The sequence below is a fragment of the Magnolia sinica genome, chromosome 18, assembly GCF_029962835.1.
Source record: "Magnolia sinica isolate HGM2019 chromosome 18, MsV1, whole genome shotgun sequence".
In the NCBI taxonomy this organism is placed as follows: Eukaryota; Viridiplantae; Streptophyta; class Magnoliopsida; order Magnoliales; family Magnoliaceae; genus Magnolia; species Magnolia sinica.
This window is the reverse complement of record NC_080590.1, coordinates 18,224,921-18,369,099: the sequence shown is the minus strand read 5'-3', so window position 1 is coordinate 18,369,099 and position 144,179 is coordinate 18,224,921. Positions and strand designations below refer to the sequence as shown.

Sequence of the window (144,179 nt, the reverse complement as noted above, 5' to 3'; positions counted from 1 at the left end):
GTTATATAGCTGGTGTATGGTACCCCAGCCAATCCGCTTCCGCTTGCTAGGCCAACAGATTATTACTCGAGGTGCAAGTGTCAAATTGACAGGGATACATCTGAACCAGTCATGCTGCAAGAGCGGATTGGCCGGTGTACCTCACACTAGCTATATAGCCGTTGTATTGACGTCAGCAAGTTTTATGGGTTTGTTCATGAGGTATATGTTATATCCAAACTGTCCATTCATTTGACGAGCTCGTCTTAAGGCTTGAAATGAAAAATAAGATAGATCTAACAATCAAGTGGACCACACTGCAAAAAGCAGTGGGGGATTGAACATCTACCATTGAAACCCCTTTTGGGGTCACAGAAGTTTTAGATCAATATGAAATTTGTTTTTCCTCTTAATTTAAGTCTTTGTGAACTTATGAACAAATTGGATGGAAAATAAATGTTATGGTGGGCGCTAAAAATTTTTTAGTGGTGAAAATCATAAACTCCACTGCTATTTGTGGTGTGGTCTAGATGATCTTTGGATGTGATTCATTTTTTGGATAATGCTCTAAAATGAACTCTAAAAATAGATGAATGGTGTAGATATAATAAATACATCATTGTGGGGCCATGTAACTTTGATCTCCTTTGAACCGTTCGTCTATAACACGGAGCTCGAGGAGCATCAGTGCTCATCTTCGCACGACACGTACCTACAGCAGCTATATAGCTTGTGTGAGGTACACTAGCCAACCGCTTCCTCATGCTGCAAATTTACCTTAATTCCTTAAATGTGTAAAATTGGAGTCCCTTCAATATGTCCAATGGTTTTCATAGGGGGTTGTCGACCGGGGGAGTGGATCGGCCTATGTCATAGGTGGGGACACATTACCCATATGATGAGATGTACAACACATGCTGATTTGACAGATGTTTGGGGAGGGTTCATTCGTTGCACATTTGGATGTGTGGGTTATTTTGGCAAATATATTGCGCAAGTGATGTTTTGGTTATTAAAATAGGTTAAAATTGAGGTGGTAGACGAATCACTGTAAGGGCTTGTTTGGCCGGACCGATCCCACGGTATTAGGAGGGATGGGATCCCGTTATCTCGGGATATGCATGACGAGCCAAACAGACCCGGTGAACTTGTCCTGGGATATAAGCAATCCCATGGATCTTAAAACAATCCACTGACATCACCATTATTACCTTAAAATTGATCCCATCCCTTGGTTAGACGGATTGGAATGTAAAATCCTGGGATATGCTGGGCGTGCCAAATAGGCTCAGTGATCTTGTCCCGGGATATAGCAATCCCATGGATCTTAAACCAATCCACTGACACTACCATCATTACCTTGAAATCCATCCCATCCCTCCTAATCCCATGGGATTCGCCTGGCCAAACAGGCCCCTAAAGGAATACGATCTCCATTGGATTTCTTTCTATGCTCCTTATTTTCTTTGTTATTGTTCTTGGTCCTTCATAGGCCACCTTCTACGGCTTAAATAGAAGTGAATTCTTGTTGAGGAGCGGTATCATTGGCCATAATTGGTATATGACATGGGTAAAGAAGTGCAACATTGTCATGTTTGTCAGACTTTCAAGGGACACCAGTTTTAGAATACGGGCCTCTACACCTCGTTACCTATGTTTGACTACCATTGAGAGGACTTATTTATTAACTTTTTGAGTGGTATCCCATAAATACAACATGACATGAATTTGGTGTTCGTGGTAGTAAATCGTTTTTCAAAGATAGTACACTTTATCAATGTAAAAAGACTCTTGATGCAATACACATGACAAATCTATTCTTTAGAGAGGTTGTGTGACTACCGTGACACGAAGTTCATTAGCCACTTCTGGCGGACTTTGTGGAATCGATTTGGTATACAACTTCAGTTTCTTCAGTTTAGCAGTGCTTACCACCCACAGACCGATGGGAGATTGAAGTTGTGAATTGCACATTGGGAAACATCTTATGGTGTATTTTAGGTGACAAACCAAAGTAGTGAGATTTGGCTTTGACTCAAGCGGAGTTTGCATTCAACAACATGGTGAACTGCTCGACAGAGAAGACCCCATTCTAGATTATTTATGGTCGAGTGCCCCGTCACGCACTTGACTTAGTCCCTTTGCTCAAGCTCTCGGGCATGGGCATTGCAACTGAACATATAGCGTACCAAATCGTGGGCATTTATGCGGATATGCAAGTAAGGTTGCATAACTTGAATGACAAATAAAAGGATCAAGCCGACAAGCATTGGCAATAAAAGGTGTTCAAGATAGGCGATCATGTTATAGTCCATCTATGCAAAGAAAGATTTCCAATCGGGACCTACAACGAGTTGAAGAATAATATGATTAGACTGGTACCTATTCTCCGAAAGATCAATGACAATGCTTATGTTGTTGATCTTCCGGATGACATGGAGATCTCATGTACTTTCAACGTCGCGGATTTGACCGAGTATTGTGAACCGAAGAGGGATGAGAACTCGAGGACGATTTCTTTTGAAGTGGAGGGAACTGACGTAGAGAGGGTCACAGACACTTTTCATGGCTAAGATGGAATAGAAGGCCCGATCGGAGACGGAAGTAATCGGGACTCTCAAGACCTTAAAATAGTTGTATCTCACAAACCGGAATGACTTGTTGACGTACCATATGTGATTTTGGGGTAAGATAAGCTACTTTAGCCAGCCAACCCTTTTATGCCAGGTTGCCCACACCGAATTTGCGAGATTCAATCAGATCGACAGTTGAAAGTCCATTTTATTTCCATTTTTTACTATAAATAATAAGTTTTAATTTGATCATAACTTTTGATCCTTTGAGTTTTAAGAGTCATGCCCAACATGAAAAGGGCTTAGAAAAATTAGGAGAATAACATGGTTATGCCAAATTGGACACTTACTATTTTTGACCAAAAACCATGAAATCTAGTAGGAATCATGACTGTTTATAAATAGTAAGCTTACTATTTATAGTAAGTCACGTTTTTATGGAGTTTAAGTCTAAAACTTTGTCCTAGGTTTAAGTTCGCTATTTAAAGGATTGTAATTTTTTTAATCATCAATCAATTTATTTCAAATTATTAACAATTATTTCTATTTTCTTCCCTTGTGGATTTGAGGAATCTCTGTGAGGAGTCCAGAGAAATTCTATGGATTCAGAGTAGTTATCCCTGAGTAAGACAGTGATCGACCTCATCACGTCCTTCCCTGCGTCACGATCCGAGTCCGGGTATGGCCCGAACTAATCCAGATCGAGTCTAACCCAGTCACAAGTACCGAGTCAAGTCGAGCCAGCACCAGGTCTAGTCAGGTGCAGCGAGTATCCACAGGCCGAAATCACAACTCAAAACTTAGGTGTAACTATCAAAATTGCAATCTCTCTGTCACGACATCTCAGATCTGAAATGTCAAATTTGGAGTTTATATATATATATATATATAGAGAGAGAGAGAGAGAGAGAGAGACACACACACACGCACACGCGCACACACACACACACACATGAGTTGAGTCAGTACCGAGTTGGATTTCGAGTCGAGTCGAGTTACTAGGTGACCCAAACTCGACTCGGTTTGAGTTCGGATTGGATGAAGTCTACTCAGTTTGGATTGACTCACCCACTTGGTTCGAATCGTGTCAAGTCTGAATGAGTCGGACGAGTCGAGTCAACCCATGCCCAACTCTAGTCCTAGCATCAGCGGGAGAAACTGATCAGGGTGAATTTCATACACACATCAAAGTGGGTCTTGAGGACTACTTTTTATTACATACACTTCTCACATCAAAGTGGTCTTGAGACTTTTTGTTACCTGCACTTCTTAAAAGAATGCACATGGTTAATCCACATGAATTGCACGGTGAATTGCTCCAACATTACTCATTATAAGGCTTGGCAAATGTACCATGTACTCTTCTAGAGTATCTACTAGTTCTCCAAATATCACATGCTACCATAAATTGCCTGGGGTTGGCGATAAAAGATGGGTAGGAGTAGAGTTGTACATGAGTTGAGTTAGCTCGGTCAGCTCACTCGACTCAACTCAGAAAAGTTTGACTCACCTTGGCTCAAAATTGAATTCATACTGAGTCGAGCTAATTTTTAAGCTTGGAAAAATTTCGAGCCAAATTCGAGCTTGCTCGAGCTCGACTCAACTCAAATCAAACCTCAACTCGAATCGACTCGGTGACTCAGTTATTTGGATATTGATGCTGCTTGCTGAGTATTTGACGAAATGACTCAATGAAGTGTTGTTTTTGGTATGTACATTCCCTGCGAGATCTGCTGGTGGCGAGGAAGGAATGGATATGAAAAAAATCATTGCAAAAAAAAAAAAAACTTTACATTATAAGATTGCCCTCGCATCTTAATTTTGATGCTACTCGCCAAGAGTTTGATGAAATACCTGTAAAGCGTTGTTACTACTTTGCATTATGTGAAAATTTAATGATGCATTTTATGTGTTTGAGAAAATGTCGTTCATGCTCGAACTCAGCTTGAACTGGCCTAAACTATTGACCGAACCGAGCCGAGTCGAGGTCGAGCAAGGGTTAGCTACTAGTTGAGCCGAGTCGAGCCGAGCAGTGCCAAGCTCGAATCGATTTGACTTGTGTACAACTCTGGGTAGGAGAGTAGGTATTATCCAGGTAAAATTTTAGTGGGCATTTCACTTAGAATCGCACCCACATTGATGTCTATATTGTATATCTGTTCATTAGTTTTTCCAACTCATTTTAAGGCATTAAAAAAAAAAAAAAAATTTGAAGCAATCCAAATCACAAGTGGATCAGGCGATGGGAGAAGTGATCATTATACACCTATCATTGAAAACTTCATAGGATTCACCCTAATGTTTATTTTCCATCCAACTTGTGGAAAAAGTCACACAGATCTTGATGAACATGAAACACAAATATCAGCTTTATCCAAAACTTTTGTGTTACATATAAGATTGTAATTGTGTGCATTAAATCACTACTTTGTAATCCACTTGATATTTAGATCTGCCTAATTTTTGGTGTCATGCTTTGAATTGAGTTGGAAAATTAATGAAAGGCATTATATACAGCAAATACATCAAGGTGGACCCCACACTTGGGCAACACCCAATAACAAAACTGAATTTTCTGCTTGTTGCAATCTAATTGGACCTCATCATCACATGGCATTTAATGCACCAATGTTGACAATGTAAGTGGTGACGTGGATCAATCACGATGCAGAAAATAAGATTATAGAAGATACCGATTGACATAGCATATTCATGGCTTTTGCCATGCAACGCACAACCAGGAGTACTCGGATGTGCGAGTAACAAAGAAATGGAAAAGAGAGTTTCAGCTAGAGTTGGGCAACGAGTCGAGTCGGACTAGATTAGGTCCGACTCGACTTGGTCCGAAATTTCCATGGCCTGACCCGAACTCAATCCGATCCGGGTCCAAGTCTAGGTCACTTGACTTATCCGATCCGATCAACTACTAGCCTAATATGATATGAGTCCGACTCAGTCAGGGAAACCGAGTCAGATCGGATTGGGTATGGTTCGAATCGGTCCTGATTTTTATTTTTATTTTTTGAAAAATTTAATAACAGAGAGGCAGGGCAGCCGACGAGCCATGACCGCACAGCAAGCCAATGTGGTCTACCAGCGAGGCAGGGCGAGCAAAATACTCCAAAATATAGGATAAAATAATAGTAAAATAATAATAAATAAAAATGAAACCTACAGTACCTACCTGATCAATGGAGAAGATGAACGGTGATGATGAGTGGGCCGAGATGCTGAGTGGTCAGATCTGAGATGGGTGCGGCGCTCGTTCGGGTAGAGAAAGAGAAAGAGAAAGAAAAGATTAGGGGTTTAGGGTACGGGTTCGGATGAAGAACGGTGATGATGAGTGACCAGATCTGAGATGGGTGCGGGCCGTGCGGTGCTCGTTCGGATAGAGAAAGAGGAAGAAAAGATGAGAGATTAGGGTTCGGGTGAGGATAGTTGCTGCATAGCGGGATAGGTAAAAAGTAAAAAATAAAAAATAGAAATACTACTTATATAAACTTGATCAGATCGGATCGGATCGAATTCCGGTTTGGATCGTTCCGGATTGACCACTGATCTGAACTCGATCCGATGTACGACCGGATCTGACTGGACCAACTCGATTCGACCCGATCCTAGCCTTCAGTCTAGTTAGGATCAAGTTGGATCCATCGGGTCGATTCGATTTTTGCCCAGCTCTAGTTTCAGCCATGTCAACATGCACACGTGTGCAGGTTTATGTGGGTGGGCATGCTGAATATATAAGCAAGTGCCACAGTCGTCATTTACTGGGAAGCGGATTGGCTGGTGTAACACACCACCGACATAGCTGGTGTGTGGGTACGTGTCGTGCAAAGATGAACATTGATGCTCTTCGAGCTCCGAGTTGTTCAAACTATTCAAAGGATATCAAAGTTACATAGCCCCATAATGATGTATTTATTATATCCACACCTTTCATCCATTTTTTGAGATCATTTTAGAGCATGAGCCCAAAAACAAATTATATTTTTTTGTTGGACAATGATTCTCACCATTAAAACATTAGTAGGACCCACCATAACGTTTATTTTTCATCCAATCTATTCATAAGGTCACACAAACATGGATGAAGAGAAAAAAGAAATATAACATTGATCTAAAACTTCTGTGACCCCAGAATGATTTCAATGGTAGATGTTTAGTCCCCCACTGTTTTTTGAAGTGTGGTCCAATTGATCTTTGGATTTGTCTTAATTTTTAGGTCAGGCCTTACGGCTAACTCATAAAATGGATGGACGGTTTGGATATAATATATGATAACCAAAGAACGTGATAACGTCAACATACCAGCCAGGTTGGTGGTGCGTGGTACACCAGCCAATCCTTCCCATTTACAGATCCTCCATGTTCGTCACATAAGTATAGCTAATCTACACACTAGTTATCATCATCGTACTGAACCTATCAACTATGTTTCTCATATACTTGTATGGCCAACCAGTGAGTGGCCCGGCCTGACTTCAGGGCTAGGGTTTGTTCTCAGTGTGCGTCTAGATGAATGGTCCGGATCTCGCACATGGGCACTTCGCTCTTCACACGAATACTTTTCTAACACTCCAAGTGAATGGGTTTCGGCGTTAATTGATCACTTCATAATGCTTATCTTTCCAAAAAAAAAAAAAAAAAAAAAAACAGAGGAGAAAACTCTACCCTCGACAAGGGAAGGTGAGTAGTCACTTTCTCCCTTTGCAAACAAAATCCAACATGACTCCTTCACACTTTGATTGGTTATTTCAATAGATCTAATGGCCTAACACATGTAGGATCTAGAGCATTATATATATATATATATATATATATATATATATATATATATATATATATATATATATATATATATATATGGGAAAAGGTACTATACGCTCGACCTTACCGTGGCACTCCGTAAGGTCGAGTGCTGTCGTAATGCTGGCCGTCGGATGCGGCAATTTTAAATCAACGGTGGGCGTCAAAACGGGATTCGAAGGAGGGAGACCGGTCGTTCCGGTTACCTTGAGGCCCTAGCCGTGCAACCATCACTTTCTCCCCCTCGTTACCTACCAGCAGTGGAAACCCCGTCCAACCCTCTCTGTCACCCTCAATACCAGCCCTATCTCTCCCTCAATCGCTGCCATGAGCGACGTCCGCGTGCAGCCCTCTCTCTCCGACGATCCCCACCACCAGTAACGTTCGCCTCCACCTCTGATTCGTGGCCACTTGTTAGTTTAAACATCCAATCTCTCTCTCTCTCTCTCTCTCTCTCTCTCTCTCTCTCTCGCGGTACCACTAGCCTCGGCCGCCTCCACCTCTCTCTCCCTCCTCTCCCTCAATCGGTACCGCCAGCCGCGACCGCCTCCACCTCTCTCTCCCTCATACCCTACCACCACGCCGTGCAGCCTCAGATTACAGGTAAGACCCCTACCACCACGTTGTTCAGCCTCGGATTGAGCCTTATAGGTAAGGCCCCTGTATTTTGGTTTTTTTTTTTTTCCAGATTGAGATGCTCTGGATCATGTGTTTGATATATTTCTAGTGTTTGGACAATGACAATACACATGTTTTGGTGATTCCGCAATAATGCCGTCAAGCTTTTGTGACAAACGGAACTCTCCACAGCCATGGACCGGGGTTCCAAGTTCCACCACTTGTAACTTTACTGATGGTTTTTTTTTTTTTTTTTTCTGAATGTGGAGTGGCTGCATGTTTTCTCATAACCATCAATTTGCAATCATGAAGAATGTATATATATAAATTTTTTCCTGAAATTTCACAAAAACATCATAAATCAGTAGATCAGGCCTCATCCATGTTTCAATTCATGTTTGGAGAGTAAGATTGCAAGTAATTTGGTAGAAATTTTGGAAAATTTGAAATTTCTCAAAATTTTCCTAAATCAGGCCACTTGCCCTCAAATCTCGAAATTGAAGGCTCAAAATCTTATTCTAGTTATTTGATGATCACACAATTATTGGATGTTTAAACTAACAAGTGGCCACGAATCAGAGGTTAGGTTATTCAACCAACCTGAATTTGGGATTGACTACGGGATAGTGGGTTCGATAATTTAGTCAGTTTAATTTGAGTTAATGTATGTCACATGTACAATTTGAGCATCTGCATATCAACTGTCATATTCTGCCATTGGATCAAATGACTCCACTACCTTCTCTCTCTCTCTCTGTTTTTTTTTTTTTTTTTAAATGCTTGAATGAGAGGCATGTGGAATCTATTTGGGTGACCATAGTTCCCAAGGGTGATGAGATGTGCTACAAAACAGTTCTCATCTGACTTGTGATTCTGGGTGGAAGAATTAAAAAAATGAAAAGAATGAAGAAGAGCAAATGCCCATTTAATGCAGGTTCTGTTTTCCATGCTGCCCAAACAACAAGTGTATTATACTCCCAATGACAATTTGGCTCATACAGCCAAATTGTTAAGATAGAGGTTTGCTAGCCCCACATGTGGCAACCTGGCATTTGGGTTGGCTGCTTGAGGTATGAATGAAGTTTAGCCCAACATGTGACAACGTAGCATTTGGGTTGCCTGCTTGAGCTTTTTTTTTTTTTTAAAGATTATAAAAAGAGGCCAAGAGCCACATGCCTAAGGAAGTTTTATATGTTCTAAGGAAGTTTTATATGTCAGTGGCATCTCTCTCTCTCTCTCTCTCTCTCTCTCTCTCTCTCTCTCTCTCTCTCTCTCATGTTTCCACTAGTCTTATGTTTTGAAAACAGAATAGTTATTGCTTTCTCCTGATTAGTGATTAATTGGGCTGATTCAAGGGTTACTTCATCATTATGTTTCTACAATTAAATATTTTTTTTTTGCATGCTCATTGATTTCAATTCCTAAAATTATATAGAAGAGAGTAATTTAATACTTTTGTAGAATATGCCAATATGATTCACTAGATTAAGCTAAGGGTTGTTATTGTTTTTTTTTTTAAAATATATTTTTTCTTCTTCATTTATAAATAGTAATTTTTGTGCTCTCATATTTATTTCGTAGCTTTTGATTAACCGAATTTATGTTTACTTTGAACTTGTAGTTGGGGAAATGGAGTCACAACCTAATGCAGGTGTAGAAAATCATAATGGACACCAGACAAATCATAATGAACACCAGACAAATCATAATGAAGAAACAATCTCACATCCATATGATTTCATTCTAGAAGCACCCAAGGAAGTGAAACCAATAGTTGGTATGGTGTTCATTTCTGAAAATGTTGCATATGATTTCTACAATGAATATGCTAGATGGTGTGGATTTAGTATACGAAAAGGTTCAACGCGGAATAGTATGAAAACAGGTGAAACAATTATGCGAAGTTTTATATGTTCTAAGGAAGGGTATCGACATCGCAAGCATATAGAAGCAACAGATCATAAAAAGAGACCAAGAGCCATGACAAGATGTGATTGCAAGGCAAAGATTGTAGTTCACAAGAATGGATCAGATAGATGGGAAGTTAAGACATTTGTGGAAGCACATAGTCACAATTTAATGAGTCCAAGCAAGGTTCATTGTTTACGATCACATCGACATTTTACAGATTCTCACAAGGTTGTCATGGATAACATGAGAAAAGCAGGTATTGGCGCAGCTAAAGTGTTAAATTTTTTTACAAATGAAGCTAGAGGACCTGAGAAAATGGGTTTTATTGATGAAGATGCAAGAAATGCTCTAAAAATTCAAAGGCGTGACAAACATGGCAAAAGTGCTCAAGAGTTGCTTCTTTACTTTCAAAATAAACAGAGGAATGATGATAATTTTACTTATGCAATCCAAATTGATAATGAATGTAGATTGACATCTTGTTTTTGGGCAGATAATATTTCAAAAATAGACTATGAAGCTTTTGGTGACGTTGTATGTTTTGACACAACATACAAGACAAATGAATTTGATATGCCTTTTGGTCCATTTGTCGGAGTCAACCACCATAAGCAATCTATCTTGTTTGGTGCCGGGCTTCTGTTTGGTGAAACCATTGAAGATTTCGAATGGTTATTTCAATCATGGTTACAAGCTATGGGTGGGAAGCTTCCAAAGGCCATAATCACAGATCAGGATCCAGCAATTGCTGCTGCAATTGCAAGTGTATTTCCGAATACCGAGCATAGGTTGTGCATGTGGCACATTGTTCAGAAGCTTCCAGAGAAGTTAGGTAAAGTAATTAATGAGAACCCATCATTCAACACTGATTGGAGAAATTGTGTATATATGTGCGATCAGGAAGCCGAATTTGATGCATTATGGTCGAAAATGATTGTAGATTATAATCTTGAAGAAAATAAATGGTTACAAGATTTGTACACGATACGTAAAATGTGGATTCTAGCTTATGTCAAGAAAACATTTTATGCGGGGATGTCAACGACACAACGGAGTGAAGGTATGAATGCCTTCTTTGATTATTTTGTAAGTCATAAGTCAACGTTATTAGAATTTGCAGAAGGATATGATCGCGCTTTACAAAAACGTCGGCATAATGAGTTGAAATCAGATTGTGACACTTTATATAGTATACCTGTAGCAATAACCTCGATTGATATTGAAATAGAGATGGCAAAAATTTATACAAGAGAAGTATTTTATGACTTTCAAGTAGAGGTGAAGGCAAGTGCTTTACTTGTTAATAAGTTGGTAGTAAGGGAAGGACCATTAAGTAAATATAATATATTCGACTATAGAAGGAATGGTAAAATGTATACAATTATTTGGAACCATGATGAACGGTTCGGTTCTTGTACTTGTCAGAGCTTCGAATTTCGTGGGATTGTTTGCCGGCATTTATTAGTTGTGTTCAAGGAAGAATCCATCATAAAAATGCCTTTTCATTATATACTTAAAAGGTGGACACGAAATGCGAAAGAAAAAAATAAAAGTGACTCAACTCCTCTATCTTCAAACATTGATGAGTCAACCATCTTGGGGCGCAATAAAATGTCTCGTATGTATTTAATAAATGAAGGAACGAGGACTCCAGAAATAATGGAACCTGTGTTATCAGCTTTAGAAGATTTGGTTGCAAATGTTCGTCAAAAATGTGGAGTCGAAGAAGAAACCAGTCTTGACAAGAATGTTGAGGGTGGTGAAAGCAATCTATTATTCAATGCACATTCTAAGAACTCTTACGTAGTACTTGATCCGATGGTTGTTAGTACTAAAGGCCGAATGAGTAAAAGATTTAAATCTGGCAGGGAGGAGAATAGTAAGTTATGTCGTGGGTGTAACAAGTGGGTTATTGGGCATGATAAACGAAATTGTCCTATATATAACCAACTTGATAATGCATCTGAAGAAGCCAGGTATATATTTTTTTCTTGTATTTTTATTTGATTTCTTACATACATTGCATTATTTTAAACTACATTCATTATCTCCACAGTTATGGCAGTAACGTTGAAAGAGGAAAGGGAAAAGCAGTTGGTAGGCCAAGAGGAAAAAATATAGTACAGGGTCGTGGTAGGATGTTAAATCAAGGTAATTAAAAAATAACTATCAAGGCATTTATTAATGAATGCTTAATATATACTTTTGATTTTCACGTACTTATATAATCTCACATGATTAGATTGATCGGTACCAAAGGCATGGTGTCTTAAATGTCTACAAGCTTGGGCCATCGGCTACATGTACGAATTCTAAACCTTTTATTAAAACAATAACTTAAATATATGTTCTTTTCCTTTTGATAACTACATTTTTTTGGTTCTTTTCCTTTTCATGCATATAGTTAAGTTTCAATGGATGTATAATTGAAAATTTTTCTGGTCGTTTTGTATGCAGGAATAACTTGAAATTGTTTACTAAGAAGATACCTATTATAGATCACAGAAGATTGAAGCATCCACTACTCTTAATGTCGACGATGTGGATTGATTTCATTTTCATGGCAATAACGTGCATTTTTTTTTTTTTTTCGATTTTCATATTCTTATTATAAAATATTTGCGTGCATGTTTCAAGGACAGTGAAACATTCAACTATTGTTGATCGGTGTTTTAAGGTCGTTGAAATTTTGAATAACATTTTCTTTTTTCTAATAACATACATGGAAGTAAATAAGTGAGAAATATTAATTGACTTGGTATGATTGCAAGATTCTGTGCTTTCCCTTGTGTTTCATAGACTGGAACAATCCAATTTATGATTTTACAGTCAGTTGTACATATCCCTCCCTTGGGCTTTGTTCCCTCCAACATCATTGCACTTGCATCATAGAAAAAGCTATCATTCATAACCATACTCTAATGGAACTTATCCCCACGGCCCATTGAAGCCATTGAATATCTTCTGGGTTTCATCCAACCCACCATAGAAATAGCTGTCATTCACCCCCGTCTGTTCACCTCCACCATATTGTAGACCATTCTCCTTGCTGTAGCTGATCTGGCTGCAACTCCCATCAGAAGAGCTACAGCTATTCTCCCCTCCAAGCATGTAAGCTCCATCTTTCATTTGATATGAATGGTGTGGATGATGGTGGTGGTGGTAGTGATGTATGGGAAACCTCTCATGGGTTTGTAAGATGCAGTTGGTAGCATTGAAACTAAATTTCTGAGTTTAGTTCACTATCAATTTAGTTTAGAACACTGATTCTACTGAGACTGCATTTAGATACACAACTAATAAACACTCATCCAATCAATAAATGACCTTTTTCTAAGTAATTGGCTTAGTTCAGATTTCTATCAATTCAATTAAGCACACTGATTTCATAAGGATGCATTTGGAAATTCCTTTATGAAACCAAGTGGAATTGCAAACGCTCACCCAATTCAATTAGTTTGGTTGTTTCCACTTCACTGAGTAATTAATGCAATTGAATTAGTTGGCACTGCCAGATGCAGCCTACTTTTGTAGAGCACTACATTTACAAGTTGAGATTTCTTTTTTACAGCAGCAAATTCATCAGTTCACTTTATTAAATCGGAGAAAATGGTCAATTGTACTTTTATTTTTTATTTTTTTACACACGCACTCACACCACACAGTGGAATTTCACCATAATGGGTGCTCAAACCCATGACAACAACCTGCTTAGCAGGTTCTAAGGATGCTGATTATCACCAAGTTTTCTTTAATTTTTGTTTTTTTGTTTTTTTTTTCAGATTTCTTTTTGATGGCCTTGTTTTTCTAGTTACTGAAAAAAAGTATTCATACTTAAAATTATGACAAAAAATTTGCTTGTAGTGTATCCAGTATCAATAGGAAATTTATTCCACTGGTTCCTTATTTTCTTGCATTTTTTTATTCTGTCATTGGGTTCAGTTAGAAAAGTAGAATTAAAAGAGTGGGGAAACAAAGGAAATTTGTTTTGCCATATGAACCTGGTGATGGTCCTGTGGAATGTTCTTGCCAAATTAAGATTCAAGCTCACAGCATGACCCATTGATGAAATTTCGAGATTGTTTCCAATTGATTACCGATCACATGGATCTCATTGGGCTTTGTTCCCTCCAACATCATTGCACTTGCATCGTAGAAAAAGCTATCATTCATAACCATACTCTAATGGAACTTCTCCCCACAGCCCATTGAAGCCGTTGAATATCTTCTGGGTTTCATCCAACCCACCGTAGAAATAGCTGTCATTCACCCCCATCTGTTCACCTCCACCATATTGTAGACCATTCTCCTTGCTGTAGCTGATCTGGCTGAAGCTCCCATCAGAAGAGCTGCAGCTATTCTCCCCTCCAAGCATGTAAGCTCCATCTTTCATTTGATATGAATGGTGTGGATGATGGTGGTGGTGGTAGTGATGTATGGGAAACCTCTCATGGGTTTGTAAGATGCAGCTGGTAGCATTGAAAAGGCTTGTGGGAGATTTTTGAAGGGGTGAGAAAGCTTCATAAGGAGATGGGAAGGGTGGTTTCGACTGTGGTTTTCTTTGAGGGGGAAGAGTCCCAATCAATCTAATTTGAAATGTTTCTGAGTTTCTGTTATAGTGTTAGTTAATACAATTTAACCCGCTTCGGTACAGTATATACTATAGAGTACAGTTCTGTTATAGTATATTGCAGCTGCATTCCAATGCTTTGCTGAAGATTATGGTTTTTTGCAGACTGGGTCTAAAAAGTTTTGTGCTCAATTACTAGTGTGTGAGAAAACAGGAAAAATTGGAAAAGTTAGAAAAGGCATCACGAATGATGCTAGAAACAATTCGTAGATCATGCTTTGCCTTTTCAATGTTGAGGATTATCTTTTACATTTTGTGATCTATTAGGGTGTGTTTGGATTGACAGTAAACTAGGGAAGGCAAGGGAAAGTACAAGTGTGACATAAGCGGATGGTAAAGTGAGATTGATTTATTGATTTATTTATAGTAATGGCTCTGCTGTATGAGGTTGGGACCTGGGGGTCTGATTTATTGATTTATTTATAGTAATGGCTCTGCTGAGGCCTCTGAAAATCAATGGCCAATCTTTCTGTGTAGTTCTGTGCTTGGTTCTTTGTTGTAGGCAAATTTGCAGAGTCCATTGGGAAGCTGCGGCTATCTGTACTTGTAGCTCTGAGTAGTCTCTCATTGCATCCAAATTTATATGGTTAGCCACTTGATAGTTGGACCAATCTGAATTTTGGGGTTTCCCATTTTCATGGTGGATGGATCGTATACTGATAATCACAGTCATGGGCTGATACCAAACATCTCAAGTAATATGCAGTGAATGGACGGTTAATAGGATACCAATTTCCACTGCTACGATTATCCAATCAGATTAATTTTGAGATTTGTGCCATCGTTAGTGAGGCCTATACTGGATGGTCAGATTGATTTACATGCATACCAGGTGTATGATGGATGGGTCACCACAACTTGAGAAATGGAGAAAAATTCATGTACTAGTCCAGCAAAGGTCTCGGCCTATCACGAGCTGGGCATGGCCTTAACTACCAATTTCATTTATTTTTAATTGGCAATTTATTTTTAATTGGCAATGTACTAGTCCAGCAAAGGTCTCTATGATCAACATGTATGTACCTGTGATGGTGGCCATGAATACCATATTGCAATGGACTGCTTGAATCCTTCCCTTGATGGAGATGGCCTACTGTATGTCCTCCTGATCACAATTTTCTTCCCTTTTCTCCTCTAGACAGTTAGACTGGATGGTCCTTTTCTTTTTTCTGCCTGTGCTCAATGTATGGTTGGTTTTCTTGCAGGCCATCCATGGGTTCAGGTTGATGGTATAGTCCTGATAAGCCTCTTGATTCTGCAGTTCTAAGTCGCATGAAGCAATTCTCTGCTATGAACAAGATCAAGAAAATGGCCCTCAGAGTGACTCAAGTTGCTTGCTGCAATTTATACTTTATCTACAACTAGTTGAAGATGAACTTAACCTCAACCCATTTTTAGAAGCATTTTGCCCTTGAAAAGTGAATTCAGCAGCATAAGAAGAAATGAGTCCCATTTTTATTTTCTTTGATCTATCTGAATTTTATTAGAAAAGGAGTCGGTGATCTCCACTGTCATAGCCTTATTTCAGCTTTCATCTTTTTAGATCCTGCTTTTATGGATCTAAAAGGAAATATATTACAATAAATGTTATCTTGTTATTGTATGGATATGTCACTGTTATGTTTCCACAACGAACATGTCTGACCGCATATTTATACAGATCTCTAGGGTCCTCTGTCTCTCTGGTGTTGGCTATGGTCTATCAGGTCATGTACTAGCAATGGTAAAAGCACTACTATTGTGTAAATTATTAACATTGGCAATAGCTACGGAATTTGGCCATAGTTATTGATATTTTAACTCGTAGCGCTACTTCTAGTTTTAGCTGCAAATGTAACTGTATCTGAGAAACCTATGGCTACGGTATTAATTACTACGGATTATAACCGTAGCTATAGGTGAAAGTGAACTCTTTCCCAGCTGGCTACCCAGAAGCATGTGTTTTATCATCCATACCATCCATCTTCTTGTTCTATCACACAACGAAGTGTGATCCACTGCTGAAATAGCGGAAATTCAGGTGGTCCATCATAGCTGCTCAGTTGCCAGGCAGTATTGATAATGATATCAAGAACTACTGGAACACCCAGCTAAAGAAGAGATTGATTGGGACTCTTCCCTCTCAAAGAAAACCACAGCAGCAACCACCCTTCCCATCTCCTTATGAAAGAAAACCACAGCAGCAACCACCCTTCCATCTCCTTATGAAAGAAAACCATAGCAGCAAAAATTTATACATGCACATTAAGCATGCCCTACCTTACGGATTTATATATATTTATTGTACAACTTTATAATAAAAATTATATATATTTACAACAATAAGTTTACAATGGTCTGAATACATGAAAAATAAATAAATAAATCCTCTATGCTCCACTCCTTGTTTAAGCATGCATGATGCATGGTGCAAACCACAGAGCATGTCATGATGCATGACCAAGCAACAGAACTAGCATCTTTGGGTGTTGAGAGAGGCAAAGCATTTTGTAAGTTTGGGGTTTCCTTGTTTGAATTACTTTGAGAGAGTCCACTCCCTATCTGCTCCAGAAAACCTGATGGAAGTGAACAAAATAAAATCTCATTATTTCAGTATCAAATAAATCTAGGCATCAAACTAAAATGCACAAATCACATTTTGCAGTATGAAACTTTAAATTGCAACAGTCAAGCATACCTGCAAAATCCATGAAACAGTTTAAAAGTGCCAAGTCTAACAGATTCTTGGAAAATTCGGTGACTCTCTTGTAGGCAAAGCAAAGTAAAAAACATAAATTAAAAACCCAACCAACCCATTTGGAAAGATCTCAGTTCCCTCTGAAGTGTTGTTTTCATCCCATCAAGAAGAACACAGAACCAGAAAGAAAAAGAAAAAGAAATCCCAAATATGGGTAGGGCTCCTTGCCTTAAGTGGGTTGCTATGCTGTTTCTCATGATTTATCAACTAAACAGTACTGCTTTTAATCACAGCGGGTGGCCTTCGAAATGTTCTAGTAATTGGTGCTGATGCGCTTTCCCGATATGTAGATTGGAAAGATAGAGGTACTTGTATCCTCTTTGGTGATGCTGTTGGGCAGTATTAGTACAGGTACCTGGCTCTTTAACACTAAAGATGCATTTGTATGCACGTGCAGTATTAGCACCGGTACCTGGCTCTTTAACATTTCTTCCATCAGATATTATTTACTTTGATTTTGTTTTTCATATCCTTATCTCGTCCATGAAACTAGCTTCCAAAAATGGTAATAATAATATTAATAAAACTAAATTAAACTAAACAAGGTCTGAAACTTGAGTCAGGCCTGCTACTACCATAAACATCCCTGAAATGACAGCTTTGTAGTTGTTTCAGTTAGGATTAGGATCCCAAATCTGCCAATCTTCACCATCTGAGGGAATTTAAACTGGTGTAGTTTCGATTCATACATTTGATTTCTTCTTGAGCAGGTGTACCCAGAACCTGCAGACACAAGCAAAATGAACTTGTAATATTTCCTGAAGATAACAACATTCTCATCCAATAGTATTAGTTTTTTTCTTCTTTTTTTCTAGTGCATGGACTCATGGCTTTTATTTTAAAATGTGAGCAATTTTTCTATATGTGTGGACCTGATCAATACATAAACCTGCAATGTGTCATGTGGATGGGATGATAAACCTATCAATTCTCAGGAAATGAAAAAAAAATTTAAAAAAATCTCAACCTTATAACTAATTATTGCAATTCAGTTCATCTGTGCATTCAAACTCAACCTTATAAATTTCTCAATTCATTTCATAAGTGAGAAGGAAGTTATTAGAAAAAAGAAAATGTTATTCAAAATTTCAACGACCTTAAAATACCAATCAACAACAGTTGAATGTTTCACTGTCCTTGAAACATGCACGCAAATATTTTTCTTAATTAGATGTGGCAGCACACAGTAGGGCACACCTGATTAACTGCCCAGAATCCAGGTGTCACACAAAACTGCAGCAAGAATAGGATTCAGAATCCTACTCATGGAAGCAGCCATCACCATTCTTTTCTTACAATCATGGTTGAAGATACAGTAGATAAGAAGGTGAATTCTCACAATCGTTGCAAAAGCAATGGCCGCAGTCCATTGTTGTAACCGCATATGGGGAAACATCCTCAATATAGATATTGCAAGTAATTGAAGATGATGACTGCGATGAGGAAAGCCCTTGCTGCTCCACAACCATTATGCCTGCCTCAGAAAATAACCTATCTCTTCCCTTCTCTATGAGTACTGCTAACAATCTCTCAACATCCCAACGGTGATGGATGAGTAGAGTCTGCGCATGTTGTTCACTCAGTGTTAGCAAGTCAATTACCCTATGCAAGTCTTCTCTCTGCAAGAATTTATATCAGTATCAAACATGGGAAACTACACCAAGAGTCTGGAGATGAATTCACAGGGGGAAAACATGGAGTGGATTTATAACCTGCACAGCCAAAAGCGATTCTTTTGTGATAACGTGCAAAATTCCAAGAAGATAACTAGAACATGTTAAAGTTCCTCGGAGACCACAAACTTAATTAGATGCAATTTATCATCTTATCAGTAAATACTATTAGCATTAATCCAAGTCATTATGGCCAAAATGGGTGATTAGTTTGTCAAAATCAGATCAATTATTCCACAGATCTTGTAGATATGAGCTTGCTGGGTGGGACCCAGTTTGGAGTGATCACATGAGTGTGAGAATGGGTTGGTGCTCTTGTATGTTTGACAATTTCATGTTACAAAGTTGCAAGGTGCATATGGGAAGATATTCACAGCTATGCGGAGACTTGTTTGGGAAGGAATCTTTGAAGGGAAGGATAATGATCTTCCCTACTTTACTACTTCCCTGAATAGTATCCATCTCGACTAACTGTCTAGAGGCGAAAAGGCAAGGAAATTGTGAGGAGGACATACAGCAGGCCATCTCCATCAAGGGAAGCATTCAAGCAGTCCATTGCAGTATGGTATTCATGGCCACCATCACAAGTACAAACATGTTGATCATAGAGACACTGCTTCAATGAAAAAGTTGAGATGAGATTAGTTTCCGATTTGCTGCCTGTAAAGGCCAATGCAAAACGTTACAGATCTGGCTATCTGGAGGTGGAACAAAAACATGGCTATGCATGGGTTTTGGGAGTGGTAACTGAAATTTTAATATATAACCATTCATCATGGGCCACGCATCAGTTGAATGGGATGGAACACAGAAAGGTTGCCTACCTGCATGGTTGCGACAGAAATACCTACCATACCATTGACAGTTTTCCTTTTTTCTCCATTGAATGTGGACGGTTGTTTAAACTCTCTATTCACAGGCCCCAATAAAAGCAGTTAAGATCACCCGACAAAGGAAATTGCTGAACCATGTCCTATCCATCACAGGCTTCACCAGATGAACAGTCTGGATCAGCAAAAGGTGGGCCTATCTATAAAGTTACTGTGGGAGAAAATACACAATTCATTCTGTTGAGCATCGTGTAATACTTCATAATACCCCATTCGTCAAACAGGTCGAAGATCATCCATGCAATTCAAAGGGCATATTTTCAATCGAACTATCTTCAATCAATAAAATCAAAATCCCCAAAAATGAATAAGATTCCATCACATAACTAATTTTCCGCCTAAAATATGGAGCATATTTCAATCCTACGCATTCCAATTTGCAAATTTCACACCCAATCCAAGAAACAATCTTCTACACAGAAATAATTTGCACGCATTACAACAGAAATCAATATTCCACTTCCGTCGATTCTCTCAATTTCCATAGGATTGGATCCGCCGCGGCAGCAGCTGATAGTAAAAACAGAAAAGGCCTAAAAATCCATTTTTTGAGCAATCATCATCCACGATCTAAAGAATCAACCGACCAAACTAAAACCAACGATTGTGATTCAAAGCTAGGAAGAATCCAGATTTCAAATGTAAATCAATCTTCTCGAGAAGAATCTGATGCGGTTACAGACCTGACAAGAGGGCACGTTTGGAGAAGGCCAATCGCAATCGTCTTCATCGTCGTTTTCGATTCCTTGGAGGGAGTCTCGATCGGATTAGTAATCCTGCTCGTCGTCGCTGCTCATCGAATCCGCCATCGGAGAAAGAGGGAAGAGAGAGAGAGAGGCTACAAGGGGCGTCGGGTGACGGATTGAGGGAGAGAGGGCCGCTTGCAGACGTTCAGGGAGAGAGAGAGCCGGACAGACAGGGTAAAACAACCTTTTAAGGGGCCGTGTACGTGCTCGACCTTACCATAACCGGTTTCACCGGTTTTCTTCCTTTGAACTGCGCTTAAATCTCAACCGTTGGTTTCAAAAACTCAAATCCAACGTTCATCCGGCTGCCACCAGTCGACCTTACGGAGGGCTACCGTAAGGTCGAGCGTATAGTACCTTTTCCCTATATATATATATATATATATATATATAGCGGAATGCTCACCTGCGAACCAGTTCGCACGGACTATATATATATATATATATCACCTGTGCACCAGTTCCCACAAGTACTCGTGAGAACTTTTTGAAAACTCACCATGTGATATGAGCCCAAACTATGAACGCACAAGTGATGCAGCACCTCATGAAATCTTTAGAGTCCAACTTTTATCCTGATCTGAAATTTTGGTGGGCCATAGTAAAAGAAAACAATTTCCTAGTTTGATATGCCCCTCTTTCCTACGGCCAACCGGGCAAACGGGACTACGCTATTCATCATTGGCATGACTGATAAAAGGGCCTGAATTTGAAGCCCTTGCCACCCCTGGGGCCTAGGTCAGGGCTTAGGGCCCATTGCTATTTCCCACGCTACTTTTATGATAAGTTATGAGTTGTTCACCTAAATATTGATTTTAAAAAAAAAGTTAAATCAGCCTTTGGACAAATCACTGGATCTAAAGTTGAGTCCGTCTAGCCACAAATAGTTGGGCCCAAAAGCCCAATAGGCCAGTCCTCACACAGACAACCCAACAGAACAGGAAACAAAAAAGGTTGCACACGTTCTCATACAAAATACAATAGGATTATTCAAATAAATACATTTGATAGCAATCTAAACCACTGATTTGGGAACGAGCACTAGCTGATGTTTTCTCTCGAGCATTAAGCCGAACTTCTCATCCATGTTCAGATCATCAGGCTGCATTCCATGTGGAAGCGACCATTCAGATGTGTGGATGAAAGAAGTGAGAATAAGCTGAACCATACGAGTAGCCAACGGTAAACCAGGGGAGATTCTCCTTCCAGCACCAAATGGCGTGAACTCAAAATGGTTCCCTTTGTAATCTACACTAGTCTCTAGAAACCGCTCTGGCAAAAATGTTAGCGGATCTTTCCAAATTCCAGGGTCTCTTCCAATGGCCCATACATTCACCATCACTCTACAGTCCTTTGGGATGGTGTAATTCATAAAGTTACATGTGTCGAGGGCTTGGTGCGGGAGTAGAAGTGGGGCTGGTGGGTGCAATCGAAGGGACTCCTTAACGCATGCATGGAGATAGTTGAGGTGATTGAGATGGGACTCTTTCACCACTTTCTCGGCACCGACAACCATTTGCAATTCATCGCGGACTCTTCTCATCACTGTGGGATTTCTAGCCAGCTCTGACATGGTCCACTCAGTCAGTGTGGTGGTTGTATCAGTCCCTGCAACAAACATGTCCTGCAAACCACATAACACTCTCCTTAGTACTTTAAACCAGCTGGGTTGCAATCGGGCCAGGCAGATAAGGTATGGGCTTGTCCAATTACAGTCTAGATTAGATTTAGGCGAGTTCGTAAAACCCGTTTTATGATTCCAATCGTTGTATTTAACATCTAGGTCTGTTTCATCCCGATGGCCATTTGAGTTGGCCCCACCTTGGCCTAGCTCATTTAAGACCGTATGAAACTAGCACTAGAGCCGTCAACCAGTCTGATTCATGTGGGGGTCCTAAGAGTACCTATACCTGGGCTAATCGGGTTCAGGTCTTAATTGCCCCAGGTCCTTTCAGGTCCCCGTGTTGATTTTTTGAGACCCAAACCTGGAAGCTTTCCAGTGGGTGGTACCCACCACATACCTACCTAGCAGATCTTTGGATGTCACATGCACATGTTAGAACCGAATTTATTTGGTGGGTGAACTATAAATTGCAGTCCAACCAGTTGGTCTTGAGACGTACTCTTTATTATTACTACTAATAACATTAACTAGATCTAACCATCAACCTTATTTTAACTAGGTCCAAGATTGATGAACCAGCCATTAACCCAACCTCACCATATTTTTAATGAGGTACAAAATGGGAGTCAAACCTGACTTGGTCAGTGTGGACATTGGAGAGTGGATTTCTCAAGGGGACAGGAGATCGACTCTTGCTTTCCACTATTACCTCGCTTGAGGGTTCGTTTGGAATAAATGGGTGTTATATTTTACCAAAGTCGCCACTAACCAAATATTATGATCCTATAGTGGGTTAAACTTTGTAGAAATGCTTAAGGTTGAGAACTCGAAGATTCTTAACCCTAAGATGACTTGTGAGTTTATGTTTCAGAGATTATGAGTAAGGGACCGCAGTTACAGAGAAAGGAGGTGTTAAACACCCACTATGCCTATATAGATGTACAATTTTTACTTCACAAGATTTAACTAATTTATGAGGAATATGACTAGTTCTCGCATACAGAAAATACAATATGATGCAATGACAACGATGATTGATTGATCCAAATTTCTGATGGGCAAGATCTAATTAAATTGGCAAGTCGTTGGGCAAACATTTAAAACGATCGAGTGCAAGGTACAAAGTATGTATGTATATAATGTTTGATGATGTATTGATGCTTATAATAAAACGATGGCTAACCGGCTAAGGTTTGGTGGAATCCAATTATATCACAGACCTCAGAGTATATGCCCTCCAGTCAGATATAAGAAAATGATGGAATGCAATGTATATATCAAAACGATTGCTAACTAGCTAAGGTTTTTGGTGGACAGGATCTGAATATATCTGTAAGCCTCGGAGCATAAGTCTACCAGTTAGATGTGATAAAACGATGAAATACATTGTAATGTTGATATGTATAAAGAGCAAGGGGGTTGAGAAGGGAATGAATGTTGCACAATCCTAATGCACTTATTTGATGAAATTAATTGAGCTTGAACGTTTGGATGAACGGTGTGTTGCAATACTAGACTGAGTGACTCATATTTAAACTTAGGTAACTTAGGAGGCTTAGATTCTGGCTAGGCTAGGCTAGACCAAAGTTGGGCTTTCTATCTTTCACTCTCACTATTACTCTCCTTGGTGGAGGAATGGACTGGGATTTACTGGTTGTAGTGGGGGACTCCTTCTGAATTTACGATGCTTGAAATGAGAAGGGGAGGGGGCTATATATAGCCTCCAACTCAATTTTCTTTTAATTCTTGTTAATTCTATGGAAAAAAGGTGGTTGAAGGGTTAAGATTGAAGATTACTAAATGACATCATCTGATGGGTTGAATGAGATGGTAAAAGAGTAATTTTGAATAAAGAAATGGGTATCGAAGTAAATACACCTCAACTACACAATTGGGGTTTGAAAAAGGAGAGTTCCACATGCTTGAGGGACGCTACCCAAAGAGGGAGAGTGTCATATGGTCGCCGTTGGTCCCCACTTGGACTCCCTGCTTTGGCAAGCAACATCCTCCAAGCGTGTGGAGGCTTTGCTATGAAAGCTGCTACTTTGAGGTTTCACACATTTCTCCGATTGGGTTTGCTTTCGGGCTTTTGTTCGGGCTTAGTATTGGGCTTAATTAGCTAGGTGAATTGACTGGGTTGTAGGGTTGGGTAGGCTGACCGGATGAGTTGATTGGGTGAGTTGACTCAAGGCTGTAGGGTTTTAGGTTCCTAAGGTTCAGTATTAGGCTGATGGGTTGACTAGGTAGAATGAGCTGAATTTAGGGTTTATGATTAAGGTTCTTATGGTTTAGGCTTCTACAATTTGAGTTTATGATTGGGATTTGGTTGTCCATCCATTAGTTCAAATTCAATTAACTATCAACTTGGGATGGGGTGTATACAACCAGTGGGTTTGGGCACCCAATGACAGATAGGGTTGCAAATTGGGTTTACGTAACTCAACCCAAGCTCAGGTCAGGTTGGGTTGGGTTAGGATGTCAAGGTCTGATTTGGTTCAAGTTTAAAAACACCATCCCATTTGAAATTGGGTTGGGTTTGGGTTGAACAAAACTTGGGTTAGATTAGATACGGTTGGAAATAATCAAGTCTTTGCGTCACATTGGATCATGTTACATCAGGTTGAATTGGAATATAGTGGAATCTGTTTTTTTTTTTTTTTTTTTTTTTTTTTGGATCACGTTACATCAGGTTGGATTTGAACGTAGAGGAATCTTTTTTTTTGGCCGGCCTTTGGGTTGGAATTCGAGTTGGGTTAGGTTGCGGGGTGGTCCTCTAGAGTTCACGTTGATCCTCAACCTGACCTAAACCACCGAGTTGCATCCCTTTGATAGCCCAAACTAGCACATGGTTAGTGGGACAGGCCAGGTCTCTGCCCGTACCTTAGCCAATGGATTTTTGTGGCACGGTTTTCAGACCAGGACTTGGTAGCCCAATCGGTTTCAATACCGAGTCACCCACAACTTAGGCAAAACCCGGCTCGATTCAGTCTGAGTCGTCGAGTCATTTAACCATGTTTTGGGATGGTCAGAGCCAGAGTTCTCCGCCCTTGTGCGAGATCCGGACTAGCATCAGCTAAGTATAAGAAGCATAAGGAATTACAAACCGAAATCAAGGCCTTAATAGGAAGATCTTCGTATCCAGCAGAGAGCAAAACATCCAAGAAGTCACTCTTGGCATCACCATCATCATAGCCTGCCGCTCGCCTTTCTTGAATGAACTCTTCCCATATATCAATTATCCTTTTGTTTAACACCGTTGCCTCCCGATTCAGTCCCTGAATATCCATGGACCTGAGCACCGGATAGAAATCTGCCAGATTCGGTACCATGCCCAGTTGGAGAAGTCTCGAAAAATCATCCTTCAGCCCAGAAGCAGCATTCTTACTATCATCCCCCAGCTGTAGAACATCTCTTGAGAAAATAACATTGCCGATGGTGTTGAAAACTGCAGCGAATGCCATTTCGCCGATCTTCACCTCCTCTCCTTCTTTACTGAATATAAACCCAATCACCTCCGACACTTTCTTCTCTCTCAAATGGGTTTGAACATCCAACATCCTCGTCGTGAAGAGCTCGGTCTTGCAGATGGTCCGCAGCGCCTTCCACCTCTCGTTGCACTCAGATGCGAACCCCAGGGAGAATGAGATGTAATCCTTGATGCGGTACGTGTGAGGGATGTCACGGGCAGAGAGAAGGCGGTCTTGGGTCTTGAGAACGTCGGCAGCAGCCGATGGGGAGGATGCCACGATGAGGAGCTTAGCTCCCAGCCAGACTGAGATTATGACGCAGGGATGAACGTGATGAGGATAACTACTCCGAATCCACGGAGCTTCTCTGGACTCCTTACAGAGACTTCTCGAATCCACGAGGAAAGAAAGCACAAAATAGAAATAAATTCTAATAAATTTGAAATTGATTAATTCATGAATAAAAACGAGTTCACAGCCCTTTAAATAGGGGTACCAAGCAATGGGAAAGAAATCAGAATCAAACTACAACTCAAACTCCTAGAATCCGCGACTTACTATAAATAGTAAACTTACTATTTATACACGGTCATGATGTCTACTAGTGCGCAAGGTTTTCGGCCAAAAATAGTAAGTGTCCTATTTGGCTTCACCAAACCGTTTCTCCTAATTATTCTAAGCTATTTTCACGTTGGGCGCAACTCCTAAAGCCCGACGGATGAAGAGTTATAATCAAACTAAAACTTACTATTTATAGTAAAAACGAAATTAAAATGGGGAAACGACCATCGATCCAGGGGTTTTTCGCAATTCCGGGCTGCGCAACCCTGCGTAGCTGGGTTGGTTGGCTTCAGTAGCTCGTTCTACCTCAAAATCATATATTTTACGTCAGATAACTCATTCCGGATTGCAAGATACGCCCGATTTAAGGTTCGATGGTCTGGATTACTTCTGTCATCAACCGGGCCTTTTCTGATCCATCTTGGCCATGTAACTGTCCGCAACTCGCTCTACATCAGATTAGTGGGCCATAGATTCGGGCCAACTGGGCCAATGTAAGATGTGGATTGTTTCCAAGCTGTAGAAGGTTGCCTAGGATTGGCAATGGCTGAGGCCCAGGTGGGAGATTTTTGTGTCGTTTGGATGTTGGCCCGAGGAATGCAAGAAGGAAGATGATGAAGAGTAAAGGAAGAAACCTAGTGGAGATCATCTTTCTATCCACAGATTTCTCCATTACCTTATCTTTATAAACTATTTTAATAGCGAGTACGGATCTTACTGAAGGAGGGAGCGGATTCGCAGTTACCCCAGTAACATCTACCATTGGTGTTACCCTAACCGTGTGGGGCCCACATTGATGTACTTTTTGTATATACACGCTGTTCATCTGTTTTTTTCCTTGTCATTTTATGATGTGATCCCAAACCTTAAGACAGTGATGAAGCACATAGAATTGCCATGCTGCTATGTGGTGCAGCCCATTACGAGAAGAGAAAAGAAAACCGGATGTGTTGGCACTTGGAACTTACCAGGCCCATCATCATCAGATCCACGGACGCGGATTGCGTCCTTCCCCCGCTCGTCTCTAGCACCAAACGGGTAGTTCTGTGGGCGGCCTCACCGTGATGTATCTGTTTATCCGAGCCGTCCATTCCTTTTCTCAAATCATTTAAAGGCATAATCAAAAAATGAAGCAGATACAACGCTCAAGTGGACCACATCAAATAATAAGCTCGGTTGCATTAAATGCACAAGGCATTAATGTCAGTTGCATTAAATGCAAGAGCAATAAGTGGTGTGGTCCATTTAAGCGTTGGATCTACCTTATTTTTATTCTCAATGCCTTAAAATGATACAAGAAAAGGGATGGATGGCTTGGATAAACAGAGACATCATGGTGGGCCTGCCCACAGAACGACCCGTTCAGGCTAGAGATGGGTGGGGTAGGACGCAATCCGCGTCCCAGATCCACACCCTCTATCCATTTTTCCATATCATTTTAGGTATGACACCAAAAATGAGGCAGCTCTCAGTCTCTAAGTAGACTAAATTACTGGAAATAATGGGAATCGAATGCCTACTCTTAAAAACTTTTTGTGGCCATGTAAGGCTTTAATTAAGCCGATTTTTGTTTTTTTACTTTCATCCAAGTTCACGTGACTTTATGAAAAGGTTAAAGAGAAAATAAACCGACAGTAGACTCTGGGAAGATTTCAACAGTAGTAGTTCATTCCCACACTTTTTTGCCGGTGTGATCCATTTTCCAAATATTGATTGGAAAAAAGGTATAATCAGGCCGAATGGTTAGGGCCGAAAAGCGCAATGGACCAGTCCCCACAATGACAGCGAACAGAACAGGAAACTGAAAAGGTTGCACCTGTTATCATACAAAATGCAATAGGATTATTCAAATAAATGCATTTGATAGCAATCTAAACCACTGATTTGGGGACGAGCACTAGCGGATGTTTTCTCTCAAGCGTTAGGCCGAACTTCTCGTCCATATTCAGATCATCAGGCTGCATTCCATGTGGAAGAGACCAGTGGAATGTGTGGATAAAAGAAGCAAGAATCAGCTGGACGACACGGGTAGCCAACAGTAAACCAGGGCAGATTCTCCTTCCAGCACCAAATGGCGTGAACTCAAAATGATTCCCTTTATAATCCACACTAGTCTCCATAAACCGCTCTGGCGAAAATGTCAGCGGGTCTTTCCAAATTCCAGGGTCTCTTCCAATGGCCCATACGTTCACCATCACTCTACAGTCCTTTGGGATGGTGTAATTCATGACGTCGCATGTGTCGAGGGCTTGGCGTGGGAGTAGAAGCGGGACCAGTGGGTGCAATCGAAGAGACTCCTTGATGCATGCATGGAGATAGATGAGGTGATTGAGATGGGACTCTTTCACCACATTCTCGGCACCAACGACCATTTGCAATTCATCGCGGATTCTTCTCATCACTTTGGGATTTCTAGCCAGCTCCGACATGGTCCACTCGATCAGTGTGGTGGTGGTATCGGTCCCTGCAACAAACATGTCCTGCCAACCACATGATAGTCTCCTTAGATACTTCAAACAAGCTGGGTTCCAACTAGGCGGAGCCTACTAGTAATGGCCTAGTCCAGTTACGATCTGGATTAGATTTGGGCGAGTTCAAAAACCAGTATTATGAGTCTAATTGTTGTATTTAACATCCGGGTCTGCTTCATCCCAATGGCCATTTTAGTTGGACCACCGTGGCTAGCTCATTTAAAACTGTATGAAACTAGCACTAGGGCTGTCAACCGGTCTGATTTATGTGGGGTCCTAAGAGCACTTGTACCTGGGCTAATAAGTTTCAGGTCTTGCAGGATCACGGTCCTTTAAGGTCCCAATCTCATGGAACCAAACCTGGAAGCTTTCGAGTCGGGTACCAACATACCCACATATTATTTATATAATTACTACTAAAAGTAAATGGATCCAATTCCAGACCCGATTTTAACCAAATCGAAAAGGGGTGGACCAGACATTAACCCAACCTGACCTGATTTTTATTCGGGTACAAAATGGGACCTAGACCCGATCCGACCAGCAGATCTTGGCACCCATTGAAAGCGAGGCTGCAACTTGGGTTCAGGTGATCCAAACCAAGCTCAGGTCGGGTCGGGTCGGGATGTCAAGGTCCTCTGTTAGGTTCAGGTTTGAAAACACCAACCCGATATGAAATTGGGGTTGGTTTTGAGTTGAATAAACTTGGGTTGGATTAGATCAGGTTCAAAATAATCATGTCTTTGGGTCCGGTTGGAACTGATTATAAAGGAATCCGTGTTGGGTTCAAGACAGGCACCTCGGGTTGGAATTCGGGTTGGGTTGGGCGACTTGAGTTCAGGTTGACCCTCAACCTGACCCAAGCCACCGAGTTGCATACCTATTGACAGCCCAAACTAGCACATGGTTAGTGGGACATGCAGTCCAGGTCTCTGCCCATACCTTACGCAATTAATAGACATTTTAGGGCATGGTTTTCAGACCCAACTAGGGTGAAACCCGGTTCGATTCAGGACTGAACGAGTCAGTCTAGGTAGCCAAGTCATTTAACCATGTTTTGGGTGGTCAGAGACAAGAGTCCTCTGCCCTTGTGCCAGGCCTGGACTAGCATTAGCTCGGCCAGTTGCAACCTATCAGTATAAGACGCGTAAGGAATTACAAACCGAAATCGTGGCCTTAATCTGGAGATCTTCGTATCCAGCACAGAGCAAAACGTCCAAGAAGTCACCCTTTGCATCACCACCATCATAGCCTGCCGCTCGCCTTTCACGAATGAACTCTTCCCATATATCATAGAGCCTTTTGATGAACACCGTCGCCTCCCGATTCAGTCCCTGAATATCCATGGAACCGAGCACTGGATAGAGGTCTGCCAGATTCGGCGCCAGGCCCAGTTCAAGAAGTCTCGAAATATCATGCTTCAGCCCTGAAGCAGATTTCTTACTATCATCTCCCAGCTGTAGAACATCCCTTGAGAAAACAACATTGCCGATGATGTTGAAAACTGCAGCGAATGCCATTTCACCCATCTCCATCGCCTCTCCTTCTTTACTGAATATAAAGCCAATCACCTCCGACACCTTCTTCTCCCTCAAATGGGTCTGAAAATCCAACATCCTCGTCGTGAAGAGCTCGGTCTTGCAGATGGTCCGCAGTGCCTTCCACCGGTCGTCGCACTCATATGCGAACGGCAAGGAGAATGAGATGTAATCCTTGATACGGTATGTGTGTGGGACGTCACGGGCAGAGAGAAGGCGGTCTTGGGTCTTGAGAACGTCGGCAGCAGCCGACGGGGAGGATGCGACTATGAGGAGCTTGGCCCCAAGCCGGACCGAGATTAGTGGGCCATAGATTCGGGCCATGTGAGCCAGTGTAGCATGTGGCTTGTTGCCCAGCTGTAGAAGGTTGCCTAAGATGGGCCATGGCTGGGGCCCAGGTGGAAGGTTTTTGTGTCGTTTGAATGTTGGCCTGAGGAATGCAATAACGAAGAAGAGAAAAAGCAAAGGAAGAAATCCAATAGAGATCATCTTCCCTTCTTCTGATTCCTCCACCACTTTTATCTTTCAACTTGTTTTGTTAGGCACACTCCACTTGTATAGAAGTGCGTGGGTCTAACAAGCCTCGTACGTGCGCAATATCCTTGGTTTTTTTATTTTTTATTTTTCCTATTTGTACAAGTGGGACGGATAATCTAACCATCCAGACGGTTGTTCTAATTCAGTCCACAGTGGATGGATTATGTACAGTAAATCTCATCGATTGGAAGATCCTGACCACATATTTCGAGCCTTCTCTCAGTTGTACATAAACCACGGCTTCCATGCATCCTGTCTAAATAGGACCATGATTCAGCGGTCCAGACGGTTGTCCTAACGCAACCATGGATGGGTCATGTCCATCTCACGGCTCTATGTGGACCAATGCTGCATTGCTCTTCCACCGTATATAATCAGGTCCCTAAACGAAAGTTCGGGATTATTTTATCAATGAGATCTTTTGGAATGATTTACTGATGGAAGGTCACACAAAATGGATGATCTAGATTACGAAATGAACATAAGAAAATCATGTGCATCATATCTTTGGATTCAGGATCCCACAACATCTAGAAAGTCAACGGTTCAGATTTTAAAAATATATATATTAACTGAGAGCAGAATCGTTCCATAGCATTTGTATAATGCATGTATGCAGCTGTCAACGTGATCTGTGGTACCATTGGCTGAGGGGCGATATGCCTTAATAATTGTGGCAGCCGTCTCTCCATTGCGACGGATGCTCCTTTGTAGGGAGATTTGTTAGACATTTTTATATTTTTAATACTCGTGTGAGGGTATTTTAGTAATTTACAGACAATGAGATTTTTAATTCTTTAAATTATATACAGTATCAGGGGTAGAGGTGTACACCAGTCGGCCAGCTCAGATTGGTTCAGTCAGCAGCTCGGGCCAGTTCGAGTTAAGTTTGAGCTAAGATCGAGCCGAGTTCGCCCGTGCAACATTTTCACAAACACATATAAACTGTACTTTCAAAATCTTGCTATATATGAAACAACAACAGTGGATTTACAGGTATTTCATCAAACACCCTGTAAATAACCTTAAAATCAAGAAAAATAATAATATTTGTTTCATATACGTACCTTCCTTACCACTAGCAACACTTCATTGAGTCATTTCATCAAACACTTGGTGAGCAATAGCAATATCAAAGTAACAGAGTCAGCAAACTGAATCGATCCGAGTTGGGTTCCATCCGAGTTGAGTCGAGCTTGGGCAAGCTTGAACTTGGTTCGAAATTTTTCGAGCTCAAAAATTCAACTCGACTCGGCTCGAACTCAGTTTCGAACCGAGTTGAATCGATCTTTTTTAATCAAGTCGAGTGAATTACTGAGCTAAATCTGCTCATGTACTACCCTAATTAGGAGTAGATATGTAGAATGATCCGAATCATCCATTTATAAATGATCCATATAAAATGGTCTGGAAATAACGCTTATGAGTTATCACCATGTTTTTGTGCAAGAAAAAGGAATCATCATTCATCAGGTCCACTTGGGGGTACACAGATTGTGTCTTCTAACACCACGTCACTCAATCATATCCGGACGCGGATTTCCTTCAAAAGCCTTTCGTATGAAGTTTCTATGCTGAAAACCTAGGTGGGGCCCACCATGATGTTTTTGAGAAATCCACCCAGTCCATTCATTTTTTGAGCTCATTTTAGGATATGAGACAAAAAATGAGCCAAATCCAATACTCAAGTAGGCTGGAAATGTGAGGATTGGACGTCCACTGTTGAAATATTCATGGGGCCATCAAAGTTTTGAATCTGGGTAATATTTGTGTTATCAGCTCATCCCAATAGAAATGACGTTATGAACAGTATGGATGGCATTTAAACATTATTGTCAAACCTAGGGAGGTTTCAACCATAGGAATTTCCCTATCCACCTTTTCCTTTGGTGCGGCCAACTTTAGTCTTGGATACGGCTCACCTTTTGTCTCAAAGTCTTAAAATGAGCTAATAAAATGGATATACAGGGTAGATTTCTCACAAATATCAAGGTGGACCCCACCTAGGTTTCTAGCAAAAGAAATTCCTATGAAAGGCTTTCGCAGGAAATCCACATTTGACAGCCCACTATTTTGGTCCATCTCTCATTTTCCTCAGTTTAAGGAGAGGCTATTCATTCATTAAGCCCACTTGGGGTACATAGAATCTAATAAGCGGTGTTTGCACACTATTTTATATGGATCATTTATAAATGGACGGTTCGGATCATTCTACATATCTACTCTTGAATTAAAAATCTCATCCTCTACAAATTACTAAAATACCCTCACATAAGTATTACTTAAATAGGAAGATGTCTAACAGAGTCACCAGGGAAGGAGGATTTATTGATTCATTGTAAGGGGAAAGACTCAACCAATCATATTTCACCACGTCATTTCAGTACCCTTTTGGCTACTGAATCCTAATAATTGTACGGACGCAGATTAGCTACTGACAGGTTTGGTAGTGAGACTCGCTACTGAAGTGACGTCACCAAGTTCTGTTAGCCCCACCATGCATGTATGTGTTGTATCCACACTGTTCATCCATTTGGAGATATCATTTTAGCGTATGATCCAAAGAATGACGCAGATCCAAAGCTATAGTGTATCCCACCATAGAAAACAGTGGGGAGAATGATGCCTACCGTTGAAACCTTTCTAAGGCCCACCATAATGTTTATCTGAAATCCAACCTGTTCACAGGTTAACAAAGACATGATGGAAGGGAAAACACAAACATCAACCTGATCGAAATTGTGGCCTTTAGAAGTTTTTAATGGTGGACGTCGGGAATGGATTAGATACCGAACTCCAATTGACGGGGTGAAACATGATTGGTTGGAGTCTCTCACCTTACAATGAATCAATAAATGCTCCTTCCGCCGTAGCTTTAATAGACATCTTCCTTTGTTAGACATCTTCCTAGTAAGTAATACTTTACGAGGGTATTTTAGTAATTTGTAGAGGATGGGATTTTTAATTCTGGAGTAGATATGTAGAATGATCCGAACCGTCCATTTATAAATGATCCATATAAAATGGTGTGCAAACTTTGCTTATCAGATTCTATGTACCCCAAGTGGGCTTGATGAATGAATGGCCTCTCCTTAAACTGAGGAAAATGAGAGATGTACCAAAACAGTGGTATGTCGGACGTGTATTTCCTGCGGAAGCCTTTTGCAGGAAGTTCTTGTGCAAGAAACGTGATATTTATGAGAAATCTACCCCGTCCACCTGTTTTGTGAGCTCATTTTAGGACTTTGAGACAAAAGGTGAGCAGTATCCAAGACTCAAGTTGGCCGCACTTAGGGGTGTACATGAACCGAGCTACCTTGGTTAGCTCGCTTGACTCAACTCGAAAAAGCTCGATTCAACTCGGTTTGAACTTGAGTTTGAGCCGAGTCGAGCTCATTTTTTGAGCTTGAAAATGAGTTCAAGCCGAGTTCGAGCAGGCCCCAGCTCGACTCGACTCGGATCGAATCCAGCTCGAATCGAACCAGTTTGGTGACTCAATTACTTTGCCATTGATGTTGCTCACCAAATGTTTGATAAAATGACAACTAAATGTGGCCAGTGGCAAGCAAGGTATATACATTAAACAAATACATTTTTTTCTCTTTATTTATTTATTTATTTATTTATTATTTTTATGTTACTTAGAAGGTGTTTGATAAAATACCTGTAAAATCATTGTCTCTGTTTTACAAATAGTAGGATTATGAAGTTGCAGTTCAGGTGTTTGCGGAAATGCCTCAATGACGAACTCGGCTCGATCTTGGCTCTAACTTGGCCCGAGCTGGCTTGAGTTGTTAACCGAACCGAGCCGAGCTGGCCAGTTAAGCTCCAGGACCGAGCCGAGTTCGAGCAGTTCGACTCGATGTACACCCCGAGCCGCACTAAAGGAAAAGGCGAGTAGGGAAATTTGTACAGCTGAAACCTCCCTGGGTTTAATGGTGATGTTTAAATGCCATCCATACCATTATTAACATCATTTCTACTGGGATGAGCTGATAACACAAATATTACCCATATTCAAAACTTTGGTGGCCCCATAAATATTTCGACTGTGGACATCCAATCCTCACATTTTTGGCCCACTTGAGTATTGGATTGGCTTTCTTTTTTTTGTCCCATGTCTTAAAATGAGCTCAAAAAATGAATGAGGTAGGTGGATTTATCAAAAACATGACAGGGGGCTCCACCTAGATTTCAGGAACTTCCTACGGAAGGCTTTTGCAGGAAATTCGCGTATGATTGAGTGACGTGGAGATAGGAGACAATCCGTGTACCCCCGACTGGGCCTGATGAATGATGATTCCTTTTTCTTGCACAAAAACATGATGATGACTAATGAGCGGTATTTTCACACCATTTTATATGGATCATGTATAAATGGACGGTTCGGATCATTTTACATATCTACTCCTAATATGGTATATAATTTAAAGAATTAAAAATCTCATTATTTACAAATTACTAAAATACCCTCACATGAGTATTAAAAATAGAAAAATGTACAACGAATCTCCATATGAAGGAGCATCCATTGCAAGGCAATGGAGAGATGGTTGGTATCCAACCAATCATCTTTGGCCACGTTACTTAACTAATCCGCTCTCGTGGACGTCACTCTCCTCACTGTTTTCTGTGGTGGGGTCCACCGGATCTTTGTATTTGACTCATTCTTTGGTTTTTGCCCTAAAATGTTCTCTCCAAATGGATGAACGGCGGATACAAAACATACATCATGGTGGAGCCCACAGAACTTGGTGACGTCACTTCAGTAGTGAGTCTGGCTAGCTCAACCTGTGAGTAGCTAATCCGCGTCCATAATTGTACACGCCATCTGGACTCATTCAAAGCTGCAAGAAGTTCAACGCAGGGAGAGTGTGTGGCAAACCCACTGTGTAGTTGTAGCGATGATCACCGTGTGAAATCCATCCCCTCCATCGTTTGCGATGTGAGCCAAGAAAACCAAAACTGAAGTGGGCCACACTGCATGGAACAGCAAGGACAGGGACGGTTCCAAAGTTTTAGAGGAGGCTTATGTTTGGGTCGTCTTAGAACAAACTATGAATGGGTTTCAAAGGATATTAAATATGACTCCGGCTCTGGAAGGTTTCAATAATGGGCGGCGTGGTCCACTTGAGTCTCAAATGGACTTGATTTTTGGGCTCCGGTGCTAACATGAGACAGAGAAACTGATGGACGGGCTTGATTTCATACATGTATCAAGGTAGACCCATACCACACTGTTTCTTACGACACTGCGCCTACGCCAGAAAATGATACAGGTATAGGTAGGGGAATCACTCTCATAGTGGCTCCCATCTTTCCAGTGGGATGTGGTGTGGTAAACAATCACGGCGTTGGGAGCGGATGATGTGTAATCATGGTAACATGTTAGTAGGTGTTACACTTACCGTGGGACCTATCTTGATGTTTTGTCGTTCATCCAAGCTGTCCATTTGCTTTTGTAGCCCATTTTAGAACGCGGTCCCAAAAATTAAGTATATTCAAATCTTAGGTGGACCACACCAAAGGAAACAGTTGTTATTGTATGCCTACCATTAAAAACTTTCTAAGGCCCCGTAATGTTTATTTGCCATCCAACCCATTGAATAGGTCAACCAGACCTCGATGGATAGGAAATACAAAGATCAGTTTGATCCAAAACTTTTGTAGCCCACAAAAAGTTTTGAATGGTCCCATAAAGTTTATTTGCCATCCAACCCATTGAATAGGTTAATCAGATTTGGATGGATGGGAAATACAAAGATCAGCTTGATCCAAAACTTTTGTAGCCCATTGAAATTTTTTAATGGTAGGCATTAAATAAACAGTGGTGTGATCCACCTGAGATATGGATTTGCTTAAGTTTTAAATGATTGAAAAAAATAATTTAAAAACAAAAATGGATGAATGGTGTGGATATATAGGCCTCACACAGTAAGGCAACATGCACTAAGGTGTTACTCTGGTAACACCTGATGCATGGCATTACTCTATCTCATGTGTACAATTTAATACAAGAGTAATGATGTCACGCTCCCAAGAGTACTTAAAATAGGGTTATTCAGACCTAAAATCCTAAGCTTGTGAGTTTTAATAAATTTATATTGATTACAATTCATATAATTCTATCAAATTTAATAAATATTTAAAGACATTTAAAGAGAAAATACTATCAAAATAATACCCATTAATATAATGTTTATTGAATTAAACTCTTTTGATATTATTTTTTTTTTTTACATCGAAATTTAGAATTCAACTACCAAAATTTACAATGTTCAGATTATATCAAAATTTTATGTAAAAAAAAAGAGTAGAATTTAAATATGAAGAATAAAATAATATGAATTTAAGTACTAAAATCGTAAATATGTTATGAATGTGATACTTTTCATGAATTCTCATAAATAATATTCATAATCTCTTACAACATCGTACCTAATTAGATGGCCACGTTGTATTAACACTCACTGTCACGCCCCAAAATTCGGATACAGAGTGTGCACCCTCAGACTCGAGTTTCAATTCATAACTCATATACAAAGTATACTAACTTAATTCCTTAATCAGTTTGATCAGAGGTAATAATTACATTTATTCTAAATTCCACCATAATCCCAATCACAAATATATAACACTTAACACCAATCAATCAAGTATATATAAATCTTGACGACCCTTAAAATAAAATAAACCTTAAAAATCATTCATTTATTATATCATCATACTATAATTAATTATGTTTATCACATACTAACATTGTTTTAATGAATTAAATCTAAATAATTTCTTAAAATTTCAAAATCAATACCGATATACATTATACGTTAATCAAACTATGCTAACAAATAAATTACATAATCAGAAATGTTCTAATACCGCCACTTCATCTTCAGATAAGTATGACCACGTTTCACATGGGTCGTGTTCAGGTACGGTGGATCATTCCGGTTCTTACGCCACATCATCTGCTAATGGCTCCTCTATACGATTTTTTCATTAATAAAAAGGTAAGCTGGCCAGGCTTAGTGAAATAACCCAGCATGGTTCATAATCATAGTAATTAAAATAATACAAAAATGTATGTACAATGATATAAATGCAAATGGTGTATGGATGCATGAGATGGGATGATCGTCCATCTGCTTGGGTTGGAGGTCATCAACCCGCATCCACTCGTTGGGTAGGCTTGGGCATAGCCCGCATCTGATAATACTATACCAATCGACATTTCTTCCAGGGAGGGCCCCTAGGATCGACCATGCAGTATGCAAATATAATGAATAATGGATGATATGTAAATGTATATTTTTCACATTTGGCATAGTTGTCTTAATCGGAATATTCATATATGAATTTAGTATACAATTATTATAACAAAATACTCAAATCATTATATCAATCAATCAAACAATCGTGAACGATTTATTTTAATTTTAATGAATCATGAGACAAGTTGAATTACTCACCCGAGTCTGTTAGTATAGACTCCGCAAGTTGATTAGGTTGGTTTGAATTCTAACGTCCTATTAATTATATTAATGATATTATTATTCATATATTTTTATTACATGGTGGGGCCTACCTTTGATTAACATCCTAAGTGGCCAAATCCTAAATGATCAAATAATTAAAATTTAGATTCTAGAGTTTTATCCTTTATTTCTTTTTTAAGATTATAAAATTAATTGAAAATTACTTGATCAGGGTAACCGATCGGATCATTAGATCATTTAGATTCTTGAGGTCTTGTCATGTTTTGCCTCTATATAGTAGATGAATGGTGTAAATCTAACCACACATATACCAATGATCCATCTCGACCTTCTACACCAAGTGATACCGATACTTGCGCAAAAATCTAAGATTCCCTTATTAAATACTTATATATTTGACTAATGTGGCCCATCCGATGGTCAAATTGATCTGAAAATTAGAGCTCTTATATATTTTGACCTTAAGGATCATATGATCTTTACAGATCTAATCTAATTCAATCAGATGCACACCAATTACAATTATAGAATTTTAGACTCCCCTTATCTTTACATTGTATCTACCCATAATTCAATGCAATGCATGTGTGGCCGATCCACACCGTTCATTGCATACATCGAATCAAATTACATTAAATGTATAAAAATACTAAAAGGAGTACGATATACATATCTAATCTAAGCAATCCAAAATTTTCTTTCTCCTTATCTCTGTTGTCACAGGTAGCCTTTTTGTTAATATCTAATTTAGATTAGAATTCTTTTTACAACGTACATTTGAGCGTTTGAATCTTGAGAGATGCGGGGAGGGTTAGAGGTATATTTAAGGTAGACAGATTAATGATATAAATAAGATAGGAGATAAGATATGATGTATGATAGAGATAAAATAAATATAAAATAGAGATAAGATTAAAAAAAAAAAAAACTTTTGTTATTATTATTATTATTATTAAACTTTCACGGCCGTTACACCCATACACTGATACCTCATTGTGAAGAACTTATTTATAAGCTAGTTAGTTATACTACTGCTTCAGTTGTACATCTGACATATGTCCACGCACACAATTGTACTCATATGTCATAAACAAAAGGACACTCTAAATAATCTTGTGGGTTATAGGGTATTTCACTTAAGGGATACGATCGCCCTAATTGTTGGGTTTTAAGTCTTCCACCCAAAAGACATGATTTTCCTAATTGTTGGATTTGAGGTCTTTTGCCCATAGGACACAATTGCCTTACATGTTTATGCCTTTTAGGGACATATTTAAGGCAACATACTCGCATTCAAGTTTAAACTTGTAAATTCACATTATAATTAAACATGCACATGCTATGAACCATTATCTCATATTTCTAAATTTGAGTGAGTAATATTAAGCATGTCTTTTACCATGAGTTAAAAAGTCAAACATCGAAGCATTATAGTAATATGGTTTTCACATAAAATTATCAGTAATTTAATTTACTAAATTTTAAGTAAAATAAATTTAATTTTACAAAAATCTAAAAATTCAGGCAATATAAACTTGATTCTCAATTATATTAGTTAATGATAATTTTATTTTCTAAATTTAGAAACGAGAGAATATTAATTTCCACAAATTAAAGATTTGAAAAAAATAATCATATGATCTAGATGAAATTTTATATTTATTTATTTATAGATTTTGAAATTATTTAATCATAATCTAAATTTAATGATTAAATTTTAAAATTCAAATCTACACTTAAATCGATACAAAACCTAAATTTCTATCATTTAAAATCGAGTAAGATTTAAACTTAAATTTTGTTATTCAATTTAAATCAATAAATACAAGGTTTTAAGAATTACATCGAATTAACTTTTTAAAATTTATTTAAAACAATAATTATTATTTAGCAAACTGGTTTAGACTAATAAATTTTAAATTTTAAAAAATTTGATAAAATAAATTTAAATTTTCAAAACAAAACCAGATTATAAACTAATTTATCAAAATTGATTAAATATATTTTATATTTTAAAAATTAAATCATATTACATTAATTTACATCAATTAATTCAAAATTTCATTTTACAAATCAAATTACAATTTAATAATTAAATTAAATTCCAAAAAATCATAATTTAGGTTAGACATCAATTTGAATCTAACTTCATTAATTTAAATTTTTTTTAATTCAGAAATTTATTCAATTTAAAATTTAATAAAAGTTGAATTAATTCACTTAATGTAAAATTTACAATCTAACTCAAATCTCAATCTAAACCTAAACTAATAAGTTATAAAACTTCAAAAATTAAATAAATAGGTTGCACTATGGATTTAGTTAATCCAAACCTTAATCACCCTAAACCAAAAATCATGTTGCTTAACCTATTACAAAAATGCTCTAATTAACTAAATTAGTTCTAGGCCACTCGTTAGTGGCCCGGTGAACTTGAAACTATAAAAAGACGTTCGTCTTAGCGGGCTTATCATCCATCGAGAGACATCAAGCCAGGATCGCGTCTTGAATCACTCAAATTGGACTTGCAAAGCCTATGTCATCCAAATCATTCATAAGTTCACTCCTATTAGGATGAATCAAAAATGCAAAAATATTAGCCTAATCCAAAACTCCCATAGCCTCACGAATGTTTCAATGTTGGACATATAATTCTCGTTATTTTGTGTCACACATCACACTAGCACTTTAGATATGCCTTGTTTGTTGGACTCATGTCTTAACATCATCTGGCAAAAAAATAGATGGAGTGGATTTCTCATAAACATCAATGTGGGCCACACCTTACTTCTGACAGCAGAACTTCTATCAATCTAATTGTCTTTGCCCATGTACTTGCATGAGTAGGAGAAATTGTTATCCGAATAAATTTTATATACACGTCAAAATAGGTCTTGACTTTTCGTTGTTGTATATTCTCTATTACTCGACCAAAGGGTAAAAATAGGTATAAAAATGAGAAATGTGGGGTGGCCATAACATAAGGCGATGACACTCTCTTCTCTCTTTATCTATAGATATATTAGGAGAGATGCATAATGGATTGCACCATAAAAGACCCCTACAACTATTATCCCACAAAAAGGATAAAGATCGGTACAAAAATGAAAGGGGGGGCAACCATTAACATAAGATAATGATTATTACTTCTCTTTATCTATAGATATGTAAAGAGAGATACATGACGGATTGCACCATATACGACGTCTACAGTTATTTGTAAGAATTTTGGATATGTAAATTCGTAATTATTAAAATTTAAATTTTAAAAATAATTGTAAAAAGAAATTAAAACAAATTTAGATATTTGAATAAGGAAGAATTTAGAAAACTTATTTCATTCAAGACGCGATAAAAGTCACTTGGCTTAAAATTGATTTTCCCTCATTTGGATGATGTCTGTAGTGCAACAAAAATACTAGACATTCAACCTCTAATATACCCCCAAATATTGTCTTGTCCCATTAGTGCACTCAGACATATGATAACCCAAACCTTCTTTGTATGTCTAACTCGAATATTGAACTCGATGAATCAAAAGAAATCGTTGATGAGATTTGAAGTGAAAAAGAGAGTCGAAAGATTGAAAATTAATATTTTTAAATTCAAAACTAGAAAAATCCCTTATAAAGACTTCAAAGGTTGTCTTAAATGGGTGTACATGCAACCCTTCCAATAGTCATGCTTGTTGGATTTTTTAAATAAACCATTGCAAAATAAAATTTTAAAAGGCAATAAAAAAAAGCTTTTAGACTTGCAAGTATAGTTGCACGCACATACACCACAGTACATCATACCACATCCATAGCCCAACCCACCGCACGTGTGGTTCATGGCATAAATTGGAGTTGTTAGCATAGCCTCTCAAACAACTATATTCACATGCTCGTGAAAGGAGCTTAGGCCCTATGCAAAATCTTATTCTTATAAACCTAAGTTTTTTTTTTTTAAATTTTTTTTAATTTTTACCTATCCAATGTAGAATTAAACCCACACCATTACAAAACAAAATACTTTTATTGTTTTTTGAAAATTTTGAAAGAATTTTAAATTTAAAACACCAACATATCATACTATTACTCGATAAAAGGGAAAACATATGTACGAAAAACGTAACATAAGGTGACGACTCTCACTTCTCTCTATCTATAGATATTTAGAGAAAGATACCTTATGGATAGGAAGACAGAGAGACTGATGCGTGACGGTAGAGCCATTTACGACCCTATATAGGTATTATGCATTGAAAAGAGTAAAGATAGGTATCAAAATGAGAGAGGGAGGGACAATGACACGAGGCCATGACTTTCGCTTCTCTCCATCTATAAATATCTAAGGAGATGCATGGTAGATAGGCACAAACATAAGGCCATGACATTCGCTTCTGTCCATCTATAAATATCTAAGGAGATGCATGATAGATTTCAGACCCCTGCAGTTATTAACCGACAAATAAGGTAAAGATAGGGACAAAAATAAGAGGGGACAGCTAAGGCGATGGCTCTCAATTATTTATCCATATATAGGTATGTGGATAGAGATGCAGTACGGATTGCACCATATCCTATCCCTACAGCTGTGAGGGCGCATTGGCTTTCGGAAGGACACTCAATAGTTAATACACCGAGCGACCTGCCCTATTTATGGTTTGTATCATGTGACGGAAAGACACGTGTACTTAGATGTGTAGGTGAATAACAAGGATATGCTGAAGGGAGTTTCAGCGCACATGTCATCATGCACACGTGTGTAGTTTTTATGCTACTAAATGGGTGGGCCTGCCATAAACATGCTCCAAAAGTCTTGAAGGTAGAACGCAAGTGTCAGATCCTCCATGTATCTTGTACACATATAGATTTTATTTATTTTTTTTTTTTTTCACACACCCACCAACACACATACCTACTCACATGGGCACTTGATACCTCATCTCAATGTTGAAACAAGGTCTATTTACTAAGCTAGGGAGCCGGAGTATAACTAATCTACGTATATATAGGCTATCATCATCGTATGAACCCATGTTTCTAGTACTCGTGTGGCCAACCTAATGAGTGGCCCGACCTGACTTCAGGCATAGAGTCTGTTGGCGGTGTGGCCGTCCAGATGAATGGTCCGGATCTGGCAGATGGACGCTTTACACTTCACACACGAATAAACACTTCAAGCGAATGGATTGGCAGCGCGTTGATTGATCACTTGAACGTCGGCAACTGGGAAGCGGAATGCATACCGAGTACTCAGTACGCTACGTGGGGCTTATCTTGATGTATTTGTCTTATCCACACGGTTCATCCATTTTAACAGCTCACTTTAGAGCATGAAATCAAAATCGAAGCATATTCGAAGCTGAAATGGACCACACCGAAGGAAAGAGGGCAAATTTAACGCCCACCGTTAAAAACTACTAGGAGCCAAAGAAGTTTTGGATTAAGCTAATATTTGTATTTTCAATTTATGTGTGACCTTATGAATAGGTTGAATGATGGAATAAGACATGTACATCATGGTGGGCCCCACAAGGTTTACTTATTCAGCTCCGATTTTAGCCAATTATACCATGGATGAGGCTGGAGCCCATTAGGTCTATTCGTTTTTTGAGATATTTTTAGGGCATGAACCGAAGAATAAAGCATATCAAAATCTCCAGACGTTGACCATGGAAACAGTTGCTATTGAGCGCAACATCACTGAAACCTTCTTACCCTAATGTTTTGGTAATGTTTATTTACCATCCAACCTTTTGATAGAGTGTCAAAAAATTGGATGAAGGAAATAAATAAATAGCTTGATCTAAAACTTTTATGTCACACAATAAGTTTTTAACGGCCAATAAACAGAGTCTCAGTATTGTCCTCCTGAGATTTGGATCTGCTTCATTTTTGTCTCATCCCTGAAATGATCTGGTAAAACAGACGGTGTGGATGTAGCATACATACATCAAGGTGGGCCCCACACAGCAAGTGCCGCACCTAATCCTCTCCCGGTTAAGGCAAGTCACTTTCTCCCTCAACAGGGATTGCACTCGTCTGCCCTACTTTATGAGGTTATGTCGATAGGAGCAAATAGTTGTACACATGGCATGATCAATTAACAATCAGGTCCACACATTTATTGAGCCATAGTAAGAATAACTAACATTTCAAAAATCAAGACCATCAGACAATCCTATCATTTTCTACCATTATTTTAGTAACATCACTTCTTATATAGATAGGAATGCATACCATTTATATGTGTGCCATCCACACCATGGCCCACTAAAAGAACCGCCTTGATTGGTAAACAGATGTGCCACTTAGACCAGAATGATGGCCCTAATATGATCAACTTATCCCGTGGAAAATGTCCGCAGGAGTTTTTTCTTAAATTATGTCATGGAGAAGAAAATGGTTTTATTGCTCAATATTTTAAAAAGAAAATGTTATTAAAAATAAGGTCTTTCATTAGAAACGACACTGTGGAAAGCACCAACTCTTTATTATATTTATAGATACTTTAAGTCTTTGTATGATATGATATAAGCCAATTTCAACTCGAAAGTGGAGCTCAACTGGCAGACTAAGTGGAGATACCTCGTTTCAACACTTGAGGTCTTGGCATCCATCCCTAGTGGGGGTGGCTAACATGGAGTGTGTGTACTGATATGGGAGTGTATTAACAAGCTAACCTAAAAAAAAAAACTCAAAAAGTGGAGCTTATGAGATAAAAGAACAAAAGTATATCATGCCGTGCTTTGGTCAGAAGAATCTTCCTCGAAACATTAGTTTTTCATACTATAACATGAGATTTATTATTATTATTATTTAAGTACAAGAAATACTATTACTGGATCTATGAATGGGTTAGGTTGGCCCATGGAGCTTTTGGGCCGATCTGCTTCCGATCCAAGGACAGGACTGTACTTAAATTTGTGCCCTTTTAAGAATCAGGCTAAGCTTGGGCTTCATTTAGGATTTTAAGGGCATGTTTTTCATATATCATACATGATGGGGCACACTTAATAAATTGTCCAAATCTAGCAAAAGGTGAGTGCTGAACTCCAGCATATTGTTTGTTTTGCCCCATTACAAGCTTAGATAAGGCTCAGATAAGGCTCGTGCAAAAGTGGGATTTTCATAGACCTAAGCTTTGCTCAAACATAGCCAATTGACAACCTTAACAATTATTGCTATGGAAAAAATGGACCGACCAATAAGAAAAGCCCAAGTCGGGACTCTGTGCATTTCGCCAGATTGAACGACAACATATACAACTAAAAATCCAACCACTGACCCTAGACCGAGCAAGAAATGAGGTCAGGATTAGTCTCTCATTAGCAGGTTGGAAGATCCGCTAATCCGACCGACACTGAAAGAAGCTCGACTACTCGCTGAAGGAGACAAGTTAGCATAGCCCAAGACGACATCATTCCAATTGGCACGACCTACCTTATGTTAGTTCTGACCTGATCCTAATTGCACATATCCAAGATCTCAGCCAAAAATCTAGGAAGTCAACCACGATACAAATCCATCTGAGATCTTAGCCGAGAATCTAGGAAGATCCTCATGACTTGTGTAGGACTTGAATCCTACTACAATACATCCTTACTAAATAGGAAGATCTTTTATACGCCACCGCATCTGCTTGCCCATAAATAAGAGCACCTCCAATGGTGAAAGGGACACACAATTTACAGCTTAAAACCTTGTTTTCAACTAGACTAAGATTCTCTACTGGATTTGGGTATCGGAGGGTCCCCAGGGAAGACTAACCAGAAAACTGTATCAACAACTACAATCCATATTTAATTAATCCATATTTAATTGTAGAAAGTGTATAGTGAAAATGGGAGAAAGGATAGGAAAACATTACCATCTTCTTCCTCTATTATAATCCTTGAATTCACAAAGAAAATTTATGTATAAGTATATTACAAAGAATAATAATATTTTTCTTCTTCCTCACAATTTATTTGATATAGTTAATGTTAGTCCTAAACCTATAGCTTCTCTAAAATAGTAATTTTTTTAGAGGTACTAAAGTTTATAAAAGTAGTAGAAGGTGTCAATCAAATCCTATTGGGTAACTAAAAAAAAAGGATTTATTGCTAGACTCTTTAAACTCTAAAATAGCTTAAAAATAATTAAAATTTAAACTAACTAAAGTTTTGACATGAAACTTAAATTTTATTATTAAAATAAACTTGTTTTGTGAAACTGTTTGGGGGTCAATGGCTTTTGGAATTGTCCAGGACATACAATCTATGAATAGTAAAATTGTTTGAGTAATTTTACCCGAGGAACCGAAAGATGAGCCAGATCTAGTGCTCAATTGGGCCACTGGCCAAGAAAGAGTGGGCCGCTAAAGGCCATTGTCCGAAGTTTTTGGGTTCCACCTATGATTGGATCAACCTTGATTTTGATGAAAGTGGGCCCACCTAGCTTCAACGGTTGCATAATAACGAAGTGACTTGCCATCATGTCTCTAGCTCGTGTCAGAATGCAACCGAGATGGCTTCAGTGATGGTGAGGCTACGGTGGTGTTTGAGAGAAATCCACCTCATTCAAGTTAGGCCAGTTAATTTTAATTGGGTTATCAAAAGATGAGCCGAATATAGGGCTCCGGTGGGCCACAACTCAAGAAAGAGTCAACTACTAAAGGCTTTCCCCTCTCTGGGACCCACCTGTGGATTGAATCAGCCTGAATTTTGGGGCGGGCATGCCCTAAAATGAGATGCCTAAAATGGTGGACGGGTCATTTGTCAGAAGCATTATGAAAGTTGGCCCCACATAGTTTCGTGTGCTCTTTAAATGACCCTACGATATGATGGAGCTTACTGTAGTTTAAAAAGGGAGGTAATTTGTAAATACAAAGATTTTTTGGTCAGAACATATGTGAGACTGGCTGGAGATATAATTTAAAAGCAACCGTTTTTTATTCATAGACCAAAGCAGTTTTTTTATTTAAACTGGCTGGGGCATCCAACTTCTATTGTTTCCCGTGGTGTGGTCCATTTGAATTATGGATGGATGGTGTTGACCTAAGAAATAGGTTAAGGTGAGGTTACTTAAATTTCACGGATCAAGAAATTCTGATGCTGCTACGTGGTGCAGGGCATTAAGCGAAGAAAACCGGATGTGTTGGCACGGGGAACTTTCCATGGGTGCCATCATGATGTATGTGTCAGATCCACACCCTCTATCCATTTTTCCATATCATTTTAGGCATGGCACCAAAAATGAGACAGCTCACGGCTCTACGTGGACTACATTATTGGAAATAATTGGAAGTGGATGCCTACCCTTGAAAACTTTTTGTGGCCATAGAAGGCTAATATCAAGCTGAATTTTGTTTTTGTTTTTTTTACTTTCCTCAAGTCTGTGTAGCCTTAGGAAGAGGTTGGATGGAAAATGGACCCTAGTAAGCAATAGTCATTCAATCCCCACTAAATTTTGTGGTGTGATCCATCTTCTAAATAATGATTTTTTTTTTTCTTTTTTGGTATTACGAGGCTTGGGCCTAAACAATATGGGATCTAAAGATGACATATGTCTAGCCCAAAATGGTTAGGCCCAACACGTAATGGACCAGCGCCCACAATGACAGCCAAAAGAATAGGAAACTGAAAAGGTTGCAAATGTTATTGTTGCTGCATGATTTCTAGTTCTAATCATTTGATAAGTATGGACATGCTAGAATTGAATTTGTGGCTTAATTCAAATCGAACAATTATAACTCTAAGTGCCGATATAAGTAGATACGTTATATATGACCAAGATTGAATAAGGTCAGTCACCAATTCATCCACAAGCCCAGTATATAAATCGGATTAGGCGATATTCAAATGATAAGGTTCATGGTATGATAATGAGTTACACATTTGACTTTAATGAGAAATGACTTTTTAATATAGATAAAAGAGAAACATAAAAGAAATCCTTGCCATCGTTCAAAAGAGCAGTTGCACCACACTTTTTTGGATAAAGACTTGAATATAATGTATGAGCATAGACCCAAATAAACTTTTTTGAATAAAGACTTGAATATAATGTATGAGCTTAGACCCAAATAAACTTTTTTGGATAAAGACTTGAATATAATGTATGAGCATAGACCCAAATAAACATCATGGTGGGCCCAAGGAATGTTTCAACGGTGGGCTCCCTAATGCTACTTTATGTGGTGTGGTCCACTTGAGCTTTCGATCTATCTCATTTTTTTGTCCATGACCTAAAATGATCTCATAAAATGTAACGATGTTGTGAATACAACACCTACATAATGGTGGCCCCACAGAACTTGTTGACGTCAACACACCACTGAGGTTGGTGGTGTGTGGTACACCATGCATTCCGCTTCCCCATTTTCTTGGCTTACATACTAAATGATGGATGGCATGGGTTTCACACTGACATGATAGTTTGCACTGGAGCTGGGCATCGGACCGAGTTGAATTGGATTAGGTCCAACTCGATCCGGTCCGAAATGTAGCTAGGTTGATTGAACCCGATCCGATCCGGGACCGAGTCCGGAACATAGGACTCGAACCGATCCGACACATGGTTGGCCTGACCCGAACGAAGTCTGACTCATTCAAGGAAACCGAGTCGGATCGAGTTGGGTACGATTCAAATCGACTTTTTTTAATGGTGAAAATCATTATCCTCACTGCTATTTTTGATGTGGTCCATTTGAGCTTTAGATATGATTCGTTTTTTTTCTTTTTTTTCCAAATATTCTAAAATAATCACGAAAAATAGATAAGCGGTATGGATATAATAAATACTTCATTGTGGGGCCCATGTAGTGTTAATATCATTTGAGCGGAAACAGATTGGCTACTCCCCTTACCACCAGCCCCGTGGCTGGTGGTCGGTGCTCTGTGGGACCTACCGTGATGTGTATTTTTAATCCATTTTGTTCATCCATTTTTAAAGATCATTTCAACATTTGACCCAAAATATGAGAGGGATATAAATCTCATGTGGATCACACCACAGGAAAACAATAGTGATTGGATATTCACAATTAAAATCCTCCTAAGGCCCAATGTACTGTTTATTTGAAATCCAATCTGTTGATTAGGTAATAAAAGTCCAGATGAATGGAAAAAATAAAGATCAATTGATCCAAAACTTTTATGGCCCCCAAAAGTTTTTTAATGGTCAACGCTCATTGAACATTGTTTCCTGTAATGTGTTCCACTTGAGATTTGGATATACCTCATTTTTTGTCTCACACCATAAAAAGACCTAGAAAAATAGATGGATGGCATGGATGAAACACATACATCATGTTAGGCCCACAGACCACTGACCACTCCGTTCCCCATTTGAGTCGTTCGTACAACTGGGAGCTCGAGGCGCTACCATTGACATGTTGTACACGGCGTGCAGCTGTAATGTGCCATGCACGAAAGTGCCTACACTTGCATTGCTGCATTGACTTTAGTAAGTTCTGTGGGTCTGATCATGGGGCATGTGTTATATCCAAACCGTCCATCCATTTGGCGAGCTCATTTTAAAGCTTGAGATGAAAAATAAGGTAGATCTAACTATCAACTGGACCACACTGAAAAAGGTAGTGGGGATTGAACATCTACCATTGAAAGCCTTTTGGGGGTCACAACCTCACAAAAGTTTTGGATCAATTTGAAATTTGCCTTGCCTCTTAATTCAGGTCTTTGTGACCTTATGAATAGATTGGATGGAAAAATAAACATTATGGTAGGCCCTACGAATTGTTTAACAGTGAAAATCATTATCTCCGCTGCTATTTGTAGTGTGGTCCAGATGATCTTTGCATATGATTCATTTTTTAGATTATGTTCTAAGATGATCTCTAAAATTAGATATGAACGGTGTAGATATAATAAATACATCATTGTGGGGCCCATGTAACTTTGATCTCCTTTGAACCGTTCGTATAACTTGGAGCTCGAGGGAGCGTCAGTACTCATCTTCGCACGACACGTACCTACAGCTAGCTACAGCTTACATCACCTATCCTACATTAGTTATATAGCTATGTATGGTACACCAGCATATCCTCTTCTTATTATACTAAGTAAACTCTGTTGGGGCCCACCGTGAATGCATGTGGTTTATCCACGCTGTCCATTCATTTTTCCTGATCATTTCAGTGGTTGAACCCAAAATTGATGCATATCCAAAGCTAAAGTGGACCATACCACTGAAAAAAATAGAATTATTGATAAGAACCACTCCAGATCGAGCCGGATCGGATCGGGTTTTCGGATTGGATCGATCCAAATTGATCACAACCCGATCTCGATCTGAAAAAATGTCGGATCTGAATGGCCCCACCCGATTCGCACCGATTTAGGCCATCAGTTCGGTTCAAAATGAGTCGGATCGGGTCTGATTGGGTCGGATCCACCAGATCAGATCATATATGCCCAACTCTAGTTTGCACTACGGAAACAATTGGTTACTCCCCCTTACACCATCCAATGGCTGGTGGTCGGTGCTTTGTGGGCCCCACCATGATGTATGTATTTCATCCATGCCGTCCATCTATTTTTAATGATTATTTTACGATATAAGACAAAAAATGAGGTGTATCTCAATCTCAAGTGGACCACGTTACAGGAAACAATGTTGAATGCGAGCATCAATGATTAAAAATATTTTGGGGGCATAAAAGTTTTGGATCAAGCTGGATTTTGTTTTTTTCCCTTCATCTAGGCCTGTACGACCTAATCAACATATTGGATGTCAAATAAACAGTACAGTGGGCAATAAGAGGATTTTAACTGTGGATATCCAATCACTATTATTTTCATGTAATGTGGTGCACCTGAGATTTATATCCCTCTCATTTTTGGAATAAAGCCCTAAAATGATCTTTAAAAATGGATGAACAAAATGGATGAAACACATACATCATAGTGGGGCCCACATAACACCGACCACCAGCCCAGGGGGCTGATGGCAGGGGGAATAGCCAATCCGTTTTCCTTGCACCACACGACAGTGGTTTTTGCGCCACACTGCCAACATTGAAATTCCCAGTCTAACGGGCATACAACTATCGCGTACAATAATCAAGGCCACAGGCCCCTCGCCCAATGAGACCATAGATCACGTGGACAACTGTAGAGACGTCATTATCCAAATGAAATTGAACGATTCTGCTCTCAGTAGATATATAAATTTTAAATCTGGACCGTTGACACTGGAGAGATTGTTGTATGATCCTGGATCTAAAAATATGAAGCACATGATTCTCTTATGTCCATTTTGTACAAGTGATCAAGATCATCGGTTTGGTGTGACTGTCCATGGGCAAATCATCCCGAACGATTTCATTGATAGAATAATCCTGTGGCCTGAATATATTTGAAGGAAGAGAAATACAACAATGGTCCACATAGAGGTGAGAGGATACCCAAGATGGGCAACTAGAATCTTCCACTCCATGAGACATTCTGGATATGACCCATCCATAGTTGCCATAGGAGAACCGTCTGACAGCTGAATCATGGTCCCATTTAGGCAGGACGCGTGGAACCCAAATTGTATGTACAACTGAGAGAAGGTTTGAAATAGGTGGTTAGGATCTTCCAATGGGTGATATTTACTAAACATGATCTATCTACTGTGGACTGAATTGGAACAACCGTCTGGATGGTTGGATCAAGGGTCGCACTTGTACAAGAGAGAGAGAGAGAGAGAGTGTGTGTGAGAATATTGTGCTTGTAGCATTGTAAGAAGCTTGCTTGGGAAGCGGATTGGCCGGTGTACCACACACCAGCTGCATAGACTTTGCATTGATGTCAGCAAGTTCCCTGGGTCTAATCATGAGGAATGTGTTACATGCAAACCGTCCATCTATTTTTCGAGCTCCTCTTAAGGCTTGAGACGAAAAGTAAGACAAATATAACTATTAAGTGGACCACACTGCAAAAAGCAGTGGGGGATTGAACATCTATCATTGAAACTCTTTTAGGGTTACGGAAGTTTTGGATCAGTATGAAATTTGTTTTTCCTCTTCATTCAGGTCTTTGTGATCTTATGAACAAATTGGATGGAAAATAAACGTTATGGTGGCCCTGTGAATATTTTAACGGTGAAAATCATTATCCCAGCTGCTATTTGTGGTGTGGTCCTGTTGATCTTTGGATATGATTCATGTTTTAGATAGTGCTCTAAAAGGATCTCGAAAAATGGATGAACAGTGTGGATATATTAAATACATCTCTGTGGGACCATGTAACTTTGATCTCCTTTGAGCCGTTCGTGCAGCTCGAAGGTCGAGGAGCGTCAGCGCTCGTCTTCTCACGACACATGACTACACTAGCTATATAGCTGATGTGTCGTACATCAGCGAATCCGCTTCCGCTTGCTAGGCCAGTAGATTATTAATCAAGGTGCAAGTGTCAAATTGGCTGGGATACATATTAACCAGTCATGCTGCGGAAGCGGATTGGCCGGTGTACATCACACCATCTTTATGGCTTCTGCATCGACGTAAGCAAGTCCCGTGGGTCTGATCAGGAGGTATATGTTATATCCAAACCGCCTATCCATTTAATGAGCTCGTCTTAAGGCTTGAAATGAAAAATAAGATAGATCTAACAATCAAGTGGGCCACGCTGCAAAAAGCAGTGGGGGATTGAACCTCTACCATTGAAACCTTTTTTGAGGTCACAGAAGTTTTGGATCAATATGAAAATTTGTTTTTCCTCTTAATTCAGGTCTTCGTGCACTTATGAACAGATTGGATGGAAAAAAAACGTTGTGGTGGGCCCTACGAATTTTTTAACAATAAAAATCACCATCTCCACTGCTATTTGTGGTGTGGTTTAGATGATTTTTGGATGTGATTCATTTTTTAGATAATGCTCCAAAATGATCTTTAAAAATAAATGAACAGTATAAATATAATAAACACATCACTGTAGGGCCATATAACTTTGATCTCCTTTGAACCATTCGTGTATAATACGGAGCCCGGGGAGCATCAGTGCTCATCTTCGCACGATGCGTACCTACAGCAACTATATAGCTTTGTGTGAGGTACACTAGCCACTCCGCTTCCTCATGCCGCGAATTTACCTTAATTCCTTAAATGTGTACAATTGGAGTCTCTTCGCTATGGCCAACGGTTTTCCTAGGGGTTGCCCACCGGGAGAGTGGACTGGCCTAATTCTGTCGCTGTCATTGGTGGGGACACATTACCCATATGATGAAATGTACAACACATGCGGATTTGACAGATGTTTGGAGAGGGTTCATTCACTGCACGTTTGGATGTGTGGGCTGTTTTGGTAAACGTATCGTGCAAGTGCTGTTTTGGTTATTAAAATAGGTTAAAATTGAGGAATATGATCTCCATTGAATTTTTTTCCTTTGCTCCTTATTTTCTTTGTTATCATTCCTAATCCTTCATGGGCCACCTTCTACGAATTGAATAGAAATGAGTTCATGTTGAAGAGTGGTATCATTGGCCGCAATTGGTATATGATATGAGTAAAGCAGTGTAACGTTGTAATGTTTGTCAGACCTTCAAGGGACACCAATTTTAGAATACGGGCCTCTACACCTCGTTACATATGTCTGACTGTCATTGAGAGGACTTATTTATTGACTTTGTGAGTGGTATCCCATGAACACAACATGGCATGGATTTGGTGTTCGTGGTAGCGAATCGTTTTTCAAAGATGGTACACTTTATTCCACGTAAAAAGACTCTCGATGCAATACACATGACAAATCTATTATTCAGAAAGGTTGTGTGACTACCGTGACACGAAGTTCATTAGCCACTTCTAGCGGACTTTGTAGAATCGGTTTGGTATACAACTTTAGTTTAACAAAGCCTACCACCCACAGACTGATAGGAGATTGAAGTTGTGAATCACATGTTGGGAAACATCTTATGGTATATTTTAGGTGACAAACCAAAGCATTGAGATTTGACCTTGACTCAAGCGAAGTTTACATTCAACAACATAGTGAACTACTCGACAGAGAAGACCTCGTTTTAGATTATTTATGGTTGAGTGCCCCGTCACACACTTGACTTGGTCCCTTTGCTCAAGCTCCACGGCATGGGCATTGCAACTGAACATATAGCGTACTTAATCGTGGGCATTTATGCGGATATGCAAGTCAAGTTGCATACCTCCAATGACAAGTAAAAAGATCAAACCGACAAGCATTGACAATAAACGGTGTTCAAGGTAGGCGACCATGTTATGGTCCATCTATGCAAGGAATGATTTTCAATCGGGACCCACAACGAGTTGAAGAATAAGAAGATTGGACTAATACCGATCCTCCGAAAGATTAATGACAATGCGTATGTTGTTAATCTTCTTGATGACATAGAGATCTCACATACTTTCAATGTCGCGGACTTGACCGAGTATCATGAACCGAAGTGGGATGAGAACTCGAGGACAATTTCTTTTGAAGTGGAGGGAACTAACGTAGAGAGTGTCACAAACACTTTTCATGGCTAAGATGGACCATAGAAGGCCCGATCGGAGGCAGAAGTGATCGGGACTCTCAATACCTTAAAACAGTCATATCTCGCAAACCAAAATGAGTTTTTGACGCACCATATGTGATTTTGGGGTAGGAAAAGCTACTTTAGCCAACCAACCCTTTTATGTCGGGTTGCCCACACCGAAATTGTGAGATTCAATCAGATCGACGATTGAAGTCCATTTTATTTCCGTTTTTACTATAAATAGTAAGTTTTAATTTGATCATAACTTTTGATCCTTTGAGTTGTAGGAGTCATGCCCAACATGAAAAGGGCTTAGAAAAATTAGGAGAATAACGTGGTTAGGCCAAATTGGACACTTACTATTTTTGACCAAAAACCATGAAGTCTAGTAGGACTCATGACCATTTATAAATAGTAAGCTTACTATTTATAGTAATTCACGTTTTTACGGAGTTTGAGTCTAAAACTCTGTCCTAGGTTTGAGTTCACTATTTAAAAGATTGTAATTTTTTAAATCATCAATCAATTTATTTCAAATTATTAACAATTATTTCTATTTTATTCCCTTGTGGATTCGAGGAATCTCTGTGAGGAGTCCAAAGAAATTCCATGGATTCAGAGTAGTTATCCCTGAGGAAGATGGTGATCGACCTCATCACGTCCTTCCCCGTGTCACGATCCGAGTCTAGGTATGGCCCAAACTAATCCAGATCGAGTATAACCCAGTCACAAGTACCGAGTCAGGTCGAGCCAGCACCGGGTCTAGTCAAGTGCAGCGAGTATCCACATGCTAAAATCACAAGTCAAAACTTCGGTGTAACTGTCAGAATTGCAATCTCTCTATCACGACATCTCAGATCTGAAATGTCAAATTTGGAGCACACGCGCGCACGCGCACACACACACACATGAGTTGAGTCAGTACCGAGTTGGATTTCGAGTCGAGTCAAGTTACTAGGTGACCCATACTTGACTCGGTTTGAGTTCGGATTGGACGAAGTCTACTTGGTTTGGATTGACTCACCCACTCGGTTCGAATCGAGTCGAGTCTAAATGAGTCGGACGAGTCAAGTCAACCCATGCCCAACTCTAGTCCTGGCATCAACGGGAGAAATTGATTAGGGAGAATTTCATATACACACATCAAAGTGGGTCCTAAGGACTACTTTTTGTTACATACACTTCTCACATCAAAGTGGTCTCGAGACTTTTTGTTACCTGCACTTCTTAAAAGAATGCACATGGTTAATCCACATGAATTGCACGGTGAATTGCTCTAACATTACTCATTATAAGGCTTGGCGAATGTACCATGTACTCTTCTAGAGTATCTACTAGGTCTCCAAATATTACATGCTACCATAAACTGCTTGGGTTGGCAATAAAAGATAGGTAGGAGTAGAGTTGTACATGAGTTAAGTTAGCTCGGCCAGCTCGCTTAACTCAACTCAGAAAAGTTTGACTCACCTCGGCTCAAAATTGAATTCGGACTGAGTTGAGCTGACTTTTTAAGCTTGAAAAAATTTCGAGCCAAATTCGAGCTTGCCCGAGCTCGACTCGACTCAAATCAAACCTTAACTTGAATCGACTCAGTGACTCGGTTATTTGGATATTGATGCTGCTTGCCTAGTGTTTGATGAAATGACTCAATGAAGTGTTGTTTTTGGTGCGTACATTCCCCGCGAGATCTATTGGTGGTGAGGAAGGAATGGATACAAAAAAATTTAAATTTTTTAAAAAAATTGCATTATAAGTTTACTGAAATACCTGTAAAGCGTTGTTACTACTTTGCATTATGTGAAATTTTAATGATGCGTTTTATGTGTTTGAGAAAATGTCGCACAGGCTCGAACTCGGCTTGAACTGGCCTGAACTGTTGACCGAATCGAGCCGAGTTGGCCAGTCAGGCTTGAGGACCAAGCTGAGTTGAGTTCGAGCAAGGGTTAGCTACTAGCTGAGCTGAGTCGAGCCGAGCAGTGCCAAGCTCGACTCGGTTCGACTTGTGTACAACTTTGGGTAGGAGAGTAGGTATTATCCAAGTAAAATTTTAGTGGGCATTTCACTTACCATCACACCCACCTTGATGTCTATATTGTGTGTGTGTGTGTATATATATATATATATATATATATATATATATATATATATATATATATATATATATATATGTTGAGGGTCAAATATTGCATATCAGACCCAGTTATTGCATGAATCTACAAGCATGATACCGTTTAATAGCCTGATTTAATTATATTTGTGATGCAGAGTGTATTTACAAGCATGAACTAAAAAAAGGTGCTTAAACCATGGATTTAACGCTCTGATGATACCCAAGGTAAGGAACGGACTCCAGGAGATCAAGAGCGACGGAATTATACACCAGGGGTCCGTGGAAATCGAGGAATTGAAGCTCAAGTGGCCTGAAAAGTGTCCAGAATGCAAGATCATAGGGTTCCCACCATCTGATCAGTTCGAAACTTCATACGTGGCTTGAGGACCATAAATGAACCATACACGTCGATTTTCATCCATGGGATCCTTGTGAAAGTGGCTCAACAGTTAGATCATCCCATAAACCATTGACTTTGGTTGCACCTGAGATCTGGATATTCTTCAAACTGGACCTAGATAGCTTAAATGAGATGAGAAAAGGAATGGACAGATCGGATCTTCCACAAGCATCACGCAGAGTCCCGCCTTGAACAACATGTGCAAGTGCACATGTGCACTAGCAGCACACCGAACCAATTCAACAGGTCATGGGACCCTTGACCGACCGATTCCAAGTAAAAGACGGAAATCTCCGTTTCCTATTTTCACGCCATGCGAAACGCTCGAACAGAGCCTCACGGTTAGAGTCTGTGGACCACGATCGTGATGTTCATGATCGATCTGGACCGTCCACTGGAATCGGACGAGCGTACTGCCTTAGACCATGAAGCCTGTGCCAGGGAGGAAACCGGAGATCGCGCTCACCATGACTGAACGTCTGTTGATCGCCGCAGGATCAATCAAGGTGGACCGTAGCAAAGACGATCCAAACCCGACCATATCTGAATGAATTTTCGTGAAGCGTCCAATGGACGGATTGGATTTCTCAGAAAAGCCCGATCGTGAGCTCCACCGTCAACATAGAGGTAAGGAGGAGAGCTCTGTTGCGCGCGTCCAAGACCCGACGATTCGGGGCCGTTCTGCACTCATGGCCGGGATCGGTCTGACGATCCTGATCGACCAAACCTTCCGTATAGGGCCACTGATCACCTTCAAGAAGGCCGACTGGAGGAGATCAAGCAATCAGCTCCATGTTACACCCCTACTCGTTGCACGCAAGAAAATTCCGAATCCGTGCTGCGTAAGAAGTCCCACCAACTCTCGGGCTCTGGGGCTATAAGAAAGAAGGAGGAAAGCATAGAGGGCATCGGTGGCAGGAGTGGACGAGCAGGCTGGTTTTTGGCTTTGACGAAGGAAGAGAAACGGAGGGTGGTTTCTGCTATCCACGGCTGGAGAGAGAGCAGCGGCTGGTTCTTTTGCTAAGGCTGCTGGAGAGAACCAGGGAAGCTGAACGTGGTTGCTGCTGAACGTGGGAAGCAGCAGAGGTTTTTTATCTGCTGGAGGAGGAACGTGAGAGAGGAAGTCAAGCAGGGTGGGGGCTTAGCATTGAAGGAAGAAAGGAACCAGAAGCGTAAAGCGGTTCTTTTTCTCTCTTTCCTTCTTGTTCTTTTCTTTCCCTGTTTTATTTTATTTTGCTGTTTTAATCAGCCCATTCATGTGTAGCTAATCCTCTTAGCTAGGGCTAAGAGGTGAACCCTGTAGCGAGATGGGAGACACTATTTCCTGCTTTTCATTTAAATTTATGAACTGAGCTTGGTTTTGAGTTGATTATTAAAAGAATATTTTCTCAGTCTTTAATGGTCTGTTGTGACTGAAATTACAATGGGTTTGCAATGGCTTTGAATATCTCTTTTTCTCTTTTGATGTTTATGACGTCAGGAGGCCCTGTTGTTCACCATCGTCTCCTGGGCATGGTAGGATGACAGTACCTTCCTGATCTTCATAAATTGTTGATTGTTTGGTAATTAGTTTAATCCTGTTGTTTGCTTTGTCTCCTGGGCATGGTTAGATGATGGAATCCATTCTAATTCATATACCTCTCATCTCTTGAAAACCAGATCAAGTCAGTTTGATTTCCATAAATCTTAATGCAGGCATAAGATCTCCCTGATCCCTACAAGTGGATCCTCTGAATCCCTAGTTTCCTTCCTCTGAATTCCTTAAAGTTTTAGATAATTATTCCGCAATTATTCCCTAAACTCTATTTGGTTTAGATCACATCTTAGTCTAGTTCTAGTTCTACTTGGTTTCAGATAACGTACAGGTATCAGTCCCTGTGGATTCGACCTCGGTCTTACCGAGTTTATTACTACATCACAACCCTATACTTGGGGAGTGAACAAGTTTTTGGCGCCGTTGCCGGGGACTGACGGTTACGTTTTTCTGAAATTAATTAGTTTTAGAATTAAGTTAGGATTAGGATTTTACTTACTTTAGGATAGAAGTTTTTATTTTATTTTATTCTATTTTTAGAACTTAACCTGTTTCCTGTTTTATAGGATCTGGACATAAGTTTCTCAATTGGTAATTCCTTCCTAATCTCTCTACTTTTTTTTCCTATTTTTAGAATTAGGATTTAAATTTTAAAAATTTTCTAACTCTAGTATCCTCCCTTCTGTAGGAAATAGTTTATTTTTAGAGATTAGGTTATTTTTGTTTTATTTTAGTAACTTTCTAATTCTGACACTTTTAGAATCTAATTTTGTTTCTTAATCTATTTTTAGAATTCTTTAGAAACTAACCTTCCTATTTTGTAGGCCTTTAAGATAGAAATCTCTAATTCGGTACACTCTTTCCCTATTTTCTATTTTTCAATTCTCTTGTAGTAATTTACTTTTTAAAGTTTAGGACTTTCTTAATTTATTTTAGAAGTTTCCACTTTCTTTTAGAAATTAGTTTACTGTTATCTTTCTTTTAAAAGATTGTTTTTCTCCTTTTTAGAATCTAACTTATTTTTGTTTTATTTTGCAGGTCTTTAACTCAGGACTCCAATTTGGTAATTTCTTTCCAACTCTCTCTTTCTTTTTAGACTTTCTTTTCCTTTCTTAGGATTAGACTTTGAATTTGATTAAGGGCTGCGAGTGTTTTCATACCCAAGTGGGCCCGTGATGACACTCGACATCTCTTGACTGAAGGAGGATTGGTTGAGGGGTTGACTATCCATCGCAGAACTAGACACCGCTCGAAATCCCCTGAGTTAATTGAAGTTATGGCTAAAGACCAACCTCCTCTACTTCCACCCAGGGTGGAGGATACCCAAGATAAGAACGAGGTGCATCAGGCACCCCCGCCTCGTACTTTACGAGATTATCTACAACTAGCGGGAGTGAGTATGCCCTCATACATGATTTTCCCTGAAAACACAGGACAAAGGGACATCAAGCCAGGAGTTATCCAACTCGTTCCCAAATTCCATGGACTTGAATCAGAGAATCCATATTTACATTTGAAAGAGTTCGATGAGATTATAGCTACATTATGTTTTCCTAATGTATCCGAGGATACAATTAGGCTGAAACTCTTTTCTTTTTCCTTAAAAGAGAAAGCTAAGACGTGGTTACATTCACTGCGTCCTAGATCCATTGGCACATGGAACGATATGTAGAGGGAATTCATAAAAAAATTCTTCCCACATCATAAAACGATTACCCTCAGAAAAGCAATCATGAACTTTGCCCAAAAGGAAGATGAAACATTCTTCCAATGTTGAGAAATGTTCAAAGATTTGGTCAATTCATGCCCACAACACGGATTTGAAACGTGGCGCATTACAAATTTTTTCTACGATGGATTGACATCTTCCATGCGCCAAATGGTCAAGACAATGTGTAATGGAGAGTTCATTAATAAAGATGTTGACGAGGTGTGGGATTACCTCGACAGTCTTGCTGAAAAAACACAATCATGGGACTATTACCTAAAGTCGAACACCACGCCTAAGCCGACTCAATTAAAGGAGAAAGGTGGATTATATCTCTTGAAAGAAGAGGATGATCTCAAGTGTAAAGTGACTACGCTCATAAGGAAAGTTGAGGCCATGGAAGGAAAGAAGGATAAGGTTAATGAAGTTGTTTGCGGCATCTGTGATTGCACATTCACACAACTGAAAACTGTCCTACAATACCGCCTTTCGAGGAGTGTTGAATGAACAAGCCAATGCCGTAAATAATTATCAAAGACCTTTAACTGGACCTAACTCCAACACATACAATCCTGGCTGGAAAAATCATCCAAATTTTAGTTGGAGGAATGGACAAACGGCGACTCCTCCAGGTTTCTTCAATCAAAATCCAAATCAAGTGAAACCTCAAGAGGAACCGGTTCAAAATCCTATACAAGAGCTGGTCAGGCAATGCGGGAATTACAGATTTTATGCAAAGATAGATTCTCGTATGACGGTTATAGAAAAGGGGATGCTTCCTGCATAACCTCTCCCCAATCCTAAACCGTAGTACGAGATCAATGATCCCAGCTCTTCAAATCAGATGGGGCATGCTAAATCCATCACCACTCTTAGGAGTGGAAAAATCATTGATAAAACTCTTCCGGTTAGGCCCGAAAAGTCTCAAGAACCAAAAGAGGACAACAATGATGGATCTAGTGATGCCCCACAAAAATTAAAACCGGAACTTCTAGAGAAGCCAGTTGCTCCATTCCCCCAATGGTTGGTTTCACAAAAATCTCTCTCTAACTCTCAGGATATCCTAGAGGTGTTGAAACAAGTGAAAGTCAACATTCCTCTACTTGATGTCGTGAAACAGATACCTTCATATGCCAAATTCCTGAAAAACTTATGCACGACCAAACGACAGAAAATTATTCAAAAGAAAATCTTCTTGACTGAGAAAGTGAGTGCCATCCTGAAGCAAGACGTGCCGCAGAAATTCAAGGATCCCGGTAGCCCAACCATATCATGTGTAATCGGGAACCATCGAATTAATCACGCACTTCTTGACTTAGGAGCGAGCGTCAATCTGATTCCCTACTCGGTATACAAACAGTTAGGTTTGGGTGAATTAAAACCCACCCTAACCACACTACAACTTGCTGATCTCTCTGTTCGTGTACCAAGAGGGATAATTGAGGATGTGTTAGTCCAGGTCGATAGATTTTACTACCCCGTAGACTTTATCATCCCTGACACCGAACCCATCAATAACATGAGCACTCGATTCCCGTCATTCTTGGTCGCCCATTCCTTGTCACGTCAAATGCAATTATCAATTCGGAATGGTATCATGATTATGTCTTTTGAAAATTTGACATTGGAGTCAAACATCTTTTTCAATAACTAGCAACAACTCAGAGGATGATGGCGTTTTCCACGACATTAACATGATTGACTCTTTCACGGAAGATACGACACCTCCGACCTTATCCTCCGACCATCTAGAGACGTGCCCGGCCCACTCCCATGATTTTGATGATGACATGATTAGGAGACGTGCGCCTTGCTTGATACCGCAATTGAAGTTAACCGATGGAGGCCACAATTTGAAGAATTACCACAAACCGATGTAGTGCCTCTACCGTCTAACCTCAAGCCGCCAAAGCTTGACCTAAAACCTTTGCCCTCTGATTTGAAATATGCATATTTGGGTCAAGATGAGACATACCCGGTGGTGATCTCTGTCCACTTGGAGAAAGAACAAGAGAGTATGCTTATATCTACTCTCATTGAGCATAAAGGAGCCTTGGGATGGACGATAGCGGACCTCAAGGGAATCGATCCCTCGATTTGTACTCACCGCATATATCTTGAGGATAATGCAAAACCGCTCGGCAACCACAACGTAGACTAAATCCAAACATGAAGGAAGTGGTTAAAGCCGAGGTTCTTAAACTATTGGACGTGGGTATTATATACCCTATATCTGATAGTCAATGGGTGAGTCCAACTCAAGTGGTCCCTAAGAAGTCCTAATCACTATCGTAGCCAATGCTAATAATGAACTCGTGCCAACTAGAGTCACTACGGTTGGAGAATGTGCATTGACTACGGGAAGTTGAATACCGTCACGAGGAAAGACCACTTCCCTTTACCATTCATCGATCGGATCCTGGAAAGGTTAGCTGGTCATTCCTATACTGCTTCCTTAATGGGTATTCGGCTATAACCAGATAGAGATAGCCTCAAGACCAGGAAAAGACCACATTTACATGTCCCTACGGCACCTTTGCATCGAAGGATGCCATTCGGACTATGTAATGCCCCCGCCACCTTTCGATGTATGCTTAGTATCTTTCCGATATGGTAGGGCAATATCTAGAGGTCTTCATGGATGATTTCTCTTTTACGGTCCATCTTTCAGAAGTGCTTGGAAAGTCTTAAATGTGTCTGAAAAGATGTGAAGAAAAGAACTGGTACTTAATTGGGAGAAGTGTCATTTCATGGTTCGAAGGGAATTGTCCTTGGGCATATCATCTCGTCCCAAAGGAATCAAGGTAGATAAGGCAAAAATCGATCTTATCTCTAACCTACCTCCACCCAAGAACATTAGAGACGTGCGATCCTTCTTAGGACACGCAGAATTTTACAGGCGATTCATAAAGGACTTTAGTCTTCTCTCTCGCCCTTTATGTAATCTTCTTCAAAAGGATGCTCCGTACGAGTGGACTGAGCAATGCCAGGAAGCTTTCACCAAGCTTAAGGGCACGTTAACCACCGCACCTATCATGCAGCCACCCGACCGAGCCTTCCTTTTGAGCTTATGTGCGACGCTTCGATTATGCTCTTGGAGCGGTCCTAGGCCGAGAAAAGATAAGCGGCCCTACGTCATTCATTACGCAAGTAGAACTTTAAATTCCGCCCAAGTGAACTACTCGACTACGGAAAAGAACTCTTAGCCGTAGTGTTCGCCTGACAAATTTAGATCCTACTTGATCGGATCCAAGATCATTATCTACACGATCATGCGGATCAAGTATCTTCTTTCTAAGAATGATTCTAAGCCCCGCTTGATACGATGGATCCTTCTACTTCAAGAATTTGATTTGGAGATAAAAGATAAAAAGGAGTAGAGAACGTAGTGGCCGATCACCTCTCTCGCCTTAATACCTCGATTCCCTTGAGGCGACCCATATTAATAACATGTTCCCTGATGAACAACTGTTTGTAGTCTCCCATTCACCTTGGTTCGATATTGCTAATTATCTTGCTACAGGTGCCATACCGACACATTGGATTGCGTAAGATAAGAAGAAATTTTTCACCGAGGTGCGCAACTTTTCCTGGATGATCCTTATTTATTTAAGTATTGCCCGGACCAAATTCTAAGGAGATGTGTACGACGATGAGCATCGGAGCGTCATCTCCTTCATCACTCAGAGGCCTGTGGTGGTCACTTTTCTGCTAAAAAGACCACGGCCAAGATTCTCCAGTGTGCTTTTATCGGCCCACTATGTTTAAGGACACTCATGAGTTTTGCAAAGCTTGTGAGCGTTGTCGAAATTGGGACCATTGTCCCGTCGAAATATGATGCCTTTGAATCTCATCCTTATCATCAAGCATTTGATTCTGGGGCATCGATTTCATGGGACCATTCCCCAATCATTTGGAAATCAGATATTTTGCTCGCCGTGGATTATGTCACTAAATGGGTCAAGCAATTCCGTGTCGAAAGAATGACCATCGCACGGTCATTAAATTCCTAAAAGAAAACATCCTTTCTCGATTCTAACGCCTCGAGCCATCATTAGTGATGGGGGCTCACATTTTTGTAATAGACCATTCGAGAGCTTAATGAAGAAATACGATATCTCTCATAAGGTGAGCACCCCATACCATCCACAGACAAGTGGACAAGCTGAAATTTCCAATAGGGAGATTAAACACATTTTGGAGAAAACGGTTAACCCTGATCGTAAGGATTGGTCAATTCGATTGACCGATGCCTTATGGGCATACCGTACTGCATTCAAAACCCCTATTGGAATGTCTCCCTTTAGACTTGTCTATGGGAAGGCTTGTCACTTGCCTGATGGAACTGGAACATAAAGCGTACCGGGCGATCAAAAATCTTAATTTCAATCTGGACAACGCTGGCTCGCTACGCAAACTTCAATTGAATGAACTTGAAGAAATCCGTAATGATGCGTACGATAATTCGAGAATTTACAAGGACAAGATGAAAGCATTTCATGACCAACACATTTTGCGAAAATCATTCGCGCCGGGTCAGAAGGTCCTTTTGTACAATTCTCGATTATATCTCTTTCCGGGTAAGCTTCGATCTCGTTGGACCGGCCCTTACATTGTTGTTACTGTTTTTCCGCATGGGGCCGTTGAGATAAGAGATCCCGACAATGGCAAGGAGTTTAAAGTCAATGGACATCGATTGAAACCATTTGTCGAGAAATTTGATTCAGAGGACATGTCCATGCCTCGACTGCTCCTGTTTACCAGATTGATCTCCTAGTCCGATGGAGGTATAGGTAGGTTTCTGTTTTCTTAGGACTAGGGTAGTTGCTTTATTTGTGTGGGTGAAGACGGTAAACTTAGCGCTCCCGGGAGGCAACCCACTCTTCATTTCATTTCATTTTTATCATTAGTTAGTTCAAACTTAGTGGGAAACATAACAGCAACCCCTCACTAGACTACAACTCGTCCACTAAGGGTAACCTAGGGGTTTAAAGGCTTGTTGCATACGCTAAATGCAATCGAGAGTACCTGTGAAAGTGGTGTAGGTAGGATTTCATTTTTGTTATTTTTATTTTACTTCTGTTGGTTTCTCTCTTGTGCTAACCCGATCTTACGTAGATATCTTTGGAAAGCCTTTTGATTCTTTCGTCGTAATATCTTTCCATCACTCCTCTTATATTTTTGTTGTCCCATGTGCATTGCATGCCTATTTCTTTTACATTGAGGACAATGTAGATTTTTGGTTGGGGGTGGGAGATTATGTCACCTAATCAGCATTTTCTTGGTCTTGTACAAAAGTTGTGAAAATTTTAAAAATTTTCTGACATTTTGTTGAATTTGAAGTGATTTTGATAACCATCTTGGATTTAAAATTACAAGATAAGTGAAGTTGGTAATTTATGACTCTTAGATTCAGTTATCTATTATATTAGATTTCACAGTTAAGTTTGAAGTATTAATCTATAATTGGAAGTTTTAAACATTGATTGAGTTATGAGTTCACATGTCACATCTCGCTTTCACATTAAGATTTCTAATCACTAAGCATGTAAGGAACCAGCTTGGAAAATTTGCCCGTCATGAAAAAAAAAAAAAGAGAGAGAGATACCTTTGGAAAAGGTTAGGCGAATAATTTTCACCATAGGTTTGCTCCCTATAGGTGTGGATTTAATTCTCCTCTCCCTCGAAAAAAAAAAAAAAAAAAAGAACTGAAAGGCAAATTCTGGTTTAAGTTTTGAGTGTCCTAAATACTGTTTTGATTATCAATGTTATCATAAAAATTATCCATTGGATTTCTTAATGATGATAAGCCGAGATTTTATTATACACTCATGATACTCATTGTTTAGAATTGTTCTAATTAATGCATAAATACTTTAAAGTTGATTATGAAATTTATTGTGCACTTGATTCCGGGAGGAAGTAATATCCAACATTCATGCATCTTAGAATTTTCGAATCTAGAGTGTTTTTTTTTTTTTTTAAATATCGCTTAAGTTCATAAAAATTGTCCCGTATTTCTCAACTTATTTTTCGCATACTTTGCTCGAGATAGCAATGCTGGTTGGGGTTGTGTTGAGGGTCAAATATTGCATATCAGACCCAGTTATTGCATGAATCTACAAGCATGATACCGTTTAATAGCCTGATTTAATTGTATTTGTGATGCAGAGTGTATTTACAAGCATGAACTAAAAAAAGGTGCTTAAACCATGGATTTAACGCTCTGATGATACCCAAGGCAAGGAACGGACTCCAGGAGATCAAGAGCGACGGAATTATACACCAGGGGTCCGCGGAAATCAAGGAATTGAAGCTCAAGTGGCCTGAAAAGTGTCCAGAATGCAAGATCATAGGGTTCCCACCATCTGATCAGTTCAAAACTCCATATGTGGCCTGAGGACCATAAATGAACCATACACGTCGATTTTCATCCATGGGATCCTTGTGAAAGTGGCTCAACAGTTCGATTAGCCCATAAACCATTGACTTTGGTTGCACCTGAGATCTGGATATTCTTCAAACTGGACCTAGATAGCTTAAATGAGATGAGAAAAGGAATGGACAGATCGGATCTTCCACAAGCATCACGCAGAGTCCCGCCTTGAACAACATGTGCAAGTGCACATGTGCACTAGCAGCACACCGAACCAATTCAACAGGTCATGGGACCTTTGACCGACCGATTCCAAGTAAAAGACGGAAATCTCCGTTTCCTATTTTCACGCCATGCGAAACGCTCGAACAGAGCCTCGCGGTTAGAGTCTGTGGACCACGATCGTGATGTTCATGATCGATCTGGACCGTCCACTGGAATCGGACGAGCGTACTGCCTTAGACCATGAAGCCTGTGCCAGGGAGGAAACCAGAGATCGCGCTCGCCATGACTGAACGTCTGTTGATCGCCGCAGGATCAATCAAGGTGGACCGTAGCAACGACGATCCAAACCCGACCATATCTGAATGAATTTTCGTGAAGCGTCCAATGGACGGATTGGATTTCTCAGAAAAGCCCGATCGTGAGCTCCACCGTCAACACAGCGGTAAGGAGGAGAGCTCTGTTGCGCGCGTCCAAGACCCAACGATTCGGGGCCGTTCTGCACTCATGGCCGGGAACGGTCTGACAATCCTGGCCGACCAAACCTTCCGTATAGGGCCACTGATCACCTTCAAGAAGGCCGACTGGAGGAGATCAAGCAATCAGATCCATGTTACACCCCTACTCGTTGCACGCAAGAAAATTCCGAATCCGTGCTGCGTAAGAAGTCCCACCAACTCTCGGGCTCTGGGGCTATAAGAAAGAAGGAGGAAAGCATAGAGGGCATCGGTGGCTGGAGTGGACGAGCAGGCTGGTTTTTGGCTTTGACGAAGGAAGAGAAACGGAGGGTGGTTTCTGCTATCCACGGCTGGAGAGAGAGCAGCGGCTGGTTCTTTTGCTAAGGCTGCTGGAGAGAACCAGGGAAGCTGAACGTGGTTGCTGCTGAACGTGGGAAGCAACAGAGGTTTTTTATCTGCTGGAGGAGGAACGTGAGAGAGGAAGTCAAGCAGGGTGGGGGCTTAGCATTGAAGGAAGAAGGGAACCAGAAGCGTAAATCGGTTCTTTGTCTCTCTTTCCTTCTTGTTCTTTTCTTTCCCTGTTTTATTTTATTTTGCTGTTTTAATCAGCCCATTCATGTGTAGCTAATCCTCTTAGCTAGGGCTAAGAGGTGAAGCCTGTAGCGAGATGGGAGACACTATTTCCTGCTTTTCATTTAAATTTATGAACTGAGCTTGGTTTTGAGTTGATTATTAAAAGAATATTTTCTCAGTCTTTAATGGTCTGTTGTGACTGAAATTACAATGGGTTTGCAATAGCTTTGAATATCTCTTTTTCTCTTTTGATGTTTATGACGTCAGGAGGCCCTGTTGTTCACCATCGTCTCCTGGGCATGGTAGGATGACAAGACCCTTTCCTGATCTTCATAAATTGTTGATTGTTTGGTAATTAGTTTAATCCGTTGTTTGCTTTGTCTCCGCATGGTTAGATGATGGAATCCATTCTAATTCATATACCTCTCATCTCTGGAAAACCGTAGGTTCGGTTTGATTTCCATAAATCTTAATGCAGCATAAGATCTCCCCGATCCCTACAAGTGGATCCTCCGAATCCCTAGTTTCCTTCCTCCGAATTCCTTAAAGTTTTAGATAATTATTCCGCAATTATTCCCTAAACTCTATTTGGTTTAGATCACATCTTAGTCTAGTTCTAGTTCTACTTGGTTTCAGATAACGTACATGTATCAGTCCCCGTGGATTCGACCTCGGTCTCACAGAGTTTATTATTACATCACAAACCTATACTTGGGGAGTGAACAATATATATATATATATATATATATATATATATATATATATATATATATATATATATATATATATATATATATCTGTCCATCAGTTTTTCCAACTCATTTTAAGGCATTAAAAAAATAAAATAAAAATTGAAGCGATCCAAATCACAAGTGGATCAAGCGATGGGAGAAGTGATCATTATACACCTATCATTGAAAACTTCATAGGATTCACCCTAATGTTTATTTTCCATCCAACCTATGGATAAAGTCACATAGATCTTGATGAACATGAAACACAAATATCAACTTTATCCAAAACTTTTGTGGTACATATAAGATTGTAATTGTGTGCATTAAATCACTACTTTGTAATCCACTTGATATTTAGATCTGCCTAATTTTTGGTGTCATGCTTTGAATTAAGTTGGAAAATTAATGAAAGGCATGTATATACAACAAATACATCAAGGTGGACCCCACAGTTGGGCAACACCAATAACAAAATCGAATTTTCTGCTTGTTGCAATCTAATTGGACCTCATCATCACATGGCATTTAATGCACCAATGTTGACAATGTAAGTGATGACGTGGGTCAATCACGATGTACGGAAATAAGATTACAGAAGATACCGATTGACATAGCATATTCATGGCTTATGCCATGCGATGCACAGCCAGGTGTACTTGGATGTGCAAGTAATAAAGAAATGGAAGAGAGAGTTTCAACTAGAGCTGGGCAACGAGTTGAGTCAGATTGGATTGGGTCTGACTTGACTCGGTCCGAAATTTTCATGGCCTGACCCAAACTCGATTCGATCCGGGACCAAGTCTGGGTAACCTGACTCAATCCGATCCAGTAGACTACTGGCCTGATCCGATCTGAGTCTGACTCGATCAGGGAAATCGAGTCAGATCGGATTGGGTACAGTTTGGATCGGTCCTCTTTTTTTTTTTGAAAAATTTAATAATAGAGAGGCAAGGCGGCCGACGAGCCATGACCACACAGTAAGCCATGGTCGGTCGATGAGCCATGACCGCACAGCGAGCCATGCGGTCTACCAACAAGGCAGGGCGAGAAAAATACTCCAAAATACATGATAAAATAAAAAAATAATAATAAATAAAAATGAAACCTACAGTACTTCCTTGCTCAATGGAGAAGATGAACGGTGATGATGAGTGGGTCGGGATGCTTAGTGGTTGGATCTGAGATGGGTACGATGCTTGTTCGGGTAGAGAAAGAGAAAGAAAAGATTAGGGTTTAGGGTACGACTTCAGGTGAAGAACAGTGATGATGAGTGACCAAATCTGAGATGGGTGCAGGCTGTGTGGTGCTCGTTCGGATAGAGAAAGGGAAAAAAAAGATGAGAGATTAGGGTTCGGGTGAGGATAGTTGCTGCCGAGCGGGATAGGTAAAAACTAAAAAGTAAAAAATTAAAAATTAAAATATTACTTATATAGAACCGAATAGATCGGATCGGATTCTGGTTCGGATTGGTCCGGATTGACCACTGATCCGAACTCGATCCGATGTACGATCGGATCTAACTGGACTAACTCGATCCGACCCAATCCTGACCTTCGGTCTGGTTCGGATCGAGTTGGATCCATCGGATCAGTCCGATTTCTGCCCAGTTTTAGTTTTAGCCATGTCAACATGCACACGTGTGTGAGTTTTATGTGGGTTGGCATGCTAAATATATAAGCAAGTGCCACGATCGTAATTTACAAGGAAGCAGCTTGGTTGGTGTAACACACCACCGACCTAGCTGGTGTGTGGGTAGTGTCATGCAAAGATGAACGTTAATGCTCTTCGAGCTCCGAGTTGTACAAACGGTTCAAAGGATATCAAAGTTTCATAGCCCCACAATGATGTATTTATTATATCCACACCTTTCATCCATTTTTCAAGATCACTTTAAAGCATGAGCCCAAAACCGAATTATATTTATTTGTTGGACAATTATTCTCACCATTAAAACATTAGTAGGACCCACCATAACGTTTATTTTTCATCCAATCTATTCATAAGGTCATACAAACATGGATGAAGAGAAAAAACAAATATAACATTGATCCAAAACTTCTATGACCCCAGAATGATTTCAATGGTAGATGTTCAGTCCCCCACTATTTTTTGAAGTGTGATCCAATTGATCTTTGGATCTATCTTAATTTTTAGGTCAGCCCTTACGGCTAACTCGAAAAATGGATGGACGGTTCGGATATAATATTTGAGAACCACAGAACGTGATAACGTCAACACACCAGCCAGGTCGGTGGTGCGTGGTACACCAGCCAATCCTTCCCATTTACAGATCCTCCATGTTCGTCACATAAGCATAGCTAATCTACACACTAGTTATCATCATCCTACGGAACATATCAACTATGTTTCTCATATACTTGTATGGCCAACCAGTGAGTGGCCCGGCCTGACTTCAGGGCTAGGGTTTGTTCTCAGTGTGCGTCCAGATGAATGGTCCGGATCTCGCACATGGGCACTTCGCTCTTCACACGAATACTTTTCTAACACTCCGAGCGAATGGGTTTCGGCGTTAATTGATCACTTCATAATGCTTATCTTTCCAAAAAGAAAACAAAAATCTCACCTTAAGAAGAAAAAAAAAACAAACAAAGGAGAAAACTCTACCCTCGACAAGGGAAGGTGAGTAGTAACTTTCGCCCTTTGCAAACAAAATCCAACATGACTCCTTCACACTTTGATTGGTTATTTCAATAGATTTAATGGCCTAACACGTGTAGGATCTAGAGCATTTTATATATATATATATATATATATATATATAGTGGAACGCTCACCTGCGAACCAGTTCGCACGGACTATATATATATCACCTGTGCACTAGTTCCCACAGGTACTCATGAGAACTTTTGGAAAATTGACCGTGTGATAAGAGCCCAAACTGTGAACGTACAAGTGATGCAGCACCTCATGAAATCTTTAGAGTCCAACTTTTATCCTGATCTAAAATTTTGGTGGGCCATAGTAAAAGAAAACATCCTTTGATTTGCCTCTCTTCGCTATGGCCAACCGGGCAAACGGGACTGAGCTATTCATCATTGGCATCACTGATAAAAGGGCCTGAATTTGAAGCCCTTGCCACCCCTGGGCCCTAGGTCAGGGCTTAGGGCCCATTGCTATTTCCCACGCTACTTTTATGATAAGTTATGAGTTTTTCATCTAAATATTGATTTTTAAAAAAGTTAAATCAGCCTTAGGACAAATCATTGGATCGAAAGTTGAGTTCATCTAGCCACAAATAATTGGGCCCAAAAGCCCAACAGGCCAGTCCTCACACAGACAACCCAACAGAACAAGAAACTGAAAAGTTGCACATGTTCTCATACAAAATACAATAGGATTATTCAAATAAATACATTTGATAGCAATCTAAACCACTGATTTGGGAACGAGCACTAGCGGATGTTTTCTCTCGAGCATTAGGCCGAACTTCTCATCCATGTTCAGATCATCAGGCTGCATTCCATGTGGAAGCGACCATTCGAACGCGTGGATGAAAGAAGCGAGAATAAGCTGAACCATACGGGTAGCCAATGGTAAACCAGGGCAGATTCTCCTTCCAGCACCAAATGGCGTGAACTCAAAATGGTTCCCTTTGTAATCTACACTAGTCTCCAGAAACCGCTCTGGCAAAAATGTTAGCGGATCTTTCCAAATTCCAGGGTCTCTTCCAATGGCCCATACGTTCACCATCACTCTACAGTCCTTTCGGATGGTGTAATTCATAATGTTACATGTGTCGAGGGCTTGGCGTGGGAGTAGAAGTGGGGCTGGTGGGTGCAGTCGAAGGGACTCCTTAACGCATGCATGGAGATAGTTGAGGTGATTGAGATGGGACTCTTTCACCGCTTTCTCGGCACCGACGACCATTTGCAATTCATCGCGGATTCTTCTCATCACTGTGGGATTTCTAGCCAGCTCCGACATGGTCCACTCAGTCAGTGTGGTGGTCGTATCAGTCCCTGCAACAAACATGTCCTGCAAACCACATAACACTCTCCTTAGTACTTCAAACCAACTAGGTTGCAACCGGGCCAGGCAAATAAGGTATGGGCTTGTCCAATTACAGTCTGGATTAGATTTAGGCGAGTTCGTAAAACCCGTTTTATTATGATTCCAAGCGTTGTATTCTAACCATCAACCTTATTTTAACCAGGTCCAAGATTGATGAACCAGCCATTAACCCAACCTCACCATATTTTTAATCAGGTACAAAATGGGACTCAAACCCGACTTGGTCAGTGTGGACATTAGAGAGTGGATTTCTCGAGGGGACAGGAGATTAACTCTCGCTTTCCACTGATTGCCTCTCTCGAGGGCTTTCGTTTGGAATAAAAAGGTGTTATATATATTTTACCAGAGTCGCCACTAACCAAATATTATGATCCTATAATCGGTTAAACTTTGTAGAAATGCTTAAGGTTGAGAACTCGAAGATTCTTAACCCTAAGATGAATCGTGAGTTTACCTTTTAGAGATTATGAGTAAGGGACCGCAGTTACAGAGAAGGGAGGTGTTAGGCACCCACTCTGCCTATACAGATGTACAATTTTTACTTCACAAGATTTAACTAATTTATGAGGAATATAACTAGTTCTCGCATGCAGAAAATACAATATGATGCAATGACAGCGATGATTGATTGATCCAAATTTCTGATGGGCAAGATCTAATTATATTGGCAAGTCGTTGAACATACATTTAAAATGATCGAGTGCAAGGTACAAAGTATGTATGTATATGATGTTTAATGATGTATTGATGCTTATAATAAAACGACGGCCAACCGGCTAAAGTTTTTGGTGGACTCCAATTATATCGCAGACCTTAGAGTATATGCCCACCAATCAAATATGAGAAAATGATGGAATGCAAAATATATATCAAAACGATGGCTAACTAGCTAAGGTTTTTCTTGGACAGGATCCGAATATATCTGTAAGCCTCAGAGCATAAGTTTGCCAGTTAGATGTGATAAAATGATGAAATACATTGTAATGTTGATGTGTATAAGGAGCAAGGGGGTTGAGAAGAGAATGAATGTTGGACAATCCTAATGCACTTATTTAATGAAATTGATTGAGCTTGAACGTTTGGATGAACGGTAGTGTTGTAATGATAGACTGAGTGACTCATATTTAAACTTAAGTGGCTTAGGAGGCTTAGACTCTGGCTAGGCTAGGCTAGACCAGGGTTGGGCTCTCTGTCTTTCACTGTCACTGTTACTCTCCTTGGTGGAGGAATGGACTGGGATCTATTGGATGTAGTGGGGGACTCCCTCTGAATTTACGATGCTTAAAATGAGAAGGGGAGGGGGGTTATATATAGCCTCCAACCCGATTTTCTTGTAATTCTTGTTAATCCTATGGACAAAAGGTGGTTGAAGGGCTAGGATTGGAGATTACTAAATGACATCATTTGATGAGTTGCATGAGATGGTAAAAGAGTAATTTTGGATAAGGAGATGGGCATCGGAATAAATACACATCAACTACACAATTGGGGCTTGAAAATGAGAGCTCCGCATGCTTGAGCGACACCGCCCAAAGAAGGAGAGTGTCATATGGTCGTTGTTGGTCCCCACTTGGACTCCCTGCTTTGGCAAGCAGCATCCTCCAAGCGTGTGGAGGCTTTGCTATGAAAGTTGCTGCTTTGAGGTTTCACATGTTTCTCTGATTGGGTTTGCTTTTGGGCTTTAGTTCGGGCTTAGTATTAGGCTTAATTAGGTGAATTGACTGGGTTGTAGGGTTGGGTAGGCTGACGGAGAAGTTGATTGGGTGAGTTGACTTGTAATGTTAACTCAAGGCTTTAGGGTTTTAGGTTCCTAGGGTTCAGTATTAGGCTGACTGGGTTGATTAGGTAGAATGAGCTGAATTTAGGGTTTATGATTGAGGTTTTTATGATTTAGGCTTCTACAGTTTGAGTTTATGATTGGGATTTGGTTGTCCATCCATAATTAACTATAAGCTTGGGATGGGGTATATACAACCGGTGGGTTTGAGCACCCAATGACAGATAGGGTTGCAAATTGGGTTCAGGTAACTCAACCCAAGCTCAGGTCAGGTTGGGTTGGATTGGGATGTCAAGGTCCGATTTGGTTCAAGTTTAAAAACACCATCCCATTTGAAATTGGGTTGGGTTTGGGTTGAACAAAACTTAGGTTATACCAGATACGGTTGGATTTGAACATAGAAGAATCTATTTGTTTTTTTTTTTTTTTTTGGGCCGGCCCTTGGGTTGGAATTCGAGTTGGGTTAGGTTGCGGGGTGGTCCTCTAGAGTTCACGTTGATCCACAACCTGACCTAAACCACCGAGTTGCATCCCTATTGATAGCCCAAACTAGCACATGGTTAGTGGGACAGTCCAGGTCTCTGCCCGTACCTTAGCCAATGGATTTTTGTGGCACGGTTTTCAGACCAGGACTTGGTAGCCCAATCGGTTTCAATACCGAGTCACCCACAACTCAGGCGAAACCTGGCTCGATTCAGTCTGAGTCGTCGAGTCATTTAACCATGTTTTGGGATGGTCAGAGCCAGAGTCCTCCGCCCTTGTGCGAGATCCGGACTAGCATCAGCAGAGGCTGGTTGCAACGAATAAATATAAGAAGCATAAGGAATTACAAACCGAAATCAAGGCCTTAATAGGAAGATCTTCGTATCCAGCAGAGAGCAAAACATCCAAGAAGTCACTCTTGGCATCACCATCATCATAGCCTGCCGCTCGCCTTTCTTGAATGAACTCATCCCATATATCAATTATCCTTTTGTTTAACACCGTTGCCTCCCGATTCAGTCCCTGAATATCCATGGACCTGAGCACCGGATAGAAATCTGCCAGATTCGGTACCATGCCCAGTTGGAGAAGTCTCGAAAAATCATCCTTCAGCCCAGAAGCAGCATTCTTACTATCATCCCCCAGCTGTAAAACATCTCTTGAGAAAATAACATTGCCGATGGTGTTGAAAACTGCAGCGAATGCCATTTCGCCGATCTTCACCTCCTCTCCTTCTTTACTGAATATAAACCCAATCACCTCCGACACCTTCTTCTCCCTCAAATGGGTCTGAACATCCAACATCCTCGTCGTGAAGAGCTCGGTCTTGCAGATGGTCCGCAGCGCCTTCCACCTCTCGTTGCACTCGGATGCGAACCCCATGGAGAATGAGATGTAATCCTTGATGCGGTACGTGTGCGGGATGTCACGGGCAGAGAGAATGCGGTCTTGGGTCTTGAGAACGTCGGCAGCAGCCGATGGGGAGGATGCCACGATGAGGAGCTTAGCTCCCAGCCAGACTGAGATTAGTGGGCCGTAGATTCGGGCCAACTGGGCCAATGTAAGATGTGGATTGTTTCCAAGCTGTAGAAGGTTGCCTAGGATTGGCAATGGCTGAGGCCCAGGTGGGAGGTTTTTGTGTCGTTTGGATGTTGGCCTGAGGAATGCAAGAAGGAAGATGATAAGGAGTAACGGAAGAAACCCAGTGGAGATCATCTTTCTATCCACAGATTTCTCCGTTACCTTATCTTTATAAACTATTTTAATAGCGAGTACGGATCTTACTGAAGGAGGGAGCGGATTCGCAGTTACCTCAGTAACATCTACCATTGGTGTTACCCTAACCGTGTGGGGCCCACATTGATGTACTTTTTGTATATACACGCTGTTCATCTGTTTTTTTCCTTGTCATTTTATGATGTGATCCCAAACCTTAAGACAGTGATGAAGCACATAGAATTGCCATGCTGCTATGTGGTGCAGCCCATTACGAGAAGAGAAAAGAAAACCGGATGTGTTGGCACTTGGAACTTACCAGGCCCATCATCATCAGATCCACGGACGCGGATTGCGTCCTTCCCCCGGCCGTCTCTAGCCCCAAACGGGTAGTTCTGTGGGCGGCCTCACCGTGATGTATCTGTTTATCCGAGCCGTCCATTCCTCTTCTCAAATCATTTAAAGGCATAATCAAAAAATGAAGCAGATACAACGCTCAAGTGAACCACACCAAATAATAAGCTCGGTTGCATTAAATGCACAAGGCATTAATGTCAGTTGCATTAAATGCAAGAGCAATAAGTGGTGTGGTCCATTTAAGCGTTGGATCTACCTTATTTTTATTCTCAATGCCTTAAAATGATACAAGAAAAGGGATGGACGGCTTGGATAAATAGAGACGTCACGGTGGGCCCACCCACAGAACGACCCATTCAGGCTAGAGATGGGTGGGGTAGGACGCAATCCGCGTCCCAGATCCACACCCTCTATCCACTTTTCCATATCATTTTATGCATGACACCAAAAATGAGGCAGCTCTCAGTCTTAAGTGGACTATATTACTGGAAATAATGGGAATTGAATGCCTACCTTTAAAAACTTTTTGTGGCCACGTAAGGCTTTATTTAAGCCGATTTTTGTTTTTTTACTTTCATCCAAGTTCACGTGAATTTATGAAAAGGTTAAATGAAAAATAAACCGACAGTAGACTCTAGGAAGATTTCAACAGTAGTAGTTCAATCCCCGCACTTTTTTTGCGGTGTGATCCATTTTCTAAATATTGATCGGAAGAAAGGTAAAATCAGGCCAAATGGTTAGGGCCGAAAAGCGCAATGGACCAGTCCCCACAATGACAGCCAACAGAACAGGAAACCGAAATGGTTGCACCTGTTATCATACAAAAGGCAATAGGATTATTCAAATAAATGCATTTGATAGCTATCTAAACCACTGATTTGGGGACGAGCACTAGCGGATGTTTTCTCTCGAGCATTAAGCCGAACTTCTCGTCCATATTCAGATCATCAGGCTGCATTTCATGTGGAAGAGACCAGTGGAATGTGTGAATAAAGGAAGTGAGAATCAGCTGGACGATACGGGTAGCCAACGGTAAACCAGGGCAGATTCTCCTTCCAGCACCAAATGGCATGAACTCAAAATGATTCCCTTTGTAATCCACACTAGTCTCCAGAAACCGCTCTGGCGAAAATGTCAGCGGGCCTTTCCAAATTCCAGGGTCTCTTCCAATGGCTCATACGTTCACCATCACTCTACGGTCCTTTGGGATGGTGTAATTCATGACATCGCATGTGTCGAGGGCTTGCCGTGGGAGTAGAAGCGGACCGGTGGGTGCAATCGAAGAGACTCCTTAATGCATGCATGGAGATAGATGAGGTGATTGAGATGGGACTCTTTCACCACATTCTCGGCACCAACGACCATTTGCAATTCATCGTGGATTCTTCTCATCGCTTTGGGATTTCTAGCCAGCTCCGACATGGTCCACTCAATCAGTGTGGTGGTGGTATCGGTCCCTGCAATGAACATGTCCTGCCAACCACATGACAGTCTCCTTAGTTGCTTCAAACAAGCTGGGTTCCAACTAGGCCGAGCCTACTGGTAATGGCCGAGTCCAGTTACGATCTGGATTAGATTTGGGCGAGTTCAAAAACCAGTATTATGAGTCTAATTGTTGTATTTAACATCCAGATCTGCTTCATCCCAATGGCCATTTTAGTTGGACCACCTTGGCTAGCTCATTTAAAACTGTATGAAACTAGCACTATAATTAAACATGCACATGCTATGAACCATTATCTCATATTTCAAAATTTGAGTGAGTAATATTAAGCATGTCTTTTACCATGAGTTAAAAAGTCAAACATCGAAGCATTATAGTAATATGGTTTTCACATAAAATTATCAATAATTTAACTTATTAAATTTTAAGTAAAATAAATTTAATTTTACAAAAGTCTAAAAATTCAGGCAATATAAACTTGATTCTTAATTATATTAGTTAATGATAATTTTACTTTCTAAATTTAGAAACGAGAGAATATTAATTTCCACTAATTAAAGATTTGAAAAAAAAATCATTTGATCTAGATAAAATTTTATATTTATTTATTTATTTATAGATTTTGAAATTTATTTAATCATAATCTAAATTTAATGATTAAATTTTAAAATTCAAATCTACACTTAAATCGATACAAAACCTAAATTTCTATCATTTAAAATCTAAGTAAGATTTAAACTTAAATTTTTTTATTCAATTTAAATCAATAAATACAAGGTTTTAAGAATTACATCCAATTAACTTTTTAAAATTTATTTAAAACAATAATTATTATTTAGCAAACTGGTTTAGACTAATAAATTTTAAATTTTAAAAAATTTGATTAAATAAATTTAAAATTTCAAAACAAAACCAAATTATAAACTAATTTATCAAAATTGATTAAATATATTTTATATTTTAAAAATTAAATCATATTACATTAATGTACATCAATTAATTCAAAAATTCACGTTACAAATCAAATTACAATTTAATAATTAAATTAAATTCCAAAAAATCATAATTTAGGTTAGACATCAATTTGAATCTAACTTCATTAATTTAAATCTTTTTTTATTCAAAAATTTATTCAATCTAAAATTTAATAAAAGTTGATTTAATTCACTTAATGTAAAATTTACAATCTAACTCAAATCTCAATCTAAACTTAAACTAATAAGTTATAAAACTTAAAAAAATTAAATAAATAGGTTGCACTATGGATTTAGTTAATCCAAAGCCTAATCACCCTAAACAAAAAATCATGTTGCTTAACCTATTACAAAAATGCTCTAATTAACTAAATTAGTTCTAGGTCACTCGTTAGTGGCCCGGTGAACTTGAAACTATAGAAAGACGTTCATCTTAGTAGGCTTATCGTCCATCGACCGACATCAAGCCGGGATCACCTCTTGAATCACTCAAATTAGACTTGCAAAGCCTATGTCATCCAAATCATTCATAAGTTCACTCCTATTAGGATGAATCAAAAATGCAAAAATATTAGCCTAATCCAAAACTCTCATGGCCTCATGAATGTTTCAATGTTGGACATGTGTCACACATCACACTAGCACTTTAGATATGTCTCGTTTGTTGGACTCATGTCCTAACATCATCTGGCAAAAAAATAGATGGAGTGGATTTCTCATAAACATCAATGTGGGCCACACCTTACTTCTGACAGCAAAACTTCTATCAATCTGATTGTCTTTGCGCGCCCATGTACTTGCATGAGTAGGAGAAATTGTTATCCGAATAAATTTTATATACATGTCAAAATAGGTCTTGACTTTTCGTTGTTGTATATTCTCTATTACTTGACCAAAGGGTAAAAATAGGTATAAAAATGAGAGATGGGTTGGCCATAACATAAGGCGATGACACTCTCTTCTCTCTTTATCTATAGATATATAAGGATAGATGCATAATGGATTGCACCATAAAAGACCCCTACAACTATTATCCCACAAAAAGGATAAAGATAGGTACAAAAATGAAAGGGGGGCAACCATTAATATAAGATAATGATTATTACTTCTCTTTATCTATAGATATGTAGAGAGAGATGCATGACGGATTGCACCATATACGACCTCTACAGTTATTTGTAAGAATTTTGAATATGTAAATTCGTAATTATTAAAATTTAAATTTTAAAAATAATTGTAAAAAGAAATTAAAATAAATTTGGAAATTTGAATAAGGAAGAATTTAGAAAACTTATTTCATTCGAGACACGATAAAAGTCACTTGGCTTAAAATTGATTTTCCTTCATTTGGATGATGTCTATAGTGCAACAAAAATACTAGACAATCAACCTCTAGGATACCCCTAAATGTTGTCTTGTCCCATTAGTGCACTCGACGTATGATAACCTAAACCTTCTTTGTTTGTCTAACTCGAATATTGAACTAGATAAACCAAAAGAAATCGTTGATGAGATTTGAAGTGAAAAAGAGAGTCGAAAGATTGAAAATTAATATTTTTAAATTCGGAACTAGAGAAATCCCTTATAAAGACTTCAAAGGTTGTCTTAAATGGGTGTACATGCAACCCTTCCAATAGTCATGCCTGTTCGATTTTTTTAATAAACCATTGCAAAATAAAATTTTAAAAGGCAACAAAAAAAAACTTTTAGACTTGCACGTATACTTGCGCACACATACACCACATCCATAGGCCAACCCACTGCACATGTGGTTCATAGCATAAATTGGAGTTGTTAGCATAGCCTCCCAAACAACTAAATTCACATGCTCGTGAAAGGAGCTTAGGCCCTATGCAAAATCTTATTCTTATAAACTTAAGGTTTTTGTTTTTTTTCTATACCTATCCGGTGTAGAAATAAACCCACACCATTACAAAACAAAATACTTTTATTGTTTTTTGAAAATCTTGAAAGAATTTTAATTTTAAAACACCAACATATCATACTATTACTCGATAAAAGGGTAAACATATGTACGAAAATGAGAGAGGGAGCCAACGTAACATAAGGTGACAACTCTCACTTCTCTCTATCTATAGATATTTAGAGAAAGATACGTAATGGATAGAAAGACAGAGAGACTGATGCGTGACGGTAGAGCTGTTTACGACCCTATATAGGTATTATCCATTAAAAAGAGTAAAGATAGGTATAAAAAATGAGAGAGGGAGGGACAATGACATGAGGCCATAACTTTCGCTTCTCTCCATCTATAAATATCTGAGGAGATGCATGGTAGATAGGGGCGAACATGAGGCCATGACATTCGCTTCTCTCTATCTATAAATATCTAAGGAGATGCATGATAGTTTCTAGACCCTGTAGTTATTAACCGACAAATAGTGTAAAGATAGGTACAAAAATAAGAGGGGACAGCGAAGGCGATGGCTCTCAATTCTTTGTCCATATCTAGGTATGTAGATAGAGATGCAGTACGGATTGCACCATATCCTGTCCCTACAGCTGTGAGGGCGCATGCGCTTTATGAAGGATACTCAATAGTTAATACACCGACTGACCTGCCCTATTTATGGTCTGTATCATGTGACGGAAAGACACGTGTACTTAAATGTATAGGTGAATAACAAGAATATGCTGAAGGGAGTTTCAGCGCACATGTCATCATGCACACGTGTATAGGTTTTATGCCACTAAATGGGTGGGCCTGCCGTAAACATGCTCCAAAAGTCTTGAAGGTAGAACGCAAGCGTCAGATCCTCCATGTTTCTTGTACACGTATAATTTTATTTTTATTTTTTTTTCACACACCCACCAACACACATACCTACTCACATGGGCACTTGATCCCTGTTCTCAATGTTAAACAAGCTCTATTTACTAAGCTAGGGCCAAAATTAGCTTGATCCAAAACTTTTATGTCATACAATAAGTTTTTAACGGCCAATAAACACAGTCTCAGTATGGTCCACCTGAGATTTGGATCTGCTTCTTTTTTGTCTCATCCCTGAAATGATCTGGTAAAACAGACGGTGTGGATGTAGCATACATACATCAAGGTGGGCCCCACACAGCAAGGGCCGCACCTAATCCTCTCCCGGTTAAGGCAAGTCACTTTCTCCCTCAACAGGGATTGCACTCGCTTGCACTACTTTATGAGGTTACGTCGATAGGAGCAAATAGTTGTACACATGGCATGATCAACTAACAATCAGGTCCACCCATTTATTGAGCCATAGTAAGAATAACCAACATTTCAAAAATCAAGACCATCAGACAATCTTATCATGTTCTACCATTATTTTAGTAACATCTCTTCTTATATAGATAGGAATGCATACCATTTATATGTGTGCCATCCACACCATGGCCCAATAAAAGAACCGCCTTGATTGGTAAACAGATGTGCCACTTAGACCAGAATGATGGCACTAATATGATCAATTTATCCCGTGGAAAATGTCTGCAGGAGTTTTTTCTTAAATTATGTCATGGAGAAGAAAATGGTTATAATTGCTCAATATTTTAAAAAGAAATTGTTATTAAAAGTAAGGTCTTTCTTTAGAAACGACACTGTGAAAAGCATCAACTCTTTACTACATTTATAGATACTATAAGTCTTTGTATGATATGATATAAGCCTGTTTCAACTAAGTGGAGCTTATGAGATTAAAAAACAAAAGTATATCATGCTGTGCTTGGCCAGAGGAATCTTCCACAAAACATTAGTTTTTCATACTATAATATAAGATTTTTTATTTTTATTTTTAATTTTAAAAAAAAATTTAAGTACAAGAAATACTATTACTGGATCTATGAATGGGTTAGGTTGGCCCATAGAGCTTTTGGGCCTATCTGCTTCCGATCCAAGGATAGGACTGTACTTAAATTTGTGCCCTTTTAAGAATCAGGCTAAGCTTGGGCTTCATGATTTAGGATTTTAAGGGCATGTTTTTCATATATCATACATGATGGGGCACACTTAATAAATTGTCCAAATCTAGCACAAGGTGAGTGCTGAACTTGAGCATATTGTTTGTTTTGCCCCATTACAAGCTTAGATAACGCTCGGGCAAAAGTGGGACTTTGATAGACCTAAGCCTTGCTCAAACATAGCCAATTGACAACCTTAACAATTATTGTTACAAGAAAAATAGACCAACCAATAAGAAAAGCCCAAGTTAGGAGTCCGTGCATTTCGCTAGATTGAACGACAACGAATACGATAAAAATTCCAACCTTTGACCCCAGACTGAGCAAAAAATGAGGTCGAGATCGGTCTCTCTTTAGCAGGTTGGAAGATCGGCTAATCCGTTCGACACTGAAAGAAGCTCAACTACTCGCTGAAAGAGTCATGTCGGCATAACCCAAGACAGCATCATTTCAAACGGCATGACTTACCTTATGTTAGTTCTAACCTGATCCCAACTACACCTATACAAGATCCCAGCCAAAGATTTAGGAAGTCAACCACAATACGAATCTGCTCGAGATCCTAGCAAAAAATTTAGGAAGATCCCCATGACTTGTGTAAGATCTGAATCCTACTACAATACATCCCTATTAAATAGGAAGATCTCTCATATGCCACCGCATCTCCTCACCTATAAATAAGAGCATCTTCAATGATGAAAAGAATGCACAATTTTCAGCTTAAAAACATGTTTTTGACCGGACAGAGATTCCCTACCTGACTTAGGTATCAAAGGGTCCCTTGTACTAGCCAGGGTCTCTTTTGCTTATCCCTTGTGCAGGTACACGAATGTCTAGGAAAGGCTAACCAGAAAATTGTATCAACAACTACAATCCATATTTAATTAATCCATATTTAATTGTAGAAAGTGTATGGTGAAAATGGGAGAAAGGAGAGTAAAATATTACCATCTTCTTCCTCTATTATAATCCTCGAATTCACAAAGAAAATTTCTGTATAAGTGCATTACGAAGAATAATAATATTCTTCTTCTTCCTCACAATTTAATTGATATAGTTTATATTAGTCCTAAACCTATAGCTTCTCTAAAATAGTAATTTTTTTAGAGGTACTAAAGTTTTTAAAAGTAGTAGAAGGTGTCTAAACTGAATCAAATCCTATTGGGTAACTAAAGAAAAGGATTTATTGCTAGACTCTTTAAACTCTAAAATAGCTTAAAAATAATAAAATTTAAACTCACTAAAGTTTTGACATGAAACTTAAATTTTATTATTAAAATAACCTTATTTTGTGAAACTGTTTGGGTGTTAATGGATTTTGGAATTGCCCAGGACATACAATCTATTAATAGTAAAATTGTTTGAGTAATTTTACCCGCCGAGAGATGAGCCAGATCTAGCGCTCAATTGGGCCACTGGCCAAGAAAGAGTGGACCGCTAAAGGCCATTGTCCAAAGTTTTTGGGTTCATCCTATGATTGGATCAACCTTGATTTTGATGAAAGTGGGCCCACCTAGCTTCAACGGTTGCATAATAAGGAAGTGACTTGCATCATGTCTCTGGCTCGTGTCAGAATGCAACCGAGATGGCTTCAGTGATGGTGAGGCTACTGTTGTGTTTGAGAGAAATCCACCTCATTCAAGTGAGGCCAGTCAATTTTAATTGGGTTATCAAAAGATGAGCCGAATATAGGGCTCTAGTGGGCCACAACTCAAGAAAGAGTCAACTACTAAAGGCTTTCCCCTCCCTGGGACCCACCTGTGGATTGAATCAGCCCGAATTTTGGGGCGGGCATGCCCTAAAATGAGATGCCTAAAATGGTGGACGAGTCATTTGTCAGAAGCATTATGAAAGTTGGCCCCACATAGTTTCGTGTGCTCTTTAAATGACCTCACGATACGATAGAGCTTACTGTAGTTGAAAAAGGGAGGTAATTTGTAAATACAAAGATTTTTTGGTCAGAACATATGTGAGACTGGCTGGAGATATAATTTAAAAGCAACAGTTTTTTATTCATAGGCCAAACCAGTTTTTATTTTTATTTTTTTTTAAGCAAGGCATGTGCCTAATCGTAGGATATAAAGATGAGGAGAGTCTCGCCCCCAAATAATTAGGCCTAAAAGCCCAATGGGCTAGTCCACACGAGGATAGCCCAACAGAACAGGAAACAGAAAAGGTTACACATGTTCTCATACAAAATGCAATAGGATTATTCAAATAAATGCATTTGATAGCAATCTAAACCACTGATTTGGGGACGAGCAGTAGCGGATGTTTTCTCTCGAGTGTTAGGCCAAACTTCTCATCCATGTTCAGATCATCAGGTTGCATTCCATGTGGAAGCGACTTGTCAAATGCATGGATGAAAGAAGCAAGAATCAGCTGAACCATACGGGTAGCCAATGGTAAACCAGGGCAGATTCTGGTTCCCTCTGTAATCTACACTAGTATCCAAAAACCGCTCTGGTGAAAATGTCAGCGGGTCTTTCCAAATTCCAGGGTCTCTTCCAATGACCCAAATGTTCACCATTACTCTACTGTCCTTTGGGATGGTGTAATTCATCACCTCGCATGTGTCGAGGGCTTGGCATGGAAGTAGACGTGGGACTGGCGGGTGCAATCGAAGGGACTCCTTAATGCATGCATGGAGATGGTTAAGGTGGTTGAGATGGGACTCTTTCACCGAGTTCTCGGCACCCACAACCATTTGCAACTCATCTCGGACACTTCTCATGGCTATTGGATTTCTAGCCAGCTCCGACATTGTCCACTCGGTCAGTGTGGTGGTCGTATCAGTCCCTGCAACAAACATGTCCTGCCAACCACATGAAAGTGTCCTTAGTACTTGAAACAAGCTAGGTTCTAACTAGGACGGGCCCACTAGATATGGGCCACTCCAATTACGATCTTTATGAGATTTGGGGGAGTTCAAAAACCTATTTTATGAGTACAATAGTTGTTTCATCCAGATGGCCATTTGAGTTGGCCCACCATGACCTAGCTCATTTAAAACTTAATGAAACTAGCATTACGGCTATCAACCGATCTGATTTATGTGAGGTTTCAAGAGCACTTGTTGTTGTTGCTGTTAAATTCGTAAACAACAGGACCTGTCGATGCCATTGACAGACCACTCAATGCCATCAATCTGTGGTCAATGCCATCAACAGATGCTCAATGTCATTGGAAAATTTTCGAAAAGCCATGTTTTGTTGTTGGAACGTTTTGGTGTTTTACTCAATATAATCGAAGGTGTCATCGAGCATGTGTCGAACTGTGGTAGTGCGGAATTTATTTCCTATTTCGATTGTGATTCTAATAGAGCTTATAAAATGAGGTGTAATTAGGATTTGGAAATATTATAGGGCTTTCTAATTCGTTCCTATGTTTCTAAGGGCATAACTTGGCTTGTGAGGGAGATTCGAGGCTTGTTCGAATCGGTAATCTCTATCTCTTGTAATTTATTTCTTTCATAGTATATTACTATCTCTTTATGCCGTGGTTTTTTCCCGCGCGAGTTTTTCCATGTAAAATTCAAATTGTTTGTAACTGGACTTGATTGTGCAATTTGAGTACTTTGCTTGGTTTATTTTTGTTTGCTTCCGCAGATTCCCAACAAGTGGTATCAAAGCTTAACGTTGAGAAGTAGATTGAATATGAAAGCATAGTATCAATGACATATAATTCAAAGTTTGATGTTAAAAAATATTCCAGAAAAAATATTTTTGAACTATGGAAAGTCAAAATGACTAGTCTCCTAGTTCAGTAGGGATTAAATGATACTCTCCTTGAGAAGTGGATGGAATCTATGCTAGGTGATGAATAGGACAAGATGGATAAGAAATTGAGAACCTCTGTCCAATTGTGCTTAACGGATGAAATCTTTTACAATGTCATAAGAGAGAAAACTGCAACAAGTACATGAGCTAAGTTAGATAACATCAATGCGAAAAAATCTTTTTCACATTGGTTCAACAAGTACACGGGAAATAGTCATTAAGTTAGAATCGCTTGTACTTTAAGGGCTTGTTTGTTTTCTCAAAGCAATGGGAAATACATGGTAAATAGTAATTATTATGATTTCACCGTGTTTGAAAATTCATAGGAATTTATGCCTTTCAAATTGGTTCAAAAGAGACAATTTTAATTTTTGAACTGCAAGGTAATGCATTTGATATATCCATTCCGTCCATCTATTTTATTACAATATTTTGGAGCATGAGACAAAAAATGAAGCAGATCCAACACTCAAGTGGCCCACGCCAATAGAAACAATGGCCCCACAAAGTTTTTAACGATAAGTATTCGATTCCCTTTTTCGTATGACGTGGTCCACTTGAGTATTGGATATGCCTCAATTTTTTACTTATGCTATGAATTCAACTGGAACAATGGATGAACGGTGTGGATAAGCGAAATGCATCACAATGGGACCCACAGATATTTTATAATATTCTTGGTTTTCGTGTCAAAAAGTAAGCAGACAAATCAGGCATGTTGTAAATGTACAGGGAAATAATTATTACTTTTTTACATGGTATTTACCACTTCACTAAAAAATCAAACACGCCCTAAGATTCAATTGTTCCATCTGAAGATGGTAGAGGGGGTTGACGTTAAGGCCCACATTAGTAACTTCAACAAGTTAATTTGTAAATTATTAGATGTAGAGAAAATGATGAAACATGAGGATTAGGCATGCATCATGTTGAATTCTCTCCCAGCTTTATATAAGTCATTCAAGGACTCATTGTGTACCAGTAAATCAACCATTAGTGTCGAAACCGTTATACCCTTCAGTCAAAGGCGATGAAAAAGAAAAGTGGTAACATAGATGCCTCTACAGATGCACTGGTTACGAGAGAGCAAAATTTTAAATGAGATAATGAATTTTTTCGATTAAGGTCCAAATCCAAGAGTAAAAGCAAAGGGAAGTTAAAGTACTATAATAATATTATGTCTGGGCACATGAAGAAGGATTGTCAGTATCTTATGGCAAGAAAAAAGAATTCATAGGATTCTTTTAAGGAGGCCAATGGGTAGAAACTGATAAAAGTACAAGTGGAAACGATGTGTTTTACTGTCCATGTGAACAGCCAAAACTAGCACAGGTTAGTGGGACAGTCCGGGTATCTGCCCATACCAGATAGCCTGATCGGTTTCAACACCGAGTCACCCCCGACTTGGGCGAAACACGGCTCAATTCAGGACGGAACGAGTCAATTTGAGTCGCGAGTCATTTAAAACCATGTTTTAGGGTGGCGAGAGCCAGAGTCCTCTCACCTCTCCCTTTGTGCCAGCTGGCCTGGACTGGACCGATCAGTATAAGAATCATAAGGAATTACAAACCGAAATCAAGGCCTTAATCTGGAGATCTTCGTATCCAGCACATAGCAAAACATCCAAGAAGTCACTCTTCACATCACCATCATCATAGTCTGCCGCTCGCCTTTCTTGAATGAACTCATCCCATATATCAAATATCATTTTGTTGAACACCGTCGCCTCCTGATTCTGTCCCTGAATATCCAAGGAACTGAGCACTGGATAGAAATATGCCAGATTCGGCGCCAGCCCCAGTTGGAGAATTCTCGAAAATTCATGCTTCAGCCCAGAAGCAACATTCTTACTATCATCCCCCAGCTGTAGAACATCTCTTGAGAAAATAACATTGCCGATGGTGTTGAAAACTGCAGCGAATGCCATTTCGCCGATCTTCACCTCCTCTCCTTCTTTACTGAATATAAACCCAATCACCTCCGACACTTTCTTCTCTCTCAAATGGGTCTGAACATCCAACATCCTCGTCGTGAAGAGCTCGTTCTTGCAGATGGTCCGCAGCGCCTTCCACCTCTCGTTGCACTGGGATGCGAACCCCAGGGAGAATGAGATGTAATCCTTGATGCGGTACGTGTGCGGGATGTCACGGGCAGAGAGAAGGCGGTCTTGGGTCTTGAGAACGTCGGCAGCAGCCGACGGGGAGGATGCCACGATGAGGAGCTTGGCTCCCAGCCAGAATGAGATTAGTGGGCCGTAGATTCGGGCCAAGTGGGTCGATGTAACATGTGGATTGTTTCCAAGCTGTAGAAGGTTGCCTAGGATTGGCCATGGCTGAGGCCCAGGTGGGAGGTTTTTGTGTCGTTTGGATGTTAGCCTGAGGAATGCAATAACGAAGAAGAGAAAAAGCAAAGGAAGAAATCCAATAGAGATCATCTTCCTATGGATTGATTCCTCCACCACCTTATCTTTCAACTTGGTTTTGTTAGCCAAAACGGCTAGTGCAGTACATTTGCCAAAACATCCCACACATCCAAACGTGCAGTACATTACCCTACACCGGAAATTTGTCAAATCAGCATTTTCAGTACATCTCACCCATCACCCATGGACAATGTGTCACCATCCGTGACATCCAAACCACCTATTTCGAACCTTTTCTCAATTGTACGCACAACTTGGGTTCCACGCATCCTACATAAATGGGACCATGATTCAACGATCAGATGGTTGTCCTAAGGCAACCATGGAAGGGTCACATCCAGAATGTCTCAGGGAGTGGAAGGTTCTAGTTGCATATCTTGGGCATCCTCTCAGCTCTATGTGGACCATTGCTGCATTTATCTTCCATCATATATTTTCAGACCACCAAATGAAAGGTCAGAATTATTCTATCAATGAGATGTTTTGTTTGGGATGATTAACTGAAGTAGGGTCATACGAAACTGATAATCTATATCATGAAATGAACATAAAAGAATAATTAATGTGCATCATATCTTTGGATCCAGGATCCTACAACAATGTCTTTCGAGAGTGAACGGTCCAGATTTAAAATATATATCCGCCGAGGGCAGAATCGTATGATATCATTTGGATAATGACTTGTTTACAGTTGTCAACGTCATCTGTGGTCCCATTGGCAGATGGACAATGCCCCTTGCTAATTGTACACCCCATCTGGACTCATTCAAAGCTATGAGAAGTTCAATGCATGCAGGAAGTGTGTGGCAAAACCACTGTATAGTTAGAACAATGATCGATCACCGTGTGAAATCCATGCCCTCCATCGTTTGCGACGTGAGCCAAGAAAAATGAGGCCTACCCAAAACTAAAGTGGGCCACGTTGCATGGAACAGCAAGGACAGGGACGATTCCAAAGTTTTTGGAACAGGTTTATGTTTGGATTTTCCTAGAATAAATTATGAATATGGGTTTCAAAGGATATTAAACATTGACTCCGGCTTTGGAAGATTTCAATGATGAGCATCCCAATGGCACTGTTCCCCCTGGTGTGGCCCACTTGAGTCTCGAATGGACTTGATTTTTGGGCTCATGTCCTAACGTGAGACAGAGAAATTGATGGATGGGATTGATTTTCATACATGTATTAAGGTAGACCCCACACCACACTGTTTCTTACTGCACTGCACCTACGTACGCACGCCTGAAAATGATGCAGGTATGGGTAGGGGAATCACTCTCAAAGTAGCTTGTGTCTTTCCAGTGGGATGTGGTGTAGTAAACGGTCATGGCATTGGAAGCGGATAAGGTGTTACCGTGGTAACACGTTAGTGGATGTTACACTTACTGTGGGACTTACCTTGATTATTTGTCGTACTTAAGCTGTCCATTTGCTTTTCCAATCCATTTTAATCAGGATACGGTTCCAAAAATTAAGCAGATCCAAATCTCAGGTGGACCACACCAAAGGAAACTGTGGTTATTGAATGATTGCCATTAAAAGCTTCTTATGGCCCACGGTAATGTTTATTTGCCATCCAACCCATTGATAAGGTCAACCCAACCTAGATGGAGGGGAAATACAAAGAAAAGCTTGATCCAAAACTTTTGTAGCCTACAAAAAGTTTTTAATAGTCATTCACTACTCTTTCTACTGGTATGGGCCACCTGAGATATGGATCTGCTTAGGTTTTAGGATAACATTTAAAAAAGATCCGGAAAAAGAATGAATAGTGTAGATATACAGTGCATTCATCATGGTAGGCCTCACACAGTAAGGTAACACTCGTTAAGGTGTTACTTGCCTAACACTTAATCCATAGCATTACTCTATCCCATGTGTACGAGTTAATATAAGAGTAATAATACCAAGCATCAAAATTCTAATACTCTAATAGGGTTATTTAGGACCTAAATCCCAAGCTCATGAATTTTAATAGATATATATCCATTGCAATTCACATCATTCAATCAAATTTAATTGATATGCAAAGACATTTAAAAGAAAAATACTGTTAAAATAATATTTATTAATATAATGTTCACTAAATTCAACTCTCTTGATTAAAAAAATTTTGTACATCGAAATTTAGAATTCAACTAAATATGATGTAAAACTAAATTGAAATTCAAACTAAACCTAAATTGCTTAAAAGGAAAAACATGTGGTAAATGCTTGCCTACCTATAGTATTTCAATTCTACCCATGTGGATTGTTATATTAGGGTGAGCATAACAGCTCAGTAGAATAATTTCTTATCAAAAATTTATAATGTTCAGATTATGTCAAAATTCTATAAATAAAAAAAGAGAGTAAAATTTAAATACATAAAATAAAATAACATGAATTTAAGTACTAGAATCGTAAATGTGTTATGAATGTAATACTTTCCATGAATTCTCATAAACAATACTCATGATCATCTCTTACAATATCGTACCTAAGTGAATGACCACGTTGCATTGACGCCCACACACTGATAGCTTATAGTGAATGATCCATATATACATTAGCTTGTTGGACTAGTGCTACAGTTGTAACTCTGAAATATATCTATGCACATAATTTTACTCATATGTCGTACACAAAGAAGATTTCAAAGAATCATATGGGTTATAAGGTCTTTCACCCAAGGGATATGATCACCGTACTTGTTCACTTAAGGGTCTTCCACCCAAGGGATACGATCACCCTAATTGTTAGTTTTAGAATTTTTCACCCAATAGATATAATTGCCCTGCCTACTTATATCTTCTAGGGACATTTCTTAGGCAGCGCACCAACATTCAAGTTTAAACTTGTAAATTCACAATATAATTATTAAACATGCACATGCCATGAACCAATATCTTATATTTCTTAATTTGAGTGAGTAGTATTAAACATGTCTTTTACCATGGATTAAAAAGTCAAACATCGAAGCATTATAGTAACACTATTTTCACATAACATTATCAATAATTTAATTTACTAAATTTAATTCAGAATAAATTAAATTTTACAAAAAACTAAAAATTCAAACAATAAAAACCTAATTCTCGATGATAATTTTACTTTGTAAATTTAGAAATGTTAGAATATTAATTTCCACTAATTAGGGATTTGGAAAATTAATCCTTTAATTTAGGTGAAATTTTTTATTTATTTATTTAAATTATGAAATTTATTTAATCTCAATCTAGATTTAACAAGTAAATTTTAAAATTCAAAACTACGCTTAAATCAATATAAATCCTAAATTTCTATCATTCATAACATAAGTAAGATTTAAACTTAAAATTTCCAACTCAATTTAAATCAATAAATATAAGGTTTCAAGAATTACATCAAATTAAAAATTAAAAATTTATTTTAAAAAATAATTATTATTTAGAAAACTAGTTTAAACCAATAATTTAATAAAAAAATTAAATAAATTTAAATTTTTGAAACAAAACTAGATTATAAACTAATTTATCAAAATTGATTAATTATATTTTAAATTCTAAAAATTAAAACATATTACATTAATTTATATCAATTAATTCAAATAAAAGTAAGATCACCTACTTGATTTTGAGTGTTGGACTAAACCTTATACAGTACCCACCCGACGTATAAGCTCAATGTTGAGTTTTGTCTAACTTACACCTATGCACCATGCACACATTGGCTACTTTCTTTCCTTATCTCCATGTCTTATAATTCAAAGGATGAACCCACACTCAAACTATTAGTGCCTACGCTTTCACTTCATACCATTTTTTTAAAATTATGAATTATTATATTCAAGAAGAAGGGACTGTACAAGACCCGGGAGGGCCTATTAGCAAAAAGGGGAAACAGGGCCACTGAAAATAAAACCAAAAAAGAAAAAAATTTGAGAGCCTCTATGATTCTCTCAAGTAACCTAATTAATCACACACGATCCAGGAAAATTAAGCCTATGATAACGGGAGGGAGATCAGACACGGACCGATAAAAACAATAGGCCTAGCTACTGCTACCTCTACGAGCAAGACCGTCAGCCACCGCATTTGACTCCTTAGGGGAGTGGGAGATGATCACATCCTTGCCGATCATAAGAGACCTTATCCTCATATACCAGTACCACATAGACCAAGCTGGGGTGGCCTTGTTGTTGAGGGAGTCAACCATAGATTTGGAGTCGCTAACAATCTCAATCTTGGAGAAACCAAGGCCCATTAGTATAAAGGGGAAACAGGCCCACCAAAAAAAAAACCAAAAAAGAAAGAAATTTGAGAGCCTCTATGATTCCCTCAAGTAACCTAATTAATCCCACATGATCTTGAAAAATTAAGCCTTTGATAACAGGAGGGAGATCAGACATGGATCGGTAAAAACAATGGGCCTGGCTACTGCTATCTCTACGAGCAAGACCGTCAGCCACCACATTTGACTCCTTAGGGGAGCAGGAGATGATCACATCCCTGCCAATCATAAGGGACCTTATCCTCGTATACCAGTACCATAGAGACCAAGCTGGGGTGGAGCTGGGGTGGCCTTGTTGTTGAGGGAGTCAACCACAGATTTGGAGTCACTAACAATCTCAATCTTGGAGAAACCGAGGCCCACGCAGCAGGTTAAGCCGTCCTAGATATCCCTGATTTCAACCTTGCCGTTAGAACCAAAGCAATAAGCAGATGAAAAGGCAAAGAGCCATACCCCCCCCCCCCCATGGGCCTGGGTTGCTGAGGTCAAAGCCATCAACATTAACCCTCAACCAGTCAGCAGCAGGACACAATTTAAGCCCTTTTTATACTAGACCTACGCTTTCACTTCATACAATAAGCTCATGCTTAAACCCTTTTTATACTATTTATCCCATGTCATAAATTTTCACACATATGCTTCCCTGTGAAGCAAAATACAAGTCCTAACTCTTACTACAAATGAAGTTTTTAATGCTAAATTCAATGGTAGTTCTTTGAGCATGAAAAAAAAAAAAAAAAAATGAAATCTAAAACTCCTAATTTCAATGGCAATTTCAAATTTCAATACTACATTCAATGCCAACATCAAAAGTTTCAGCCTATGTAAGCATATCCCATGATGAGGCTTATGCGAATACCTCTATTCCTAGCTAAAATATTTTTCACATAAGCGAGCTTTGTAGTTAGAATATCATTCCTTAAATGTATGCTTAGATAGTTCAGATAATGAATAGCTTAGATTTCAAGATAGGCAATCCACATGGTAAATTCAAACATAACAATTTAGATTGTACATTCATCACTAGATGGTTTTGATTGGTTGGTAGGAAGTAGGTTAGGTACTAAACTCTTTAAACTATTTAGATTGATGTGAGGATATTGATGAAGGTGAGTATAATGAGATTTGAATGGTATAGATTGGTAGAGTACGTTGAGTTCTAACATTAGCTACGTCTCTCTGATGCAATTTAAAAGTAGTGAGGGTTATTTGACCTCCTACGTTTCTTTGAACAGTTTAACAATTTTTAAACTTATATTTATATCTATTTCTTTCTTTCATTTTTCACATGTGTATCACATGTCTGTGCCATGTGAAAGGTGGATGGCGTGTGTGGTAACGTATGCATGCATGGATGGATGGGTCAAAATTTATCTAGATCATCACAAATATGGGGGCAAGTGAGTGCTGAACTCCAGCATGCTTGTTTTGCCCCGTTGCAGGCCTAGATAGGGCTTAGGCAAAAGTGCGTCTTTGACAGACTTACCCAATTGACAACTTTGACAAGAACCATCTATTTTTAGTTGTAGTAAGTGCAAGGTGAAAATGGGAGAAAAGAGGGGAAAATATTACCATCTTCTTCCTCTATCATAATCCTTGAATTCACAAAAATAATAATAATAATAATCTATATAAGTAGATTATGAAGAATAATAATATTCTTCTTCTTCCTCACAATTTACTGGATATAGTTTATGTTAGTCCTAAACTTACAGCTTCTCTAAGAGGGTAATTTTATTTTATTTTAAGATACTAAACATTTTAAAAGTAGTAGAAGATGTTTAAACTAAAGCAAACCCTATTGGGTAACTTTAAAAAAGGATTTCATACTATCAAAGGACTCTTTAAACTCTAAAATACCATAAAAATAATAAAATTGAAAAAGATTTGACATGAAACTTAAATTTTAACAATAAAATAACCTTATTTTGTAAAACTGTTTGTGGGTCAATGGATTTTGGAATTGCCCAGGACATACAATCTATGAATAGTAAAACTGTTTGAGTAATTTTGCCTGGGGAACCGAAAGATAGCCAGATCTAGCGCTCAAGTGGGCCACTGGCCAAGAAAGAGTGGACCGCTAAAGGCCATTATCAGACGTTTTTGGGTTCCACATATGATTGGATCAACCTTGATTTTGATGGAAGTGGACCCACCTAGATTCAACAGTTGCATAATAACGAAGTGACTCGCCATCACGTCTCTGGCTCGTGTCAGAATGTAATGGAGATGGCTTCCGTGATGGTGAGGCCACTGTGATGTTTGAGAGAAATCCACCTCATTTACAAGTTTGATGAGTTAATTTTAATTGGGTTATCAAAGGATGAGCTGAATATAGGGCTCTAGTGGGCCACAACTCAAGAAAGAGCCAACTACTAAAGGCTAACCTGTGGATTGAATCAGCCTGACTTTTGGGGCGGCCATGAGATGCCTAAAATGGTCGACGGGTCTTATTTGTCAGAAGAATCATGGGCCCGCATAGTTTCGTGTGCTTTTTAAATGACTCTAATATACGGTAAAGCTTACTGTAGTTGAAAGAGGGAGATAATTTGTAAATAGAAATATTTTTTGGTCAGAACATATGTGAGACTGGCTAGAGAAATAATTTAAAAGCAACTGTTTTATTATTATTATATATTGATAGACCAAAGCAGTTTTTTATTTAAAGGCATGTGCCTAATAGTTGGATATAAAGATGAGGACAGTCTCGCCTGAAAATAATTAGGCCCAAAAGCCCAACGGGCTAGTCCTACTATGACAGCCGAACAGAATAGGAAACAGAAAAGGTTGCACATGTTCTCATACAAAATACAACTGGATTATTCAAATAAATGCATTTGATAGCAATCTTAACCACTGATTTGGGGACGAGCAGTAGCAGATGTTTTCTCTCGAGTGTTAGGGCGAACTTCTCATCCATGTTCAGATCATCAGGCTGCATTCCATGTGGAAGTGACCAGTCGAATGTGTGGATGAAAGAAGCGAGAATAAGCTGAACCATAAGGGTAGCCAACGGTAAACCAGGGCAGATTCTCCTTCCAGCAGCAAACGGTGTGAACTCGAAATGATTCCCTTTGTAATCCACACTAGTCTCCAGAAACCACTCTGGCGAAAATGTCAGTGAGTCTTTCCAAATTCCAGGGTCTCTTCCAATGGCCCATATGTTCACCATCACTCTACTGTCCTTTGGGATGGTGTAATTCATCATGTCACATGTTTCGAGGGCTTGGCGTGGGAGTAGAAGTGGGATTGGTGGGTGTAGTCGAAGGGACTCCTTAATGGATGCATGGAGATAGTTTAGGTGATTGAGATGGGACTCTTTCATTGCTTTCTCACCACCGACGACCATTTGCAATTCATCGCAGACTCTTCTCATCACTTTGGGATTTCTAGCCAGCTCCGACATGGTCCGGGTGAGGCATCTAGCATGACAGCAGTCACATAATGAGAAACTGACAAGTTGGCACATGTTATCATACAAAATGCAATAGATTATTCAAATAAATGCACTCGATAGCAATCTAAACCACTGATTTCAGCACGTACACTAACAGTGTTTTCTTTCATGCGCTGAGCCGAACTTCTCATCCATGTTCAGGATCATCAGGCTGAATTTCATGCGGAAGCGACCAGTTGAATCTTTGAATGAAAGAAGTGAGAATTAGCTGGAAAACATGAGTTGGCACTAACAAAATGTTGGGGGACCGCGGAAGCACACAGAGTTAAATCAAGTGAAGTAAGCCAATCGCACCAAGCAAGCATAATGGAAACGCACCGATTTTAATGTAAAAAAACCTTCATGGGAAAAGCGATAGATAATCACTATGAAAGCAGAAAATTACAAGAGTATAGAGATTACCCGATTCGAACAAACCTCGAATCACCCAAAACTACACCCTTGAAATCCTATGAATGAATTTAAAAAGTTCTTGAATACAATCCAATCCCGATTACACCCCTATATATAACCTTAAGAAGAATCATAATCGAAATTGAAACAAATCTCACATATACGCAAAGTCTGCGTATACATTCGATGGGACCTTTGATGGCTCTCGATATCATCGACAAACCGTCGATGACATCAAACTAACACCATAACAGTTTAGAGATAAAACATGAAAAATCAGATTTTCTCAATTACACACTTTGATGAGTCTCGATGGTATTGAACAGGTATCCATATAGTCCAACAACCAATTGAGGAAATTCCGAGTTTCTTCAATGGAATTGAGCAGTTGTTCGATGGCATCGTGAGGAAATTCCGAGTTTCTTCAATGGCATCGAACAGTGCTCAATGGCATCGAACAGTGCTCAATGGCATCGACAGACCATGTTTCTGAATTGATTTAAAACATCAAAACAACACAGAAAGCCAAGGTAAATTCTCCTTTGAGTGCAAAAATGTGTGAACTTGGAAATGGTTCCCCTTCTAATCCACACTAGTCTCCATAAACTGCTCCAGCGAAAATGTCAGCGGGTCTTTCCAAATACGCGGGCTGGTCTCTTCCAATGGCCCATACGTTCACCATTAGACTACAGTCGTTTGGTATGGTGTAGTTCATCGGGTCGCATGTGTCGAGGGCTTGGCGTGGAAGTAGAAGCGAGGCCGGTGGGTGCAGTCAAAGGGACATCCGGGTCTGTTTCATCCCGATGGTCATTTGAGTTGGCCCACCTTGGTATAGTTCATTTAAAACTCTGTATCAAACTAGCACTAGGGCTGTCAACCTGTACGAAGACTGCTTGTACCTGGGCTGATCGAGTTCAGGTCTTGTGAGATCCCAGTCCTTTCAGGTCCTGGTCTCGTATTTTGGGACCCAAACCTATGGAGTCGGGTACCGATCACATGCCTACCTATCGAGTCTTTGTATCTAGGTTTCAAGTTGGGTTTGATGATTTGGGTGGACTTGGGCTGGATAATTTTGGCCTGTTGTAGGCCCAGTCCCAGCTTTGACATATGTTAAAACATTGGCTGAGCTTGGGCCTTAACATAGTTAGACCCGGCCTGTTATAGTAAGTGTCCTATGTGCTTCTAATTTTTCTTAACACTGTTAATGTTGGCACAACTCCCAAAGCCCAACGGATGAATAAAACTTACTATTTACAGTAAAAGTGGAATTTGACTGTCATGATAGAACCTTGAAAATTTGGCGTCGGCTACCCGGCATAGCGGGTTGGTTGGCTAAAGTAGATCGTCATCCTCAAAATCATATATAACACATGGAGTAACTCGTTCCGGTTTATGACGTATGCTTGTTTTAAGGTTACGATGGTCTCGATGACTTCTGTCTCTGATAGCCTCTAAAAGGGCTTTTTCCAATCCATCTTTGATATGGAAGTATTTGGACCGCTCTACATCAGGACCACTAGGAAAGGTGGAGACAGAAATGCTCACAGTTGAAACCTTCTTGGCCCAGCGTGACTTTGATATACCATTTAACCCGTTCACGAGGTGATTCCCACCTGGACAAAAGGAAAAGAGAAATATCGGCCTGATTCAAAATGATTGTGGCCCATGGATATTTCAGTGTTGAGACTTCAATCCTAACTGTTTTCTATGGTGTGGCCCACTTGAGTTTGGATTGCCCTCATGTTTGGGTTTGTACCCTAAAATGAGAAGGCGAGACCAATGGACAGAAGGGATATAACACAAACATCACGGTGGACCCTACACAGTTTCTGATTACAGGCAAGTTTCTGATTACAGGCAAGTTGGGTCTAGGCGCAGCTCCAAGACTGTAGCGGATTGCGTGGTGTGCTGCACACCACCCACCGGCCTTGGTGGTGTGTTGATGTCGCTTAGGGCCCGTTTGGCCGGTCGGATTGGAAGGGTTTGGATGGTATTGGAAGGGATTGAAAGTCAAATCCTGGGATTGGCCTTGCGTGCCAAACAGAGTCAGTAATCCGATCCCAATCCCATGGATCTTAAGACAATCCACTGACAACACCATCATTACCTTTAAATCCCATCCAATCTACCCTAAAATGAGAAGGCGAAACCAATGGACAGACGGGATATAACACAAACATCACGGTGGACCCTACACAGTTTCTTATTACAGGCAAGTTGGGTCTAGGCGCAGCTCCAAGACTGTAGCGGATTGCGTGGTGTGCTGCACACCACCCACCGGCCTTGGTGGTGTGTTGATGTCGCTTAATTTTGTAATCCCACAATGATGTACGAATTATATCCACACTGTCCACCCATTTTACGAGATCATTTCAGGACATAGGCCCAAAAATAAAGCATATTTAAAGCTCAAGTGAACCACACTGCATAAAGCAATAGAGATGATGAGGCTAACGTTTGAAACCTTCTGGGATCCATCGTGATGTTTACACGCCATCCAACCTGTTAATAAGGTTACACAGACCTGGATGAAGGGAAAACACACATGTCAACTTGATCCAAAACCCAAAACTTATGTGGCCCCAGAAGTTTTCAATGGTAGGCGTTCAATCCGGACTACTTTCCATGGTGTGGTCCAATGGAACTTTCATTTATTCCTAATTTTTCGGCTCATTCCCTTAAAGGATATCAAAAAGTGGATGGACAGTGTAGATATAACACATACATCATGGTGGGCCCACAGAACTAGGTGACGTCAACACACCACGGACGTTGGTGGTGTGTGGAACACATGCAATCCGCTTCCCACCTAAACAGCAGGCATAAATGACTTCCCTCCCCACTGCAGGGGTTAGGGTTTGAGCGCAAGAACAAACGCAGAGAGATTTAGATTTTCATCAATGGCTGACGAAGACTACAACGACGACATCGGGGCGTACGTCTTACTCTCTCTCGATCCTTTTCACCCTTTGATATCTCTGTCTGTGTAGTGTTTGTGCTATTTCCTCGCTGAAAATTGAAACGACGGATGACTAGATTTTGGTTTTCCTTTTGCGTTTCACAATTCACGGAGAATGCTTCTGTGTCTTTGAAGGCCCTTTTTATTTTTCTAACCTGAGCTTGTCGTTTAGGGCTTGTTTTTGGATGTACCGTAAATTTCAAGCGGAACGCATATTTGTCCGTTTTCTGTACATCTGGGAAATGGGAACTACGATTGGTGGAATGCTGTTTTCCGTCATTTTTTTCCTAAAATCAATATTAAGAACGTTTCAGGTAGGACCTCTCCTGCCCTGCCTCCGTAGAGTCATCCGATCGTACCTTTTTCCTAAGATGGCATGGAGAGAGGAACTGTTCTTAAAAACTTGCTGTAAGCTTCCAATATCTATTAAAACTCTGATAATTTTGATAGCATTGAAGAATTCCTTTTAGCCCTTGATATCTTGCGGCCATACACTAGGGAGAGTCTTGGCCAATTCAAAAGATCGTTCGATATGGTTGAAATAACTGAATTTTGGGTTGCTTGGTCAAGTAACGGCAACTCAATAGAATTCATAACCATCTCAGTGTAATCTTTTCTATCTTTTTTATTTTGATTGTATGAATATTCACGAGCTAAGACCATTCCAATACTTGTTTTCGTCATTTATAAACCAAACCAACAATTGGGACAAGCAAGAAAACTAAAGCTTCTATAAATACAGATGCACCCAATACATCGAAACTCATTGGCCATGGATAAAGAAAGACCATTTCAACATAATAAATAAATAAAAACAACAAAAACTAGAGCAAATATAATAACAGATTCAGAATTGTAACCAAGCATCCCCATGGGTTTCTATACTTAATTCATAACTAGAAAGCTTCCTTGGTCCTTTACTAATTGGGGCTATAACTCCGGAAATTAGAAACGGCAAAATAGGAATAACCCTTGATATTATTAGAAATGCCCAGAAAATTATCTAGGATCTCAACCTCCCATTTTGTTCTACATACCCTGAGGTATTTGAGGTTAAATGTACCATTGGAATTTTCTTCTAGGGGTATCAGCAGTCAAGCATATTTTTTAAAATATGAATTTATCTATCAAGGTTAGGCTCATCCCATAAGTTATCTTTGAGAATTCACTTGCCAATTTTAATTGGGCTCCTCTTTTTTCATCACGGGATCCTTTATTATATTCCACTTGTCTTTCTCACTGCCATCTATCGTCATAACATCAACTATAGTGCACTGGCCAAAGTCGGCATCACTAGATTTTAAACTGCAGAAAGTGATGGATGTTTGTATTTATGAAGAGAGTCTTTTGCCTAAAACGATTTGTATCTATAAAAAGAGAGTGAGACAATGGGAGAGCAAGTTGATGTAGTGGACATCTATCGGTGGTGGGCAAGGAAGCGGGTGAACATTCAAGTGAGAGTAACAGCGGAAGAAATATACAGCTCTTGATCCTAATCATCCATACTTAGACTTCCTCACCCCCAATACAGCAAGGTACACAATAGCGTCACCAGTTTCCCCAATAAAGAAACCCTACTAGACACAACTATGGTAGATGGGGAAGGTACAGGACCAACTATTACCTATAAGCACCTTGGTTTTTCCCCTTTGAATGCATCATCAGTTAACCACCCAACTAATGAAATGGAAAGGGCTACTCTTAAAAAAACAATCCATCTGCATGATTTCCCAAACCCTTGATTGGTCCATACACTATGTAGCACAAGCCCCAAACCACTGAAAGAAACCACTCCAAACCCAGAAAACAACCTGTCTAGCTAGCCAAAACAATACTATATGCTTTACCCCTTCAACAGTTTTAAACTCAGTAACAAAGGTAAGAGAAGAATATTATCTTTCCCCTTGAACCATCTACTTAGGAACTATGCAATGAAAAGGACTTGGGAACCATGCAATGACAAAGAACTTAGATCGTGGTACGGACTATGGCTGGCAAGAGTGCTAATGTTATGATGCCAGATAGTGGTGAGGGAATAAATGGAATGTGAACCGACGGATAAACGTTCCATGAAAGAAGAGAATTTTGATAAAAATCGACAAGTGAATCTTTGAAGTGAAACTTAAGGGATGAGACCTAACCTTAATGGATAAATTTATGTTCAAAAACTTTATGCTTGACTGCCAATACTTTTAAAAGAAATTTTCAATGGTATGGAGAACAAACGAGAAAGTTGACATATTGTAAATGGAGAATGACTTCTTTTTTTCTTTTCAAAGTCACTTATATTTTAGATCTAGATAATTATACCTTCAACAGTCCACGAGCTATGGTGAGACAGTACTTGATACTCTAGTGATGGGCATGGTATTTTTCCCACCTAATGTTGTTATTGCTCATGTAACTGTCTGTATCAGATCTGCTAACCTTTTTAATGAAACACTAAAATGGAATGTGTTATCCATGATCGCATAAGAAACTGGAAGACCTCTTAAGAGTGACGAAACGATGGAGAATAAGTAGAGGGCTGTTCACTCCCCAAGTGCAGGGTTGTGATGTAGTAATAAACTCGGTGAGACCAAGGTCGAATCCCAAGGGACTGATACCTGTACGTAATTTGAAACTAACTAGAGCTAGAACTAGAATGAGATGAAATCTAAATCGAGTGTAATTTGATGAATAATTGTGAAATAAATTTATTCAAAACTAATGAAAATAAAGGTGAGAGCTAGGGTGCCAAGGATCCACTTGTAGCAATTGGGAAGCTACCTTACATAATTCAAGGACACAGCTGGAATCAGAGTCCTATCTTATCCAGCTGATAAGAAGAGATTTGTCAGATCTCTGAACTTCTTATGGATCTAATCATCAATGGATAAGATTGATGAAGATTTGGAAGTGATCCCGTCACTTAACCATGCCCAGGAGACGATGGCAAACAACATCGATTTACTAATCTCATGGCTAATCATAAGAGAATTGTGAGAGTTAGGAAGGGTTCCGTCACCCTACCATGCTCATGGGACGATGGTGAACAACGGGTCTTACTAATTTCACAATCTCAATAATGGAAAACATACTTAAAGCTATCGCAGATCTATTGTAATTTAAGTCACAACAAACCATTAAAAACTAAAAGTATACCTTCATAATCAAACTAAAATCCAAGAGAATCCATAAAACATGAATTAAAGCAAAACAACCATCCTAATCACGCTACAAGCTTCACCTCTTAGCCCTAGTTAAGAGGTTCAGCTAACCATAGGCATAATCAACTAAAGTCTCTTAAAACATCAAAAGGAAGAAAGAAATTAAAGAGGGAAAGGAAAAGGGAAACTCCACGCTGATGGCCGTCCACCCTCTCTCTCTCTCTCTCTTTCCTCCCACGTCCAAGCTCGTAAGGTGCCTCCACGGCTGCCCTAGATCATCTCCCCCCCTCACTCTCATGTTTACAACTTCCTTTTATAGTTGTTGGAAGGCTGGAGTCGGTGGCAAAGTCGTAGCAGGAAACGGAGTGCAACTTTTCGCAACCAAGTTTCAGTGTCTCAAAACTCACCACTTTCCTCGCTCAATTTTCAAAGAAACACCGTCCCTTAGGACGCTTTTGAGTGCTCTACATGATGGACGGTTCAGATTTACCATATGATGAAAGATGGTGGGCTACAACCGCCAGGAAATCCGGATTTTTGCGGCTTTCGCACCTCTTGGCTGTCGTGATCGGTGGGCCCCACAGAAGTATTTTCGGGGAAGTCCACCCCGTCCGTTGGATTCAAGACAAAATTTAAGTCAAGAATGGGTGGTTTTGAACGTCCATTGACGCGGCCCAGAGAAGAAATCACGCCAAAAATCATTTTGAATGTCGCAGGACCGCCTGTTTGTGGCCTCTGAATCGCGCACATGTGCACGCATAGGAGTAAAATTTCAGCAAGGTTTTGTTGTATTCGAGGCCGTATACACGATGAACAGATTAGATTTGTCGGACAGGTCATGGGTGGGGCCCACAAACTTCCGCAAAATGGACTCTCGCCGGATGCGAAATAGGGACGCGGAAGCTTCCGCTGTGACGTTGTTGGGGCCCAGTTTAGTGTTATTTTGACAAATCCAAGCCGCTCATTGGATTTTGCTCGAAAAACCATGCGGGTATGAATGTTTTTTAATTGGATTTGGTGTGGCCCACATGATCTTCTATTCCCCCGTCCATCCGGCGTTTGACGGTGGAGATTGCCTGAGTGCATGCATAGGACCAAAAGGGAACTTAGGTGTGGTTAATACCCCCCATCTGTACATAATGAACGGGCCAGATGGAATATTTGGATGAGGTGTGGGCCCCACTACGTGAAACCGGCGGACCGGGTGCATCCGCTGTTTGAAACAGAGAAGGAGAAGGAGAGACGGGTCAACCCGTCTTTGACCGGGCTGATCGTCCAGTGCGGCTCGCGTGTGCGTGCACTGTATGCATGCACACCCTCATGTGGGGTCCACTGTGATGTTTGTGAGAAATCTGTTCCGTCCATCCTTTTCCCCATCCACCTTAAGGCATTGACAATGAAATTTAAGTATATCCAGATGTCAGGCAGGCCCCAAATCAAGATTTTAGGGGCTGATCTGTCCGTTGGGCCACTTTCACAATAATTCAATGGCTAAAATTTTATGTGTACGGTTAATTTATGGCCCTCAGGCCATGTATGAAGTTTCGAGCCGAACAGATGGTGGGAACCCCATGATCTTGCATTCTGGATGATTTTTGAGCCACTTGAGCTTCAATTTTTTCGATTTTCGCAATCCCTGGCGTGTAATTCCATTGATCTTGGTCCCATGGAGTCCATACCTTGCCTTGGTGAATTCTGAGCGTTAAATCCATGCTTTTAGTACCCTTTTCAGTCCACGCTTATAAATCCACCTTGCAACACAAACACGATTAAAATAGGGTGTTAAACAGTATCATGTTCGTAAATCCAGGTAATAACTGGGGTCTGATATGCAATATTTGACCCTCAACACAACCCCCAACCAGCATTTTGCTAGTCCCGAGCAAAGTATGCGAAAAATAAGTTGAGAATTACAGGACAATCTCTATGAACTCAAGTGATTTTTGAAAAGCAATCTAGATACGAAAATTCTAAGATGCATGAATGTTGGGCATTACTTCCTCCTGGAATCAAGCGAATAATAAATTTCATAATCAAGTTTAAAGTATTTATGCATTAATTAGAACAATTCTAAACAATGAGTACCATGAGTGTATAATGAAATCTCGGCTTATTATCATTGAGAAATCCAATAGATAATTTCTATGATAACATTGATAATCAAAAGAGCATTCAGGACACTTAAAACCTAAACCAGAACTTACCTTACAATTCTTCTTTTTCATTCTTCCAGCTTTTGATTTTTCCATCGAGGGAGAGGAGAATCAAATCCGCACCTATAGGGAGCAAACCTATGGTAAAGATTGTACACCCAACCCTTTTCACATATCATCCATGAGGAATTAAATCTACACTTATAGGGAGCAAACCTATGGTGAAGATTATTCGCCCAACACTTTCCAAAGGTATCTGTTTTTTTTTTTTTTTTTTTTAGGTATTTCTTTTTCTTCAATTGATCATGATGGGCAAATTTTCTAGGTTGGTTCCTTGCATGCTCAGTGACTACCAAGTTACAATTCAGTATCAAACTGAAACCTTAATGTGCAAGCGAGATGTGTCTTGTGAAATCATGACTCAATCAATGTTTTTCTAATCATGGATTAACAGTTCGAACTTAACTATGAAATCTAACAATAACTGAATCCAAGAGTCATAAATTACCAACATCACTTATCTTGTAATTCTAAATCCAAGATAGCTGTCAAAATTACTTCGAATTCACAAGAAAGTCCAGAAAATTTTAAAAATTTTCACAATTTTTGCTAAAGACCAAGAAAATACTGATTTGGTAACCTGATCTCCCGCCAAAAACTTGTTCACTCCCCAAGTGCAGGGTTGTGATGTAGTAATAAACTTGGTGAGACCGAGGTCGAATCCCAAGGGACTGATACCTGTACGTAATTTGAAACTAACTAGAGCTAGAACTAGAATGAGATGAAATCTAAATCGAGTGTAATTTGATGAATAATTGTGAAATAAATTTATTCAAAACTAATGAAAATAAAGGTGAGAGCTAGGGTGCCAAGGATCCACTTGTAGCAATTGGGAAGCTACCTTACATAATTCAAGGACACAGCTGGAATCAGAGTCCTATCTTATCTAGCTGGTAAGAAGAGATTTGTCAGATCTCTGAACTTCTTATGGATCTAATCATCAACAGATAAGATTGGTGAAGAGTTGGAAGTGATCCCGTCACTTAACCATGCCCAGGAGACGATGGCAAACAGCATCGATTTATTAATCTCACGGCCAATCATAAGAGAATTGTGAAAGTTAGGAAGGGTTCCGTCACCCTACCATGCTCATGGGACGATGGTGAACAACGGGTCTTACTAATTTCACAATCTCAATAATGGAAAACATACTTAAAAGCTATCGCAGATACATTATAATTTAAGTCACAACAAACCATTAAAAACTAAAAGTATACCTTCATAATCAAACTAAAATCCAAGATAATCCATAAAACATGAATTAAAGCAAAACAACCATCCTAATCACACTACAAGCTTCACCTCTTAGCCCTAGTTAAGAGGTTCAGCTAACCATAGGCATGATCAACTAAAGTCTCTTAAAACATCAAAAGGAAGAAAGAAATTAAAGAGGAAAAGGAAAAGGGAAACTCTACGCTGATGGCTGTCCACCCTCTCTCTCTCTCTCTTTCTTCCCACGTCCAAGCTCACAAGGTGCCTCCACGGTTGCCTTAGATCATCTCCCCCCCTCACTCTCATGTTTACAACTTCCTTTGATAGTTGTTGGAAGGCTGGAGTCGGTGGCAAAGTCGCAGCAGGAAACGGAGTGCAACTTTTCACAACCAAGTTTCAGTGTCTCAAAACTCACCACTTTCCTCGTTCAATTTTCAAAGAAACACCGTCCCTTAGGAAGCTTTTGAGTGCTCTACATGATGGACGGTTCAGATTTACCATATGATGAAAGATGGTGGGCTACAACCGCCAGGAAATCCGGATTTTTGCGGCTTTCGCACCTCTTCGCTGTCGTGATCGGTGGGCCCCACAGAAGTATTTTCGGGGAAGTCCACCCCGTCCATTGGATTCAAGACGAAATTTAAGTCAAGAATGGGTGGTTTTGAACGTCCATTGACGCGGCCCAGAGAAGAAATCACGCCAAAAATCATTTTGAATGTCGCAGGACCGCCTGTTTGTGGCCTCTGAATCGCGCACATGTGCACGCATGGGAGTAAAATTTCAGTAAGGTTTTGTAGTATTCGAGGCCGTATACACGATGAACAGATCAGATTTGTCGGACAGGTCATGGGTGGGGCCCACAAACTTCTGCAAAATGGACTCTCGCCGGATGCGAAATAGGGACGCAGAAGCTTCCCCTGTGACGTTGGTGGAGCCCACTTTAGTGTTATTTTGACAAATCCAAGCCGCTCATTGAATTCTGCTCGAAAAACCATTCGGGTATGAATGTTTTTGAATTGGATTTGGTGTGGCCCACATGATCTTCTATTCCGCCGTCCATCCGGCGTTTGACGGTGGAGATTGCCTGAGTGCATGCATAGGACCAAAAGGGAACCTAGGTGTGGTTAATACCCCCCATCTGTACATAATGAACGGGCCAGATGGAATATTTGGATGAGGTGTGGGCCCCACTACGTGAAACCGGCGGACCGGGTGCGTCCGCTGTTTGAAACAGAGAAGGAGAAGGAGAGACGGGTCAGCCCGTCTTTGACCGGGTTGACCGTCCAGTGCGGCTCGCGTGTGCGTGCACTGTATGCATGCACACCCTCATGTGGGGTCCCCTGTGATGTTTGTGAGAAATCCGTTCCGTCCATCCTTTTCCCCATCCACTTTAAGGCATTGACAATGAAATTTAAGTATATCCAGATATCAGGCGGGCCCCAAATCAAGATTTTAGGGGCTGATCTGTCCGTTGGGCCACTTTCACAATAATCCAATGGCTAAAATTTTATGTGTACGGTTAATTTATGGCCCTCAGACCATATATGAAGTTTCGAGCCAAACGGATGGTGAGAACCCCATGATCTTGCATTCTAGATGATTTTTGAGCCACTTGAGCTTCAATTTTTTCGATTTTCGCGATCCCTGGCGTGTAATTCCATTGATCTTGGTCCCATGGAGTCCGTACCTTGCCTTGGTGAATTCTGAGCGTTAAATCCATGCTTTTAGTACCCTTTTCAGTCCACGCTTATAAATCCACCTTGCAACACAAACACGATTAAAATAAGGCGTTAAACAGTATCAAGTTCATAAATCTAGTTAATAACTGGGGTCTGATTTGCAATATTTGACCCTCAACAAGGGCCCAATTCACCAAGATAGTTGTCAACATTGATCTTTCAATTTGATAATTGATTTGTTGAAATAAAATAAAGGGGAATGGAAAATCTGCTCTGTCATGTTCATCAAATGGATCCCTCCAAAGCTTGAAGCACAGAGTTTGGCAAACAAACCTGCTAGAAGCCCTAATGGGTCCAGCTTAACTTTGATGAGTATACTGTCAAAAACCTACCAGTGGAGGATCCCCCTCTTATTTGAAGTGATTTTGTAGTTGTTGCTGCAAATAGCTTTACACATGAACTGTAATAGCAACCTTGCTGAACTTCTTACTCTATTTCATGGTTTACCGCTTGTGCTGAGCATCTGCATTAACCCACCTTGAGATTAAGGGTGATACCCTTATGGGCCATCAACACAATTAAAAAGATTTTTGTACTAGCATGGGGAGGCTTGCTTTGAGCTTCAACATTAACCGCATGGAGATTGAGGGTGATGCCCTTACGGACCATCAACACGATTAAAAAATATAGATATTGTACTACCATGAGAGGGAATATTATCTAGCAACCAGATTTATTTTTATTTTTTGTTTTTCGCAATCCTGCTAGAGTTTTAGGGTGTACAGAAAAGAGGGAAGCAAATCACATAGCTGTAAAATGGCATGCGGTCAGAAAGTTATATGGTCATTCATATTCTAGAGAAACCCCTCACCATCTATGCAAATGTTTAGTCAATCTCTGTGGAAATGGAAAGGCATTAGAAGTTTGAAACATATTTTAAAATGCTGTGTGAACACCTCCCAGATTGCTGTTGTGACTTGCATCTGAGCTGCTGCGAGTTCAAGATACATATATAGCACACTTCATTTGCTTTCCATTTTGTACTTTTCCTGCCTGCAGCACTTCCTTTGAGAATTCAGTTTTCCTGGATGACTGTTAGAGCAGTTTCATTGATAATCTTCAAAATCTCTCAACCTTTCTTCTGTCCTGTCTTGTTCTTTCATTCTGATCTTATTTTTGGGTCAAATATGAACTCTTTGACATGAACTGTTTTGCTACAGATATGATGATGAGCCGCCAGAACCTGAGCCTGAGGTTAAACCTGCAACCTCCACTTTCTCCCAAAAATTCTGGAGGACTGTTATGACTTTTTGTTGAATCTAACTGAAATTGTTAACCACCGTTCGGATGGTTGCAGGAAGGAGCAGAAGAGGATGTAGAAAATAATAACGAAGAGGCTCCTGATGCTTTTGTTGGGACTGAAGGTGAGGAGAAAGAGGAGGAGCAACCAGTACAACGTCCTCGGAAGACATCAAAATACATGACGAAGTATGAGCGTGCAAGAATCTTGGGCACCCGCGCCCTGCAGATCAGGTTTGGTATTTGAAACTTCTTGGCATCTTTGTTGTTCTGAACTGGAATGAATCAAGGCAACACTTTTATTATACTTGCACTCCTTTGTTTTGGTGCAGCATGAATGCCCCAGTGATGGTTGAGTTGGAGGGTGAGACTGATCCGCTGGAGGTAAGCTAGTTGCAGAGTCTGGCTGGATGAAATGTCCCCAAATGTTTAGAAATATGGAAGTCTGCCTGACCCAATTTCCAGTATTCATTCTTTAAAATGACTGAGGCCCTGTTTGGTTGCCAATTAACAATGAGTTCATCTCATTTTAGTTAACAGTAATTATGTATTCCAGTATTAGAAATCATATTTTATGTAAATTATGGGTTACCAAGATTACTTTTAATCCTTTATCAGCAATCTCTAATACACAATTATTGTTAAGTAAAATGAAATGAACTCATTTTTAAGTGGCATCCAAACAGGACCTTAAGATGATGATTATCATAAATGACTAGGTTGTTGATAGTTTAGGTAACTTATTTTATAAAAGCATTGTATTTTCCACTTGTGTTTGTAAAAGCTCAGACTTAAATAACGACAACTGTTAATTTCTTATGGAGCACTGCTAATGGCACTTGAGGGCACATGTGCCAACATCTGCGGGACGCGTGAGATCCAGGCTGTCATTGGGTGGGCAACCATGTGGATTTCCTGGCCTAATAGACAGGACAATCCACTCATTTACAGAAATAAAGGATGGATATGGATAAGGGTCAAGAAGTCGCATTTAACATTTACATGTGGCAAAACCCTTCAAAAAAAAACCATGTGGCGACCCAATACATGGACAAGCTTTACTTTTAGGCTTGGGCGTGGTGGGGCCTAGCTGATAGCAATCTTATTCTCACACATATGCCACCCAAAGAGTGTGCCTATGACATTACGAATGTGATTATACTTGCATTTCTCTTGTTACGTGCATTTCTTGTGTGAAATGAATTCAGTTTTCTATAACCACTACTGAAAAGTCCAAACAGCTACATTGCCATATGTAAAGCCTTTTGGACATACTACGGTTCTTTGGAAATCACAACTGTTATCATATTTTTTGATCTATCACCCTGTGATTTTAGATTGCAATGAAAGAGCTTCGGGAGCGCAAGATACCATTTACGATCCGTCGCTATTTGCCAGATGGAAGGTGAGATTTTCCTTCGTTATTATTATTATTATTTTTAATTTCCCCTTTTGCTATGGCATGCATGCGTGATGGTGTTAACACTGAAATATGGCAGTTATGAGGACTGGGGGGTTGATGAGCTGATTGTAGAAGACTCTTGGAAGAGGCAAGTTGGAGGTGACTGATGATGACAACTCTCTCTACATCTCAACTAATCTCAATCCTATTCCTGTTAGGTTTCTACTAGGAACAAAACTTACATTAGTCCTGGTCATGGTGTGTAGATCTTGACTGTACCTTTAAGCACAAGTGTGTATGGTCTGTACAAAGGTTGTTTCCTTTCATTTACATCCTGTGGCATGTTCCATGGACGTGGATGGACCTACTCTAGATGGGGGTTATGGCGCCAGAATCAGATCCGTTGAATGATCTTAACTTATGGTTAATGGACATTTGTTAACTCGATGTTGATTGATTTTATATGTTGACAGCTCATTGGTAGGACACCGACAGGCCAGTTATGACCGTCCATCCATTCAGTGTGGAGCTGGGTTGTTGTTACTTATCTATGGTGGACCCCATGCCATGTGCTCGGTAGCTGAGTGAATGCGTCAAATATAGATGATGAATCCACACATGCCACAGGCACGAGTTGGTATGTCGTAATCATAATGTCCATAGAAAAAACGGCATCCTAATGATGATGGAAGATTTGCGCTTGTACTCTTTTTACAATTGAGGATGCATTATTGAAGTTTTGTAAGCTTGTGAAGCACGTGGGGCCCTCCTGTGATGAAGATGCCTGCGTGTATTCCATTCCTTGTATTAATTTACATAAAGAATGGAGAAAAAAAGGGGCTATTTTTTTCTTTCTCATCGGATGGATGTGATGGAGAGCCACCGAATTGCATGGATAATAGCAAGAGCCACGGGGGCATGCCAGCAATTTACTACTTTTTCGTTTAGCACTTTGTCCAAGTGGGGCCATTGTTCGTTTAGACTTTATCCCCCCAACTTTAAAAGGGACATGGAAGTTCATGCACTGGAAACCTAGGTGGGGCCTACCATGATGTTTGTGAGAAATCCACCCCGTCCACCGTGAGCTCATTGTAGGACATTGCGCCAAAAATAAGTCAGATCAAATACACAAGTGGGCCTAAAACGTGAGGATTGAAATACCACAGACGAAATATTGGTAGGGCCACGGAAGTTTTCAATCTGGCTAATATTTGTGTTCTCATTCATCCCAGCAGGAATGACGATACGAATAAACATCACTGTCAACCCAGAAGGTTTCAACAGTAGGAATTTGACCCAGGAGGTTTCAACGGTAGGAATTTCCCTGTGTCAGTAGGGGTCCAACAAAAGGGTCATCCTTCAAATCGATGGAGGGCCAAATTCTCTATGGCTTGGATGGCATTTTTTATTTTTCCCCCTTTTTTTGGGCATGCCGCACTGAGATTCCACCATTTTAGCCTTTTAATTTTGCAATTTGAAGTTTTGGCTGCTGATCATTTTACACTTAATATATATTTGATAGGTTACCATCTGGATGGTTATGATCGTTCGACCAACGGCTGCTTTTAGCTCTATCCGCAATGAGCTATACTAGTTAGGTAATCTCACGGAAGAACGGTTGTGGACTAGCCAGTGGTCTGGCTGAGTGTTCGGGTGGGACCCTTTTTAAGTGGATCTGCATGATTGTCGTGGCAGGTGGTTGCATGTTTTGGCCCACCTTTTGCACGGTCCAGATGTTCTCCGCATGCATGTGAGACCTTGGTGGGAAACGGGGGGTGCATGCAAGGCCAGGATGCAGCCGTGTGGCATACTGTAGGGTAATCGTAGATCATTCTAATTATAGGACCCACTGTGGTTGGAGAAGAGACTGAAAACTCACTCATCAAACGATGACAACCATCCACATGGCAGCAATAAAAAGGACGGTTAGAAAGAAGTGAACGGGTCAACATTCGATGGAAGAAATCAGATGGTCCAGATCGGCCGGTGACCCCTACACCAGCCAGGTAGCTGGCGGAAAAGCTCTGTAGGGCCATCATGATATGTGTTTTATCCACACCGTCCATCCATTTTGCCAGCTTATTTTAGAATATAACTCCGAAATAAAGCAGATCCAAATCTCAAGTGGACCACACCACAGGAAACAGTCCAAATTGAACGCCTACTGTTGAAAACTTCTATGGGGCTACAGAAGTTTTAGATCAAGCTGATGGTTGTGTTTTCTCTACATCCATGGTTGTGTGACTTCATGAACAGGTTGGATGGCAAATAAACATTGCGGTGGCTCCCAAGAAGTTTTCAATGGTAAGCGTTCAATCCCCACTGTTTCCTTAGGTACGGTCCACTCAAGCTTTCAATCTGCCTCATTTTTGAGCTCATGCCTTATAATAAGCAAAATGGATGAATTGAGTGGATAAAAAACATACATCATGAAAGGACCCACGGAACTTTTCCACCAGCTACCTGACTGGTGTAGGTGGTCTCCAGCCAATCCGCGTCCATTTTGGAGGTCTTGAATGCCGTCCATGCAAACCTCGCAATCGATCACATAGCCTGACCATGTGAAAATTATTAGACTTTGACCATTTAAATACGGACCATTATCAGTCCTTGTGCTATGATTTGTTTTCAACTGCATGTTTAGAGGACGTCATGATACATAAGTATGGTTAGATCTTCGTCTGTGGCCCACCCATGATGGGTCCCACCGAATATACTAGTCGGGTCTTTGCTTTTCGAAGAGGAAAACATGGGGGTAATTGGCTGTACTGATCTTGATGTATGGTCAAATTTTCTAAAGAGATTCAACGTTTCAAATATTCCATAGGTAGCCTTCTGACATGCCTTCGAAAATTACTCGGACCTACATGACCTTTGTCTTTATTTCAGTAGCTGTATAGTTTTTTAGGAAATAAGAAGTTACCTTGTATTTAATGCCAAGAAAGTGATGTGTACAGAATCCTTTTTTGTGCGTGGGCAAGGACCAAACTCATGGGGCCTACATTAATGTATGTGTATAATTCATGCCGCCCAAATATTAGCCTTATCCATGTCATTTTAGGGCTAGGGCCCAAATATTAGCCTTATCCAAAGATCGTGTGGGCCACATAATAGAAAATAATGGTGATAATGGAACCTACTGTTGAAACTTTCTAGGCTCACTAGGATGTTTTTTAGAAGTGGACACTACCCAATCAGGACTTTTTGGCCCCACGGTAAGCTAGCAGACAAGGTGGATGGAACGGATCACCTCATTGTGGGCCTTAGGCTATTGTACCAATGGCTATTCTTTTATTTGGTAGTAAAGGAAGTGAACATGTAACAACCGCGACCCATATAACATGATAACTACGACCCATATAACATGATAATTGCAATCCATGCCAACTACACCTCATGACAACCACGACCTATATAACATGACAACCACAACCCATATAACATGACAACTATGACTCTCACCACGTTACAATCACGACCCTTACCGCGTTACAACCACGACCTGGGTATGGGTCGTGGTTGCCATGTTATATGGGTCATGGTTTTCATGAGGTAAGGGTCGTGGTTGTCATGAGGTAAGGGTCGTAGTCTTCATTTTATAGGCTTAGGACCAACTAGTGAGGCCTACGTTGATGTATGTGAATAATCCATGCCGCTCATCCTTTTTGCCATGTCATTTTAGGGCCTTAGGCTATTGTACCAATGACGATTCTTTCATTTGGTACTAAAGGAAGTGAACATGTAACAACCGCGACCTATAAAACATGAGAACCACGACCCATATAACATGATAACCACGATTCATGACAACTATGACCCATGACAACCACAACCCATATAACTTGCATTTCCTGCTTTTGCAGTCTATCGATAGTCATCTCATATTCGAAAAACGTCAGGCTAGCTTTAGTACGCATATGCATGTTACTTTTCTAACTTTGTACGGTATAACTTCATGAGGATAAGATCCACACCGTCTGTTAGATCCCCCACCTTATATTTAGATTGAGACCCAATGATGAGAATGATTCAACGGTCAAGTGGGCTACTCCATGGGAAACCACGACCCATATAACGTGATAACTACGACTCATGACAACCACGACCCATGACAATTACGACCTCATGGAGTTTCATCTGATGGACAGTAAAGATCTTATGTATGTTTATCTCATGTAGTCTCTAAGTTAGTGCAAGTTACGCTATAGTCGTGCAAACGATATCTGTATATTAGCATAAGTCGCATCAGGTGGTTGTAATACGATAAGTGTTGTGGTTGTAATGTTGTAAGGGTTGTAGTTGTCATGAGTCATGTCATGAGGTAAGGGTCGTCGAGGTTGTCATGTTATATGGGTCGTGGTTGTTATGTTATATGGGTTGTAGTTTTCATGAGTCGTGGTTGTCATGGATCGTAGTTATCATGTTATATAGGTCGTGGTTCTCATGTGATATGGGTCGTAGTTGTAATCGGTCGTAGTTGTCATGGATCATATTTATCATGCTATATGGGTCGTGGTTGTCATGTTATATGGGTCGTGGTTTTCATTTTAAGGTTAAGGCCTATAAAATGAATACTACGACCCATATAGCATGACAATCATGACCCTTACCTCATGACAACCACGACCCTTACAACATTACAACCACGACCCTTATTGCATTACAACCACCTGATGTGACCTATACTACTATAGAGATTTCGTTTGCATGACTATGGCATGACTTGTACTAACTTGGTGACTACACGGGATAAACATACATAAGATCCTTACCGTCCATTAGATGAAACGATCTATTTACATCGTAGATACTAAATTTCATTCAAATATAAATATTAAATGGACCATAACGTAGAGATGACTATTGATAGACTACAAGAGCAGAAAATGCAGGCTATATGGGTTGTGGTTGTCATATTATATGGGTCGTGGTTGTAATGTGGTAAAGGTCATATTTGACATGAGTCATGGTTGTCACGTTATATGGGTCGTAGTTGTCACGGGTTGTAATTATCATGTTATATAAGTCATGGTTCTCATGTGATATGGGTCGTGGTTGTAATGTGGTAAATGATTACCATTGGTACAATAGCATAAGGCCCACAATGGAGTGATCCGTTCCGTCCACCTTGTCAGCCAACTCGCCGTGGACCCAAAAAGTTCCAACTTAGGCAGTGTCCACTTCTAACAAACATCACAATGAGCCTGAAAAGTTTCAACTGTGGGTTCCATTGTCACCATTATTTGTGGCCCACACGAGCTCTAGATAAGGTTGATATTTGAGCCCTAACCTTAAAATGACACGGCGAAAAGGATGAGCAACATTGATTATACACATACATTAATGTGAGCCCCATGAGTTTGGTCCTTGCCCATGCGCAAAAAAGGGTTCCGTGCACATCACTTTCTTGGCATTAAATACGAGGTAACTTCTTATTCCCTAGAAAACTGGATAGCTACTGAAACAAAGACAAAGACATTTTGGTTTGAGTAATTTTCAAAGGCGTATTAGAAGCCTAATATGGAATATTTGAAAGGTGAATCTCTTTAGGGAATTTGACCATGCATTAAGGTCAGTACGGTCAAACTCCCAAACATGGACTAGAGAGGAAGCCTAAAGGCATTTTTCTACTTCACATTAAAAAAGGTTAGCGGGACCCCAGGATCCTCTTGGATCTATTTGCATCGAAGAATTTCCAAAGAAGGACACCTCTGTTTTTTCCAACTCTGCTTTGCTGTTAGTCACTCGCACCGAACATATTAATATCACTCATAGTTCAATGGAAATATGATTGAGATTGGAGAACATTTAAGAGCAAGACTCTCTCTCTCTCAAAGGTACGGCTCTTTTCTTTAGCTCAAATCTCAAGTGGGTCATTTGATTTTCTGCAATTTATGCTCGGAATTTGTGTTTTTGTATAGAATTGAAGTTTATTAGGACTAGTTTCTTATAATTCACCACACCCATGAAGAGCTTTCTGGAATTACAACTTATTCAGTTTTGCTCCAAGTAGTGTTTGTTTTAGTCTATGAGAGGGTGGTTAGAAACCAGTTCCCTGGTCAACGCGAGATTTAGATGAAGAACATGTGAAGATATAAAGACACAAATGCTGAAATGGGAGATAGGTCGACGCAGATATGGTTGATCAGTGGGTTCTGGGATGAATTTTGAGTTGGGATTATTCTATCTTTGCAGATTTTGAAATTTTCTTTTTGTTTTCTAGAGAGTTGTTTTCTAGAGGGACTTAACGTTTCGTTCATCTTGAAGAAGAAGATTGACATCATGAGTGCCGAATTGGAATCATCTGGGAGGAAGGAGGTGGAAGTTCATTTTGTAAATGCTGGTGTCCCTTGCGTAGTCGAAGAGAATTTCGATGGGCATTACCTCGAACATGGTGATCTTTCCATTGAAGAGGTTCTCCAAGATCAGGTGAGCTCTGATTAGTATCTCTCATCTTTGTTGATGGTAAAGAGATAGATAATGATTTATTGCAGCTTGTGATATTTTTGCTGTCTTGAGAGATATGGTAAGATGTCTGTGTGTCGAAGTTCTATTTCGTTTTATGCGTGGTAGCTTCTTAGCAGTCGTTTGGATGTCTGTAAATTGGGCTAGCTGTGAATGAAATGCAGGTAAATGACTAACAGGCAGTGTTTGGATCCTGAAAAATGCCTGTAAATAATTTTACAGGCTGTAAATCATTTACAGCTTTTAGCTACCAATGAAATCCCTCTGAAAAGCTGTGATTTCATTTACCTGCAAATCATTTACAGACTAACGGCTTTAATTTTGAACTTTTAGCTGCAAATGAAATCCCTCTAAACAGTTTACAGGCTATCCAAACACAGACAACTATTTACCTATAAACAGATTACAACTTAAAGCCAAACAGGAAAGGCTATAAATCATTTACCTGCAAATCAGTTCTAATTAGTTGCATGATCCTTTTAACTAGGTGCTGCTTCTGCTTTGATTCACACTTCAAACTCACATTCCCCATCCCGCTTCCTACCTGTTTAGGCTTGAAAACATTTTGAAACAGTAGCTTCTCCGCCTTCTGCACCTGAATCTGTTGCTGCTTAGCTTCACTCGTGCAACTATAGAGATATGAAGGGTAGAATCAATTCACCAATGTCAAATAGGCTTGAAATTTTCTGCAGATAATGTACATCTGAGTGAAGAAAATTTCATGCAATTTGGAACATCATGGGTGATTGAAGGACTATTATATAGTTTTTTTTACTTGATAAGAACTCTTATGTGTATATGCCTCGTGCTCGGTGGTACATCTTGCAACTGCCCCTCCATGGCCATACTTTGTTTGCTTGCACTTGGGGTTGTTCATGTATTATTTGGGCTTGGACTCAGTAACTCAGTACTGAGTGGACCATGTTGGCATGCATGCGTGGTCAATGCCAGCCTTTGCAAGGGACAGTTCGGGTAAAAGAGAAAGGTTGATGTCTGGTCGGAACCTGATCTTAAACACTGAGTCCAAGTGTCATATATTTCCATGAATATTTAGTCAAAAAAGTAGTTAAATTTGGTTAACAAAAATTGTACATCAATCTAGATCATCGAAATTGTGGGCGCCATTCTAGACGTAGCATATCATGAAAATGACATTGATCAGACAATCCAAACCATCCAAATGATGGCCACAGATTGGAAGTCAAAAAGAAAATGGTCAGAAATCCAACTTCAGCCCATATTAGATGGTATTATCCAATTTGGGAATTTGGGTTTGCTCTATCCACAAGGGGGGCCAAGATTTGGGTGTTCTGGATTGACATACATGTATGCTGCATGTGCAGTCAAGGAGTCCCCAGCGTTTAAGAGATGGTGGAAAATGCACAGAGTGGTTTACGAGTTGAGCTTATTCATCGTCATGTAACAAATCTCTGGTTCTTCAGCTGCCACAGTTAAGTGCTGATGCCAGCAAATATACATATGCTTAATTACTGAACTTTGAATTGGTTGAACTGGATTTTGATCTTCTGTTTAGTTGTGTAATATGATTGGCTATTTTGATAAACAAATTCTGATTTCTACAGGAAATCATGTACCAGTCACTCCAGACTAGCACTGGAAATGATTTGACAAGAGCTTCATCAAGTGCAGATTCTAGTTCTGATCATGAACAAAGTGGACGTGAAAGGACTATAGAAAGAGAGGGAGAATCCTCATCCACTGTTAATCTTGAGTCGCAATTAGCATTGGATGAAGCTCTTGCAAGAGCTTTGCAAGATATGGAGAATCAACTTGATGTTGTTTCCTTAAGTGAAACTACTGGAACCAATAATGGTAAAGATGATTTCTCCTCAGCTATGAGATCTCTATCACTTTGATGTGTTTGTTTATGTGAAGCTATTTTTTTTTCCCTTTTGTTTTCTTTCTTTCTTCAGATATCTTTTTGGTATCTGGAGTTGCAATTACCAAGTTTGATATGATTTTTTCTATTCCTATTTCCATCTCCCTTGTAAGTAAGATTGGTTGGCCATTGCCGGTGCTATGAAGCTTTTCAGGATCACATAAACATATACTCAGAATTTGGCTTTAATAATTCTACATTTTCAATAAGGGGGCGACATATGCATGATTTTCAAACCCAGACACTACAAACTTCTTTTTCTGCTACTCACTGAGTGGTGGAAAATTTATCTGACATACACATGGACTACATGCATGCCAATCCAGTCAATCCAAATCATGCCCTGAATCTGGATACTCTTCGGAATAGAAATATGATTTGATTACCTTAACCATCCGATTTCACTCATTGAGTTCGGACCACTTACCATTTTCCTTTAAACTGTTGTTTGATTGACATGAAGTGGTTGGTTAGAATAGTCTGATCTGTGCGATTTTCAGGCTAGATCAAGTGGTGACCGTGGCATATTTTTTATTGGTTGCCACAACTTAGTGAGTTGTATTTTGACTCCCTGTGGTGATTATTTAGAATGGATACAGTAAAAGGCCCAAAATAAAGGAAATTCTCTCTAAGTATGCTTTCTCAAAACAGCATTAACTTTTTTTTTTTTTTTTTTTGAAAGGTAACTTGTATTAAAATAGAAAGATAAGAGAAAACAGTAAAGAGGGGAGCTGTTGAGAAGGCAGACCCTTAAGACGAAAGGAAAGAGAGATCTACATTGGTCCCATCCCTTTGGGACACCCATTCAGCAATGAAACATTTAACATGAGAGGAAACTAAGTGGGATGGTTTCGCCTCATTTTGAAAACACCGCCTGTTTTTTTCAATCCAGAGCGCCCACCACACCGCCAAAATACCCGACCGCTAGATCCTAGACTTGATTTTGCCTATTCAAACCCCATGCCAGGCTTTCAGAAGCATGTCCACGTCCTTAGGAAAACACCAACTAATCTTGAAACACGAGAGAATGACAGACCAAACTGAATAGGCGAAGGAGCAGTGGATCAGCAAGTGGTTTACTGACTCTTCAGAGGACATGCAGCATAAACAAATGTTCGGGAGGATCATTCCTTTTTTTCTAAGATTATCTAGAGTAAGGATTCTATTGTTCCTTGCTAGCCAGCCAAATACCTGAAGCTTTGGGGGGACATCATATTTCCAAATGAAGTGGGAGTGATGAGAGGGGCTTGTACCGTTGTTGGCCGAGAGAATCGAAAAAAAGGACTTCACCGTGAATACAGAAAACTTTTCAGCTTTCCAAATGATATTATCATTGCGGGCCTGATTGGGAGATACATCTTGGATGAACTACAGCAATTCCACAAAATGATCGAGTTCCCAATCCTCAAGGTTCCTCCTACAAGGAATATTCCAAACAATCTTGTCAGCTACTAGGGCAGAATTATAGGCTATGAACTTATTCTTCTTTCTTGCCACCTGAAAAATGGAGGGAAATTTATCCTTCAGCGGCATATCTCCTATCCAAGTACCTTGCCAGAACCGAATACAATCTCTCTTTCCCACTTCAAACCCGATCATTCGGATAACCTCGTCTTTCATCCGGCTGATTCCTTTCCAAACCACAGAAGCCCTGTATAGGGAAGAATCATTCGTCCACCAGCCTCCGTATGAGCTCCCGTACTTTCCTTTAATGATAATATTCCATAGGCTATCCTTTTCGTTGCCAAGCCTCCATATCCATTTACCTAAAAGGGCCCGGTTCATCAGTCTAAGATCATTGACACAAGCTCCTCCGTCTTTAAAGTGTTTACAGACTTTCCTCCATTCCATCAGACTAAATTTCTTCTTGTCTTCCTCACCACTCCAGAGGAAGTTGCATCTAAGCGTGTCGATGGACTTGAGAACTACAGCAGGGCAACGAAAAAGAGACATAAAATAGGTGGGGAGATTGGACAAAGCTGCTTTAATAAGCGTGAGTCTCCCACCAATTGAGAGGTAACGGCGCTTCCACCCGACTAAATGGTGACGGAATCTCTTAACGACTTTTTCCCATTGCTGATTCTTGGGCAGCCCAATACACAAAGGGAGACCGACGAAAATGGAAGGGAGGGATCCCGCGACACGTCCCATAAGATCAGTTAGCTCAGCGATTTCATGGTCTTCCAAATTGACCCCATATAGTTTGGACTTGGATAGATTCATCTTCAGCCCTACCACTGCTTCAAAGCATCTGATAACTGTATGCAAATTAGCAACAGAATCGGGAGAAGCCTCGGAGAAGATTGGGATATCATCCGCAAATTGAACATGGGATAGCAGATCTTTCATGCCTTTAATTTGAACTCCCCTGAAAATGCCTTCCGATTGAGCTTTCAGAAGCATAGCAGATAAGGCTTCGCCAATGATGAGAAAGAGGAAAAGGGGGTCTCCTTGTCTAAGGCCGCGAGAGCTTTTGAAAAATCCTTTCGGGGATCTGTTTAATATGACGGAGAAAAAGGCAGAGCTAACGCATTCCTCGATCCATTGTCTCCAATGGTCGCCGAAACCCATACGTTTCATCAGGTAGAGAAGGAATTCCCAATCGACGTGATCGTCCGCCTTCTCCATATCCAAGTTACAGAAAATAAACCTCATCTTCAAGAGATGGCTGGAATGGAGGGATTCATTGGCGAGAAGAGCAGCATCAATAATTTGACGACCTGGAATGAATGCACACTGATTTGAGCTTATAATCGATCCGATAACTTTCTGTCATTTCAAAGTAATAGTTTTTATGCATTTGATTCCCATGAGACACCTGTTTTTGTCCAACTTCCATGGTTGATTGCCTTCTGCATCTTTGTAAAGGAGGATCCAACCGGATGAACATTTTGCACCTCCTGCTTGCATTTAACAGAAACTTGGATACATGTTATTTCTCAGTTTTAAATGGTACTATGCTTGCATGAGTCCTTTTAAAGGAACAAATGCTTTATTTTGAGGATTTTATTTTTATATTCTTCAAAGTCATCATCCTCATAGTCATGCTTATATATATGGTTTTAACTTATTATCATTTCCAAGTAATGATTCAATCCTGGCTGATTTTTTATGCTTTTGGCATGGATAATCAAGAAATCACCCCCTCGTCATCTTCCACGGTTAACAGAGAACCCAACTCTGCAGATACCACTGCTCTGGTAATATATATAAATTTGTATTTACCTTCTTCTTCTTTCTTTTTTTTTCCTTTCTCAGTTTACCTTTCAGATTCCTAGGTTGTTCTGCATATTCGGACCTAGGTTTGATTATGGTGATATGTAGGTTGCAAGACAAGATAATATTGACCCAGATAATATGAGTTATGAGGTGAGTTTGTTGAAGCCCATGTACCAATTACACCCCATTTTTATTTCTCATTCATGAAAGATTTCAGTCTAAGGTGCACATTGACATGTGTATTAGGATAAAAACTAATTGTCCTTCTTTCTTTGCTTCTTTCTAGGGGTGCAACTCGGGTGGGTTGGGTTGGGTCGGGTTGAGGATCAACCCTAGCCCAACCCGACATCCAAAGGACCCAACCCGCAACCTGGCCCGACCCATATTCTAACTTAAGGTGCCCAACCTAAACCCAACCCAAATTCCTCCATGCCTGACCCAACCTGACCCAAATACATGTGAATATTCCCAAGCCAACCTAATCCAACCTGAGAATTTGCCCAACCTGATTTCAAACCGGGTTGGCGTTTCCAACCTGAGCCTAACCCAAGGACCTTGACAACCTGATCCAACCTGACCTGAACTCGAGTTGTGCGCAGCCCTACTTCTTGCAGCTAATTAAATGCTACTCATAGAGTAACAAGGTATTTTTGTTGGTACAATTTCCTATAGCATATTTATAAAATCATTCAATAGAGCAAAGGACTGGATATTTATGCTTGTCGGATTTTCCTATTTAGCGTCTCTGCTTGTGTTATGGTTCCCAAAAATCTTCAGCGAAAGCTTGACCCTAGAGTATATCTGGTTTTCTTGGGTCAGTTCACACTAGTGGAGCCCATGGTTCAGTGATCCAAACCATTGATATAGTGGGCGGTGGGCCCTAGAGTGCATGCACCATGCACCAAAAATCTCTTGTACTGGAAGATCCAAGCCATCAGATCTTTGGCCTTCTCACAGTTGCATGTGGGGTGTCTTTGTTTTTTCTTTCTTAACTGTCTATTTGCTCTTGCCATTAATTAAAGGGTTGGAATTTTCCTATCAATAGATTTGTGGGTTCACCATATCTATGGTTTGGATTACCGAAGCATGGACTCTACTTAGACAAACTGAAGACTGAAGCAATTGTACAGTCTTGGGACAGGCAGCATATAATACATCAAAATATTTTACACTTATTGCCAAAGGGGTGCACATATACTTTTCCTATTATAAATCCACATTGCTTTGTTAATAAATGACTTGTTCAAACTTCTTTCTTTCTTTTCTTTTTTATCTTTGCTCATTGATAACTAAAAATCACTTACGAACATTTTTCGCATATCAGGAATTGCAATCACTAGGAGAAGCCATTGGCACTGAGAATCGAGGACTGTCAGAAGAGCTTATTTCCTTCCTGCCATCTTTCAAATACAAAACAAGCCTTTTCTCGAGAAAAGAAAATCATGAGGAGTAAGATCCATGTTATCAACTTTTTAAGAGATTGCATTTTATGTTTTTCTGTGGCAAGAATTGGAAATTTAGTAGCAGATCATTTGACAATTTCTTTTTTGGTAGCTCATGAATATTAGTGATGAATTGAGCAAGTGATAAATCCAACCCAGCACCCACTTCTATGGCAGACAGCGGGCTTGAGTTCCAAATACAGAAATAACTAAGTTTGATTCATTGTGCTGAAGACAACTAATGTTAACTGACAATGAACTGCTCACCTCTCATCATCTTCCAAATTACAATATGCCATAAAACCAATCCTAGAGTTTGTAGATCTGTTGTAATCCAGTCGCAGGATCTTCTTTGCATTCAAAGTAATTTGTTTCTTCCTGTCATTCAAACGGACTTCTTCCAATCATGATGATGGACCTTGATGAATAATTAGATATCTTTAAGTTACATGCACACAAACAGACAACAAAAAACATACACTGCCTGCCATCTGTATCAGTGCTTTAGAAAGCATCTGATAACTTAAAATAGCAAAACCTGCCAGAAACAACATTCATGAATTATTGAACTGAGGAAAACTGAAAAGACGTATAAGATGGGGGTCTAGAAACCTGGGGTAGGCATGTGTTTGAGTTCATGAATTAATGAACTGAGGAAAACTGAAAAAGATGTATAAGATAGGGTTCTAGAAAACTGGGGTAGGCTTGTGTTTTAGTTCAGAAGCAAAAGGAAATGCTACTGAAAGACTCTGATGAGAAAGTGAAAGACTGCAGTAGATATCCAACTAAATTGAGCCATGATAATTCAATTCAATAAAGTGGAAATGACCAAAGTGGGGCTAGCCCCACTCCATTCATTAGGTGGGGCTGGTCCAAAAAATGAAATTCGGATCATTCTAAGTCCAACTTGAAACGCATGGAATTGCAATTAGGGGTTCGTCATTGTGACTAAAACCAGCTCCATATGGTTATGTCCCTTCTATTGAATTGAATTGAATTATGGCTGTTCAAATCAACTGAGTGTCCAAATGCACACCAAAAGAATCAAGATGCCTCTAACCAATGATGGGTTGCTAAGTTTATTAGCATGAAGGTGCGCATCATCAACCATTTCTATTGCTGCTGCAATCCTCACCTTTTCGTGCTTCCTTCTAACATCTGGTCGCAATGCAGATGCGTCATCTGTTGTATGCCGTACAAGAACCGAGACAGTTTGATCAAATTGCCTTGTCAGCATCAATATCATTCAAATTGTGTTACTCAGTGGCTGAAACTCAATAAGGTAATCCTCTATGCTGATAATTAATGGAGTTAATTTGTTTCTTGTCAAAGTTAACTGCCATTAGGATGTTTCTTTCAGACCACTAGAACACCTTATTGTTTTGGTAACTTGTTTCTATGCTTCTACACTTTCAGTACACATTAATGCTTTGAAAACAAAACTTTATGAAAACAAAAATATTTTCATCAATACATAAAGGAGGTCCAAGGAGCTGATGGTGGCCATGTTGCACCGCATTAGAATTATTAAATTTGGGATAAGGGGGCCTTAACTCTCATGAAATAAATTTTGCAACATGTAGCATAATGTTCAGCATATCTTCTCGAAACGTCTGTGTGTAGCATCTCTTATATTATTATGAAAATGGAAGTTATGGAATAATTGGGGATATTTGTGGAAATATCTCCCAGTGGAAGTGTCTTATGAAGTTTTCTGTGCTTTATGTGGCTGTGGTAGTAGGGGTGGCAATGGGTTGGGCGACTTGAGGGTTAACTGGCTTGCCCCACTTTTGATGCAGGTTTGGGCCAAGCTAAATGGGTATTGGGTCAGGCTAGGGTTAGAAATGTGGCCTGTTTAAATAAATGGGTCAGGCTGGGGTTGAACCCTACCTAACCTGACCTGTCCCCATAGCTTATCAGTGGGTTAGATTGACCTGACTCAATCTGGCCCAAAAGGCCTGAACAAATTAACAGATGATAAGTATAGATGTATTACATGGTGTATGTATGTATTCTCTAATTGGGCCGGGCTAAGCATCCCTTCAGCACCATAGTCCATTCTTAAGCCGCAAGTGTGGTCGTGTTGGGTCAGGTTAGGTCGGTTAAGCCTAACCTGATTACAATTAAATGGGTCGGGTCGGGTCGGGTCGGGCTTTGGCATGATGAATTTTAAGTGGGTCAGGTCGGGCCGTGAGCTAATGGGTCACAGTTTGGGTCCCAGATGAAATTATTGGCCTGTTTAGTAAATGGATCGTGCTCGGGCTGACCCTGACCAAACCTGAACCGACCCATTGCTGCCCTTATGTGGTAGTAGTTGATGGACATATGAGTCAAAGGTTCTTGGCATTGATACATGTTCTAACACATAATCCAGTGCTGTCCCAAGGATCTGTCATCGGGGATGAAAAATTATTCTTGCAACCCAAATCTGCTTATGGACTAGAGTGGAGGCTTAGGCCCTTAAGGGTAGTTTGCACATGTTAGGCAATATGTGCTCCAGCCCAGTTATCACTGAAGGGCACTCAATTTATTACTTAGATCCGAAGTGGGAGCTCCAATAAGCTGTGAAAGCTAGCTCATAGTGTTTGCAAATTAATATTCTCTCGTTTTGTTTGCTCACATTCGCAGAGAGTTGAATAGACTGGCTTGTGTATTAGCTAGAGAAGGTGTCATTATGTATTGGGTTCCCTCTTTCTTGAAGTAATTGTTCTTTCTCGTTAAGTAAAAAGATTTCTGTTATTTTCTCATAAAAAAGAAGAAGAAAATTGCTCACTTACAATTGATTCCATGTGAGTTTCCCACACAACCTTGCTCATATGCCAATGTAGGTATGCATTGAGAAGATACGAACCATGCATAAGGTGGGCACACCATGAAGATCAAACTGTTGCTGGGTTCTTCAGAATAGGGCCCACCTCATGCATGCTTCAGATGTCCTACAAGCATGCCTACATTGGCATTTGAGTGAGGTCACATATGATGCTCGCAGGCAACAGCTGCAGGTGATCAGCCCACAGGGAAAGAATCCCTTTTGAATAAATGACAGCAACCACTTCAATAAAACAAGCTGCTCAATTTAACCTTAATTTCAGGTTCTGAAATCTGAAGATGGGAGTGAACCCATTCTATTAAATATATGTGAGAAATCCTAACATTTCAACCTGTTTTCTATCCAAACTTTGTGTTTTCAAATGCCCATGTTAGTTTTCTTATTCCATGTGATTTTAGTCATTTTATTAGGAGAAATTTATCCATTTAGCACTCATTATCACCATCATCATCTAGGTCTTATACCAGCTAAGTGGGGTCAGCTACATGAATCCTGTTCGGCCCTTCTTGAAATTGATTTATCACTACATATGAATTCTGGTGTTTTTGTATCAGGCATGCCCAGTTTGCAGTGAGGAGGTATTTGGGTCTTGATTATGACAAAGCTGCAATGAAGGGAAATGAGCTTAGTTTTACTGTAAATAGCTTGTCTTAATTGGAATATAAGACAAGGAGAAGAATAATAGTATTATATATAACTTGGGCTTGGAAGTTTATAAATGATATCATGGCTCATGAGAGCTCTAGTTGTAATTTATGCTATTTGTTGAAACAACATGTTGACGGGCCTGATATGTAATAATGCTGTTTATTGTTTATATGTTTCATATCTGATTATATCTTTCTATGGGAACGCTAGCAATGTCTTCAAACCCACCCAATCATCAATCTGGACTCCCCATTCATTCCATACTACTATTGGTAGGCCATAATGCAAAAATACACTGATTGGATGATCTTAACCCTTTGGATGTTGATCGTTTTTTTAATTGTCTGTCTTTTATGAGCCACTTAACATATGATCTGACCAAACTGCTGTTGTCGCGCAACAGAGAATTGAGTTGCGCGGGTCTGCGCAACAGCTGTTACAACCATAGGTTGAATTGAGTGGAGAAAGAAAAGACAAAGTTTGAATGATGTTACAATGTTGCTTTCTTTAAAGTGATATTGGCCCCTACTGATAATTAAATGGATTCTCAAGAGGGTTAATAACAAATCTGCTTTTGGGATAGAGCTTTTGAGATAGATCAGGCCTAACTTGTTAATCACTAGAATGGTGTTCTTCGATCTGCAAAACCAAAGAGCAGACTTGGATTCAGATTTCTATTACAATAGAAAAGTCTGAAATTGCAGCTCTTGAAAGAGAATAAAAGTCAGCGAGCAGGAGGGAAGGAACTTGAACTAACCTATAATTTATAATGCTATGGTTCCTGGAATATATAGACCCAAATGGGTCAATTTGGTGCATCTGAAGGTGTTTTTGGATGCACCCTATCAACCTAGTGACACATCCCAGGCAAGGTGTTCCATGATGATAACGGTGGCCGTAACGACCACCACCATTACCGTTATGATATGGGCCGTAATGGCCGTTATAGCCCCTGTATCAGCCATTATGGCTCTTTTTCTTTTTTTCTTTTTCTTCTTGTTACAGGACCGTTACAGGCTGTTACAACCTGTTTTTCTGTAACAGCCATGATCCCTCGCACTGTGGAATGTGCAAACCAACCTTATGGAGATTTGAACCTAGGTAAAAAAAACAAGCCTAAAGTTCCCTCCTCTCGCTCTCCATTTACTGTTTTTTTGTGAAAAGTTCATCAATACGTTTATTTACTTTTTAAAAGTAGCTTTTGAGATTTGAAAAGCTAATCAACCTTTGTTGACAAAACTCAGAACTTTATTTATTTTGAAAAACATCAACAAATGCTTCTTAAGAATCACAAGCAACTTAAGCAGTGTTGGCCCTTTTTTTCTTTCCTTTTTTGCCTTTTTCTCTACTTGATTTTGACTGTCCATTTTTCATGATATTGATCTAATGATCAGGACCATCGAATTGGTGTGATTTTTGCATCATGGAATGAATGAACAGTGTGGATCAGTGGTTGTCATTAAACAGGTGTATGAATAACTTGGGAGGATGAAAAATAGGGGAATTGAATCCCACCTGTGTTTGGGCATGGTCCCTGCATATGTTTCAAAATCGAATTGATCAAATAGTATCCAATGCTCAGGTAAATCAATCATATGGGTACTGTTTGGTTTGTTAGTTTGTAAAGCTAGGCCTGCTGTTCAGGGACCTCACCCATCGATGTTATGGGCCCATCGATCGGTCCATGCATCAAAAATAAAATTTTAAAAATTCAACCAATGGGAGGAAAATATTTAATGGCTAGGATCTTCCTACGTGATATTTTTAGCGCACGGCCACCTTCAATGAGTCCCATCATGTTGACAGTTATTCCATCACTGAACATGTCAACAAACCGAATGCTGGGTACCATCCAATGGCATGGCACTATATGATACCAGAATTTACAGATACATGAGCTTATTTACGACTAGTGTGCATGTGGCACGTGCAACGACCTATTGTAATAAGTTACATTCGGATTTTAGCAGTTGGATTTGGGTTATGTTCAGTGACCCAAACTGTCTATGTGAATAGGGCACACCTTGGATGGTATGTACCTGAAAAAACTCCCAGATTGAATATTTCATTCCTTTGATCATGCAGAGGTTAAGGTGGTTGTCCATATACAAAGCAAAAGAGCCAAACAGTCAAAAGGGTTGAATTAATCCAATTTAAAAGTTATTATTAGTTGTCAATCCACCGTACAGATTGAACCCGTTATAAAAACAATTAGGATCATTGGAAGATACCCCGGATTCAAAGGCTAGAGTCCCAATGTATCATATTCCAGCAATACCTTGGTAGGTGTTCTCACAAACCTTGAGTAAAGGGTGTCATTAGCCCTAGAGAAAGACGATGCTAGCTATACACAGAAAAGAGAGAACACCCACTAAGTTTTCAATGGCGCATGTCTCAAGCCCACTAGTTTCTATGCTGGGTACACTTGAGTTTTGATTTGCTTCCTTTTTGGGTAGATTTTCTTATTGGACATACGCCAGTGGGGCCCACTGGTGAGTAATCACTAGTGGGTGGGTCCCATAAGTTTAGGCTTCTTCCAGCCTCTTCCTTTCGGTTGAAATTTCAAACTCAAAATTAAATTTGATTTTGGATAGGAGATAGGGAGAAAACCTAATAATTTGGTCTCATCCCATCTCCTTCATTTTCTATAAGGAGGAATGAGCTTTTCTATCGTAAAAAGCACCAATCATAAGAAATACCAAGAGTATACAGAAAGATATAGTGTGCACAGTAATCTGTCCATTATGGCTTGTCCTTGGGACGATTTAATTCATAGATCGGGATCTGTAGCCATCTATACCATAGGATCAGATGTGTGAATAGATTTATCTGCTCCAGTAGTAGATAGGTGGGCCGTTAGAGCGTTAATCTTCTGCTTTGTGAGGGTTTCATATCGTGTAAACCGTCAGACCTTGAGGGCTTACACTTCCACGCTTCCCTACATTTTTAACATAGTTACCACAACAAATGAAAATTATAAATGTTAGACATTACTGCTTTTTGTACGTTTCCAATAAACATGAAAAATTTTAAAGAAAAAAGCCTGCTTATAGTTAAAGAGACATCTTGATGATTTCCTTTTAAAATTAAAATTAATCCATTCTTACTAATTTAGTTGTAGGAAGTGCAAAAGTGTGAGCCCTTAAGATCAGATAGTTTACACGATATGGAACCCTCAAGAAGTCGAAGATTAACGCTCCAGATCTAGCGGCTCGCCTATTTACTACTGGAGTAGATGAGTCTATTCACCTCTTTGATTCAACAGTATAGATGGCCCTGGATCAATCTATGGATTAGATCGTCCCAAAGACAAGTCAAATGGACAAATTACGGTGCACATTATTCCTCTGCTTTTACTCTCGGTATTTCTTAATGGTTTTACAAGAGAGTCTCATCTTTTTATAGGAAGAGATGAGAGTTTGGATGAGACCAGATTATCCAATCATATCCTTATCTCTTATGTAAAATCAAATTCAAAGTAGAATTTGAAATCTAACTGAAAGGGAAATGCCAGAAGAGACATAAAAACATGGGACATGGGACCCACCCATTAGTAATTGCTCACCAGTGGGCCCCACTAGCCTACGTCCAACATTAGTGAGTGAAATTTTCCAAAGCTACTCACCTTATATACGGTAGAGGAGCTATGTTAAGCCCACACGTGTGCACAGATCAACTAATGCAGGTACCACTACATATGCAGCTTAGCATCCAGGCCATCCATCAAAAGAGTACCATTGTATATAGATTCCCTGTCCCAAGAATCAGGTTGGTCGGGTGTCAATTTACTGAACAAATGTACAGTTAAAATAAGAACTGCCTGAGTTTCTAACCATCAAAATAATTATAATATTGTGGTACATCTATTAAATGTACCACCGTTACCTTCAGGCAGCAACATTTACACAGTGAGCTCCACCTGATGGATGGCTTGGATACTTCACTTGTCTGCATGGCTAGCATAAGTGGTGGCGTGTGCATCAGCTTAGTTGTAGGCACGTGTGGGCTTTAGCTCATGGCAGAGATATGCACGGGCGGAATAGGTTTGCTTGAGACGTACATCCCAACTATTCCAATAAGATATGTCGTGACTCTAGCCTGTGGATTTATTGTTTTTTTTTTCAGTGGCCCAAACCGTTCATGTGATGAGGCTCCCCTTGGATTGGAGATGCAAAAGATAACTCTTAGATTGAATATTTCAATCTTATGATTATTAAAAGGCTATGGTGACCGTCCATATTCAAAGCACTGGCTAAAGTCGCATCTATATTTGGGTTTTTAGGTTGTATAAGTGAGGCCCACCGCCCACAGATCGATTTACCAAACCGTTGATGAAATGGTAACTACTGTAGGTGACCCACGACAAAAGATAAAGAAAAAACCCAGTGGCATATCCTAGCTATATAAAACTTGGCCTTTTCTTGGTTGAATGTAAACCATCCTGACCTTATGAACAGGTTGGATGTACTATAAACATCACGGTGGACCCTTAGAAGTTTTCAACAGTGGACATCTTTATCACCGCTGCTTCCTGTGTTGTGGTCCACTTGAGCGGTGGATCTGTCTCATTTTTTGTTTTTTATCCTAAAATGATTAGAAAAAATGGATGGACAGTGTGGATAAACCCATACATCACGGTGGGACCCTCAGAACCCCAGCCTGTTCGGACCTCGGAACAGGCGGGGAGTAGTACCCAATCCGTGTCCTCCACATTCTAGCAAAGCTAGAGAGGGGCTTGACCTAAGGGCTGCATCATTTGGGTTTTAGTTCCTACCAGTGGGGCCCGCATTTCAATTATCTAAACCGTTGATGAAATGGTCAAATGACCCACAAACCAAAAGATAAATAAATAAAACTCAGTGCCATATCCTTTTTTTTTTTCTTTTTTTCCTTTTTTGGTTAGCTTGTTAGTACACACTGTTAGATCACACTTCACTGTTAGCCACCCGGAAATCGGTGCCAAGACCTCGGTGTTGAAACGATGTATCTTTCACTCAGTCTACCACTTGAGATATGCATATGGGTGTACTCAGTGCCATATCCTAGCCGTATAGAACTTGCCTTTTCCTTGGTTGAATGTCAATCATCCCATCCCTATGTATTCTGCGAACCTGGAGGGCAGTATTATTTGGGTTTTCAGTTCGTACAAGTGGGGCCCGCAGTTCAATGATCCAAACCGTTGATGAAATGGGAACCACTGTAGGTGACCCATGAACCAAGAAAATAAAATAAAAACACACAATGGCATATCATAACTGTATAAAACTTGGTATTTTCTTGTTTGAATTTGAACTGTCGTTGTATTTTCTCTCCTAAGCGTATATTTCGGAACCGTCGTTGTATTCTCTCTCCTGAACGTATATTTCTGAATCATCGTTGTATTTTTTTTTCTCTTAAACGTACATCTTCTGGCTGTTGGGATTCTCATACTTCAAGATACTTTTGATGTGTGGGCCATCATAGTGTAGCCCAATAATGTCAACTGTTCATATCACTGGACCATGGATTCCACTTGTCCATTCTGAAACCCGTACCGTGCAGCCTTTCAGCCAGCGTTGCGTGCATTGGGGGACGCGGATTCCCTGCGCTTTCGCAGGAATTTCCTGTGACGGAAAGCTAGGTGGGGCCCACCGTGACGTTTATGGGAAACCATATATCAGTTAGGAAAACGTGTGCAGGTAAATTCCTACCGTTGAAACCTCCCTAGGTCCACCATGATGTTTATATATCATCCATACTGCTAATAAGGTTATTCCTAATAAGATGAACGGAAAATATATAAATTATCCTGATTCAAAACTTCTGTGACCCCACGCATATTTCAACGGTGGACGTTCGATACTCTGTCGCGTGGCCCACTTGAGTTTTGGATTTGCGTCAGTTTTGGACCGATGGCCAGACATGATCCGAAAAAACGAATGAAAAAGATGGATTTCAAACAAATAATAAATAATACAGTGGGCCCGACATGACTTCCCGTCGCTGTAATTTCCTGCGAAATCGTTGGATGGCGTGCGAGGAACGCGGATTTGCTGCCAAAGCCTCTCACGGAAACTTACTGTACAAGGATGCTGGGTGGGACCCACCTCCATGTTTTCTAGAAATCAACTCCGTCGATCCGTTTTAACGGATCATTATAAAATATTTGAACAAACATGAGGTGAATCCAAACCTCATGTGGGTCACACGAGAGGGAAATTGGAGAAAGACATTTCTACCGTTGAAACCTTCGTGGGCTCCACTTTGATGTTTATATGCCATCCAAACCGTTTATAAGGTTATTCCCAGTGGGATGAAGTGAAAACACAAACAACAAATTATGCTGATACAAATATTTTATGGCCAGGAGAATGTTTCAACGGTGCTCACTAATCTCTACTGTTTCATCTTGTGTGGCTCACTTAAATTTTAGATCCACCTAATATTTTATAAAATTAAATAAAATAGCATCTTAAAAAGGATGGAAGGATTTGATTTCTCAAAAGAAATGAATATAGCCCCACCCAGCATGCGCAACTTGCGCAGAAACTTCCTGCGCAAGGCTTTTGCAGGAAATCCGCGTCCGCGTACGAGACTGCGAGTGCCGAAATGCGTCAGTGACGCTTTGCAGTGCAGGTGGAGCTGGCAACTAGCGGGCTCGGGGTCGGGGCAGCGGATTACGTACTGACTAACTGTCTGTGGGGCCCACCGTTATTATGTATCTTATCCACGCCGCCCATCCGCTTTAAAATCTCAATTCAGGGCATGAGCCCAAGAAAGAAGCATCCTAAACAGTGTGAATCTAATGCCTACCGTTGAAAATTTCTTAGGGCACGTTTGGCCGGGTGGATTGAAAGGGATTGAATGGTATTAGGGTGGATGGCATGGATTTCAAGGTAATGATGGTGCTGTCAGTGGATTGTCTTGAGATACATGGGATTGCTACTGCACTGGATTGCTATATCTAGTCTGTTTGGCACGCCCGGCCAATCCCGGGATTAAACCTTCCCATCCCATTGAATCCCTCAAACCCAACAGGTTTCAGGCAAATTTGTATGGATTAAGGTGGATTGGATGGGATTTAAAGGCAATGATGCTGTCGGGATCAGATCACCGACTCTGTTTGGCACGCCCGGCCAATCCCGGGATTTAACTTCCAATCCCTTCCAATACCCTTCAATACCTTCCAATCCGACCGGCCAAACGGGCCCTTAAGGACCACAGAAGTTTTGTATCAAGTTGATAATTGTGTTTTCCGTTCATCCATGTCTGTGTGACCATGTTAACATGCTGGATGACAAAGAAACATCACTTTGGGCCCTAGGAAGGTTTCAATGACGGGAGTTGAGCATTGGGGATGTTTCAAGTCATTTTCCCGTAGGTTTCCTATGGTGTGGTCCACTTGAGCATTGGATATGTTTCGATTTTAAGCTCATTATCTAAAATAATCTGAAAAAATAGATGGACGGCATAGATAAGACACATACATCCACGGTGAGCCCCCACAGAGTTTACTTAGGCTTGCCTCAAAATACCAAGTTCCTGTGGTCGGAAGATATGCGTGGCCCACAGAGATGCCCATGACAAATCCACTCGGTCCATCAGTTTTACAAGACTACAGTAGGGTAGCAGTCCAAAAATCAGGCAGATGTAAAACTCAAAAAGAAACGTCCATACTCCAAACCTTCTCGGAGCCAATCATGATGTTTAAATGTCATCCAAACCGTTCATAAGGTTATTACCACTCAGACAACCTATAGGTAAAAATATCATCTGTTATAAACCCTATCAGAACCTAATGATAGGCCCCGGAGTTGGTTCAGGCCAGTCATCTGGGCCTTTTCAAAATGTTGATTTTGAAAAGCCCAGGACTGGCACACGTACATCTCTGAATGAAAGGAAAAGGACTATGTCCCTTGAGGATACCCCAAACTGGGCCCTATCCAAGATCACCGAACATGCTGTGGATGGGCCACACTACGAAACTGCACCAATAAAACGATCAGGACCGTCCAATTGGTGGCTCGAATTTGGACAGGATAGTGAAAGGGGCATTTTTTTTGCTAGTGGTTTCTTTCAACAGTGTGGCCCACCTGGGTGAATGGTCCATAATGCTAGTGGGGTGATTTGAATGCACTTTTCTAGGCGTGGCTTCGGTGGATTCCCGGATCCACCGAGGCGGGTGGATTCCCGGATCCACCCATCCCTGACGGTGAGGCCTACTTTGATTTATGTGCCTTATATCTACACCTTCCATCCATTTTGAAAACTTATTTTATTACGTGATCCCAAAAATGAAGAAGATCCAAATATCAGGTGGACCATAATACAGGAAACAGTGGTAATCGATCATTAAAAATTTCTCATTGGCCACAAAAGTTTTAGATCAAGTTGATACTTGTGTGGTTTCTTCATCTAGGTTTTTGTGACCTTATCAACTGGCTGGATAGCAAATAAACATTCTAATGGCCCCCATGAAGTTTTAAATGGTGGGGATTCAATAGTTATTGTTTCCTGTTGCATGGTCCACCTAAGATTTGGATCTGCTTCATTTTTTGGATCATGCCTAAAATGAACATTCAAAATGGATAGACGGTGTGGATGTAAGGTACATGCATCAAAGTGGGCCCCACAATTATGGATCTGGGGATCCACCCAAACAGCGCCCCACTTTTTCAAACTACCATACATACCAGGAGAGTTTCAGAGCATTTATCTTCTAGCTTTGGTTCCGACCTCTCTTATTATCAACGTCACTGTTCAGTCACCTTTTATGCGCTGTGTATACCACATGTACAGGTGTCTACTTTCTGGCATAGCATGTATGCTAAATGTGACTTTTAGAAGCTTTTCTCGTAAGAAATTTTTCAGAAGTTTTGCAAAAATTAACTACATGCTATAAAATTTATGATTCCGGTGAATTTCTAAAGAAGTTTCTCAGGCTTGTTTGACAGCTTGCATTTTGGAATGCATTCCTAATCACAAATATAACGGAATTGAAAGTGATTATGTATCCTGGTTGTATTTGGCAGCCAATTCTTGGAATGCACTAGAATTCAAATGTTTTGTTTGAGAGCTTTTAGCCGTTGAATGCATTAAAATTCTTTAATATATTCACAGGACTTCAATTACATTAACAAAATCAATTTTAATATTTAAAACTAATATACATATGTGAGATTCGACAGAATAATTATAATAAGCCAATTGAAATATGTAATCTTACCAAAAATTACAAAATCTCAAGTCTTGGGTCGGCCACAAACATATGAATCACAAACATGTGGCTTTTTTTAATCGTCTATTTAAATGGCTGATATTTGGATAAATTTGATCATTCTATTGTTGTGATTTAAGCGTTGCAATCATTAATTAAATCGTTTTGACATATATTACATATATAGTGGATTAGTAGCCTAGCAATACTTTTGTTACACGTGTAAATCTCTTTCTTTAAAGAAAGGAAGCAAAATACATTAAGGCAACATTTTGATAGTAAGTTGCTTAAGATTAGTTACTTATACCACAAATAACTTATCTTAGTTTTTGCTTATTAAGAAGATAAGTATGTTTGGTAAATAACATACTTACCAACTTCTCCTCTCTTTCGTCTCTCTTGTGCTTTTCTTAAGCAACTTAAGGAAAGTAGAAAAGCTTTTTTTTTTTTAAAAAAAAGTTGAAATGATAAAGTACTGTCAAGTAAAAATAGTTACTTATAACTCATCATTAACCAAACTTATTAGAAATAAGTTACTTATCTACTGTTGTAAGTAGAAAAGGTAACTTATTTGGTGGTATCGAAATGGGTCTGATCTTAAGTTAAGCAATTTATGCCGCCCAAGTAACTTATCTTGGTTGCCACTTATTAAGTAAATAAATATGTTTGATAAACAACATACTTATCAGCTTTTTATCTCTTGCATTTCTATAAATTCTCTCTCAAACAATTTATGAAAACTAGAAAAGCTAAAAAAAATCAGCTAAAGCAATTAACTTTAAGTAAAAAAATTACTTATAACTAAGCATAAATCAATTTTATTTATTTGAAATAAGTTACTTATTAACAATTATAAGTAAAAAAAAAAAGTAACTTAAGTAAAAAAAGTAACTTATTTGGTAGTATCCAAACCAACCCTAAAACTCTTTCTTTAAGAAAGAGAGCAAAAGATATTCCACTCTAATTACACCTCAATCATAACAAAAACACGAGATTTTAAAATATTTCAAATACATCCAATCTTATTTACCTCCGAATGCACAATGCCAAACAATGGAATTGAGGCAAAATCTCCCCAAATTCTCTCAAATACCCTCCAATACAAGGTGTCAAATAGCCCCTAAGTACCTTATTAATCCGAGTTAATATCTTTAGAGTGCTTTCTCTTGGATTTATTAACGCGTTTCAGGTTGATCATGAGAACAAAAGGGTGGTGGCTCAAGTGATCCCAACCCTAATGTTTATGTGAAATCCATCTGGACCACTAAGTGTGTCACACTTTGTTAGGCTTGGGGGCTAGACTCAGCTCCACTAGTCAGGGGACCAACAATTGAAAACAATGAACAAGGCAACACTCACCCTTTATACTATTTTCCCATGGTGTGGCCCACTGAAATCAAGGATGTAACTATTTTTACCCCGTGCCTAAATTTTGATGTGGTGCCTTGGTGCTTGGAATGAACTTCATATAATCATCATAGTAGGTCCCTCAAAAATCAAGGGTGGATGTCTCTCACAACTGCTGCCTTTGGTGTGGCCCTAAGCCTCGTATGATATCACATCCAATGGTAGGATTGGATTTCACATACACATCATGGTAAAAACGGTGAAACATTAGGGGTGCACCCCCATAAAATCCTTCCTCTTTTTTTCTAAAATATCATTTTTAAAGTAGACCGAGAGGGAGGCCGCTCTCTGCTATTTTTCTAACAGCTGCCACAAATGTCGCAATTGAGTTTCTATTTTGGGCCCACCATGAATGTGAAATCCACTACCACCATTAATCCCACTTTTGGCTAAGGCCTAAAAAATCAGGATGACTTGTGATTCATGAAGCTAGAGATGTCCACTACTAATTCTTTATGAGGCCCATTATTACAACTATCTAAAATCCTCTCTAACTATTAAATGTTTCACTAAAATTTAAACCTTAGTCACAAACACTAGACCCATCCATGATTCAGGTGGGCCACACCAAGAAAAACAGTTTGAAGGGTTAGGGCTGCCCTATACACTGTTTACAATCGTGTGCTCCACTTGAATAAAGAATGGGGCTGATTTTTAAGCCTGTACTAACATGGAGTGAGGCACACAAAAATCGCGGTAGGGATTACACGAGAGACGAGACACTGCTTGCACGGCCTTCAAAGAAATGTAGCAATTCAGAGACGTTACATTGTCTCTGCCAGCTCAACAAAGGAGCGGTAGACAAATGAAGCAATTGTAGCTCTTAAATAATCCTGAATTTGGATCCGGACGCTTACATTACGATTCTTTTCTCAAACAATTAATTTCTTCTTTGAGTGAGATAAAAAGTAAGAGATGTTTTGTGTGGCTTTCAAGAATAAAAAAATTGTTTGTCTGAGACTGAGGAAGGTTAGTGTGAGCGGAAGAGGTGTAACCCAGGTAAAGCGTTACTGGGTGTTGCCTTGACTGCGGAGCCACTTTGATGAATGTGTTGTGTGTCCTTATCATCCACCAGTTCTTTTTTTTTTTCTAGCTCATTTTAAGGCATGTATTTGTCTTTTTTCAAACAAGTAATTTTTTCTTTGAGTGAGATAGAGAGGAAGAGATATTGTGTAGTTTTCAGAATTAAAAAAACTAGGTGCAAGAGAATTAAAATTAAATTACAATTCTGTAAAATAATAAAGAAACTGAAAAAGGAAGGACACACTGAAGGACGTGTGATCACGCTATCCTTAAAGTGTTATTTACCTATTCTCAAAGAAATTGAGAATGTTGATAGTGTTGAGATTATACAGATTAATATAATTTTTGTATAATATGAAAACCGAAAAGTAAAATTAGCTTGAATAAGGACAGGCTGAAGTACGTCTGAAAACGCTGTTCTTAAAGCGTTATTCGCCCCTACTCAAATGGATTGAGTATACTGATAGGTTATAGGCAAATCGCTTCTAGGATACGACGAGTCTGGTGTGGGTCTGCGTTCAACAAACACGAAAGCCCACCAAATGGAACTCTTGTATACACTACTGGCAGAATTACAATATAGAAAAATCCCAAATAAGAAAGAAAGAGAAGAAATTCCTTTTGATTTAGACCACTGCACTGGTCAGTTCTTCAGCCACTGGTTTAGATGAACCGTTCTAGACCACACCGTTGGTCTGTTCTTTTAGCAAAGGTTCAACCCTTGCTGTCTTGCTGAAACCACTGGAGTATTGGAGAGAAGTAGTGAGTTGTGCCTCAATTTATATGGGTCTGCTGGAGTAGGTTGAGAGATGGTTTAGAAACCCATCCAGACCCTCCTTTTATAGGCTATGGTGGTTAGGGGGTTATGGTCCAAAGACATAAATTCCATTAAACTATTTCTGGCCGTTAGAAAACTAGCCGTCTTATGGCCGTTTTTTACTGTTGTGCATGACCATTAATCTACTACATACTGACTGTTATGAGACTGCAGCTAGTTATTTTCTAGTTGTTGGGCTAGCCATGCAGTAGTTACAGCTGGTTTCTGCACTAATGGCACAGCTGTTATAGTTTCTGCTGCAACAGCTCTTTTCAATCCCTCTATATATACTGAAGGATATAAGTGCAAAGTGTGCCACTAGCGCCTCTACAACCACACTACCTCACATGCCCAAGCCCTCGCAACGAGCCCGTGCCCATGCTCGTGATCGTGACCGTGACCGTGACCGAGCCCATGCCCGAGCCCGTGCCCGTGCTCGAGCCCGAGCGCGAGTGCGAGCGCGCGCGCGGGCACTGGAACACGCAAGGTCCATAGTCCTTGGACTAGGTGAGTAAATATTATAATACTCTACTATTTTCATTTAAACCATTTTTTCTTTTCTTCCCTTTCCCATGTGGGACTATTCCTAAAAATCCACAAAACAGTGTTTTTTCAAAACAACTTTATATATCATATATTATTTTTTATTATTAAAATATATTTTATAAAAATTAATATTTTTGCAATAATCCCCCACTTGATTTTTTATAACATATATTTTCTCGGTTAAACAATTTTACCAGAAGAATTAGCTTATATGCATAAAGAAAGATATCTTTCGATTTTAATCTTTCCTTAGTGTAAGTATCTCAAAACTCTGTCGAAATGACTGGTAGCCGTAGCGTTGAACCAGTTATTCCTAGATAACAGAGTCAGAAAAACCACACACATATTCGCTATATGTTTGTTAGAGTTCCCACAATCTTGCTCAGCACATTTAATGGTCATGTGCTTTATCCTAATTCGTGAACGATCTCGAGAGAAAACTCCTAACTCTCATGAAAGACGGCACCATCTCTACGTTCATATAGGTGAAATCCTTCCAGTGTCTCCGTTACTATAAGACACTTGTCTTTATAGACTGGATTTCATTAAGAGTTCTAAGACTCAACCCTCTTTCGTAACGTTCAGTACTTATCTATTATGGATGAGGTTATATAATTTAGTGCTAAAAACTTTCCACATATCAGTGACTTGTTCTTACCTATTAAACCCAAAATTAGAGATTTTCTGACTTTAGGTTGGGTTACCATCACTGATGGAACTTTGGTTGAAGAGTTTCAACCCCATCCCTCTATTTATAGCCTTTACTACCTCTCTCGGTAGAGGTTTAGTGAAAGGATCTGCCAGGTTGTTGCTTGATTTCACATAACAAATAACAATGATTCCATCTCGAATTAATTGTCTGACATAATTATGTCGAAGACTGATATGTCTATACTTACTATTATAAATACCGCTATAGGCTCTAGTTAATGTGGTTTCACTATCACAATATAGTGACACAGCCGATATAGGCTTTACACAGAAATAAATTTCTAACAGAAGATCCTTTGGCCACTCAGCCTCTTTGCCTGTTACAGTCAGGGCTATAAATTCAGACTCCATAGTTAAATGCGTTATACAAGTTTGTTTCTTGAATCCCCAAGATACAGCTGCACCTCATAGGGTGAATACCTACCCTGTAGTAGACTTGTTGTCCCCTGCACTCGATATCCAGCTCGCATCGGTATATCCTTCCAATACGGTAGGAAATTCTGAATAAAATAGTTCTAAGTCTTTGGTTGCTTTTAAGGAACCAAGGACTCTACTGATTGCATTCCAGTGTTCAGTACTAGAGTTACTAGTAAACCTACTAAGTTTACTCACAGCATATGCAATATCAGGTCTAGTGCATTGCATAGCATACATAAGACTGCATATCGCACTCGCATATTCTAATTGTGTAACTGTTCTTTCAGTATTTTGGTTTAGCTTGATACTTGGATCGAATGAGGTTTTTGCTTCCTTTCTATTTAGATGGTTAAACTTGTTTAGTATCTTCTCAATATAATGAGATTGACACAAAGCAGAACCCCCACAATATTTTTTAATTTTGATACCTAGGATAGTATTAACTTGTCTAAGATCCTTCATTTTGAATACAGAAGATAGAAACCTCTTTGTTTCAGTCACACCTTCCATTTTATTACTTATTATTAACATGTCATCAACATACAGACAAATAATAACGATACAACTATCATCTACTTTTGAATATATGCATTTGTCAGCTACATTATGCATGAAACCATGAGATAGTATTTTGAAATCAAACTTCTCATGCCATTGTTTTGGTGCTTGTTTTAATCCATACAAAGATTTGACTAATCTACATACTTTGTTTTCATTTTCTGGTAGAATAAAACCTTCAGGTTGTTCCATATATACCTCCTCATTGAGGTCAACATTTAGAAATGCGGTCTTTACATCCATTTAGTGGATGTGAAGATGATGTATAGAAGCTAGTGCAAATAATATCCTAATGGATGTTATCCTACCTATAGGAGAGTATGTGTCAAAGTAATTTATTCCTTCTTTTTGTCTAAAACCCTTAGCTACTAGTCGAGCTTTAAAGGTTTGGATAGTCCCATCAGTGTGATATTTCTTCCTAAATACCCACTTACAACCTATGTGTCTAGAATCTGGAGGTAAGTTTACTAGTTCCCATGTTTTATTTGACAGTATGGATTCCATTTCATCGTTTATAGCTTCTTTCCAAAAAGCTGAGTCTATAAAGGATACAGCCTCTTTATGTTTTAGGATCATCTTTTATAGTCATCACTATAGGTATTTTTCTTATAACATTTTCTCTATCTCCTTCTACAAGATGGAAAATGATACGTTGTGAGTCTATGTAGTTATCTCCTAGACTCTTTTCTATTCTTGTCCTTTGACTCCTATGAAGTTCAATATGAGTTTCCACTATCTGTGGAGCTATACTATATGATTCTCTATCAGGAGTTTGGATTTCATTATCCTTTGACTCCAAGGATAGTGAGTTATTAAACAACTCAACATCTCTTGATTCTATTATTGTATTAGACTCTATGTCTAGAAGTCTATAAGCTTTACTATTTTGTGCATACCCTACGAAGGAGCACTTAATAGCTCTTGGTCCTAACTTAGTTCTTTTTGGATCAGGGGTTCTGTAATACGCAAGACACCCACACACTTTTAGATATCCTAGGTTAGGTTTTCTACCTCTCCATGTTTCATATGGAGATATTTTATATTTTTTAAATAAAATTCTGTTTATTATATGGCATGCTGTAAGCAGTGCCTCTCCCCATAGACTTAGTGGCAACTTTGCTCTTATCAGCATTGAGTTGGCCATTTCTACTAATGTTCTATTTTTTCTTTCAACTATTCTGTTTTGTTGAGGTATGTATGGCGCTGTACATTGATGTATCAGTCCATGTTCTTCACAAAAGTTATCGAATTCACTTGAAAAGTATTCTTCTCCTCTATCGCTATGGAGAATTTTTATCTTCTTATTTAGTTGATTCTCTATTTCTGCTTTATATATTTTAAACATGTTCAATTCTTCATCTTTGCTCTTTAATAGGTACACATACACATACCTAGAGCAATCATCTATAAAGATCATGAAGTACCGTTTACCTCCACGAGTAAGAATGTCGTTTAACTCATAAATATCACTGTGCACAAGATCCAAAACTTGAGACGATCTTTCAACACTTGGAAAAGGTTTTTTCGTCATTTTGGATCGTATGCACACTTCACATTTTTTTATTTCATTATGTGTATGAGATTAAATCATTCTTAGCCATGAACTTCAAGGTATTATACCCTATATGGGTTAGTCTATCATGCCATAGTCCAGCGGATTCAACCATATACGCAGAAGTGTTACTTTCATTCAAAGAAAACTTAACCATTCC

General features: G+C 39.7%; 8 protein-coding genes, 1 long non-coding RNA gene and 1 other non-coding gene across 14 annotated transcripts; 3 read left to right on the top strand and 7 right to left on the bottom strand.

Moving 5' to 3' along the window:
* Positions 1-9,608: 9,608 nt before the first annotated feature.
* On the top strand, positions 9,609-11,055 carry LOC131232293 (protein FAR1-RELATED SEQUENCE 5-like). Its single transcript, XM_058228532.1, has 2 exons — positions 9,609-10,772; positions 11,002-11,055. The coding sequence occupies exons 1-2, from the start codon at positions 9,609-9,611 to the stop codon at positions 11,053-11,055; spliced, it is 1,218 nt and encodes a 405-aa protein (XP_058084515.1).
* Positions 11,056-16,740: 5,685 nt separating this feature from the next.
* On the bottom strand, positions 16,741-20,706 carry LOC131233272 (uncharacterized). Its single transcript, XR_009165156.1, has 2 exons — positions 20,504-20,706; positions 16,741-17,075 (listed from the first exon to the last, which is right to left on the bottom strand). It is a non-coding gene; the product is annotated as an uncharacterized LOC131233272 (long non-coding RNA).
* Positions 20,707-21,556: 850 nt separating this feature from the next.
* LOC131233271 ((S)-N-methylcoclaurine 3'-hydroxylase isozyme 1-like) lies at positions 21,557-27,593 on the bottom strand. The gene is made up of 3 exons (XM_058229918.1): positions 26,672-27,593; positions 25,295-25,962; positions 21,557-22,190 (listed from the first exon to the last, which is right to left on the bottom strand). The coding sequence occupies exons 2-3, from the start codon at positions 25,745-25,747 to the stop codon at positions 21,582-21,584; spliced, it is 1,062 nt and encodes a 353-aa protein (XP_058085901.1). The 5' UTR covers positions 25,748-25,962; positions 26,672-27,593; the 3' UTR covers positions 21,557-21,581.
* A 378-nt stretch (positions 27,594-27,971) lies between these two features.
* LOC131233061 (probable (S)-N-methylcoclaurine 3'-hydroxylase isozyme 2) lies at positions 27,972-30,754 on the bottom strand. Its single transcript, XM_058229637.1, has 2 exons — positions 29,853-30,754; positions 27,972-28,698 (listed from the first exon to the last, which is right to left on the bottom strand). Exons 1-2 carry the CDS (start codon positions 30,714-30,716, stop codon positions 28,090-28,092), a joined length of 1,473 nt encoding a protein of 490 aa, XP_058085620.1. The 5' UTR covers positions 30,717-30,754; the 3' UTR covers positions 27,972-28,089.
* A 29,728-nt stretch (positions 30,755-60,482) lies between these two features.
* On the bottom strand, positions 60,483-60,589 carry LOC131234083 (small nucleolar RNA R71). Its single transcript, XR_009165496.1, has one exon. It is a non-coding gene; the product is annotated as a small nucleolar RNA R71 (small nucleolar RNA).
* Positions 60,590-72,180: 11,591 nt separating this feature from the next.
* LOC131233453 (probable (S)-N-methylcoclaurine 3'-hydroxylase isozyme 2) lies at positions 72,181-76,563 on the bottom strand. Its single transcript, XM_058230161.1, has 2 exons — positions 75,483-76,563; positions 72,181-72,835 (listed from the first exon to the last, which is right to left on the bottom strand). The coding sequence occupies exons 1-2, from the start codon at positions 76,521-76,523 to the stop codon at positions 72,227-72,229; spliced, it is 1,650 nt and encodes a 549-aa protein (XP_058086144.1). The 5' UTR covers positions 76,524-76,563; the 3' UTR covers positions 72,181-72,226.
* A 750-nt stretch (positions 76,564-77,313) lies between these two features.
* Positions 77,314-89,329, bottom strand: LOC131233454 ((S)-N-methylcoclaurine 3'-hydroxylase isozyme 1-like). The gene is made up of 2 exons (XM_058230162.1): positions 88,422-89,329; positions 77,314-78,176 (listed from the first exon to the last, which is right to left on the bottom strand). Exons 1-2 carry the CDS (start codon positions 89,283-89,285, stop codon positions 77,922-77,924), a joined length of 1,119 nt encoding a protein of 372 aa, XP_058086145.1. The 5' UTR covers positions 89,286-89,329; the 3' UTR covers positions 77,314-77,921.
* Positions 89,330-96,277: 6,948 nt separating this feature from the next.
* LOC131232292 ((S)-N-methylcoclaurine 3'-hydroxylase isozyme 1-like) lies at positions 96,278-96,931 on the bottom strand. The gene has a single exon (XM_058228531.1). The coding sequence runs from the start codon at positions 96,929-96,931 to the stop codon at positions 96,278-96,280; it is 654 nt and encodes a 217-aa protein (XP_058084514.1).
* A 3,243-nt stretch (positions 96,932-100,174) lies between these two features.
* On the top strand, positions 100,175-111,735 carry LOC131232865 (DNA-directed RNA polymerases II, IV and V subunit 6A-like). The gene is made up of 6 exons (XM_058229371.1): positions 100,175-100,310; positions 109,808-109,841; positions 109,945-110,120; positions 110,219-110,270; positions 111,224-111,291; positions 111,386-111,735. Exons 1-6 carry the CDS (start codon positions 100,276-100,278, stop codon positions 111,453-111,455), a joined length of 435 nt encoding a protein of 144 aa, XP_058085354.1. The 5' UTR covers positions 100,175-100,275; the 3' UTR covers positions 111,456-111,735.
* A 5,253-nt stretch (positions 111,736-116,988) lies between these two features.
* Positions 116,989-127,986, top strand: LOC131232864 (E3 ubiquitin-protein ligase BIG BROTHER-like). Of its 5 annotated transcripts, none has more exons than XM_058229367.1 (8): positions 117,003-117,125; positions 117,556-117,717; positions 119,337-119,586; positions 122,789-122,853; positions 122,978-123,022; positions 124,197-124,321; positions 125,488-125,596; positions 127,699-127,986. In XM_058229367.1, the coding sequence occupies exons 2-8, from the start codon at positions 117,571-117,573 to the stop codon at positions 127,735-127,737; spliced, it is 780 nt and encodes a 259-aa protein (XP_058085350.1). In that variant the 5' UTR covers positions 117,003-117,125; positions 117,556-117,570; the 3' UTR covers positions 127,738-127,986. The 5 variants fall into 5 exon arrangements, with proteins under 5 accessions (XP_058085353.1, XP_058085350.1, XP_058085349.1 ...); XM_058229366.1 differs by having other exon boundaries at positions 117,020-117,125; positions 117,512-117,717; XM_058229369.1 differs by lacking the exon at positions 117,003-117,125 and adding an exon at positions 119,097-119,203 and having other exon boundaries at positions 117,592-117,717.
* Positions 127,987-144,179: the final 16,193 nt, after the last annotated feature.

Coding starts and splice junctions, on each gene's coding strand:
- LOC131233453 (XM_058230161.1), bottom strand. CDS start 76,523: ATGAACAGCGTGTATATACAAAAAGTACATCAATGTGGGCCCCACACG. Junction 72,836..75,482: donor CTATTAAGGCCTTGATTTCG/GTTTGTAATTCC, acceptor TGTGGTTTGCAG/GACATGTTTGTTGCAGGGAC.
- LOC131232864 (XM_058229367.1), top strand. CDS start 117,571: ATGAGTGCCGAATTGGAATCATCTGGGAGGAAGGAGGTGGAAGTTCAT. Junction 119,587..122,788: donor AACTACTGGAACCAATAATG/GTAAAGATGATT, acceptor TGGATAATCAAG/AAATCACCCCCTCGTCATCT. Junction 125,597..127,698: donor AGTGGCTGAAACTCAATAAG/GTAATCCTCTAT, acceptor TTTTTGTATCAG/GCATGCCCAGTTTGCAGTGA.
- LOC131232865 (XM_058229371.1), top strand. CDS start 100,276: ATGGCTGACGAAGACTACAACGACGACATCGGGGC. Junction 100,311..109,807: donor TACAACGACGACATCGGGGC/GTACGTCTTACT, acceptor GTTTTGCTACAG/ATATGATGATGAGCCGCCAG. Junction 109,842..109,944: donor CGCCAGAACCTGAGCCTGAG/GTTAAACCTGCA, acceptor GGATGGTTGCAG/GAAGGAGCAGAAGAGGATGT.
- LOC131233454 (XM_058230162.1), bottom strand. CDS start 89,285: ATGATCTCTATTGGATTTCTTCCTTTGCTTTTTCTCTTCTTCGTTATT. Junction 78,177..88,421: donor AGATTAAGGCCTTGATTTCG/GTTTGTAATTCC, acceptor TGTGGTTGGCAG/GACATGTTCATTGCAGGGAC.
- LOC131233271 (XM_058229918.1), bottom strand. CDS start 25,747: ATGTTGGATGTTCAAACCCATTTGAGAGAGAAGAAAGTGTCGGAGGTG. Junction 22,191..25,294: donor CTATTAAGGCCTTGATTTCG/GTTTGTAATTCC, acceptor TGTGGTTTGCAG/GACATGTTTGTTGCAGGGAC.
- LOC131233061 (XM_058229637.1), bottom strand. CDS start 30,716: ATGATCTCTATTGGATTTCTTCCTTTGCTTTTTCTCTTCTTCGTTATT. Junction 28,699..29,852: donor AGATTAAGGCCACGATTTCG/GTTTGTAATTCC, acceptor TGTGGTTGGCAG/GACATGTTTGTTGCAGGGAC.
- LOC131232292 (XM_058228531.1), bottom strand. CDS start 96,931: ATGTCGGAGCTGGCTAGAAATCCCAAAGTGATGAGAAGAGTCTGCGAT.
- LOC131232293 (XM_058228532.1), top strand. CDS start 9,609: ATGGAGTCACAACCTAATGCAGGTGTAGAAAATCATAATGGACACCAG. Junction 10,773..11,001: donor ACACTGATTGGAGAAATTGT/GTATATATGTGC, acceptor CAACGTTATTAG/AATTTGCAGAAGGATATGAT.